General features: G+C 37.2%; 11 protein-coding genes, 1 long non-coding RNA gene and 6 pseudogenes across 19 annotated transcripts in view; 11 read left to right on the top strand and 7 right to left on the bottom strand.

Moving 5' to 3' along the window:
* Positions 1–23,943: 23,943 nt before the first annotated feature.
* On the top strand, positions 23,944–26,262 carry LOC148916363 (uncharacterized; annotated as a pseudogene).
* Positions 26,263–34,599: 8,337 nt separating this feature from the next.
* Positions 34,600–36,234, top strand: LOC148916362 (disease resistance protein RGA2-like). Its single transcript, XM_089054741.1, has one exon. The coding sequence runs from the start codon at positions 34,746–34,748 to the stop codon at positions 36,165–36,167; it is 1,422 nt and encodes a 473-aa protein (XP_088910867.1). The 5' UTR covers positions 34,600–34,745; the 3' UTR covers positions 36,168–36,234.
* A 1,976-nt stretch (positions 36,235–38,210) lies between these two features.
* Positions 38,211–47,441, top strand: LOC148916361 (putative sphingolipid transporter spinster homolog 2). Its single transcript, XM_089054749.1, has 16 exons — positions 38,211–38,369; positions 38,926–39,057; positions 39,740–39,841; positions 40,926–41,030; positions 41,196–41,271; positions 42,077–42,151; positions 42,334–42,436; positions 42,519–42,584; positions 43,520–43,601; positions 44,183–44,280; positions 44,439–44,515; positions 44,669–44,782; positions 46,096–46,215; positions 46,396–46,524; positions 46,658–46,736; positions 47,072–47,441. Exons 1-16 carry the CDS (start codon positions 38,260–38,262, stop codon positions 47,203–47,205), a joined length of 1,602 nt encoding a protein of 533 aa, XP_088910875.1. The 5' UTR covers positions 38,211–38,259; the 3' UTR covers positions 47,206–47,441.
* Positions 47,442–50,244: 2,803 nt separating this feature from the next.
* PPA6 (pyrophosphorylase 6) lies at positions 50,245–56,438 on the bottom strand. Of its 4 annotated transcripts, none has more exons than XR_016127881.1 (8): positions 56,074–56,438; positions 55,400–55,560; positions 54,278–54,378; positions 53,948–54,129; positions 53,414–53,512; positions 52,001–52,269; positions 51,225–51,373; positions 50,245–50,653 (listed from the first exon to the last, which is right to left on the bottom strand). XR_016127881.1 is itself a non-coding variant. In XM_008238854.3 (6 exons), exons 1-6 carry the CDS (start codon positions 56,329–56,331, stop codon positions 50,561–50,563), a joined length of 894 nt encoding a protein of 297 aa, XP_008237076.2. In that variant the 5' UTR covers positions 56,332–56,420; the 3' UTR covers positions 50,245–50,560. The 4 variants fall into 4 exon arrangements, 1 of the variants encoding a protein (XP_008237076.2); XR_016127882.1 differs by having other exon boundaries at positions 51,225–51,290; XR_016127883.1 differs by lacking the exon at positions 51,225–51,373 and having other exon boundaries at positions 56,074–56,410.
* A 10,993-nt stretch (positions 56,439–67,431) lies between these two features.
* Positions 67,432–69,249, top strand: EMB2735 (embryo defective 2735). Its single transcript, XM_008238855.2, is given in 4 exon segments — positions 67,432–67,707; positions 67,956–68,094; positions 68,097–68,114; positions 68,823–69,249. Coding segments are annotated over 4 exon segments (489 nt in total). The 5' UTR covers positions 67,432–67,569; the 3' UTR covers positions 69,017–69,249.
* Positions 69,250–70,521: 1,272 nt separating this feature from the next.
* On the top strand, positions 70,522–80,537 carry LOC103335822 (Ankyrin repeat family protein with DHHC zinc finger domain-containing protein). Of its 2 annotated transcripts, none has more exons than XM_008238857.3 (13): positions 70,522–71,071; positions 71,351–71,491; positions 72,883–72,995; positions 73,481–73,560; positions 74,499–74,662; positions 76,647–76,785; positions 76,884–76,974; positions 77,344–77,401; positions 78,681–78,758; positions 78,891–78,989; positions 79,093–79,171; positions 79,253–79,401; positions 80,143–80,537. In XM_008238857.3, the coding sequence occupies exons 1-13, from the start codon at positions 70,838–70,840 to the stop codon at positions 80,329–80,331; spliced, it is 1,614 nt and encodes a 537-aa protein (XP_008237079.1). In that variant the 5' UTR covers positions 70,522–70,837; the 3' UTR covers positions 80,332–80,537. The 2 variants fall into 2 exon arrangements, with proteins under 2 accessions (XP_008237079.1, XP_008237078.1); XM_008238856.3 differs by having other exon boundaries at positions 76,884–76,983.
* Positions 80,538–81,735: 1,198 nt separating this feature from the next.
* On the bottom strand, positions 81,736–84,444 carry LOC103335847 (uncharacterized; annotated as a pseudogene). Its single transcript, XR_016128147.1, has 2 exons — positions 82,217–84,444; positions 81,736–82,124 (listed from the first exon to the last, which is right to left on the bottom strand). The product of XR_016128147.1 is annotated as an uncharacterized LOC103335847 (transcript).
* A 977-nt stretch (positions 84,445–85,421) lies between these two features.
* On the bottom strand, positions 85,422–86,337 carry LOC148916360 (auxin-induced protein 15A-like; annotated as a pseudogene).
* A 1,726-nt stretch (positions 86,338–88,063) lies between these two features.
* Positions 88,064–88,901, bottom strand: LOC103326890 (uncharacterized). The gene is made up of 3 exons (XR_016128150.1): positions 88,820–88,901; positions 88,467–88,725; positions 88,064–88,296 (listed from the first exon to the last, which is right to left on the bottom strand). It is a non-coding gene; the product is annotated as an uncharacterized LOC103326890 (long non-coding RNA).
* A 5,598-nt stretch (positions 88,902–94,499) lies between these two features.
* On the top strand, positions 94,500–95,241 carry LOC148916359 (auxin-induced protein 15A-like; annotated as a pseudogene).
* Positions 95,242–98,282: 3,041 nt separating this feature from the next.
* LOC148916358 (auxin-induced protein 15A-like) lies at positions 98,283–99,776 on the top strand. The gene is made up of 2 exons (XM_089055190.1): positions 98,283–98,877; positions 99,016–99,776. The coding sequence occupies exon 2, from the start codon at positions 99,029–99,031 to the stop codon at positions 99,299–99,301; it is 273 nt and encodes a 90-aa protein (XP_088911316.1). The 5' UTR covers positions 98,283–98,877; positions 99,016–99,028; the 3' UTR covers positions 99,302–99,776.
* Positions 99,777–100,897: 1,121 nt separating this feature from the next.
* On the bottom strand, positions 100,898–101,948 carry LOC103335825 (auxin-induced protein 15A-like). Its single transcript, XM_008238858.2, has one exon. The coding sequence runs from the start codon at positions 101,625–101,627 to the stop codon at positions 101,328–101,330; it is 300 nt and encodes a 99-aa protein (XP_008237080.2). The 5' UTR covers positions 101,628–101,948; the 3' UTR covers positions 100,898–101,327.
* Positions 101,949–102,519: 571 nt separating this feature from the next.
* LOC148916357 (auxin-induced protein 15A-like) lies at positions 102,520–103,309 on the top strand. Its single transcript, XM_089055185.1, has one exon. The coding sequence runs from the start codon at positions 102,690–102,692 to the stop codon at positions 102,957–102,959; it is 270 nt and encodes an 89-aa protein (XP_088911311.1). The 5' UTR covers positions 102,520–102,689; the 3' UTR covers positions 102,960–103,309.
* Positions 103,310–105,531: 2,222 nt separating this feature from the next.
* On the top strand, positions 105,532–106,215 carry LOC103335826 (auxin-induced protein 15A-like). Its single transcript, XM_016795376.2, has one exon. The coding sequence runs from the start codon at positions 105,569–105,571 to the stop codon at positions 105,839–105,841; it is 273 nt and encodes a 90-aa protein (XP_016650862.2). The 5' UTR covers positions 105,532–105,568; the 3' UTR covers positions 105,842–106,215.
* A 1,211-nt stretch (positions 106,216–107,426) lies between these two features.
* Positions 107,427–108,206, top strand: LOC148916356 (auxin-induced protein 15A-like). Its single transcript, XM_089055191.1, has one exon. The coding sequence runs from the start codon at positions 107,545–107,547 to the stop codon at positions 107,815–107,817; it is 273 nt and encodes a 90-aa protein (XP_088911317.1). The 5' UTR covers positions 107,427–107,544; the 3' UTR covers positions 107,818–108,206.
* Positions 108,207–121,924: 13,718 nt separating this feature from the next.
* On the bottom strand, positions 121,925–123,780 carry LOC103335845 (disease resistance protein RPP2B). The gene is made up of 3 exons (XM_089055184.1): positions 123,639–123,780; positions 122,802–123,516; positions 121,925–122,687 (listed from the first exon to the last, which is right to left on the bottom strand). The coding sequence occupies exons 2-3, from the start codon at positions 122,934–122,936 to the stop codon at positions 122,160–122,162; spliced, it is 663 nt and encodes a 220-aa protein (XP_088911310.1). The 5' UTR covers positions 122,937–123,516; positions 123,639–123,780; the 3' UTR covers positions 121,925–122,159.
* On the bottom strand, positions 123,650–125,422 carry LOC107881486 (disease resistance protein Roq1-like; annotated as a pseudogene). The gene is made up of 2 exons (XR_016128148.1): positions 124,810–125,422; positions 123,650–124,719 (listed from the first exon to the last, which is right to left on the bottom strand). The product of XR_016128148.1 is annotated as a disease resistance protein Roq1-like (transcript).
* Positions 125,423–138,177: 12,755 nt separating this feature from the next.
* Positions 138,178–141,531, top strand: part of LOC148916355 (indole-3-acetic acid-induced protein ARG7 pseudogene) — a 3,755-nt pseudogene continuing 401 nt past the window's right edge. Inside the window, exons 1-2 of the transcript XR_016128149.1 lie at positions 138,178–138,899; positions 139,357–141,531. The exon at positions 139,357–141,531 is cut by the window's right edge and continues 401 nt beyond it. The product of XR_016128149.1 is annotated as an indole-3-acetic acid-induced protein ARG7 pseudogene (transcript). The remainder of the gene's footprint in view (positions 138,900–139,356) is intronic.

The following is a 141,531-nucleotide window of genomic DNA, read 5'->3' as shown; positions in this document are numbered from 1 at the left end:
AAATAGATGTCAGGGTCATTACTTACGACACATGTATGTACAGAGACGACGTTGAAATAAATAAACAACGTTGGTTCCAAATAAATGAGAGCCGTATTACAGAATTTATACGTCATATTTTGAAATATAATCGTTGTGTAATGACTCTGAAACGGCATCATTTCTCATTCCACCGCCGTGTAAAATAATTTTAACGACAGGATCTGAAAATAAACGACGTGGAAAAAATAATGGGGTCATTAATTACGACACATTAATTTATAAAGATGACGTTGTCGTCTATATACAACGTCGTTACCATGAAAAAGACCGCTGTGTTTCATAATTTATACGTCTTCATTAAAAAAATTAACGTCGTCTAATTCATATATCTTAACGTCGACAAATTTACCAATGGACTTCAAATATCGTCGTGAATTCATCATTTTCCACTTCGTTTATGAAAGAACAAGTGACGTGGTAAATTCATGACGACGTCGTCTTTTGTAACGTTCAGGTTAAAGATCTCGTCTTTTAGATGTCGGTATTATGGGATTGGAGTCGTGTTATTTTGAATTACATAGCGGTTCTTTATGCTTGTCCGACGTGTTATCCTGGATAACTGTTTCACAATAGCGTCGTGGTTCTTCATTGTTACGTTGCTTTAAGACGTCGATAAATATATTGCGGTCGTTGAATGCTCCAAAACGTCGTTTTTATTAGAACAGACGTTTGTTTTTCACATTTTTATCAAGACCGTCGTGTTTGTAATCTGGAACCAGTAATTTTTGTACTGATTGTTTTGTGGCCAAAACCTGTATAATGAAAGTGAAGAAATCACATTACAATATATTACAAAATTAATGTCATACACTGCCAATTACATAAAACATCATTCAATCCATATATCTTCACACCCATCTCGAATATTTTGACTCCCTAACTCACCCACAACTTCATCAAATGTGTCAACATTTGGCATCCCTCTAGTAAATGGCTCACACTCAATTCTCACATCACCTAAGACATCATCACCAATAACATCATTATATTCTCTATTAGGCATTGATAACACTACAGACCAACCACGTTGCATCGGGTCGTCAACAAAAAATACTTGTTTGACTTGAGAAGCCAAAACAAATTGGTCATTCATATGTCCAATTTTACTCAAATCTACAAGGGTAAATCCAAGTTCGTCCACTACAAGACCAGAAGTACTATCTATCCAATCACACCGAAAGACTAGGATTGTAAACTTTTGGTAGTCAAGGTCCCAAATTTCTTGAATGACACCATAAAAACCCATATTTGAGAGAATTGGGTTTTTATCCTTGGCACTAGCAACTTGCATAGTATGTGCAAGTAAATAAACTCCACTATTTTGAGTTGTCCGCACATCATCTTGTGCCTTGATGTTGAATTTAATACCTTTAATAAGATAGCTCCTATATAATGGCACTGCCATGTTTGGACTAGTTGCTAGCCATCTTAAATTCTCTGATACGCCATGATTGTCTTCCTCATTAAGTTCACTTTGAACCTGCAAATTAATCATAACTTAATTCAATCTAACATAGAAAGAAGAAAATTAGAAGTCCAATATGTTATTCAATAACATATACCTTGAAGCGTAGCCATTGAATGAAAGTGCTATTGTGCTTATCCTGCAGCGACTTTGTTCTCTTTCTAAATTTTGGATAAGCGGTCTTGATGTGGATCATATGTTGCCTACATGACACAAAAAATTCAAGTATTACGGTCACAAACATATAAGATAAACATAAGAAATAATTTAAAATGGAAACTTAAAGAATAAAACTCATACGTACTCGATATAAGGTAAGACTTCCTCCGCATTCTCTAAGACATATAGATGTGCTTGGTTCAACAGGTCCCGATCAACTACGCTCAATGTGCAACTTGATAATGGCTTTGAAACTTCCATCTTTTGGCTTGAAGGCACTCCAACTGTACTAACATCGATAAATGCTCGGTACAAAACTCTACAGCTTCTTCAGCCATATACCGCTCAGCACTTTCATATATCTTTCAAACGGATACTTCCATCTAAAATATACTTGGCCCACATAGACGAACTTCTCTGACAAGATGTACTACTAGATGAACCATGATATCAAAGAATGAATGGGGAAAGTACTTCTCAAGCAAACACAAAGTAACTACTACATCTTCTTCCAACTTATCTAACTTGGAAACATCAACAGTCTTTGCACATATAGCATTGAAGAAGAAGCACAAACGAGTTATTGCATACCTTGCAGTGCTTCTCCAAAACAGAACGAATTGTCACAGGGAGCAATTGTTGCATTAAGGTATGACAATCATGTGATTTAAGGTCAAGAAGTCTTGAATATTATAAAGATACAAGATTTTTTATATTTGAAGAATAACCTTCAGGGACCTTCATACCATAGAAAGAATTGCAAACCTCTCTCTTCTCTGCTCTTGACAAATTCCAAGGCCCAGGAGGCAAACGAGTACGTCTTTCTCCATTATCGGGTTGCAAATCAGTTTTGACCCCCATGTTTAATAAATCTAATCGAGCAACAATCTCATCTTTATTTTTTCCAGGGATCTCCAGCAATGTATCAATGATACTATCGCAAACATTCTTCTTAATGTGCATAACATCTAGGACATGCCTCACAGGAAGGTATTTCCAATACTCGAGATTAAAGAATATTGATTTCTTCTTTCAACAAACTCTGTCACCATCTTCAACCATATGCAACACTTCTTCTCCGGTTAATGGCTCGGGAGGCGTGCCATATTCAAGTTTCCCATTAAAAGCTGCACGTTGCCTCCTATATGGATGATTGATTGGTAACCATTTTCTATACCCAATGTAACAAATTTTGTGGCCATTTTTCAACCTGTGACTAGGTGTATCATCGCTGCATATTGGACAAGCTTTATATCCTTTAACAACACAACAGATAAGTTTCCATAGGCGGGGAAATCATTAATTGTCCACATTAATGCAGCTCTGAGTGTAAAGTATTCTCCATTATGTGCATCAGACACTCCTCCAATCCCATCCCACAAAGATTTTAAATCATCAATCAAAGGTTTCAAGTAGACGTCTATATCATTTCCGGGCTGTTTATTACCGGAAATCAATAAGGTCAACATCATGAACTTTCGTTTCATGCACAGCCATGGAGGGAGATTATATGTAACTAAGATAACTGGCCAGCAACTATATCTGCTACTTAGAAAACTGTGGGGATTGAATCCATCATATGAAAGAGCCAATCTCAAGTTTATCGGCTCATTGCCAAACTCGTGCCATTTATCATCAAGAAGTTTCCAAGACGGGGAATCCGCCGGATGAGACATCTCCGTCAATTGATTTTCTAGCAGTATGCCAAGTCAATTGATTTTCTAGCAGTATGCCAAGTCAAACTCTTAGCTGTCTCATGTGATCGAAACATCCTTTTAAACCTTGGAATTGGAGGAAAATACCACACCACCTTCGCTGGCACACCCTCTTTCAAGATTGAATCTTTGCCTTCCTTCCACCTTGAGATACCACAAGTAGGACAATTAGTTGAATCCTCATACTCCTTCCTATACAAGATGCAATCATTGGGGCATGCGTGCATTTTCTCATAACTCAGCCCTAATAAACACAAAGTCTTTTTTGCCTCATACATAGAGGCTGGTATTGTATTTCCTTCTGGAAGCAAATCGCCTTGAAGTATCAATAATTTTATAAAACATACATCACTCATCTCATGTTTTGCCTTCAAATTTTACAACTTCACTAATGCCGATAACTTCGTGTACTTTCTACAACCAGGGTACAATGGTTGATCTCCATCCCCAATTATATTGGCAAACTCATAAGGATCAGATCCAAAATCACCAAAATCATTATCATCTATCTTTATTTCTTCGGACACAACTGTACCTACTATGGTCATCATCTTCTTCAACATTTCTACTAGCATTAGTAGTTGCTTCCCAAGGTTCTCCGTGAAATGTCCAATTCTTATAGCTTTGGTCAACTCCATTAAAGTATAAGTGATCCCTTATAATTCCAACCCCAAACAATTTCAAATTAACACATTTAACACATGGACAACGGATATGTGTTGTAGTTAGAAGATTTTCTACAGAAAAGTTCAAAAATGCTTCCACCCCTAACTCATATGCCTTCGATCTTCTATCCGAGTGCATCCATGACTTATCCATCTCCGACACTATACCCTATTATATATAATAAAGTGAAAAGACAAGCAATGACCATCACTATAGCAGATTATATAAAGTTCTAATAACAAGTAATATACAACACAGACGACGATTTTTAAACAAAATCAGACGTATTTGACATATATAGACGACGGATTTTCAACAAACGTTGTTTAATTTTAACCACGACGGTAGTTAAAGAACACCGTCGTGTATAAGTAATACAAACGACGGTGTATGAAAACGGTCGTTGTATGCCTAAAAACGCGTCGATATCCCAGTTTATTTTCAAGATCCCAAAACCCTATTAAGAATACAACATATACACGAAACCAAGTATGAAACCAACATATACATGAAACCAAGCATGAAACCAACATATACTAAGCATGAAAACAATAAATCCATTTCCAATTCAACATAACAGAGAGTGATTAAAAGATCCGACAAAATTAAATCCATTTCCTATTCAACATAACAGAGAGTGATCAAGAAAACATTAAACAGAAAATCCATGAACCCATACCTCCAACAACAGTATTAACAGATCGCAAAACATATATCTAAAACCCTTTAACAAAACAACGTAATATCATTCAATGAATTTACAAGGGGAAGAGAGGGTTTGTACTTACAGGTTGGCAGAGCTCACAGATTATGGCCTACTTGGATTCAACAGAGCCTGGAGAGCCCAACTTTGAATTAGAGATGAAGTGAGAGAGCGAAATGTTATGTTGCGCGAAATCTGAAAATTTTAGGGTTCAGGGTTAGAAGTATAAAACTAAGAGCCAAATATGAAAATTTTGGGTCCCGTGAATATTTTTAGAAAGCGCGCTCTTTAAAACATCGACCGAAAAAACAACCGTCGTTAAAAGTTCACATTAAACATGACGCTTATTACATTAAAGACGTCGTGGTAAAACTATGTACGACGCAAAATCAAACAGAAGTCGTCAAAACTATGAAAAACCATGGCGAAAGTTCTACCAAAACCGACGTAAATATAGTATTCCACGACTCAAACACTGAACATAACGCCGTTTATTTTGAAGAAACCACGTCGTCTATTGAACCAATAGGAGTTGACGTTGCATTTTTTGGATATATTTTAAATTTATTTTGAATATTTTGAATTAAAAATAATAAAATATTCTTATATCAACAACAAACCACGTCGGGGTTAATTAATGAACAACGTTGTAAATAATAATAAACGACTCACTTGTAAAAAGGACGTTGTTTAAAAGAGAAACCATGGCGGATGTTTCACCATCCGACGTAAACTCAATATTTCACGACTCAATCACCGTCGTTAAAAAGTAATAATCTAAACCCTAAACTCTAAATTATATAATAAACGACTTACTTGTTCAAAGGACGTCGTTTAAAAGCGAAACCATGACGAAATTTTCACTAAAACAACGTCCCATGGACGTACAAACAGTATATCATGACTTAAACAAAAAAGGTGTTGCCGTGTAATTTAATTACCACGTCATATTTGTCGTCTAAATATGCTTTTAGGTCGGTTTTTGACATAATTATGTCGTTGGAAAGTTATTACACGTCGGTTACGCAATTTGTTTTTTCTTTTAAATTATGAAAACCTCAACAAATTTTCAGGGAAAAAAAGGATGTATATTATAGATAAAATTTGTACATTATATATTATAGACAAAATTTGTACATATAAAAATATCAAGTGTTCCAAAAATCCTCTACTCCATATGAAGGCAAACAAGATCTGCCCATTCATTACGGACTTCATCAATGGCTGCTTGGCAAACTGCAATCCATAAACAATGATTATTAAGCTTTACAAAATAAAAAGAAATTCAGTCACAGACGACGCTATTTTTCATAACCGACGTAGTATATCGATTCAACGACGGTAATTTTAAAGGACCGTCATTGATAATACAAAAAACCACATAAAATGTTTCTGAAAATTTTCTTCTTACCTTCTTCTCAAACTCCAAGGAAGGATCCATGATGATGTCCTTCATGAAGCGCATCACATAATACCCGCATTCGACACTGCTGGGTTGCTTTGGTGTGCCGCAGAGTTTTCCAAATTGGTGCTTTACGGCCTGGTACGCCTATGTGAATTATAAATTTTTAAAGCACTGTTCACGATATTTTGCCCTCCTCATCAACCACACGATTTCCGCAGAGGATCCAGAAAATAGACGGTTTCCCTCTTTGCTCTCACAATCAGCAAGACCCAATGACGGCTGCACAAAATTAACATAAAAAACGACGGTTAATATAAAAAGTCAGCACAAGAAAACAAACGACGGTTATTTATTAAAACCGACGATTATCAGATTTCACACGGACGTAATAACGTAGCAATCGACGTCATTATAAATTTATCACGACGGTAATTAACTACCGACGTGGTTAGTTGTTTCAAATGACTCAATAAATAAAGAACCGACGTGCTTAGATGTTTCAAACGACACAAAATTAGTTAAACAGTTTTATACGCATCATTAGTGAAAATCATACAAACAAAATTCTTTTAAGGAGACTAACCCTGGATTATAAGGCATCATGAAAATCTGTTCACCATCTGTCTTCGAAGCGATGGCTACAATTCGTGATCTGTCAGTTAGTGACCCAGCGTTGGCACTAACTTGAGTAGGGTCGATAAAGCCAACCATGCTGCACATATTTGCTTCTCTCAAATGATCATATAAGCACCTAAATATATAAAACAAAGATATATAAAAAAAGTCAGCACAAAAAACACACGACGGTTATTTATAAACAAACGACATATTATACAATTTCACACGACGAACTGAAATAGAAAAGACGTTATAACTAATTTATCACGACGGTAAAAAGAACGACGTGGTTAGTGGTTTCAAACGACGTAATAAATAAACCACCGACGTCTTATGCTATAATGTTTTTTTTTTTCTCAAACACAAATTTGAGTGTGAATTAAATATTTGATAAGGACAAACCCCAAATATACTGCGACCACAGTAGCCCCAATTTCTTCCATGCCTGTAAACTGTGTAATATCTTCATGCAAGACGAAGGTACTGCAATCTGCACCAAACACCTCCTTCTCAATGTTGAAGGTCATGATCTTCTCCTGAGGCTTTAGTGTCGTTTCCACATAACGACAAAGGGATTGTAAGGAAGATGGCACCTCCACATTTGAATAATCAACTACTTCATTACCCTGTTTAAAGAAATAAAGCAAAATAAAATGACGTGGTAATTCAATAAAAACGACGGTTTAAATAAAACAACGTCGTCTGATAATAATTTAAACGACGGTAATAAAAGACCGTTGTGTTGAATAATTTATTACGTCATAGGAAACAAATTCCAACGTCTAATTTGAAAACAAACGACGGTTTAAAGAAAAATATCGACGTACTGAAATTTGAAAAACAAATAAAAAAGGCAAAGTTATGAGAATATACATCTTCGTCATGCTTTTCTTCATCTTGTTTTTCTTCTTTCTTCTCTTCATCCTTTTTGTCTTCCTTTTTCTCTTCATCTTTTTTTTCTTTTTTTTCTTCTTTCTTCTCTTCATCTTGATTTTCTAAAGCCCCAGATTTCTGTTTTAAGTAATAAAAAAATATATATAAGACAGATTGTACAGAAAGTAAAAAAATTAAATCAAAACATCGTGGTAAGGCATAACATAAGACGGTATGTAAGAATTATGGACGTCTTAAAATTATTAAACGATGGTAAATAATAAACGTCGTGGGATTTGTCTATTACGTCGGTAAAGACTAAAACCGTCGTCTAAAAACCACAAAGTACGATGTCTAATGGCGTGTAAAACAAGTAAACTAAATACGACGTGGTATTGAAATACAAACGACGGTTTATTTATAAAATCCTCGTGGTATGATTTTAAAACGACGATTTTCTTCATAATAACGACGTCTAATAGTTTTTAAAAAAACAGAGAATTCAAAGTTCAAATATGTTACCGCTTTCTTCCTGCATTGTTCCCCATTTTTGGCAGTATCATTCTCTAAATGAAAGGATCTCACATAAGCCCCAGAGTAGCTTGCTTTGTCAGACATTGGATTTTTGGGACTTTGCTCTAGACCTTGGTTTTGACAGGGGCTAGTTTTCGGTTTAAGCATGCTTGGATCAAAATTGGGGATGAGTTGGGAAAGCTGACTCAAGAATGTTCCTCTCAGCCTCTTCCAATTGCTTGGTTCTAGCCTCCATCCTTAAAGTCTCTTCCCTTGATCTAGCTTCCATCTTCTTAGTCTCTTCTTGAAGGACAATTCTTGCACTTTCCTTCAATTGATCGGCAAACTTTACCCTCTGTTGTCTAGGTAAATTGAAGTATTGCCTAGGGGAAATCCCAGCACCTACCCCTCTTACTCTCCCTGGATGCTCGGGACCCAAAGCCAAGGTCAACACATCATTACTGCCAGATACACTAAGACTGCCTTCAGCCACTTGTTTTTGCAATTCATCCTAAAACAAAGACATATAAAAAAGTCAGCACAAGAAAACACACGACGGTTATTTATAAACAAACGACGTATTATATAATTTCACATGACGCAATAACATAGAAATCGACGTTATAATATATTTATAACGACGTTACTTAAATAACGACGTGGTTAGTTGTTTCAAACGACGCAATAAATAAATCACCGACGTCTTATGCTATAATTACAGAAAACATAGCAGTGATTCCAATTCAGACCTTTAACGACGTTTTTTAAAACATTTCGACGTAGTAATATCATTCACACGACGCAAAAATTAACCACCGACGTCTTATGCTATAATTACAGAAAACAGAGTTGTGATTCCAGATTTAGACCTTTCACAACGTTTTTTAAAACATTTCGACGTAGTAATATCATTCACACGACGGAAAAATATAACATAAGACGTAATTAGAATTATACACAGTTTAATAAAAATTTAAAACAGAGTGTGTATGCTTACAATTAATTTTGCTTTCTCTGCCACCTTTGGATCCGAGATGTTACCATGTTTGTCCTGTCTAGCTTTCTTCCGTAAGGTAGATCGATCAATTTCTACCCTAGGCATGGTTTCCTCCAATTGATCCTCCAAACCAGCATATCCTTTTCGAGACAATCGATGATTGTACTCAACTTTCTCCCTAATATGTGAATGTTGAGAATGCACAGACTCAAATTCTTTGGATAACCTTGAAGCTACAAAGGCATCCCATTCTGCTTTCTCTATGAATTTATATATTTCAGGGGGTTGGCTTAATTTCTCCCTCTCCTTGATGTATGGAAGGATATAATGCCTCGTTAGTGTAGACTTGAAATCCTTCCATTTCTTGGCAGCATAAGATAACACCGAGGTCTTGCCCCCTTGACCTACCACAAAAGCCATGTCAACGGCTTCCCAAATCTGCTCCTTTATATCCTTGGGGATTTCAGCCTATTTCTTGTCCACAAGTGGGACTCTGGAGCGTGCCAACACACCAATGTAGGACTGCATCTCAGTATGTGCAGGGCCACATCCTTTCCCCCTTTTATTGTACTCAACAACTGGCTTGATTTTCTGCAATTTTCTCTTCACAACACGAGGCATTGTGCTCATACCTCGACCTGACTTTGAATCCTCAGAAATTGTTGTCGTGCTGGTTGGTTCTGTCTCAGCAGATGAAACAAACTTCATCTTCTTCAAGGGCTTGTCTTGAGGAGTTACCATTCCAAGCTCCTTACCTCCATTTTTTTTGGAGCCAGAGTCCTTACTTTGGTCTTGAGAAACCATGGTTACAGAAAAAACAAACCTGCAAGTGAAAATATTTCAGGAAAACATTAAGAACACAAACTACGGTTATTTATAAAACATGACGTATGATAAGATTTTACATGACGCAATAACATAACATCAGACGTAATAAATGTTTAAAACGAGAGTACTTAAACAACGACGAAACAATATTAAAGAAGACGTAATAAGAACTTATTACGGCGATATTTACACGACGTCGTGATATTTAAATTCACACGACGTGAATATTAATATAACGTCGTGGTATGGACATTTACACGACGTAAATAATAAGATACCGTCGTCTGTATAAGAATCCAAAAACCTTTTCTTTCTCTGTGAATGTTTGATTGCAGGTTTAATTTCTCTGAAACATGGTTTTTGTTTTTCCTAATTTGATAAAATACAAAGAAAAAGAAAGAAAGGTTTGGCATCTTATATAGAGGATGGTATCTTAGTATAACGTCGTGGTATTAACATTCACACGACGTCAATAATAAGATACTGTCGTCTAACTAAGATACCAAACCCTACTTTCTTTGTCTTTGTACTTTATCAAATTAGGAAAAACGAAAACCATGGTTCAGAGAAATCAAACCTGCAATTAAACAAGCAAATAAAAAATCGACCGTCATTTTAAAAACACCTTAGATCAATTTTAAGACGACGCTAAGATGACTGACGAACCGTCATGGTCTACATCTTTAACCACGTAAATAAGAAGCTACCGTCGTCTTATTTAGTTGAAGTAGTTGTGTTCAAAGTTGGAAACTTTCCCTCTTTGTCTGTGTATTTTATCAAACTTGGAAAGAATAAAAATGATTTTGGCCAGAAAAAAGGTAAAAACACTACTACGTTTCACTATTTGCGCGACGAATATAAACTCGTCGCCCAAACCATAATTGCGCGACGAAAATATATATTCGTCGCTCAATGCACTCAAAATTTGCGCCACCAAACTCTTTTGTCGCGCAAAAGTTATATGCGCGACAAACAAATTTTTCGTCGCGCAAACTGAGTTAAAAAGCGGGAAATTTTTTAGCGCGAAACATTTGCGCGACGAGAAATATCGTCGCTGAAGGCAACATTGCGCGATTTAACACAACCTCCGTCGCGCAAATAGGACATACGCTTCGTCGCGAAGAGAACAAGAGATATTTTATTTTTGGCGCCAAAATGACTCGTGGGATTTTTTTTTGCGCGATGTATTTACGCTTCACGCGAAAGTTCAACGCTTATGCGACGAATATCTTCTTTGCGCGACGGAATTTTGTTTTTACGCGACAATGTTGCGACGAAAGTTTGCGCGACGGAGTAGCAGTCAAGAAAAATTAGATGTCGCGTGTGTTTGTGCGACGAAAAATGGGTTTGCGTGATTTAATAATTTGGTTTTTTATGACGGAGTTTGCGCGACGAATAAGTATGTTCGCGCAAAGTCATTCTTCTTCATATTAGAATTGCCATTGCAGAGGCGAATGCAAAACAAAGCATTCGCCTCGCTTCTCTCAACCTCTCGTCACCGGGATTTCAATACATTGATTGGGTAAGTATTTTCGTCATTAGTTTAAAAGTTTTAATTTAAGTTCGTACTAAGGTTTTTTAATTTGTTTTCGTTAGGGATATTTGTAATTAGCGATTGGTGGAGAAACGATTGAGAAGGTATTTTATTTGTTTTATATATGTTTAAAATGTTCTTGTGAAGTTATATTTATATTATGTTGTGCGAACGTAGTACAATCTGTTAGGATGTACGGTTAATTGAAATTAACTTCGTGCTTTTATTTTTATGTTTAGTAACACTTAGTTTCGCTCGAGATTAGTTGGATTTCGTGCATGGATGCGTAATGCATGACTCGCGTCCAATTAATTCTTGAATTGTCCCATTATTTGACAGTTTGGTAATGCATAGTGTTGTCACGCATCTATGGCTACAGATTAGGTTTCGATTGTGGATATTTCGTTGTCATCTCAAGATGCTTCGGGTGGTACATAGGTATTTATACCTATGGCCACCCAAGAATCGTGAGCGAGATGTCGCGTAAATTCATCCACGCCAAATCTAATCTCATGTAGTCGTAGGTTACGTGGCAGGAGTATGCATTCCCGAATGGGATAGGACCCTTACCGGAGGCATAAGGTGACATTATAACTTCGTATGAAGTTGTTGTGATTGTTGTGTTGTGATTCTGGTTTCAGGAATTATGGATGAAGGTGGATACAAACCCTAACAGATGCAGATTTAATACTTGGATGGAATCGAGGATTTTATTGAGTTTGCACGTAGACACAACCCGGTGCAACTAGAATCCGTTGTCCTTGTAGGAGGTGCAACAACACGTTATGGGAGACAATTGAAAATGTTGGATTTCATTTAGTAAGAAATGGAATGATTGAGACATATAGCATTTGGAACCTTCACGGGGAACAATTAGAGCATGCTTCGTCTTCAAATGCCACAAGAGTGGACAATGTTCAACCTATTGTGGATGCTAATGATGAAGTCATGGATATTATACAGGATGTTTTTCCATTTGCATCGACCAACATGAATCAAGAAGAGCAAGATGATGTGCCTACACCAATAGACAGTGCGGAGTTTGAACAATATGAGAAATTGTTAAAAAATGCCAACCAAGAGTTATACCCGGGGTGCGAGAGCTTTTCCGTTCTCACGGCCATTGTGGAGCTAATGCACGGAAAAATCAAGTATCGTATGTCGAACCTGTGTTTCGATTACTTTTTGAGGTTTTCAAGAGAATGCTTCCGACGGACAATTGTTTGCCGAAAGACCATAAACAGGCGCAGAAGGTGTTGAATGGTCTTGGATTGGTTATGAAAAAATCCATGCTTGCAAAAACAATTGCATGTTATTCTACAAAGAGCATGAATCGTTGGATACATGTCCTATATGCAATGAGTCGAGGTTCAAGATGACATCTCAGAATAGGACGACTAAGATCCCACAAAAAGTCATGCGTTATTTGCCCCTGAAACCTAGGTTGCAGCGATTGTATATGTCGACGATACCGCCACGTATATGAGATGGCATCAGAAAACGGGTAGACGATGATGTGATGCGCATCCTCGCAGATGGGGAGGCATGGAAAGAGTTCGATCGAATGTTCCTGAGTTTGCCGCCGATCCTCAAATGTTAGATTGGGACTTGCCATCACGGATTCAATCCGTATGGGTTCTAAACCAACACCACAACACTTGGCCGATTTTCGATTCCCATATAATTTGCCGCCTTGGAAATGCTTGAAAAAAGAATACATGATGATGACTGTTTTGATAATCGAGGATCCCGGAGGTCAATCGATGTTTACTTAAGGTCACACTTGCCGTTGATGAGCTAAAGGATTTGTGGACAAACGGTGTTCGCACGCATTTATAAAGCAATCGAAGATGTCACTTTTGCGGGCAGCAGCTATGTGGATCAGAATGATTTCAGATATGCAATGGTTTCGGTGGAGCACAAAAGGTTATATGGCATGTCTCGTATGCAAGGAAGATGTAACTCGTTGGTATGCTGGAAAAGTTTGTTACCTTGGTCATCGGAGATGTTGCTGGGACCATGAGGAGGGAAAAGATAAAGAGTCTCGACGGAACACCGAGCACGCTTTAGACTCCAGAATGGTCCGTGATGAGATATTGACCAAACCAACCGTTGATTTTGCTCTTCGAAAACAATAGTCGTGATCGCAACTCGCTACACATATGAACTGACGACAAACCTATGTTTTTGAGCTCCCATATTGGTCGAAACTAAAATTGAGGCACAATCTAGATGTGATGCATGTTGAGAAAAATGTATTCGACACATTGGTGGGCAAACGATTCTAGATATCGAGGAAGACAAAGGACACGATCAAAGCTCGCCTTTGATTTGGAAAGAATGGGCATACAAGGGGTTTATGGATGAATAGGACAATGATAAAGTTAGAAGGGATCTTGCATTTTTTCTATGAAACCGAATGACAAGAAAGAGTTTCTAAAGTTTGTATCACGTCGGAAAGTTTCGATGGGTATGCTTTAATATCGCACGCCGCCAGTGAATGTTGACGGGGTAAATTTATGGACTTAAAAAGCCATGACTGCCATGTGTTTATGCAACGCTTACTTACTCGCTGGTATTCGACACCTATTGCCGGAAGATGTAGTGAAGCCAATCATTTTGTTGTCCAGATTTTTTTCCCAACCGACGGCGTAAAACTTTGCGAAAAACGGACATGTTTCAGTTGCGCCATGACATTGTCCAAGTCCTATGTAAGTTTGAGATGATATTTCCTCTTCTTCACAAGTATGATGCACGTGATGGTTCACTTGCCAGTAAGAGGCATTACTTGCTGGTCCTCGTCAACTATCGCGGATGTATCCAATAGAAAGGTATATAATCCTTATCATTTGTGTATGCATCATTATCACATGCTTGCTAATTTCAATCATATCGTTTTATTTTGGCAGGCTTCTCGGAGAGCTGAAAAAGTACGTACTTAACAAGTATGGCCCAAGGATCAATCGGAGAGGCTTGGGTTCAATATGAGTCACTTACTTTTGAATGAATATTTAAGATGTGAGACGTTTTCAATCGCCTCACGCAATCATGATGGAGGTATGAGAAATGAAAACTTCTTTGCTTTTGCCTAAAGCGCACGACCTCTTCGGAGATCCCGGACGCGAGAGTCGCTTTAGAAATGACATGGAGGTAGCGCATTGGTCTTCTGATCTGAACAATTGTGATGAGATCATGGGATACTTATATGAGCATGAAGAGATGATGAATGAGAACATCCATCACATTTGTTGCCTGTAAACACCGTGAATTGTTTCACAATGGTTTTTGACTTCTGTAAGTTATCGTTGTTTGTTATTTGAGAAATATAAATTTTTTAATAAATTTTGTTTCGACTAACATATGAATGGTTTTGTATAATATTAGGTGAATAAGTTGAAATCATCGAATTTCCCAACTTACAAGTGATGAGTTATATAACTTACGCTTGGTCTGGCCCGATCGCGCTACGAATTGTTCTCTAGTTGTAATGTCAACTGTACAAATTTTGGCCAAGCACTAGATGACAAGTTGTGTACGCGAAACAGCGGGTGTCCATGTCCTGTGGAGGCAAAGTACGGACATTGATTTCTATGGCAAACTCACAACCTGCGTGGCAATTGCTTTACAAAGATCGATACTAAGTGATCATGTTTATGTCGATGGTTTGACACCAACCCAAATAGGCGGGAAGTGTTAAAATCGATCATGGCTTACTATCCGTGAACATGAAATAACTTGGTATGATGACGCCTTTATATTTTGGCAAACATGGCAACACAAATTGTGTATCTAGATGACCCTAAAGCGGAAGTGTTGAACGTTGTTCAAAAGATGGATCGTGAACGGTAGTATGCTATACTAGAACTAGACCTAATCGACAACAACGCCAACAATGTAGCGACCAACGCTTAGAATCTTCAATGGAAAATGATGCGGAAACACTTCGAGATACTAATGTTATACAAGAGCCATTTCAAATACAAGGAGTTCTTCAATCGAAATATATCGATTCACTAATTACAATTGACTCGTGATCTTCGCGATATGATGTTGCAGTAAATGGCCCACAAGTACATTTGATGAGTAGTTATAGAGGAGGCGAGGAGGAGGAGGAGGAGGAAGAGGATTGGGAGACCGAAAGTGATGATAGCAACGATAACGAAAGTTATTATAGTTCAGATGATGAATGATTAATTTTTATTGTAATTTTATTATGTTAGTGGACATATTTTGTGTAATGCAAATGTTTTTGAATGTTTTTCACTTCCTTCAGTTCAGGTTAGTAAAAAATTTTGAATGTTTTTCTTCCTTCTCATCCACACGTGTACTTCCCTCTCTGATGAATATTTCTTCTATTATTTTCATCATGCTTGCATCCTCGCTTATCAATATTTCATCACAAAGCTATGTTTGCATATAAATATTTTATTATATTGATTGTCTCATATTTTTATTGTTTGCATACAATATTTTATTATATAATTTTGCCCTTAAACCCATTAATTTATTATTTAGGTACTGTTTCTTTACCCATAATTCATTATGTGGATACTTTTTTCATATAATATTCTCAATTTGATTACATCCTATGTATTGGGCTAGGAGAATTGTGGGAATATAGACTCTTGTAATCTGACCATACTTCAGTTGGAAGTTAGAATTGGATAAATAAAAATATGTTACTCATCTATGTGATTAGATTTGATAAATAAAAATTAAAAAGGTGCATTGGATGCATTTTACTAATAAGCTATTATGAAAATATACACAATTAATAAGGATTTGTATCCAATTTTTTTTTTTCCTAATTTTTTGTTCCATGTATGCCGACTAGTTCATTCAACATAAAAGATAAATGCTATTCGTAAAATTTAAAACATTAAAAATAAGTATTTAAAAGTCTATAAAACTATATGACAAAAGTATATGAAAGTTTGTCACTTAACTTTATCAAGTATATTAAAGTCATTAAGAATTTGTCAACTCTAGGAAAGTCACTCACTTAAAAAAAGTCTTTGAAAGTTAGAATTGATACACCCCTCTTACTTTCATACAAGTAATTATATGTAATGATGAATACTTCAGATTAATAATATGTGGTTTTGCGCGACGAAGACATAATGGTCGCGCGAATTTTGCGCGACGGATAATGTACGTCACAAGATACTCTACCATTTGCGCGACAAATAATATCGTCACAAGAAGTATCTTTCGCTACTACTGATTTAAAAAAGACCTGGTCGCTATAAAACATATACATATATATATTTGAATTATACACACGTGATATAGTTGAAATTGCCGATCAAGTAGTTCACTGTATTCACATAGGTTAAACATAGCTTTAAAAAATCATCAAAATCGAGTCAAAATAACCAAGTAAATCATGATTTTCGCTTATAACCGCACAAACGCTTTGTCCCTTACTTGAGCTCAATGTTTTTTTCTCATTTTGACGATAAGATCTCGAAGTATAAACAAACATATTTGACGGCTAGATTACTGAAACTAGTTTCCTAGAATGCGTATTCCATAAAAAGACAATATTCATAAAAACAATAATTTCTTTATACATTCCTTCACTCTAATATAAGATTATGTGATGTCTTCTACTGTCAAATATCTGAAATTGAAGATCGAATTACATCTCTCGTATTCATAGGGTCAAGAACCGCAGCTGTAAAAAAATTTCAAGATCGGAGCTAAAATCACCGTTGAATCGGGACAATTTGTTTACAACCGTCAAACGTTTTGTCCCGCATTCAATCTCTGAATGTTCATTCATTATGATTTTTGACGTATACGATCTTGAACTATGAAAAAAGAAGATTGTCGGTTTGGATCATTGAAACTAGTTCAGGAGTTCGGGTTTAGGGCTTAGGGTACAGTGTTTTAGGGTTTAGGGTTATGGCTTTGGCGCGCGAACCGATACTTACGACTGTCACAAGAAACCTTATGCGCACAAAACGTAATCAATACGCCGCAAGAAAATCACAACACAAATTTCCCTCCCTCTCCGCCTCCAAAGACTTAGTGAAATTTTTTTATCGCCGCAGCCGCGACTGATTTAATACACTTCCGTCGCGCATCTATTGCATTGATTTTTCCCTCGCAAAATCAAATCCCAAAATTTTGGGCGGTCAAATTAAGTATGCGACGGCGTAGCCGCTTTTTCCGTCGCGCAAAGTATCTCTGTTCATGCTTAGTTTAAAATCATTGTTTTAGTCGCGCAAAGGTCCAATTTTTATAATATTACGACTTACATGTTTATTTTTTTCGCCGCAAAGGTTATTTATCGAAGTTTGCGCTGACGAAATTCATTGTTCGTCGCACAAAGTCTAATAAGTTTTCTTGGAAAATCGATCTTTCCTTCTTCCCAAATTCAAACCTAACCCTAAACCTCCCAAATCTCTCCGCGACCTCTCACCCCTAATCCGCCCCAAATCAGATCCTGCCCACGCCACCGCCGATCCTGTGAGCCCGCCGCAGTCCATCCCGCCGTGAATTGCTCTTGCTTAGCCCGAATCTCACGCCAAAAGTCTTCTCTCCTCCGCACCAATCCGGCAATTGAGGTATGCTTTTGGGCTATTTTTCATGTCTAGCTGATGGTTGTGTAGGATTTGATTGATTGTGCATAGGGTAGTCAATTTGAAACCCTAGGTTTCGCCGGTGCTTTGAAATTCCCGCCACTTCGTCTCACCGCTTTTCGTAGGTCCGAGAACAAAAGTGGCTCCAATTGATGTTTTAAACCTAGGGTAGAACCTTGCCTTAATTTGTAGGATCCGATCGTTATCTCTAGGCACACCAACGCCCAAGTGTGCGCGTGTGGGGCACTCTGTGGCATAGGCATTTTGTCCCAAAGGCACAAACATTTTCGCTGTCACGAGCGCCGTAGGTGTGCTGGATTGAATTTGGTTATCGCTTGAGTCCCGAACTATTTCTAACCTATTGTGCGATTTTAGGGTTTGATATGTTCTGACCGTTGATCGAGAATAACTCACGTGATGTGGTACCATGTATTTATAGGATCGAATCGACGGATTGTGGATCGGAGTCCCATATCAAATCGCAAACCCTAGGTCAAACATGATTTTAATTAGTTAGTTCAATTTTTTACGACATTGTATGTGCTACATCGATTAATGAATTGTGCGATGTCGACTTGATTAGACGTCGAGGCGGTGACGGCTACACCTGCCCTGGAGGTCTGGCCAACCAGACGCGCCGCCACCCTCCAAGATCGATGGAGCACGCACCACGCGCTAGCTGGTCTCCTGGGGGATCCCAAGCGGCTGCATCATCATCTTCGGTAGCCTCTAGCGCTAGGCGGCGGACATCGATAATGCCCGCTACCACCACCGACACCACATCCATCGATCAGATCGGTGCCTCTTACGGGCACTACTGCAATACCCTTCCCCTTTCATTTTTTGTTTAACATTTTTTTAATTGGGAATTTGATGGTTCAATTTGATTGTATATGTAATAATATTGTCCTATCCCTTTGCAGCCAAGAGGAACACCCGAGGGCCGTGTGGCAGCTGAAGACGGCGAAGGTCACCCGGTGACCAATGACAAGATCGGATATGACGAGCACCATCGGGCTGCGCACCGACGGCGACCTGATAGCTCCTTGGCCCATTTACATTGGCCACGTTTGTCGGACCCATTGCCCGATGCAATGGAAGTCTTGGAAGGTCATACCTGATTTAGATCAAGATGCAAGTTCGCGCCGTTGTCGGTATTTTTCCTATCTTTTAATTATTTTTCTTTCAAACTTTATATATTTCTATTACTTAATGTATGTAATCAATTTATTGCGCATTTAACTACGACTTAGAGGACCTCAACGAGGAGACTTTAGGCGACGCTCAATGACTCTTCCTGAAAGGTACATATGGAAGAGCGATTGCACCACCATTTCCAGCGCTTGATGATCGGAAGTCGCCAGGAGGGCTGTCGGCAAGGAGCTTGAGGGCGGGAGGATAGTTGGCGTGGCTCTGCCATTTTCAGCGCCATTATGTGGTATTTTTTAATAATATTTGTTTAATGTTTATTTTATTTTTTATATCTCTATTATTATTTAATTTATTTATAGTTCAATTCTTACGCTTATTTTTTGTATAAATATAATAAAGCCTAATAATATATAATAGAAGAAGACTTTTCTTCACCATTCCGGCTCCAGGCCCTTCTCATATAGGATGGATGCACTGCGTCGGGTAAGAATAATATAATTTATATTTAATTTTTAATACATTATTATTAATTTCTTTGTTCATACTAATATTTTTCTTCTCTTGTTCAATTATAAATGTAAATTCCTGAGATCGACGCCTGGTGACGCTTATGTTCGACTGGGAATGAGTTGGCTTAGTCCTTCATGTAAGTATTATGTATTTTTAATTTTATGTTACACTTTCAATTTATATGCATTTTTGAATTTATATTTTATGTAATGTTAAATGTGACGATGATGGTGGAGAGGAGCCGCTGGTTCTTCAAGAGTCCGCCCCAACTTCCTCCCGAGACTCGATCGAACTGGATCCTCCGCATGATGCGGATTTCAGATTTTGACGCAGACGTTGGATCGGATTTCGGAGGAGGCCGAACGACAGGATGGGGAATGCCCGACGTAGGGAACCCGACCGCGTCATCGCCGCAGTAAACAACAGGATGCTTTGACATCGCGTTGCCGAGCCGAGGGTCGGGTCGTGATTCCGCAGCCGCCGCGGGTCCGGATTCCAATCCCAATTTTGCGCGCCGACCGGAGCCCGCCCAGCCCATCCTCAAGACACCACGGCCTCGCAGACACCCATACCTCCGAGCCGCCACCCGAGCCGCATGTATGTATGACCAATTAGATTTCGGAACATTATTTGATTAGTTTTTTATTTTTATAATTATTTTTACAATTTGTATACATTTATTTTATTTTATATAATAGATGTTTTCTTTACGATTAATTTTTTTTATAGTAATTTCATTTTAATTAAAAAACAAAATTTATTTTTTTACAAAATTAAAAATCAAATAATAATAAATTTTTTTTAATAATATATATTGCTTTTGCGCGACGAAACATAAATCGCGCAAAACATTTAAATATATCTTAATCTTGCGCGACGTAATTTCGCTGGCGCGAAGATGTGTATGCGCGATTTAATAAGATGTCGCCGCCAAGGTTCATAGATCAGCGCGACGGACAATTCCACTACGTTAGTTTTTTTTTGCGACACGTTTCTCCGCAAATATTTATGCGACGGACAATGAGGTCGTCCCGAAATGTTTTTTGAAACGAAGATGTTATACGTAGCGCAAACTGCGCGACGAATGACATTTGTTCGTCGCGCAAATGCTTTCTTCACGACCTTTGCGTGACGGATTGAGCGCGACGAATATTCTGTCGCGCATAATGATGTGCGACTAAAGCGGCGCTGCATTTAAAACACTTTCGTCGCGCAAAGACTAAAATGTAGTAGTGAAAGATTTTCAAAACAAAAATCGTATGAGCATGCAAAACAACAACAAAAATAGTGAGAAATGAAAGCTTACCTTTTACGTGCAATGAAAGCTTTCTCTCGGAGTTTGGTGTTTCAAGAAAAAGACGAAAAGCCTCGAGATTGAAATTTTTCTCGTTTGGAAACAGCAGTATGTGTGTCAGTAGATAAAAGTTGTATATATATACAAACCATTTCATAATAATAAGATGACGGTTTACATAGAACGACGACGTATAAATAAATAAACTACGACGATAATTTAAACTTAGGATGTGGTAAATAAATACGACAGTAGTGTTGTAGGTACCATCGTAGTAAACTCCTAAATAAAAGTCGATAAATCAATGTCTCGCGTCATGATAGAAGTATTTAACACAACGTGTTTTTGTAATTTACTGACTTTGATTTTTATAATATATGTCGTTTTTTTGTAATATACCGATGTGGAATTTATAAATAAACGGTGGTTTGTGTGTAAGGACCGCCTTGGGTTTTAAAAATTTATTGTATAAATTTGTCGCTTTCTTTCAGTTTCAGTTTTCATTTAGGTTTCCAAGTTCTTCCTCTCTCACAGACACTCTCTTTCACATCTCAAAGACAATAATTTGGATGTCTTTCTCAAAGAGAAATGGAGCTTACCCTCCAACAAATCTATGTCCACAAGAGGAAGCTTGTCAAGCCTGATAGAAGACTTAGTGCTTCTGAATACTCCTTGCTTTCCATCAAAAGAGATGCAAGCCTGGCCTCCACTCGCTGTCGAAGGAAAGTTCGCTTCGTAAACCTAAAGATGATGTGCTCTCCGCCGGTTTTTTGGCTAAGAAGATCCGCGATTTGTGCTAGCATGTTCCTTTATCCGTAGAGCTTCTGAAGAAGAAGATGAGTTTTCAAGAATGCGATAAAGAATAGAAATGGCTTCATATGGCCTCTAAAGCCTGAGCAATCAAATCAGATGGCTTCAATGCTATCAATGCTTTGAACTATCCAAGTCCTTAAAGAGAACGGTTAAAGAAATTGAAACAACGACGTTTTCTCGCTCTATCGCCGCTTTTTTAAAAACCAGACGCAATATTTTTCGCGACGTGATCGCGTTTTAAAACGCTTGTATAATATAACCGACGTGGATTTTTTTTTATAATTATAAATAGAATTTTTTTTCCCTTGTTCTTTCAGTTTATTTTTCAAAAACAGTGCCTTATAAATAGAGTTTTTTTTCCCGAGGAAATTAATGTTCTAGAATTTGTAAAGTTTCTTTTTTGGGTGACTGATTTAAATCAAATACGAATATAAAAACAACGATCGCTTTTTTGTTATACCGTCGTCTTTTTTTAAACCAAGACGACGCAATATTTTTTTCGCGACGTGGATTCGTTTTTAAAACGTCTTTATGTAATATAACCGACGTGGATTTTATTTTTATAATTATAAATAGAATTTTTTTTCCCTTGTTCTTTCAGTTTATTTTTCAAAAACAATGCGTTATAAATAGAGTTTTTTTTCCCGAGGAAATTAATGTTCTAGAATTTGTAAAGTTTCTTTTTGGGTGACTGATTTAAATCAAATACGAATATAAAAACAACGACCGTTTTTTGTTATACCGTCGTCTTTTTTTGTCGTCTTAAATAATACTAAGACGACGTAATGTATTTGTTCCCCAACGTGGATTATTTTTGTTAAACGTCGTTAGGTGTAATATAACCGACGTGGATTTGGTTTTTAATTATAAATAGTTTTGTTTCACGTGTTCTTTCAGCTTTTAGTATTCGAATAGGTTTCAACTTCTTCTTGCCCTCTTTGTCTCACCTCATCTTTTAGGAGGCAATTTTTTGAATGTTGATGTGTGTGTATGTTTGTGTATCTGATTCACAAACATACACACATCACCAATTTTCAAAAAATTGTCTCTCTGATTGCAAATCTATGGCTGCCGTCGTGAAGTTTTAGGAGGCAATTGTTTGGATGTTGATGTGTGTGTGCGTTTGTGTACACATCATCAACTTCCAAAAAATTGTCTCCGATTGCAAATCTAAGGTCATGTCATTGCCAATTTGTATACTTGGATGTTAATGTGTATGTGCGCTATGTATCTCAAAGACACAAATATACATACATCATTAACCTCTAAAATATTGTCTTTCCGTAAGATTATGATGAGGAATGAGTTCCATCTTGTAAGATTTCCTAACCCTTGTGATCTCGTAAAAATCTGATTATGTCAATTTCTATAAACGGCCGTGGTTATTTCAATTTTGTCATTAGTAGATCTACCGATGAGGGATAACAAAATCCAAGAAATAAATTGTTAAAAAAATTTATTCAGACGACGGTTTAAATATAATCTATGACGATAAAGTGAATAAATACGACGCAATTGTATAATACGCATTAAATGAAAACCCCAACGTGGTGAGATTTAAAGATATCGCCGAGAAATACGAGAAAGACGTCGCTATATTTATCTTTGCCGAGTTGTACATTAATTTAATGGTGTATTTTGTATTTTACCGCGGATTTATTTGTAATTATACGGCGCTTTTATACTAAAAACTTGATCGTGTTAATTTTGGGCTAAAAAAACGGGCGCTTTTTTTTGAAATCGTCGTCTTTACTTTCTACATCGGTCGGTTCATAACTTCCGCCATTATTTGTTGGCTATGATTTTATTACTTGGAAATCCTATTTCAATAAGACGTCGGTTTTTTAATTAGGTACGTCGTGTTTTAGGAACAGCCATTTGAATCTCCATTTTTTAGTTGTCTAAGGTGTTATTACACGGCGGTTTTATAAAACCGTCGTCTTTTAAAAAATAACGACGGTTTTCACTTAGACCGTCGTTTTTTTCTGGTCGTCTTTGTCACTTTTTGTAGTAGTGATCAATTGGTAATCAGAGCCTTCCCTTAATTTCGTTTGCGTTTGCTCTCTACCATGGCACCCCAAACCATGGCCAGCCTTGCAGAACAATTTCATGCGTTCCAAGACAAAGTTTCTAACCATATCGCTGGCATGGACACCCAACTCTCCAAACTCAGCGTTGACTTCAAGGACGAGTTGGTCTAGGCTCACACACATCCCGCTGACCTCAAGGACGAGTTGGTACAGGCTCACACACATCATGCGCAGACGGACCTTGCCATCACCAAACTCCAAGACTCCGTTCAGTTGCTTATCAATCACTTTCGGCCTGGATATGCTGAACCTTCTACCTTTGCGGTGCTCTCTAGTTCATCTACACCAACACCAAAAAGTGGCCTTTTGTCCAATCCACCGGTGGATCACAAACTCAAACCCGTGCCATATGGCATGTCGCATGGCTCAACGAGGCTCTCGTTTGATGCGCCCAAGACTCAATTGGAGCCCCTTTTTCTCCGGTCTCGCCACCGCCCCATTATACCCAACACACAACGGGCCTCCCGTGACTACTCAGGCTCATACCCTGCCACCCGTTCCACATGATCACGCCACTCATCGCCATTTTGACGACGATGTCATCCGCCATATCAAGCCTATCGCTCCTACTTTTGATGGTCGTGAGGATCCTATGATGTTTCTTGATTGGGTTCAAGCCATGGAAGATTACTTCACCTGGTACAACTTGACGGATGCTCATAAACTTCGCATTGGTAAGATGACGTTACAGGGAGCCATTAGACAATATTAGAATTCCATGGAACAACAACTATACCAATTTGGACAGCCACCTGTGACTCTCTGGGACGAGATGAAATTAAAGCTTCACGAACAATATCTTCCCACCTTTTATCGCCATCAATTGTATGACCAATTATGGACCCTTTCACAAGGCAGTTTGACCGTTACTGAATTTCACGCTCGTTTTGTCGAACACAAGATACATGCAGGGATTCATGAAGAACCTGACATCACTATGTCTCGCTTTATCCATGGTCTTCGTGATGATATCAAACGTGAAGTCCGGCGTTTCCGTCTACATACTTTGGAAGATGCATATTGCCACGCATTGGAAGCTGAAACTTTTTTGCGTCCATAACATAGATATACAGGGCATCTTGGGCACTCTTCCACTCCTACTCCAAACCGTAGTACTCCTAGCTCTAAATATGGCGTTTCCGGCCTACCTGCTCCTACGATACCCGCAACAGAAAAAGGACCAATCCCATCCACGGCTGTTCACATCGAATGCTATCGTTGCCATGCTAAGGGCCACATCCCCTCTCATTGTCCCCACAGAACTTTAACCATTGGCTCCCTCAATGAGGACTCTTGTGTGGACGAATATGTGGAGCCCCTTGAACCTGTTTATGATCCAGAACTTGATAATTGTTATGAGGAGGAGGCGTTTCACCAACTGAGTGTTATGCGTTGTATTTATTCAGCACCTACATCTCCACCTCCTAATTCATGGAAGCGCACAATTATCTTTCAAACCTATGTCCCTTACGGTACCAATAGATGCCAACTAGTTATTGCTGGGGGAAGTACGTTGAATGTTATCTCTAAAACTGATGTCAATCGCCTTCAACTTCAGGCCGAGCCACACCCCCATCCTTTTCATGTTGGCTGGGTAGATAAAACCAGTTACCTGCTACCGAAAGTTGCCTTGTTCCTCTTCAATTGGGTACTTGTCACGAGCAACTTTATTGTGATATCCTACCCATGAGTGTCGCCACATGTGCTACTAGGCCGGCCTTGGCTTTATGACCGCCGTGTGAAAAGTTGCGGTAGAGAGAACACCTATACTTTACAACATGAAGGAAAGAACATAACGCTAAAGCCTTCCAATCCGGCCATCAAACCAACTAAGGATGTTCAACCAACACTGTCACCTAAAGAGAAGGCTTCTGAGCATCGATTGAGTATTTTATCACCTGTAGACTTTGCTCATGAACTGTAAGACACTGGCGTGGTCTTTGCTTTCTTGCTTAAACCGGCATCTGACTGCACCCCCACTCCACTTGCTGAACCCATACAACAACTCCTCACTGAATTCTCTGATGTCATACCTGATGACTTACCAGATGACCTACCTCCAGCAAGAGAGATTCAGCATGCCATTGACCTTGTTCCTGGTTCGCAAATTCCTAATCTTCCCCATTATAGTATGAATCCACCTGAACGAGCGGAATTGAATCGACAAATTCAGGGGTTGTTGGCTAAGGGCTTTATTCGTCATAGTTTAAGTCCTTGTGCTGTTCCAGTTCTCCTTACCCCCCAAAAAAGATGGCTCCTAGCGAATGTGTGTGGATAGTCGCGTCGTAAATAAAATTACAGTTATGTAACGTTTCTCCATACCGCAACTTGAGGATATGTTGGAAGATTTGGCTGGTTCCCAATGGCTTTCTAAGATAGATCTTCGCAGTGGCTACCATCAGATCCACATTCGGGAAGGAGACAAGTGGAAAACTGCGTTTAAAACCCCTGGTGACTTATATGAGTGGCTTGTTATGTCCTTTGGCATGTCCAATGCACCTAGCACGTTCATGAGGGTGATGAGTCATGTGTTACGACCTTATATTGGTAAATTTCTAGTAGTTTATTTTGATGACATACTTATATACAGCCGCTCTCAAGAGGAACATCTCCAACATCTTAGGATGATATTCCTTACTTTACGAAAGGAAAAATTGTATGCCAACTTAAAAAAATGTTCGTTTCTTCAATTGCAAGTTTTATTCTCGGGGTTCAATATTTCTGCGGCTGGGGTTAGCATAGATCCTGCCAAGGTGGAGGCTATTATTGGTTGGCCAACACCCATGACTTTGACAGAGGCACGCAGTTTTCATGGTCTCGCCTCTCTTTATCGACGATTTATTCCAGGGTTCAGTACTATTATGGCACCAATAACTGATTGTATGAAACAAGGTGCTTTTCTTTGGACCCCTGCGGCTGCCAAGGCCTTTACAGTTTTGAAGCAGAAGATGACTCAAGCGCCTGTTCTTCGACATCCTGATTTGACTAAATTCTTTGAAGTCGCATGTGACGCTTCCGGAGTTGGGATTGGTGGTGTGCTTAGTCAAGAAGGACATCCCGTAGCATACTTTAGTGAGAAACTTAATGAAGCAAATCAGCGTTATTCCACTTATGATATGGAGTTTTATGCTATGGTACAAGCACTTCAGTATTGACAATATTACCTATTGCCGAACGAATTTGTGTTGTATTCAGATCATTAAGCTTTGAAATATTTGCACTCTCAACGCACCATTAGCAGTTGACATGTTAAGTGGTCCGAATATCTTCAGATCTTTACATTTGTTTTACAACACCGTCCAGGCATTGACAATAAGGCAGCCGATGCCCTCAGTCGCGTGGCTACTATTTTGCACACAATGACAGTTCAGGTAACCGGGTTTGATCGTATTAAGACTGAGTATTCGTCTTGTCCAAATTTTGGGATTATTTTTCATGAAGTTTTCAATGGTAACCGTGAATATGTGGACTTTATTAGAAGGGATGGGTTCTTATTTCGAGGAACACAATTATGTATTCCCCGTACATCTCTCTATGAATTCCTTGTTTGGGAACTACATGATGGCGGCCTCGCAGGACATTTTGGCAAAGACAAGACTATTGCCTTGGTGGAAGATCGTTTCTATTGGCCGTCGTTAAAACGTGATGTTGCTCATCTCATTTCCCAATGTCGACATGCCAGCTAGCTAAAGCTCGCAAACGTAACACAGGTTTATATACCCTTCTGCCGATACCTCATGCCCCATGGAAGGATCTTAGTATGGATTTCGTGCTTGCCTTACCTAAAACTAGTCGCGGCTATGACTCTATCTTTGTCGTAGTTGATCGTTTTTCTGCCTTGTGCTAAAAATACTGATGTTTCTTATGTGGCCAAGTTATTCTTTAAGGAAGTAGTCTGTTTGCATGGCCTCCCCATCTCTATTGTTTCTGATCGCGATGTCAAATTTGTTGGTTATTTTTGGAAGACTTTATGGAAGCTCTTCGGTACTACTTTGAAGTTTCTTACGCTTCCATCCCAAAGTATGGTCAAACTGAGGTGGTTAATCGCAGTCTTGGTGATTTACCCGCTTTTTAGTTGGGGATAAACCCGTAATTGGGATCTCTTGTTGCCTGTGGCTGAGTTTGCTTATAATAACTCGCTTAATCGGCATATCTGTAAGAGTCCTTTGAGGTTCTTCATGGGTTTTCCCATCACCGTTGATTTAGCTCTTCCGCGCTACCACACATCGATTCTCTACGTCATTTCTGAACATATTGGGCAACGCATGATGATGTCCATAGGCAGATATCCATGCACACCGACACTTATGAACTGGCAGCCAATGTTCATCGTCACAACGGGAGTTCAGGAAGGGGATTTTGTTATGGTGCGTATTTGTCCTGAGCATTTTCCTAAGCAATCTTTTAAGAAGCTTCATGCTCGTTCGATGGGTCCTTATTCTATCATTAGGAAGCTTGGGTCCAACACTTACTTCATTGAGTTGCCTGCATATATGCATATAAGTCCCATTTTCAATGTTTCTAATTTAACTCCTTATCGGGGAACCTTTTCTCCACCTATTTCTATGGATGCTGCTAGGGTTCCGCTCCTCATATGGTGCCGTATTCCGCTACTAGTTCTACCATTACAGATCAGATTGAGCACGCCTCTTGATCATGAAGTTGTGGCCTCGTCTTTCGGAGGTTCTACCCGCTATCTGGTTCGTTCGCTGGGTTGGAATACTGCTGCCACTGAGGATGCTAAAAAGGCCCTAGGCTCAAAGCCTACAGAGGGGGGGTGAAGTAGGCTATATGGTAATAACCTATCTTTTTAAATTTTAAGCCCAACTAAGAATTAATAGCGGAAACATAAACACATGCACAACCATGGTGTTTAATTACTTAACATATGCAGTGAGTAAACTAATCTGATCGCATGAAACGATTGATACAGATGACACCACGTATTAATACAAACTGAAACCCTTGTGATTTTGGATCAATACAGTGCAACGCTATATTGATCCACGTTAGTGTACTGATGTCAATGAAAACAAGAATATAAACATACACAAAGATTTGTTAATCCAGAAACCCAACAAGGGGAAAATCTGGGGGACCAAGCCAGTAAGAGAATCCACTATCAAAGAGAAGTACAAGATACAAAGGGAGTTGTGCTCCATCTACACTCTGTAGGCAGCAAACTATCTAACCTTCTAGCAAAGCACAATATTAGCTCATCTACACACAATAGGCAGCTAACTATCTAACTCTTCCAGAAAAACACAATCTTTACTTCTCAGCAGCAAGTTCTCTTCCAGTCTTTGCATGAGCATTCAGCTCCAATTGCAACAGACAAATCTTCATGGTTTGCAACAACACGAAGCTCCAAGTTGCAGAAAGTATAATAATATGAAATGAGTTGTGGTTTCAGATTTTCATCTTTCTTAATCACAAAGAATGATTAAGCTAGACAAATGAAACCAAGTGTTGTGATGATTAAACTAGAAGTAATGAACTTGAAGCATATAGTTTAACTCAACATGACAACAATGAAACAAAAGACTCAGCCGAAATCAATGTGAATATACTTGGAGGAATTTTATGTGTATGCAATCATACTCATACTCTGTAATTAACAATGGCTGAAACAATAAAATAGTTTTTGAATGCTCAAGAGCAGATATAAAACAATTTCAGAAACTAGAACCGAGTCTGCATCTAAGATGCAGATTTTCTGTTTTTACATGACTAGCATGAATGGTTCTTCAAAGAACTGATAAAAATGAAGCAAGTTCAAATGAACTTCTCAACCTCTTCCTTAGGTCTAGCTTAGTATATATAGAGACTTTGATTCGAATGAAAAGGAGATTGTTGAGGCCCAAATAAGTCCACGGTTGGGCCCAAATAAGTTTTTGGCCCAATACAATACTGTATTAAGAAAAGTCACATATCGGAGTACACGAAGGCTCGTCATATACAAGTCATAGTCAACGTGCCATGCTAAATAAGTAATTTGTCATGCCAAGGGCTGAAATAATATTATAAAATACAAGCCCATGCTAAACTAAGCACCGTGTCCCTCTTCAAGGACGATAAAATTGAAGCGCGCCAAGTGACATGCCACGCCAAGTAAGGAATTATTATTCCGCACCCAACCACGCTACAAGCCTAAGTGGGCCCAAGCCACTCAAATGCCCAGGGCTTGCTTGAGTGGGTTGTGGTATGGATGGTAATAAATTGTCATGAGGCCTATTGATGGACCAAGAAGTAGAGGTTCCGGGTTACTTGGGAGCCTCGGAACCCAAGCCCATTTCTTAGGCCCAAACATATGGCTGAGCACAAAAAGGGAAAAATAGTCCAACCAAAAGCCCAGTCAAAATGGCCCACTAAAACTAACCCAAATAGCCCAATATTTGATAGGGGTGGCCCATTTGTTTAAGGGGCTGATTTCCTATCCTAGAAAATAGAGGTACCAAACAACTAAAAAACCCCATCTATTGGCTGAAGGATAAAGCCATAAAGAAACCATGGAAGATCACGTTGGTTGATGAGAAGGAAGAAACAAGTTTCAAAGCAAAAGAAACATGCAAGGACCCAAGGGAATATTAGCATGTAAGCTGTCAGGAAAAGAAGCACCCTTCAGACCAAGCATGTGCATCTGTTAATGGAGTCCCCCACTGTGCAGCTGCGGGAAAGGAGAGCCTTGAGCTCCCAAAACCCCTGATTTTGTGCAAAGGAACAGAGAAGATTTCACCAAAAAAGGATGATTGAAGGGATGAAGGGAGAAAGGAAGGGAAAGACTTGACAAAATGGGAAGGAAACCATTAGGGTTTCTTGGAAAATGTCAGCTTTCAGCGGCTATAAATTGGGGCCTCTTCTACCCAACAAAAATCATCCACAATTAGAGAGCAAGCTTCCTCTCATACTTGCAAAAACCAGCAATTTTGCACTGCTCATCGTCCTTCATTTTCTTCTTCTGACAAGCTGCCAGAAGAACATAGTTCTTCCATTTTCTCTTCCTAGCCACATATGCTTGAAAACCTCTTCTTCCTCACCTTAAACACTCCCATTTCTCCCTAGGAAGCCATATTTCCTTTTTGGTGCTCAACTCATGCTAATTTTGCTCCCATGCCACAAGCCCCTCATGCCAAGCTCAAAATTTTATCTGTAAGCATGCAAAAATTACCTGTAAGTTTCCATTGTTTTGGCTAGTGAAGGTAACCAAAATACTTCCTAAGGCTCAGCTGCCCTTTCGAAGTATTTTTGGGCTTAATTTTCAACTCAGACACTGTGGATATTTTCTTCAGTTTTTCTACTGCCCACTTATTTGTAGTCGCTGCAAGAAAATGCCCTCAGAGATATTTTGAACAAAGGGAATCATTCACCCAACCACATATAATATAAAGAATGTTGTTTGGTGGCTAAAATATCTTGAAGGGCAAGACTGCAGCAAATCCGTTCCTATGAAGTGATACTGGAAAACCAATATGAATGAACAACCTATTTGTTGTCCAATAAGGAGCAACACACATAAAGCTAAGCATGGTCTGTCCAAGTAGTAGAAAATAATAAAGTATATGCAATCTGCATATACAGTCATGAAGAAGATAACATGCTATTGGAAATAGCCGTGCCATGAGCTGCAACTATTGAAAAGAGAGAACCCATGCTTTGTCAGAACACATGTGCAAGAGTGGAGAAAAGATGGCATGTGCACAAAAGAGAAAATAAATACTCCCTTTGAGAAAACTAGTTTCAAGAAAGAACATATTATATAATAATATGTTGTTTTCAAGAATCGTAAAAGAGAGAATAGAAGGAGTCGGTTGAAGCATGAAGCATTGACTCCACAAGCAATAAAAGAAGTAGCCCATGTGCAAGATAATATAAAGACTTCTTTTGGAAAAACTAGTTTCAAGAAAGAAAGAATATATTATAATAATATGTTGTGGTCACATAATCATGGGGTAACTTCATCCAAGACTCTTGCTTTTGAAAACAAGTTTCAAGAAGTTAATTGACACCAGAAGCAATTTTAAGAAGTCTTCATCGAATGAAATCAAGAGCTGAAGATATTTTAATAAAATATTAATTGATACAGCTCAAAGTGGATTGAAACAAAATGTGTAGGATTGATACAGAATATAGTAGAACACGTTTTTTAAAGGTTGTATCAATCCCCCTATATCAATTCATGTGTATGAATGCAAAGTAAAATATGGATTAAAACAAACTAGGAAGGATTGATACATAATAAAACAGAAAACGATTTTAAGGCTTGTATCAATCCTGTGTATTAACCCATGTGAATGTATGCAATGAATTTAAGTTTGGATTGCAAAGATGACACTTTTCAATCTAGCATGTGTGCATTCAAACATACCTAAACCAATACATATACCTCAGCAAAATACATTGGTTTTGTCATAAGAGAAGAGCCAAAATATAATCCTTACAGAGGATACTTGGATTACCGAAGCTGAATTTCCCCAGTTGGATCCCACTCTTTTGCACAGTTATCAGGATGCTCTTCATGATCTTGATTTGGCTGCGTCCCGTCCTCCCATCATCCATACTTACAAACGTCGTCATCATCCTTAGTCTTGGTTTACTCGCCGGTGTCTAGTTCTTTTTCGGTGGGGGAGAATGATGCAGAATGCATATTATTAGTTTTCCTTATTCTACTTGGATTAGTTTTCCTATTATTAGTTCTCCTAACTCTTAAAGGTTCCTTCTTGGTAAAGGATTTCATATTAGCTAATTTGCTTTCCTATTTCTTAAAGATTCCTTCTTGTTAAAGGATCTCTTATTAGTTAATTTGCTTTCCTATTTCTTAAAGTTTACTTTTCCTTTTCCTAGGCTAAAAAGGGTTTTGTCTCTATAAATAGAGCTGTTTGTAATCTTTTAAGTCATACTTGATTAATGATAAATTTCCTTACTTTAAACTCTCTTATTCCTTCCCTTTCCCTTCATCTCTTCAATCTCTAATTCTTCTCTTCGATCCCTTATTTCTTCCTTGCTCTATTGCTCCAGTGTTTACTCTAAACCTACGGGCTATTTACTCTAAACCCACGGGTTGTTCTACATCAGTTCTTACTCTGTTTAACACTTAATTTTCTGTCTACTCACACTTTTATTATTTTGCGCCCCCTCCCCTAGACAGTACATGAGTATTGGACAACCACTTAAGGGCCTCCCACCATCTACTACTTTTCCTTCTTCTATCTCATGTAGGTGTTTACTCTGTTGTAAATAATTTTCTGGTTATAAACTTAATTGAAATATTTATGCTCTGATATAGTCCTGAATCCCTATAAGGCTTGAAGCCAACTGAATTAACTGTTTTGTGTGTGAACTTAACTTGTGCATGCTGAACGTTTGGGGAATTTTAATTTGTGACTCTGTTTATAGGTGAAAATTTGTTGGTTTGAGCCTTTTCAGCGGAGACTCTACCGGTTTTCCGGTAGCAGTCAAACCCTAAAGAAATTCTTGGGTTAATGGTAAGAGGGGTATTTTGGACATTTGTGCTCGACACCTGCTAGGTTTTGGACACGAGTAGGATTCGACATGGCTTCCAAAGTGGAATTTGGGTCGGGTCCTATCACAGTCCCTAAGCATAGTCCACACCGAGACAGATTCATGGGATGATTTTGTCGCCATGGGCAGTCCTGGGGTGGTGCAAGTGGTGCCACCGCACAAAGCCCCTGATATTTAAGGGCCCCAAAAAAAAATCTTTATATTATATATATTAATATTATAGAAATGGTATATATAATTTAGCGTGCTGCATATTATCACAAAAGTGTGTGTGGCGGAGCTAGCTTTGTAGTGCATATATGTTCATAAAAGGGCCCGTGTTCGACTCTCATTGAAGTCATTCTATAAAAATAAAAAAACAAAACGCTTGTAAATAAGGACGCACCACTCATTTGGATATAAAAATACTAGAAAATCAAATTCTCACCCACTTGGATAGTAAGGTTTGTTTTTGTCATTACATGTTTATTGATGATGACTTTTAGTTATAAATATTTGTGTATTAGATTATGTGAGAGACGGCCTGATTGTTGTTCCCCGTTTTGAACATTGTTTGTGTAACAAAGATAAGGCATTGGATTTGAATTTCAAGGAAGGGAACAAAGATGTTCCCACTTTTCTGAGGCTGCTTATTCCATTGGGTCAAGTAACAATCCGGAGCCCTTAGATTGCAATCGTCACCATGCTTTGCTTGCCCAGTTGGCCTGCCTCAGCCTCTTTCAGGTAATTCGTCGAACACCTTGCTCTCATCGTTAAGATCAAGTGCTATCAATGTTTTTATCTACTGAAAAGCTAGTGGAATTGTAAATGTAACAGTATTTCTAAATTTTCAGTTAATAAAAATGTCCAGAATTTTTTTTTTTGGCCGAATATGATACTTCATTAACGGAAACAAAACAAAGTATAGGGAAAAAAGTCCCAACCAGAATTTTTTTTTTTTTTTTTTTTGGGGTATATGAAGACATGTTTGGTATTCAACTTGAATCCAACTTTTTAAACTCAAAAACAGAATTTGAATCCAAAACAAAAAAAATATGTTTGGTAGTCCTATTTTAAAAAAATCAAACTCAAGAACAACTAAAAGAGGGGCCAGGTTAATAATAATTTTCTCATAGATCCCGACTCATCATAGATCCTGACTCATCAACCAAAATGAACTTATCCTCTTGTTCAGTTCCATTCCATTTCCATCTCTAACCAAACTGAACCAGACATTCTAATCTGAGCCTTGTTTTGGTTAAACTGGTTTGTTGGTGCTAGATATGGATGCAGTTGTAGGCATAATTTTGTCCCCAGCTTTGCAATTTCTCTTTGACAGATTGGCAACTCCAGTCCTACAAGGGCTTGCTGATAGGTTGGGTTTCAATTACAACATATTCCAGAGCCTACAGCATGCCTTGGTGCAGGCTCAAGCTACTCTTGCAGATGCAGAAGTGCAACAATTCACCAACAAAACTGTCAAGCTTTGGTTATCAGACCTCAAGAATGCAGTTTGTGACGCTGAGGATCTTCTTGACGTCGTTACTGCTAAACAAACCTGCATGATTGATGAAGACTTTGGTGAGCAGACATTAGACAGCTATGCAGTTCTTACTGACAAAGTCAGAAAGATACTCAAGAAGTTAGAAATGATTGTGGGTGAGGGATCTTCTAAGTTGAAAATTAGAGATACCCAGCCAATATCAGATCAACGATCAGATCAAAGGGAGACGAGCTCTTTCATCGACTCAAGGATTCATGGACGAGAGGATGACAAAGAGAAGTTAGTCAAGCTATTACTGTCTTCTCAAACTAATTACAAGGAGGGTTATTCATATGCGACATGCGTTCCAATCATCGGCATCGGAGGAATTGGTAAGACCACTCTTGCTCAAATGTCATATAATGATGAGAGAGTTATTCAACACTTCGATGTTAGGATGTGGATTTTTGTCTCTTCTAATTTCAATATCAAAAAGATCATGAAGACAATTATTTCATCCTTAACAAGTGGTAAATGCAAGTTGTCGGAGATTGAACTACTTCAGTCTCAGATTTCGCAATTGCTGCAGAAGAAAAGATATTTGATTGTGTTATATGATGTTTGGACGGAAGACCAGGATGATTGGGACAAACTTAAACCTTTGTTTAGAGGGGGTGTTGATGGATGCAAAATCATTGTCACTACCCGCAGTAAAAAGGTTCCATATATGATGGACTTCCCAAATTCCTCAATTTGTTTGAACGGTCTGACAGATGATGATTGCTGGGAATTGTTCAAGCAACGGGCCTTTGCACGAGGAGAAGAAGAAAAGCATCCAAACCTTTCGCTGATTGGAAAACAGATTGTCAGAAAATGTGGTGGTGTGCCATTAGCAGCAAAAAGTTTGGGAAGTTCAATGCGCTTGAAAAGAGATGAAAAGCAGTGGTTTTCTATGCGAGATTGCGAACTTTGGAAATTAGATGAAAACCAACATAAAGTTTTGCCTGCCCTCATGTTGAGTTATCATCATCTGCCATCACATCTTAGAGAATGCTTTGCATTCTACTCAATATTTCCAAAAGATTATGAATTCAAGAAGCAGAAGTTAATTCATCTGTGGATGGCATCAGGCTTACTTCTGCAAGATGGAAGCAGGCGACTAGAAGACATTGGTGATGAATACTTCGGCGTGATCATGAAACTGTTTAACGTGCCCTTATGAAATGCAAATTATCATTCAACATATCGAAATTAACTACAAAGTTCAACTCAACTATTCAAAATCACATCAATATGAAATTCCAAAGAAGATTAGGAAAAATTAGGAGAGGTATGTTAACTTAGGGTTAAACATAAATATTATAATTATATATATATGTATTTATTTAAATATAAACATATATATTTTAGGATCGGGTTTGGGGATGGGGACACCAATACCATCCCCTCCCCATACCCGTCGGAGATTTTTCAAGTTTGGGGATCTCTATACCTGATACCTATTTGGCTCCAAAATCTTCCGCTCATTAAGGGCAAGGACCCGGCTTTTCATTTTTTTTCTTTAATTTTTCCAAAAAATATATATTTTTAATGATTTGACGAATTATTGAATGACATGTTGTTGATTTAGACAGTAAGGGGAATTGGCAATAAAATTTAGTTCAAGTCTTTTATTTTCTAAAAAAAAAAGATTAAGGAGTAAATTAATAATTAGGTACAAATTCAGTGGACATTTCGGCAGTTTACCCTAAATTTTTATTAGCAAAATAACGACTCCACTAAACTCATATATTAGAGTCATGTATACTAGATTGCGATTTTGATTGATTGATTTCTTTATTGACAGATAATGAGACAGACCAACTTTAGTTTCAAGTTTGTTCTCTTTTTTTTTTTTTTCCATCTAATCATGGAGAGACATGATAGTTTGTATGAGAGAAAATGTTGAGATGGAAGAGCTTTCCTTTTGGCTAAGAAGCGAAAAGAAGTTTTTTTTTTCTTGGGTGAGTTTAGAAAGGAAAAGAATTGAAGCGTATCTCATACTCACTAATTTTTAGTTAAAATGTAACTAAAAAAAACTAGAAAGCTAACTCTAATTTCAACTTCAATCATACTCTCTGATTTAGGAAGTTATAAATATTTTAATTCAATTTTGAATAAAATGAAAGCAGCGAGATAACAACAAATAATAGTAAGCATTAAATAAATAATGAAGATAATATTAAAATAAAACAACATTAAATTATAGGGAGCCACTAAGAGGTAGATAGAGAATATGGTTAAAGTTGTATTTTTTAAATTTCTTCTTAAATTTTGTAAACACAGTGATTTAGGAAGTTCATTGTAAATACAGCGAGAAAATAATTAGGCAAGAAAGAAGAAGAATACATCACATTTAAAGTGGAGAGATATACCGATATTCAATAACTTTTTTGGGGATTGGTGGAGGGAGGGAAGAGATGAGACAGAATAAGAATTGAAGCACAACTTTTTATAATTGTAAGTTTCAAGGTATGTTAATTTCTTTATAATAAAAAATGTCAAATGGCATTTTAAATATGTAGAAAAAGTAGTTGAGACACACTTCAACTGAAATGTTAAAATCCATTTATTTTGTTTTTTCATAAAAATACATAAAAATAATTTAATGTATTTGTTTTTTGGTTGGAAAAATTTGATTTTAATGTTGGTATTTGACATCCTGCATAGACCGATAAATTTAACAGTTTCCAAATTAATTTTTTTATTGTAAAGTTCGATTTAATCTGAACCGAAAATTTTGGTTAAAGGATCGGGTGGAATTGGAATATCTCGAAGTCTAAAACTGATAAAAACCCGTACCAACTTATTTCTAAAATTAATTAATTAATTATTTATTTAACAGTGCGTCAACATATTAATAGCTGGATAAAGAGGTAATTGTAACTAAAAGAGAATCTTAAACCGCATCGTTCCAAACCACATAGCACACCTTTTTTTTTGTATTCTTCTAAACATTTTGGCAACATGATAATTGGTACCATGATCTTTGAAACTATGATGAATCCTTCTCAAACTCAAACTCCAAAAGTGAAAAAGGATGGTGGAAAGCAAATTTCTTGTTTCTCTTTACATAAAAGTGAGAGGCTGATGGCAACAAAGGAAGCCTCCAAACTTTATTAGCAGTGTTAGGAGGAAGAGGTCAAGAACACACTTGCCCTCAACCACCATTCAAAACCCAACTCGGAAATATCAATATTTTACATTACTTTTTCACCAAAAGATATTTTCACTGAAGTAATTGTGTTATATTATATTTACCATTACTTCTTCTAATGGCTCAAAAAGTAGCAAAGACTTCTGAAGAAGGTAAGCCTTCGGCAGAGCCAGCCATGGTCATTGCTTCAACCGCAGCTCCGGCTCCTTCGTGGTTCACGCCCAAGAGGTACTTTTTTATTTGTTCCAGTTTGTTTTTGGGTTCTTGGGTCTGCTTGGTTGCTGAGAAAATATGGGAAATTAAGATAAAGTTTGACTATTGTTTTTTGTTTTTGGTTGGTTTTGTTACTTGGGTCTGGAAAAGGAACGAGAATTCGTATACGACTAGGGTGTTGTAGAAATAATTTGCTGGCTTAGTTGGGCTCAGAAATTTTGGTTTTAGACTTTGATTTCTTAGTTTTTCTCTCTACTTTCTGCGCAACCGAACGGGAAATTGGGTTTTTTTTTTGTTTTCCTTTATGGGCACTATTGTTTGATTGGTGGGTTGTATGGAAGAAAAGGGAAAAGAGTGAAAACTGTTTGGATGCTAAATTAGCAAACTGTTTTGAACATGAAAGGGGGTGGTGAGAATCATGTAAAGGAATATAATTATAATCCAGTTCATTGAACTGGGGTTGAGTCAAGTATCATTTGAAGGTATGCAAGACCAGTGAACCACTTTAGAGCCATTAGTATCTTGGTTTTTGTTTCGGTGTGTAATAAATGTTCTTATGCTGTGATTGCAGGTTACTTGCTATCTTTTGCGTGATTAACTTGTTAAATTATGTGGACCGAGGAGCAATAGCAAGCAATGGTGTCAATGGGAGCCTCGGAACTTGTACAGAAAGTGGCGTATGCACATCCGGTACCGGGATACAGTAAGAATTATTTGGAGGTTTCCTTGATTCTCTTGATTTTCGAATTGGATTTTCTTCATGCATTGTTTGATTCCATTTACTTGAATGTGCTGAGTTGTCATGTTGTCTAATGTTGTAGGTGCTATGGTATAGAAATGTTATTGAGGTTTTGAAAAGAAACAAATGTTGTCTCCATGTGGTTATGTTGTTATTGATATAGAGGTTTTATCTATTTCTAAGAGCTCCTTAGTTGAGAAGTTGCTTAAAATTTTCTCTGATTAATGTACTTACTATGGTGTGTGAAGAATATCCACCAACTGAGGCGGTGTTAAGGCTTTGAGGTCGAGGCAGTTGCATGTCAGTTGCCCGTGTTTTATCCATTTTAAACAAATTTCTGTTCTGTTTATTACATGATGCTTGGAACATGTAGAATTTGAGATGGCTAAATTCCTTTAATCTTTGGCTTAAACATCTCACCATTTCTTTGGGCATAATATTTTACATGGATATACATTTGAAGATTTGTACAACCTTTTATTGTGCTTTTAGACTCCATGCCTTTGGTTTTTTTCTTTTAAGCTTCTGCTGGGACTTCATGCCTATAATAATTGTATTTCTTTTCCCTCTTTTCTAATAAATGTTTTACTTGCCATATAATTAATCCTGGACAGCATTTATATCCTTAATTTCCTTTCGTATGCAGGGGGGATTTTAACTTGAGCAACTTTGAAGATGGAGTTCTCTCATCAGCTTTTATGGTTGGACTTCTTTTGGCTTCTCCTATATTTGCATCATTAGCAAAGAGGTAACAATCACCTATTATCGCATTAGGCTACCATGGAATAGCATTTTTTAGCCAGGTGCATAACTTTAAAGCTGAGATTTCAATACATTTGAACAGAATCATTTTTTTTTTTTTTTTTGGTGATTAGTAGTATATATTTACCAAAAAAGTATGTATAGATTTTTTTCTTTTCTGGCTAAGTGACTAAGGGGCACAACCAATGTACAAAAGATATAATAAAATGCCAGAGTGTATTAGTGAAGATAAAATCTACAGGAAGATAAGAAATAGGAATCCTTCCTACTCCACTCAAATAAAGCCGATAATAATTTATAGAATCCTTAGATAAGATCTTGTTTTCACTGAACCTGGGTGTTAGGTTGGATTCTGATCTTGGTCCATTAATTAGGTGCATTATTATGAATGTACTTAGGTACAAATTCTTTGTATATTAATATTTTGTAGGTACATTTGGAATATTAATGTACATACACATATTCCAAATAATGTATCGAATCAAAGGATCACAACAAAAATTCAATATAACAATCAGGCTTAATGAATTATATTTTTTTATCCAAGGATGAATATCTATTTACCCCAATATTTTTTCCTGGAGCTCCATAACAATGTCTTCAAAGTTGGGCACTTCCTCGCTAATAGAGACACAGTGCAGCTAGGTGTATGGACAAGAGAATGCGATACATATTAGAATATTAACTCAAATTTGATAAATAAGATTTTGTATCTCTAGAATAAAATTGGTGAAAGATTAATACTGAATACAGTTGAATTTGAAGTTAATGCAAGTGCAGATAAAATGCCGAATACCAATGGTTCCTTGATGATCATGAACGTGCAAGAAATTATTTGCAGAGTTATTTTTGGAAGAATTTTACAGGGAACTTTGGTTGTAGAGAAATGTTAAAGTTTCTCTAAGGTGATTACTAGAGAACCTTGATAGAAATATTGCAAATATCCCTAGTGCTATAACCTTAACTATTGCTACTAAATTGTTTTAACCCTTCGATGTGAGCTAAGGTGACTACTGCTTGTTTTAAGCCTTTTTCTCTGCGATTTCTCATCTATCTATTAAACTTTGCAGTGTAAGTCCGTTTAGGCTCATTGGAGTTGGATTATCAGTTTGGACCTTTGCTACAGTTGGTTGTGGTTTTTCATTCAACTTCTGGTCCATTACTCTCTGCCGCATGTAAGTAATTTAATCCTTCTTGTTTTATTGCTATATCTGTACCCCCTGGCACAATTTCTTTCTCTTTCTTTGATATTACATTTTTTAGTAATTCAGTAACGTGGGCTACTGTTTGATCAAGTTGGTTTGTTTTGCTTGTTTTAATGCCTTTTCTGTTGTCTACAGGTTAGTTGGTGTTGGTGAGGCTTCATTTATTAGTCTTGCAGCTCCATTCATTGATGATAATGCCCCAGCTCCTCAGGTATGATTTCTTTTGTTTCATAGTATACCTAACATTTTGAATTTGTTTGATTTGAGATTAATATTATATTATTTAGTTTCATTATATCCATTCTATGGTTTTGGTAAGTCTTGCTTTGGCATGTGTTTGCGTTGCCACAGAGAATATATGGTTTACTCAGCCCCCTTCTATTGAGGGATCCCTCAAATAAAATTATTTGAGGGACACCCTTTAGGGTACCCTACGAATTTGTTTCCTACAATCCAAACCATCTATTTTTTAAGTCTACATTCATAGATCATCCTTGCAAAAAATTAGACAAATCGGAAACCGTTTCAACATCCAATTGTATCCTACAAAATCAATGAACTCGGTGCTTCAAGAAAGTACTAAAATTTCAATTACACAATTGAGTGGTCAAACGATGTCGGATTCAAGTGATTTTGTATAGAGATGATCTTTGAATGATTATCTAAAACATAGATGGTTTGGATTAGTGAAATACAATGCGGAGTGGGCCCTACAAAGGGGTCCCTCAAATAAGCTAATTTGAGGGATCCCTCAATGGAAGCTCTCTGATGGTTTACTATCAGAAGTATATTAGAGTTGCGGTGCCATCTTGGCCTCATTTGGTAGGAGTTTAGGCTTTTTCTAAACTGTCACTAGCTTTTGGATATGTTCTCAGTAGTATGTTTTCTTTACTCAACCCCACCAAATATTCTTCCTGAACTTGTATCCACCTCATTGCTTTTTTTTTTCTTTGTTAATTTTATCTATTATTTTTAGATCTGCTGTCAACGGACTTATGCCCTGTCTTTTATCTCAGAAAACTGCGTGGCTTGCTATATTCTATATGTGCATACCAAGTGGATATGCACTTGGCTATGTTTATGGTGGGTTGGTAAGTTATACTTATTTGCTACATGGGTCAGTTTTATTTGGAAAATACGGTCTCTTGGTCAACATATAATTGCTAGACAATAGAAATCTACATAAAAAGTGCATATTTACTTTTGGTTTGGTGTTCCTCACTTGGTCCCATGTTGATAAGTTTATGATTATCTCTCATTTTTTAATACATAGGTTGGAAGTCATTCCAATTGGCGTTATGCTTTTTGGGGGGAGGCAATCCTGATGCTTCCATTTGCTATTCTAGGATTTGTTATGAAGCCTTTGCAGCTGAAAGGTGTACTTTTGGTCTTTTATGCATTGATTCATTTTCGTTCAGCAAGTTTTGACGATCATTACTAAGTGATTTCTGAATTCAGGTTTTTTTCATCCTGAATCAACAAAAGCACTAACAGCAGTGGAGACGGCCGTCTCAGAAGTTCAAGGTGCTGATACATATGATATTGAGTAAAGCTGTATCTGTAGATAGTAGGCCTTTTTTAAGTCTCTAACTAGCTGCACAATAGATTTAGTTAAGTTGGAACATCTCCAATTAGCTCTGTCGATATGAAGCATTCATCTATGAGTAACTTTGCTATTTTACTGTCATTTTATAGTGCCCAACTGTATTTTGTAGGAGTTTTATTAATTTTGCATGAGGCATTTTCCCAAATTATACTTTTGGGGTAAAAGCTAATTGAGTTCACATAAAAATTTGTATTAGGATAGGTCTGTCTAATAAACTTTCATGACAATTTGGTTACATTGGAAAGCTGCAATTAATGAGGTCCTGTGTTGTTTTGTTTATGCCTTACCTTAAGAGTACAATTGTTTCTCTGCTTTAACTGGGTTTGTGCTTTCCTTGGTGTGGCCATCTTGTCCACTCCCTATTTAATTTTATTGTTTTCAGGATGTAAATTTGTTTCTTTTCTTTTTTTATTTAAAAAAGAGGGAAACTTTCATGCAAAATCTCTAAATGCCTATCCTGTAAGAAGATTGCTTCGCAATTAAGTTTCCTGGTAGCAGCTTGAAGTTCATGATGCTGACCAAACTCTGACCATCATGATATGGATTACAAAGGAATTATTACTATTGGTCAAGTTAGTGGATATGCTCTTAGGCATATAACATAATACAAGCATGAACTCATATGCTGGAAAATATGTGTTTTAAAAGTTCAATTATGTGAATTATCACCTTTTCCCTAGTCTTTGTCCCCCTTTTGTGACCGGTAACCTGTGATAATATTTGATGTCACTCTTTTTCCTTTATCAGGATAGAGAAAATTTCCTTTCTGTTCTTAATATTTGTCTTGATAGTTATTTTTCCCATTGACATTGCTAATTATCTTTTTTTTTTTTTTAATTTTAACTCTGCATAGGTTCAGATAATTTGAATGGTAAAGATGGTTCCTTTTCCAGTAAGGAAGGTCTCAGAAATTCTACCATACAGAAATCTTCTGAGTGAGTCACTCATCCATAAGCTCATATATATGTATATATTTTTTAGATTTGGGCTTGTATATACTGCCACTGGACCTCGTAGGGACCTTTGATTCATTTCTCTGGATTCAATGCAATAATTATTGTGGATTAAATTATCTTTGACTAGTACCAATTTGATTGATGGGAGAGAGAGATATGTGGATTAGTACAATTATTTTTAGCATCATATATGTTTAGGTGTTTGTTTTGTTAGCAGAAACTATATGGAGCTTATCAATAAACAGTTTTTAGATTTGATTACCTTAATTGTCATCACAAAGCATTCACTTGAATATTAACCAAATGTAAATTTTTAGATGCATGTGTTTTCAACTGTAAGGGGTTGCATTAGACATTGTAAGGATAACTGAACAGACTATTGGTTTTCTGTGATGAAGTTTGTGTGGGTTCCACTTGTATGACAGTGTTACATTTGACCGGCCAACTATTGGTTCTTTTAACTTCCCATGTTGTTGTCACATGCTCTTATGCTCATAAGTTATAGCAGTTATCATAAACATAATTGTGTATCTGATACCTAAGGTCTTATTTTATGGCAGGCTAAAAGTTGGGACAAAAATAATGAATCAAATTTCAAGGTTTATGAAAGATATGAAGGTGCTTTTGGTTGACAAGGTTTATGTTGTTAATGTTCTAGGTACTTATCTTTCTTTTTCTCCACCTTGCTTTACCTACCATATTTTGTATGTGAATTTCTTTGGGTCATGGTTGTTGATAAAATAAAATAAAGACTGAATTTCTTTGGTTTATGATCTATGTGCTAATTCTCTGAAACTGTGAAATTTTCATTCTTAGGTTATATAGCATACAACTTTGTCATAGGTGCATACTCGTATTGGGGGCCTAAGGCTGGTTATAATATATATCATATGGTAAGCATTTAACTTGACTTTATAGATTTGTATCATTCAATATAAGGTTTTCCTTTCTTTTTTATTCTTTCAATGATCATGTTTGATAGTGGTTTGGGTATAGGACCTAGATAAACTTGGTAACCCTGCTTTAAATTCATGGTATTTTGGCAGAATGATGCAGATTTGATATTTGGAGGTATTACAATTGTGTGCGGAATATTGGGCACACTAGCAGGAGGTTTTGTTCTGGATTATATCAATAGCACTATCTCTAATGCTTTCAAGGTAGGTGTTCTGTGTTTATTGGGATCTAGAATATCTTTCTTGATACTGTTGCTTAACATTTACCGAATGCATTATTTTCTTTCTCTTGGCCTTTGTGCATGAAAAACTGAGCTAGTCCATTGCCTTTTCAAACTGACACTTGGTCTTTGGCTTTTGTTTGTTCTTTTAGTAGATCTTTTTCATTATGGCATTTGGTATTTTGTTTTTCTTATAGTAAATGTTCACATCCTGACTGCTTTAGTTTTTTAGAGTAGTGGTAAACCAGCAAAAAGTTATCAACTAATCGAAGTAGGAGACCCTGATTCCAACCTAAAAGTAGGAGATCCTGAGATCAGATCCTTATAAGTCCAACTTCTTAATTTAAGTTGAATTCCACACGTTAGGCCCACATGTGAGGGTGCATGTGAGTATCTTAATTGTTGATCCACATTCTACTGGCTTAATTTCTGAGAATTGTGGTAAATCAACAAAGTTTATAAGTTTTTAAATGTCAAATCATGCATGCATATACACACGGAGGATCAAATTCCACCAAAAGATAAAGAGATTCATATTGAGTAGAAGGCAAACTAGAGGAATAGACACCTGAGGTAGTTCTGAGGAAAGAGGGATGAAAAAGATCTCCATAGAAACAGTGTAGTGGCATAGTCCTCCAAAATTTAATGTCTCCTGGGTATCCAGCCTCGGTGGTATTCCTTAATATTGCACAGAAACAAAGAGATGTATGAAATGCTCTGACCCATTTGCGGGATTAAAAACTTTGGCGATTGGGAAAGATAATCCCAGTTGCTTTGAAATGCAACATCCCATGTTTTAACCATCAGAAAAAATAACCCTTCTGTGATTTTGTTTTTATGAGACATCAGAAGGTTATAGATATGGTTACTTCTTCTAATAAAAATGAAGAGTAGTATATGGATATGGAATATGAATAACATTGCAAAGCAATAAGATACTTCACCAATATACAAGCTAACGTAGTATACACAAAAATGACCTCATCCTAAAGTATTTTTATGGCGTATATTGACTGCTGATGCCTTTCTTCATATACTTCTATGAGGAATAGAAGATGAAAATGGAGTTGCACTGCAAGCTTTCCCCAGGGATTTTGGGGTTTGTCCTTAAAATTAGTCAAAGAACTAAAGGTTTTTCTCTGATACAAATTTGAGAAAACTTTGTAAAGGTTTCTTGCAGTCTTATTGTTATTGCTTGTGTATGAACTTATGTATTCATTATCCCAGTCATTTTTTTTCCTTTTTGTTTCTTTTCCTCATTGCATGTTTAAATACTGTACTTGGACTTTGTTGCAGCTTCTTTCAGCAGTAACGTTACTTGGAGGAGTATGTTGCTTCGGTGCCTTTTGCTTCAAGAACATGTATGCTTTCCTAGCTCTTTTTGCAGTTGGGGAACTACTTGTCTTTGCAACTCAGGTACATTCCTATTGTAAGAAATTTTTTCCTATTATTTGGCTTAAGAACTAGATGGTTACCGTATTAAACTGTTAGCGCGGAAGACATCTATTGCTATAACCAGAATGTTCACTGTACAAAGACATTTATTGCCAGAACTGGAATATTCACTGAACTGGAATATTCAATTTACCTATGCAGGGCCCTGTAAATTACATCTGTCTCCATTGTGTTAAACCTAGTATGAGGCCACTATCTATGGCTATTTCTACTGTTTCAATTCACCTTTTTGGGGATGTACCTTCCGCACCTCTTGTTGGAGTTCTCCAGGTTTGCCTTCCTATATAGCATGGACCGATCTGTTTCCTTTCATCTGTACTATGAACCTATTAATCATGAGTTGCACATTCTAATTAAGTACGTTCTTTTTCCTTTTGGCTTTGGTCTGGTTTTGACTGCGCAGGATTCCATTAACAACTGGAGGGTGACTGCTCTTATTTTAACATCTATTTTCATTCCAGCAGCAGGAATATGGTTTATAGGTAAGTTGCAGTTAGTGATTCCGTTACTTTATTATGGAACCATTCCAACTGATGATTTGTGAGACAATAGAATTTTATTAAGGGCAAGGATGTTCGACGAATTCCCAATAACTAAGTCAACATTTTCGGGTTTCTGGAAAACAGCTATAGTTAATTTTGTGCTTTCTTTCTTTCCTTTCCCAAGACGGTTCTTTGCATACATTACTATGATCAACTTATCTGAAATTTAATCGAGTTCATAATTACGGGCTCTTCAATAATTGGCACAATAGAGAGGGACCAAAACTGATATCAGTCCTAGAGTTTTTGTAATCGTTGTTTGTATACCCCTACAGGAATCTTTCTGCACAGCGTGGATAGATTTAACGAAGAAAGTGAGAATCAGATCACGACAACTGAAAAGTCAAACACAACACCATTGCTTAAAGGGAAGAAGACAGAAACAACTGAATCTGCCTCTGAACCCTAAGACTTGGCCTTTTTCTCTTAGCTTTGATTGCAACCTGTCACATATTCAGGTCTTGTCTAGTAGCCTGGTAGGTTCTGTTAATTCCTGTAAATATGGTCTAGAGTGCAACCTTTTAAAAATTATTTGTTTACATTTTTATTTTCCAATGGAAGTGTTTATATTTGTTTTCCTCTTTGAACTTTTGTTCAAGGGTTGTACAAAATGCAAATTAATAATTTGAGCATTTTCTCGTGCAACGACATGTATTTTACGAAGTATTTATACCATTTTGTGCTTTACCTAAATATAGCAAAACGTAGTGAAAGTAAAATTCATTCTTCATATATGAGTCTCTCACGCATGAAGATATATCCCTAGCTTTAAGTGTCTTGATTTATGTTGTGAAAAAAACAGATATATAGAAGAAAAGGAGAAAATGAAGGTAGGTGTGAATGATTTTTCATTCCGGGGATTAGAAATTATTTTTCATCTATTTCATTGATTAGCTTTCACGGGTTAGTGGTATTATTGTGTTGACCGATGCAGATTGTTTGCAATCACAAGTTCACAACAAATAAAGATTTTATTTGTCAACCTGAGCCACCCATAGCGTGCACAGCAGAATTGTTTGCCGCATTAAAAGAAAATTCCTTATTTCTTTATCAACAATACCAAACTGGATTTTTATTGTTTCTAAATATAGCATAAAAAGCTGTTAAGGTAGTTCATTCTTCTTTACTTATATTGTGAGTTGGTATTAAAGAGACTTAGTACAGCATAATATATATATATCAATGGCAAAGCCTATCAAGACTGCCTCCTAAATCTCTTATGCGATTCACTCAATAATAAACTATCCATCGTTGGTAGTACCTCCGGCACTTGACAACCTATCCTCCACCTCCACATGTCCTTTTCAAGCTCTATGCCTCCATAGGTTGGTCGCCGGACATCAACATCTACAAGGACAAAATAGTACTTTCACTACTTAATCTTCCAAATGGTGACTTGTTGAATGATAACCTAGCTGGTTGTGTTGTTGAGGATCTTCATTTTCTGCCTTTTATGGGTCTATACAATAGAGGCCAACGCCAAATCATTGAGGTTGAGCAATATAGCCGTGTAGGAATTGTAGGTCGTCGTGACGGCATCTTTCTTCTATTTCTGAAGACACCCACTTTTTCTACAACCCACCAATAAAAGAATTTGAAATTCTTTCTGAAGACAGGATTTGGCTATGATCCCAAAACTATGTCCTAGTCCTACAAAGTTGTTCACATTCTATACAGTGGTGAAGAACAATATGGCGAGCGTATGGTTATTAATCCTGCCAATGTCGATCGGCATGTACACATTGAACAGTAACGGTTCTTCGAGAATGACTCTTTGGAAATGGAAACTACTAGATTTTGGCCTGAACATATCCAAACATGCTTCAAATGAATTTTTTACTGGAACGGAGTTGAGCAACGCAAGGAATAATTCGCAGACGAGCGACATAGATGCGCGGGCGAATTGCTTAGGTATATGGTTATATGGTTTGATTCGGGGTGATAAGGTCTTTCATTGTGTGAAGCCTCCGGATGGTTACAACATGATCCCCTTTCAGCGCAAACAGCTTGCAGTGTGGAATGAAGAATCCATCGCACTCTTCAAGGTTTGTGGTGCCATTTTTGAAATATGGTTGATGGATGACTTGTTGCTTGACGCTCAAGCATCCTCTTGGACAAAATGCTTCACCTCTAATGAGCTCCCACCGGACATCTATCCAAATGTAATGTTGTTTTGGAATAGCCACGAGGTTCTTATGATTGCCACAGATGGACGTATTGTCTCCTACAATTCCGGGACGGGATATGTTAAGTATCTTCCCCTCAAGACCACTGCTAGCCACTACAGTGGAAGCAATGTGGTGCAAGCCGTTGATTGTGTGAATAGTATAGTTTCAGTCAAAAGAGGCAACAAGCTTGAGTTGGGAGCAAACATAGGTCTACGTCTACCAATATAGTTTTGTTTGTTGATTGTTTGTACTATATATATTCAGGTTGTGTTCACTGTTCTTATGCGCAGAACGTAGAGAGCTTTTCGAGTTTAGTTCCCATACCAGAAGTACATTATTAGGCTCGTTTGAAGCACTCATACCATTTTGGCTATTTGATTCTCTCACTAGTGATGTAAACCTATCTATCAGACTTTACGATGTGTGTGAACAAGGGAAATAAACTTGGGACTTGGACAAAAATCAGAAATTGTAAATCGACATACACCAATTCCTGTGTCTGGATAACAAAATCAAGACATTTGAAAACTCCCTGTGGGAAAAAATATGAAATTTGGAGGTTATAAATTCCAAGTTTAAATTCTATATAATAAAAGTCTATTCCGTTTGACAAAAAAAAAAGTAACAAAAAATCACTTTAAAGTATTTTAGACAAAAAGGAAAAACCAAGAAAAAGGATTTTAGTAAGAAAAATAAGCAAAAGAGTGCAATGTGGGTAGCTTTGGTAACCATCGTTAGCTGAAATTTTACTCTTTTTAAGGCCACTCATGCGCATCCCAGACTGTTCTATTTGCTGGTATTAGTAATTTCTCACTTAATCGATGTCTTATTGTTTATTATATACACGAGGACTTTATGTCAATTTCAAAGGCACACCGACCTACCCTTCTGTTAATTTCTAGTTTCTTCATCCATGGCACCACCTACAACAAACTATTTTTGGTGTCTAAGTCTTACCACTCAAAACGATACGGGTTTCAAATAAGAACAATTGTCCGCAACAGCTAGAGCAGATCATGACCATCATGGCCAGGAAATGTGCATGGATGAAGCTTCTTTGGCATTGGAAAAGAGGTTTCAAGCTTAGCCCTTAACATTTCCTTGGCATTTGACTTACAGATAGAATAGACACACACTTGTTCAAAGCTTTCGATTACAATCTATCAAAGAGGGGGGCGAAAAAGAATTACGGGGGAACACAAGAATCATGACAAAAGTCAAAGGCGAAAATTCCAGCAGTTCGGCATTCGCCAAGCGTCGCAACAGTAACAGAAAAGGAATACTTCCAAATTCAAAGCCAAATTTACTTTACTACCTGATTTGAAATGTACTTTTGGTGAAATCACACCCCATACATACAGCAGAAGCGTAGTTACCGGCTAATGAAATATATTCAACTGTCCAGTAAGGAGACCAAGTAACATGCTACAAAATACTACAGAAGACTTGGGGGTTATTCCAGCTGGATGGCGAAAAAAAGGGTATTCATGTAACATTCATTAAATAACACGACTGGTTCGTCAAACGGAAAAATCTCTAATGAATCGCCAAAAGTACAAAATAATAAATGCCTGGAGTTCCACTTCTAGCAACCATCTATACGAGTGACAGATCTCCAGCAGGAATTGATCTCTTGACAAGCTTAGCCCATGATTCATTGGTTTCGGTTATGACCTTAAGCGCAAAATCCTGTTCATGACAAGAAATGTTTCTAAAATTAGATATAAGGAACACTAATCACACACACACAGAGATCATAATCTAATGTTTGGCATTATATTTATTTTATGCTTATTAAAGAAAAGTAAATAAAGAAGGTAAAAAGCCATATGCTACTGCCTAGTTGCTGCAACAGTACCAAACCACACTATGAAAGAATTCCAGCAATAAGTGATAACAAGCAATAGAACAGAGTTGGAACATCGATAATTGAGTTATAGGGAAAAATGACCCGACAAAGAACTCCATAGCCTAAAATTTCTGAAAATGCTGCATCAAACTAAAAGCCTCTTAAAAGAATAACTATATATACTAGGATTAGCAGCCCTCACATCCTAGCCCTTGATTACTTACATAACTACATAATCCTAACCCTCCAAAATACTCACATGGCCGTCAAATGACTACTTATAAAAGTGTAGGAGCATAACTATCATTTTCGAAACTAAATTAAAATAAAATTCAAACAAAACAAATAAAAGACAAGGAAACAACTAAAACCATAAACTAAATAGATCACAAGCCAAGTTAGCTAGCTGACCCACTTAGTCTTGGAAAGCCTTATATATGCTCCCGCATCAAATCCACCAGGTTGGGAAAAACTCGACTGCCATGAGAAAGCTGCCAGAACTTCAGTAAGGATCACGTATGTTGGCTTGCCTTCCAATCCAAATTATCTCCAGCTTGCAACTTACCATCGAAGATAGCAAACTTCAATTTTAATTGTTTTGGTAAAGGTTGTCCAAGTATTATCTCTAATGTCATTGACTAAACTCATCTGGACTTTTGGGCTCGAATGAATACTTCCCATCCAAACAAAGAGATACTTGGAATATCGGCTCATTTTAAACCATTACATTCATTCTCAATTATCAATCTTGAAACCCGTTATTTCTTGACATCAATTTTCTACTGAGTTAGATGATCACCCAAACTCTTGACAATCACAAACTAAAAATTCAACCCCAATAAAATCAACACATTCAGAAGTATTATTATCTAAAAAATTCATCTGGTCCTGGGAATTTAGGGTTATGAGCTTATCTTCAATGATGTCTTCAAGAATTTCTTGCACCATCTTCCTCCAAAAGTTTTTCAACACCAACTTCTTTTTCACTCATCAAAATATTTTGTCAAAAGTTCTAACCCCAAATAAACTTTGCAATCATCTTATGAACAACAATTAAATACTGGCAAGGATATCTAGAATAATAAGAAAACCCATCATATTCCAAGTCATCAAAAATTTCATCAACGAAACATTCGACTTATACTTAACTGGTTGCCAAACTCATTCAACGATATCATAAACCATACCTGAATAATCAAAACTAACTGTCTGCTATGATCCCGATATTCTTGGTTTCTAGCATCATGAAAGGGGTTTTCTTCATATTCTTCACAACCTTCATCCTTAAAACCACTTCTGATATGTCCAAGGAGTTGCAATTGCCTTCTGGAATCTATGCACAGGCTTCCACAGGTACCTGTCATTGAAGAGCTTGTATCACTCTTCCCAAATCTTCAATCATATGCCACAGCTCAGCCATCTCTGTTGTTGGGCTTGGTTTCCTCATCAACAACTTCTACCATGTCCAACCAAAGTGTAGACCTAGGTTACAAATCCTCTTGAAAGAATATTTAAACTAGGGTTACAGCAGCCCTAGCATCCTACCCCTTGCATACTAATAACTACTTAATCATGCCCCTCCAAAATACTTACACTCACACGACGATCAGATGAGTGCTTGGAAGGACTAGGAGTATAACTATCATTTGTCAAACTAAATAAAACATAAAACTCAAAAAAGACAAATAAAAGACAAGGAAACAACTAAAACCCTAAACTAAGTATAACCCAAGCCAAGTTGGCCACATAGTCTTGGAAAGCCCTGTAGATTCTCCTGCATCAGAAGGTCAAACCCAAAGGACTGAGACAGATCGTGTAGAACTACAGCATTCACAACCTATTTAAAATGCCAGGTATATTGTCCTACCTGTCATGACTACTACACTAATTCCACATTGATGTATGAGTTGACACCTGAAATAACCGTCCAGCAAAGGCTGTTGGATTTACAATCATGTTTCGAATGCCTTCATGTTGTGGGACATCATGTGGAATTCTGTTTGAAGCATGCCCTATTGCTCAATATCGACTCCAGCAAACAAGTCAAACCAAATAAAAAACAAATAAATACACTGCATCGGAAACGAGTACCTCTGCCACCCCCAGTCCTACTGCCTGGTTTTGAAGTCAACTCTTGATACAGTCAAAATTTGACATGAATTATGCTTTTACATATGCAATTATTGAAGACTTTACAATCCAAAATTAGATTGTACTTGGGCAATGCATTTTCTAAGCCCATCACTATATATATTGGAACAAAGAAACGGACTTTAAAACAGGAGTAGTCCTTCAATTACCTTAACCCTTTCCCCTTAACTAGTTTTGAACTCAAATCTTGTCATGACTCCTTGCAACACTTGCATTTGGCAAGGAGGACTGTGCTACTAGGTCATAAGGTCATTGGTAACTAGTGACTGAATCATTAAAGGAACCAACCATGCAAAATAAAAAGAAGCAAAAATAATATAAAGAAAGACTCTTGATAATAGCAACTTGGCAACCTAGATACAATTAGAAAATAGAAAGGAAAAAAACAACCAATAGTATTATTCAAAATAAATTCAAGGATAGCAATTGAAAGATAACTGTAAAATTACCTTGTTTGCCGCCTTGTTGCCAAGACCAAACTTGTTAGCAGGCTTTCCATCAGGGATCTTGTAGTCTCTAAACCAGTCCCTTATTGCAGTGAGAGTCCCCTGAAGTAAACCATAGCATTAAGCCCCACAGGTTTTGGCACTTTTTACCGTAATTATTCTTTTTCGAGCAATTTATTAATGTCCAAGTACAAATGTTAATGTGGCTAACGGATTCATTCTGCATAAAGTAAGATCTGATAGGGGTAAACGTGATCTTATGCACAACAAAAAGCGTTTGTCTTCTACAAGAATATTTATCCTCTTTTTTTGTAAAGAACATGTATCACCATTTTCATTTTAGCGTAAGCGCCCGCCATAGTTACCCACTCTGCTCAAAAGAGAGGGTAGACTAATATCCATTTCTCATATAGTAATCATAAGAATTTAAAAATTCAAAACAACTAAAACAATAAATACCCATTAATCAAGGTTTCTATGTTTGGTGAGTGTGTAATTGGGAAATCTGTTAGTGCTTGGTTAACAAGCAGTACATACCGGAAAATGCTTCTCAACATCATCAATGTCATTGACAAGAGAAGCTTTGGGATCATCCAATGAAATTGCAACAATTTTCCAGTCAAGTTCCCCTTCATCAATCATAGCTAATGCAGCCAAGGGCTTTACTTTGAGAACCTCACCAATCTTTCTCCGACTTTCGCCTATCTCAACAACATCAACTACAATTTGTAGCAAAAATAAAGGTTTTAAATTAGGGTTTAGATGACACACCAAAACAAAAAACAAAAAAACAAAGGTTTTAAATTTCCTTCTTTAGGTAACACTCAGCTAGGACAGAAATTGGCAAAAAAGGATAAGTAGTCATACCTGGATCATTATCCCCAAATGCTCCTTCAACTTCACTATTAGCAAGGGATGGGTCTTCCCATGTTTGTGGAAGCAATCCATAATTCCAATTTATATTGTAGCTGAGAAGGATTATAAAGTTACTAACAAAAGATAACTTCAGGGAATTTAATTATATGTTAAAAACTAGATCGTGCACACGCTATCTGTGCAATGTGATGGTGGTTGCAGTAAAAAAAGAGAAAGTATGCTTTACACCAACATATATGTATGTATGCTCTCAAAGTGAGAAGAGTAATTGATCAAATCCATGGCCATTAGATATGTAAGATGAAAGGAGTAAGTTGGATGAAGGGTAATGTGTAATTATTACAATAACCTTAGTTTTAAATCATATTATTGAAATTGTTTAACGGAAGTGGGGGATAGTCAACATTTCACATATGCGATTCCCAGCAGGGTTTGCGTGTGTAATGTGATGGGGTTACAGCATGAAGAAAGAAAGATTTGTTGAATGAGGGTGGATTGGTTGGAACTTGGAAGTGGGCTAATGGGTAACTACTAGAGTATGTGAGTAATGTGATGATGTTTCAATAGGAAGAAATAAAGTAAGATTAGTGGGATGAGACTCACTACTATAGGAAGAAAGTTTAAGCTTGATATATATTGTTGGCCATTTCCTAAATTCTTAAACTTTTGAAAGAGGTCCTGGATTCAGTCCCCATTCCCCATTCCCCATTTTTTTTCTTGGTTTGCAGGTTGCAGGATGGGGATACACTAATATGTTTCAAGAGCTCCTTGCACTTGTATGCCTCTCCACATGCAAAATGGGGCTGCATCTACACGCTTGATATAGATTATTGTCCCTTACCTTAAAAAATAAACGATGGAGCACCAAAAACAACTAAACTTACATATCAACCTGTTTCTGTGTGCATCTATCAGGGCAAATAAACAAATAAAATCTGTGCATCTATGAAATTGAAAAACAAAAGATTATCTGCACCAACAATGACTTATCTTCTAATTCATGATGCTGCCTTAGCTAAAAATTAAACTTGATACAACAGTAACATATTCAAGCACCAAGAGAAGGACAAACATTATAATATAACCTTAGGAAAAGTAAAAACTAAATCTTACGGATAGTAACGAAGTTTTCCTTTCTTTGTATCCTGCTTTATCGGAGTGTGTGGCTCATCAGTAGCAACCTCCATCTTTGCACTCGATTCTTTGGGTATTTCAACCACACAGTTGAATACACCATTACCCACTTGCAAAGGTATATCATGCCAAGGTGAAACCTATATTATATAAACCAACACGTTGTTTTAGCAGACTGAGAGAAAAGTCAACTTATAAGCGTGTAGAAACCCAACCATGTGTCTGGACACTGGGAATTTTAAATTCCTTTTACAATTGCATACACATATTCACTCTTTTAAATACAAGTTCGAACAAAGAATCACTCAGAGACAGTCAGAACTTAATCTCAAAATAAGAAAACACAAAACCATATTTCTACAATTACAAACAGGTGCATTATATCAGTCTGGAAACCTGAAAATTGAAAATAAAATTCAAATTTGAAAGAGAGAGACCTCAAAGAAGCAAATGATCTATGCCGTCTAAAATCAAAATCAATTCAAATATCTCATTTGAATATATAAAAATCCAAATGCCGTAATGCATAAAAATGGTATTAACCCCATTTATGAGGAGCTTCCACATTTTTCATTTCCTCTATTTTCTCGGAATCCAAACAAACAACAGAACAGAAGGATTCAACCGAAAAATGGGAAAAAAACCAAATTAACCTTTTGACCAACACGGTCGAGGAAGAAGACTCGGTAGTCTAGGGTTTCGGGCTGCCCTTCCTCCTTGATCTGAACCTCGGGGTTGTAGATAGCTGTGCAAGCGAAGGACCTCCGGCACGACGAAGACAACGACGACGGTGCTCTTCTTCTGGTAAAGCAGAGGCTGGTGCTGTACGGCCCCTGTTTGGCAAGGAACGACGTCGTCTTGGAGAGCAAGCAGGAACCATTGGCGACGGTTAGCACTCTCGCGGTGGCCATGGCTTTTGATGCGAGAGAGAGAGAGAGTGATAGCTGATGACTGAAAGGAGTGTCAAAGCGATAGTGTGCTTTATTCTTTATTTTTTTATTAATTTTTGTTTTGTTTTTTGTGCTTGGGCTTTTTCAAACCACGGAACAAGTGGTAAGCTTGGATTGGCTGGTCTTTTGTATGTGTGTGTCAGTGAGTGACAGGGTGGAATGCGGACATGTTTGTGAAAACGTTGGACGACGATTATAGGAGAATAACCGGGATCCGATCCGATACAACTCCGTTTTAGGAGGCCTTTGAAAACCCAAAACAAAAAAAACAAAAACAAACAACAAGAGGAAAGAAAGAAAGAAAGGGAGGCCCAAAATAGTATTTGATTCCAACTTGAGATTTCTAATAATAAAGTGAAGGAATTACTCGGCCAATAACTAACTTGTATATTTTTTGAGAAAATGGCGATAGAATTTTATTGATAAGAGAAGAACCAAATATAAAAATTGGGCTATGTCCTAAGGGAAGTTTTTCTATACATAAGAGTTCGGTCAGCGGATTAATTGAGTAGCCTACCCTCTCAACCCAAGGCGGAAGAAAGAACCTTGCCCTTAAAAGAGTATCCCCCGTCCCCTTAAAGATCATACCCGAAACTATTTGTTACAATCCTTAAAAAGTACATTTGAAATAAAGTAAGGAGGTTCCTCAAACCAATACACAAGAGCACCAATATGGAAAGCGAAGCGTGCAAGACAATGGGCCACACCATTGGCAATACAACGAATATGGGTAAAATCATCCTTAGTGACCTGTGATAGCAAGCTCTTAGCATCCTCCACAAGCTCTTAGCATCCTCCACCATTGGACCAATGACTCACATAACTAACTCGCATATAATTTATCATATTTTATGTGAATCCCTGACATCGATTTCTCCTTAGCAATTATTTTCATTAGTTTCTTCTATCGTTTTGCACCTTTTTTTTTTTTCTTCAACTTGATTCGTTAAGATACAAGTAAGCACTTTGGTTTGGTTTGTAAAAGCTCAAAACCGCATATCTCACATTTATACCTATAGCCCAAGCATCAAACCTATCATGCAGTGGTTGGTCCTAGCTCTATAACTCAACTCAAACCTATCATACAGAAGGTTGTTAGTTCAACTCAAGCTAATTTCATACCAGGGAAGCAGATTGTTGACAACAGTATTGTCGAGTTGAACAAGAGGTTTTGCACAAGAATTTATTACTTGGAAAATTGACCTCTTCAAAGCCTATAATGATTGCATTCGGATTTCATTAATGATGTTACTTGTTCTCATCATGTTTTTAGGTACCAAGTCATTCTCAACGGTGAGCTAATTGAAAGGTTCTCTCCTAGTGGTAGGGTTTGGGGAAGTTTCAATTCAACAGTGAGCCAATTGAAATATGACCTTTTATCCCCTTATATCTTTGTGTTATCCACGAAGAAATTATCTCATATTGTCAACAATAATGTATCCTCTGAAACTTGGAAGTCTTTGAAGGTTGTTAGTTATGGAATTTCTATATATCCCACTTTTTCTTTGCTAATCAAGCATTGATTTTGGGTTTACTTGGGTAACCACTTGTTCCTCTGTTATTCTAATACATATTATGCAATCTGTTGAACTTCCCATGTATACTTGTAATCAATTGGTTAAGCCTAACAGGGACCTTTTGTGGGTTTACAATGGTGATAACTTATAAGGCCATCTCCAACTCATGAGGCCAAACCCAAAAAATCCCAAATTATTGCCCAAAATCTCTCACAACCGAAGAAAATGAATGCGCTAAAATTTGGGGAAACCCAAATTTGGACCCAAATAGGAGTCCAAGTATTGCCTGGACCTAAAAATTAGTGGAGCCGACCTGCTATATCAGCAGCCCATGTGCAAGCTTTCCTTCACTGGGGCCCGCCGATAGCCCATGTGGAAGATGCTGCCTTTGGCTTGTAGTGATGTTATTTGTTTATTTTTTTTATTTTTTTATATTCTAATATTAACTTAAATCAACGATATATATTAAATCTATGCTATTTTAACGGTAAAAAAAAAGATTTGACAGTTGAAATTTAAATCCAAATATCAAAATAATATTTTAACTTAATCTAAATTCGATCCAACATCAGAACTCACCCCAAACTCTATAAATACCCACTCAATTCTCAAATAATCTACCAAAAACATTATATTTGTAGAATTTCAATTTTTTAAGGTCAAATTGTTCAAAAAATTAAATTATGAAGTTATTTAAAAAGATTACCATAAAATATAAAATAATAATAATAATAAGACTTAAACCATTCTTAAACAATTTAATAAAGTTGCGTACTTCAAATTTGAGTCCGGATTGTTGGGAGAAAAAACTATTTGAGTCCGGGCAAAATCCAAATAGTTAATTTTTGGAGGGGGAAAATTTGGGTTTAGCCTCAAATGGGTTGGAGAAAGCCTAAGGCTATAAGATTGACCTTGTTAATTGAGAGAAAGTTTGTAAGGGCAAAGAGCCTTGGAGGTTTAGGCATCTAAAAGACTCATTGTATGAATTAGGCTTTACTTCCTAACACTAGATGTAAACTTGTTCAAAATGAGCAAGGTCTTTGATCTCAAGTTTTTAATGGTAAGTATCTAAAATGACCTCGACCCAAAAAATTAAAAAATATCTAAAATGACAAAGTTCGCTTGTGGCTCCAAATATCAAACTTAAAATTTCTCTAGTACTTGGAAAGGTGCCCTATCTTGTGAAAGGAAATACACACAAAAGATAGAAAGGCTGCTGTCAAACTTACACATCCATCACAACCTTATTCCATGTATATAATTACAAGGGACAATGAAGTAATGAATATACAATCAATCACAAAATATGTGTAACCCCTATATAAATGTACATCAATTACAATCAATGACATAATTAAGCTTCATAAACCAATTGGCGATGGAGAAAGTAGCCTAACTTATAAGCCTTTGCTAGGTTTCTCAACTTTCAAATGTGGGACATTTTCACCTTCACATTCTCACACCCCCGCACGTTAGTGAATTTTTAAGCGTAACACGTGGATAATACATATTGGGTGACGTGGAACACGTGTGATCGTTGGGCTTTCACACGTGGGCTAAATCGCTATGATACCATGAAGAATTGATAACCTTTTGGAATTTTTGGAAGAGGGGCGGTACAATACAAATAGGAGACATCCAAATATCGAAGTGAACAAGTTCTAAAGGACAAGAAGATTTTGAAAGAGACAATTCAAATGACAATTTATGACCATTTCCTAAAGGACACGAATGACACAAGGAAGCACTAACTTTGCTAGTGAGTGTTAATTTATTTTAGGACACTAAATGCTGAAAAATAAAAGACGACAAATGACCAAGCCGGGAGTGCCAAAGAGCACCAAAAACAGATAAAGCAGCTAAACTATAAGACAGGTAAGCCTCTCCAGACCATACAAGTGCACGGCGAGCCCATGCAAAAGGTTTGGTTAAGATATGCTAGATTCCACCAAGTATACAAATGGAACCTAACCATACATGCCCTCCAATTATATCTTCCAAATCGTCCACACTAACGATCCACCCCTCTCCGCCAAAGGGGGATTTTAGTAAATAACCAAATACAATACTTGGGCTAAGTTGGTAATTTTTCTTACATCTCCCCCGCCCGGAGCCCAGGTATCATATACACCCCCAAAATAAAGAGCCTTGAACACTAGAAGAAAAGACTACTAGAACACCATGTTTGTGTTTAGATGACCAATCGGGTAGAGACCGTAGAGACAATTCTTACTCGATCCCTAGAAAAGGATCGTCCCAGTGTCCAAATTCTACACACAAAAACATATGGGGTAAAGATTACCAATTATGATCAACACAAAATAGATTAATATACAAAATATTAAAAGAAGCATGAGAATAAAATAGAGTGTTAGGTAATGCATAGGTAGAAGTAGGGGTACAAACCAAAGAAGTCCCCACTTTGGCTATTTCCAAATATGTCCTCCAAGAACGCCGTTAACATGATCTCCTCCATGATAATCACGAGGATTGGTAAGTTGCCCCAAATCATGGGCAACATGGGCATTGGCACCCGAATCCACGAGCCAAGGATGCATGGTAGATGAGTGTGGTAGGCAGACAGTTGGGCTGGATGCCCACGATTGTTAAAAGAGGGAATAGGAACCCAAGTGAGGTAGTCAGCGGCGTTATGCCCAAACCCACAATATTGAAAACACTGCAATTTCATACGCACATCATAGCAAGAAAAACTCCAAAAACACCGACTCCACCAAATTAAGACGAAGAAAAGTCTCCGTGAGATGACCCACCACCACTATCGGTACAGTTGAAACCACCACTTCCACCACGGGTAAACCCACCAAATGCACCTACCTAGTATAGTAATTATCGCCACCACCTGAAGAAACCCTAAAAAAATTGCGGCTACAACTGCCGTTCTTTGAACTATGGCTGCCATGAGAGATGGTCAAGATAGTAGCACCTGTATTAGTAGGAAGTTGCGACGCCTTGTCGTTCAGCACACAAGAGTAGTGCCACAAGACTAACATAATCAATTGGCCATTCACGAGAAAGCGCCCCATGTAACTGTGTTCTTATACATAAGACCCACTGTGGCAAGAATGTGATTAATCAAGTCCTTATCCGATCACTTGCAAGTGCAAGATTCTGAGCAATGGAGTTCAATCGATCCAACTAATCAGTGATGGAAAAATCACTGCTCACCGTCTTTATCAACTCTTGGCACAACTCAGACTCAATGGGGGAGGTGAAATGACACTCAAGCTTGACCTATGTCTGACTAGCCGAGGTGTTGAGCGCAACAAGAGAAAGAGCATTAGGGAGAGAGAGCCATGGATCTAGGAGAGAACCTGTTGGTCTTGCTGAAGCCAGACCTCATATGCTAGGTTAGGAATCTGGGCTAGGTTGGGAATAGAGGAATGATATGCGCCAACCACACAATGGATAATTTTTGCGTTCAAATTTGATAGAAAAGACGGAAGGAAGGTTCGGGGCAGGGAGAGAATTGGAGAAAGAATAAGAAGAGGCCATATGATTAAGAATAGGTCGTTAATTTAGACAACAAAAGGCTATGTATACCATGAAAGGAAATACACAGAGAGAATAGAAAGGATGTTGTCAAACTTACACAGCCATCACAACTTTATTCCATATATATAATTGCAAGGGACAATGGAGTAACCCCTATAATGAATATACAAACAATGGTGTGACCTTATAATGAATATAAAATCAATCACAAAATATGGTGTAACCTCTATATAAATGTACATCAATTACAATCAATTACATAATCTAGGCCCAATAATGGGAAGTTTCTTACTTTAGCTTATCATCTTGTTCGGGTCTCATTTTCTTTCTAAAGGATTAAAGTGGAGAGTTGGCAATGGTTATCAGTTATAACATATTGTTTTTGAAAGATAATTTGTTGGGTTATGTGGATCGTGAGAATTTTGTCACTATTTCTCTGTCTAAAGATATGCTCGAGCGGTATGTTAGTAAACTTTCTGCTTGAGTAGTTATGCATACATCCGAGATCCCGTATTCAAATTCCTCACCTCTCAATATTGCTCGCGTAAAAAATGAAAAACAAAAACAAAAACAACAAGCATAAACATGTCAAATTGGGTCATATTGATACAAGCAATTCGATACTTTGATCCCAAATATTTTCTCGACGTTTTGTATTATTAAATTACAAATCTAAAATACCTTTATAAATATTTGCATTGAAATGGTATTTATCCGTTGGGAGAAATAGGGCCTTCAATTTTGTTCACTTGGAAGTGCAGTTGATTCATCACACTTCCAATAACAATAAGGCAAGTAGACACCATCGGTTTTCTTAAAGATGCAAGAATCAAGTGCTCCCCAACGAATTATGCAACCTCGATTGCAGGCTTCTTCGCTTGGTTTACCAGGATTGCATTTTCTAATAAAATGTGCACCACAACATCCTTGAGCAGCAACACCTTGGAAACCTGGAAAACATGAATTCAATACTTTTAATTTATATGCTCATTTTTACCTATACTAGATTAATTAGAGCATCTGCAATGGTTAGGATCAATGCAATTTTATTGCATGAAATTGAACTAAAACAATAAAATCTCACATGCAATTGTGTGATTTAGTTCATTGCAATAAATGCATTTGCAATAGAGGGTGCTATGTGACCCTCTATTGAATTGCAATAGGCTAACAATAGCACCCACATGCCAATAAAAAAAATACAAAAAATACATCAACTAATGCATTATGCCATTAAGAGCATCCGCAATGGTTGTTCAATAGTTCAATGTAATAAAAAAAAAGATTTTCTATTTAAACCCCGTACTTCTCTTTGTTCACCCGAATACTTAAATCATTAAGCTGTAAGTTTTATTATTGTGTAAAAAGACAAAAAGGGTCATCCAACTTAATACTTAACCCTAGTACATAGACACACACCCCCACACACCCCACCACTCTTATATTAAGTTTTAGAAAATATAAACTCCTCTACATCGTATTGCCAGATTACTGTTCTCCCTGAGATCAACACGATTTCCTCCTTCCACATGGGCAGCTCCTCTACCTCCCAACTTCATACTTGTTGCCACCACTCGATACCACATTTTTGAATTGTCCAAAATTACTGATACAGTGCCTGATATGAGGTCTATATCATACAAAGAGTCAATGGAACAGAAGTTTGCTGTCCACCTAACAAACGGAAGGAAGTCCATTCTGATTGTATACCATGCACATTCTGATCAACAAAAATGTATATACAAATAGGATATAAAGTAGGGAAGTTGGCATAGTTTCTAACACGTAGCACTATCCCACACAAAAAGCGTCTCTTGAAACCCAATTAATAAGTACAAACTTACCTTTCTTCTGAAATTGCATTATGTGAGTGATGAAGGATCTCTTTATTATTGTGTATTGGGTTAATACACTTTCTTGAAGGCATTACAAAAGTTCTCATGCGCAGAACGTAATTCCTCTCTCTAACGGTAGTTTGTGGGGTTTAAATAAAAAATTTCTTTTATTTCTTATTTTTTCAGTTTGGGGTGTATTTAAGGGTAGTTTGGGAAGATAGTGGGGTTTTCTTAGAAATTGTGAAAATTTAAATTAAAAGTTGGAGTGAACTTAGAACATAGGGTGAATTAAGAGAAGTGTGGGGTTTAAATAGAAAATCTCTAAAAAAATACATCATTTAATTTTTTTTTTTCTTCAAATATATTCCAAATTGGTCTCTTTTTAAAGATCTCTTCGAGACTATTTCAATTGTACAATTTTTAGTGTACATCTTTGCCTTGGTAAGTCATGTGTACTTCATGTGGGACCCAAGACTTGGATGAGTAAACCTTGATATATGCATTTGATTTATGATGTAATTTAATTTAGCTCATAATTAAGTCAAAATCCTTAATTTAAGAAAATTAACTGGTAATTTAGGAAAACAACTAATGAAGGATAATTTATTTACAAATTTATAAATAAACCCAATTCTAGACATGTATTTATAAAAAAAACTCAAGCACTATTTAAATATAGAAACACACCCAAAATCAACATCAAAGTCAACTTTTTGAGTGTGTTTATAAATGGGTTTTAAGTGTGTGTAATGATGAGTTTTGGGTGTGTTTATAAATGGGTTTTAAGTGTGTGTAATGATGAGTTTTGGGTGTGTTTATAAAGTGTTTTGGGTATTGGGTTTTTTTATAATTTCAACCTCCATTTTGGGTGTTTTAGTGAAACTCCCTAATTTATTCCTGTTTGGGCACATAATTTGATTTGTTTAATGTGCAGACATGTGTCCACCTTTTTCTCAATGAATCATGTGCCACATGTACTTTATGTGGGACCCAAGACTTGGACGAGTAAGCCTTTATTATAGGATTGATTTATGATTTAATTTAATTTAGCTTGTAATTAAGGTAAAATCCTTAATTTAAAGATGATAATTTAGGAAAATGGCCAATTTGATTTGCTTGATGAAGCAAAGTTTTTATTTTAGCATAAACACTGTACCATAAAATGAAAACAAAGTTTTTATTTTAGCTCTAAATTTTACAGAAGGGAAAATGAACAAGTGAGAAAAATGATGTTTTTAACCAAGCTAAAAGATAAATAAAAACATAAACAGAAAAAAATGGATAAAAAATAGAAATAGAGGCTAAAATTGCTTCCCCGACAGCCCAATAGATGGGAGAGTGTTGCCTTGCTAAGCTTGTATGTATTAAACAGACCTGTGCATAAGACGAAGGTGACAATAAAGAAAAGCATTTTCCCAACTCTCTTGCTATCCTTTCTCTTTTTAAATAATTTTTAAATAATTTTATTTTTTTTTCTCTTTCCTATTTTATCTTATTTTCTAATTTTTACTTGGCATTTTTTAAATTCTTTTTCTTTGGACTTAATTTTTATTACACTATTTGCACTTTTTCAGCCCATATTATATATATATGTGTATATATATATATATATATTAGAAAACCTATTATGCTTTATAAAATTAATCAAATGTTGAATTAAACATTAGAAAAAAGAAAAGAAGGCATAGGCGGGGAGGGGAGGAGCTGCACAACAATTATAGAATTGGGAACAACCCAACAACCTTCTCAATCTCTATCCTCATCCACTTTCCCCACCAACACCCAAAGGCCCCAACTCTCTAATCCACACTTACCTCCCGAACTCCAATCCACCCACCTCTAATATATATAATAAAAGCCCCTACAACCTTACCACTCCGCAATGGTCCTTCCCACTTTCTCCACCTGATGAGCAGCTCCTCCCCTTCTCGACTAGACTACGCCCTTCTTTTCTTTTTCTTTTTTCTAATGATATATATTAGTTTAATTAAATTTTTAATGTATTTTTACATTAATTCAACTTTTTATTAACTTCAAAAAGCTTTATAGGATTTCAAAATAAAATGAAAAAAGATTATCATGTTCATTTAGCGGCAATTTTCACGAAACATACTAAATTGACTAACGGTCTTAAACACATGGATCAAATTGGTCAAATTAAAAACACATGAACTAAACTGATCAACATTATAAAACACAGGGACCATTTTGACATTTGAGCCAAAGAAATAATATAAAATTAAAGTAAAAAGAAATTAATGTAGAATAGGAAAGAAAAAGAACAAAAAAGAAAAAGATTGATTAAAAAATATTAAAAAGCAAAAGGGAGTGTAAGTGAAGAAAGGGGGAGTGGGAAAATCAGCTCCTTGAATTTATCAAAGGGTAAAATATTTTACAAGGTTAACTTAAAGATTTTTGCTTGGCAAAAAAAAAAAACACTTATAGATTTTTACCGTGCATGTGAGATTTACATGCACTTTTAGATGGGATTTGGATGACGATGAGTTGTTACTTGGATCGTGCCAGACCTTTGGTGTGCTCCCAAGCAGTGCTGGACCCCCATAGTAGTGTCTAGTGTGTGAATTTTCCCCCACCTCTTCCAACTTTTGCCAAAAAAAAAAAAAAAGAGATAGTCTTGGATGAAAATTTTAATTTTGATTTGACTGAAATTAGTAGCTGGCTCTACCACAACTGGAGGATTGATATTTATTTCATAAAGGCCAACTTAGAACAGCCCTGTGGCCAAAGGTTTGACCACTACAATTTGACCTAAAATATTTCACTACTATTTTATTACCATAATACCCCAAATTATAACTTAATTCAAAATTTCTATTTTTAAAATTATAATTTTTATTAATCTAGGAATGAACCTAAGATTTTAAAATGAGGTAGACTAGATTATGTTTTGTGAGATTTTGGGCTAGGCTAATCCTTAAAACCTATATACTAACTATAAGAAAGAAAAAAAAGGAAAGAAAAAAACTCAGCATGGTGATAGAGTATCTTCAGGAGAGTCTCTAAATTTTAGCCAAATTTTAGCTAAAATGGTTAAAAAGCTATTATAGTAAACTACTTAAAAAATATATTTCATCAAGCAATGTTCTCTATTTTGGCTAATCTCTAATATTTTATTATTTCAAAAAATTTAAATATTTGAGTAATAAAAATTAAAAGTTCATTAAAAAATAAAAATAAAAATTTATAAATAAACCCAATCCTAGACATGTATTTATAAAAAAACCCAAACACTATTTAAACATAGAAACACACCCAAAATCAACCCCAAAATCAACAATTGTATATTTTTTGGGTGTGTTTATAAGAGTGTGTGTAATGATGAGTTTTGGATGTGTTTATAAAGTGTTTTGGGTATTATGGTTTTTTATAATTTCAACCCCCATTTTAGGTGTTTTAGTGAAGACGTGAGAGAGGGTTGTGGGCCTAGGGAGAGAGAATATGAAGAAATGGAGAACTATCAATTTTCTCTTCTCCTCACTGTGTAGAGAGCCACCAAACTCAAATAGGAAGTTCTTCACTGGCGGACCCAAAATTTTTTTAGCGGAGATGCAATATTGACTAAGTATGAAAATGGTTTTTCGGAATAATCATTTTCTCAAGATAATTTTTGGCGGCTTTTATTCCTTATACATCAAATAAGAAAACTTGATTTTATGGGATTTTAGTATGAAGTATATATTGACTTAATGAGCCATCATTTTTAGCCTAAATCGTATTTTGCACTAAAACCGAATTTTCATATTTTTATTTGGTGGGAATTTGATTTTCTAGTATTTTTATTTGAATCCAAATTGGGGTACTTCCTTATTTACATTGTAAACTTAAGTAAATGAAGTAATATAAAAATAAATAAAGTAAAAGACAAAAACATTTACTTAAATGTTGAAATGAAAATTATTTTTATATTTACTTAGTTTTCTTAAGACAATGTATAATAGATCCGCCCAATGGTGCAGAGTAATAAAACCTCCAAAAAAACCCACCCCCCAAAATGTAGCCAGTGTTAAAAAAACGAAGAAAAATTTATCACGTTGTGCTTTTGCGTATTGGTTTTGAGAAATGCTTTGTTTGAGGCTTTTACTATCTTTTTTTTTCTGTTACGTTTGGGTTGGGCTAGTTCAGCCCACCTACCCATGAACCCATGGACCTATGGATACCTCTTCATCTTCACCCAATTCGCAGCCGCTTCACTCCATCAGCTCTCTGACCTCTTTCTTCTTCTTCGAAATTCTTCTTTAAGCCTCTCTCTATATGGAAGTCACTGGAAGGCTAGAAGATTGGGTACAAAGTGAGAATTTGGCGGCGTCATAGAAATGAAGGTGAGGGTGGTGTGTAGGAAGCTGTACGATTACGTTCGCTATGATCTGAAAGAGATTGCATTTCCATCTTCGCTGCCAGACCCTCCTCATATCAAGAAGCGCCGCAAGCTCACATGGAATGAGTGGTTCTTGGTACGCCTTTCTTTGGTTCTCATTACACAAGTTGTGGGCTTTGCAGTTGATCAAATTCATACCCAATTGATTTATTTATCTAATTCATGATTATTTTGAAGTAATAATAAGTAAAGCTTGATTTGATTCCCCGCGTACTCTGGATTTCTTGGCAAAAGCAGTACTGATAAATAGTGCTATTTGAGCAAGATAGAGTTTCATTTTAAAAATGTGGGTTGTGTGTGACAATTTCTTGTATTGGCTGTCAGGTGTTGAAGGAGGCTTCTAGGCTGTATGCTGCCAGCTGGGTTCGGGAAATTGGTCCTGAACTGCGACCTAATGATTTTAAGGATGAAGAGGGTGAAGATAAACCTGGTAGACCACAGGGCCCGGCTAAAGAGAAAGAACCTCAACATTAGAGGATCTTGGTAGTAATGTCAACATTATGCTACCATATCAATCAATGTCATAATTATAACTTAATCAAAAGCGTAGTTGTTTTACATGGTGTATGCATACATATGACTATGAAGATGACTGTAGATGCGTAAGAGATCTTTGCTTTTGGTTTGCTGATTTGAGTCACATTTAGTGTCATGTTATATTTATACGCAAACTGGCATAAACAATAATAATTAAATCCATTCAAATATTTTATATGCACCAAATCTGCTGTAAGTACTTGAACTCAGTAGGTTAGAAAGTTACTTTTAAAGTGGTTTGTAAATCCAAACAACTTCGAAACATTATACTTGCTTCATCATGATTGAAAGTGGTTAATCTTTTTGAGATAACGCAAGGATGATGAAGTAAACCAGTTTGAGCAACAAATATTGTAAGGATGGAAGATATAAAGCAAATACTTGTGTTATAAGGCAGTTCTTTCTGGCTGGTTTTGTATCTGGATTTACTGTATACTGTCTATTGCCTGTGTCTCTAAACTTCCGTTTTAAAATTCGGGTTATGATGGTGCAAACAAATCCATTGTGATAAAAACAACTTTTTTATTTTTTATTTTTGGGTTGTTTTCGCAAATAGGGTTTTCTCACTGTATTTGAAATCTTTGAGTTTTACAGTTCAATGGGTTTGAAATCTGATTCTGTTTAATGTTTTTGTCTGGAAATAAAAACTGATAGCTGTGGCTGCTAGAGGAGGAATGGAGACATTAAAGCCAGCTCTACAGCGTGTCTACATGACAAGAGCTTCTGCATATAAAGATGCTCTTCAAAGTTTTATACATGGGTACCAAGAAGGAATCCAGCAGGTTATGGAGAAAAAGGAAGATTCTAAATCTGAACAGGAAAGTGATAAGCCTGATAAATCTACTTAACATCTTCTGTAAGAGGCAGCATACTTAGGTTTCCTCCTGCACAGCTACTGAGGCAAGTTATTGCTGCACCTATAGACACAAGTTGTCGAGCTTTAGTTTTAGCTCAGTTTTAAGAACATCTGCCGTGATAATTCATTTGAGTGTTCAAGAAATGTGAATATAATGGAAATTTGTAGTATATTTCTCTTTTGGACACACCAAACATTATCTAGTTTTTCAGAGTTTTGTACTTACATGTTCCATTTCTCTTAACATGTGATAGAAGCCATGTTGACATGCCTCTAGCTGTAGAAAATCCTGATTGTTGGCAGAAGTATCCCACAGAGCTCGCTGATGGAGAAATTCTTGAGTGCGGTTGCCGCATTGGCCATCCCTACACAAGATGCTCTCCGCCTGTTTGGTACTGCCAGTTTCAGTTTCTGTAGCAAGTAGTATGTTAAAGAACACAAACAACAGCCCTTGATTCATTTTCCTCTTCATATTTCTTATTGTTGGTCTTTTGGTGTTTTGCTGGCTTTCGTCCTGGGAGTACCACACAGCAGAGCAAGCTTTATTGTATGCAACTTACGTTTACCTTGGTGCAGAATGCACAAAATATAGAAGTGGTGGGCATGAAAACGGATGAACTGAAATGAGAGGGTGGGCATAAAAACAGATGAACTGTCAACACCAACTGAATCGGACTGAACCGGCCGGCTTGGTTTGGTTTTTAATGAAAACTTTTTTCTAATGAAAATATAACTTCCCAATATTAATTAAAACAACTTTTATAGCCACCACCACTTGGGTTAGGGAATTTTGGATTCAAGAGAGAAGAGTAAGAATTTTGGGCGAGGAGGGAGACATTTGTTACAAATTATCGTAACATCTGTAAAAAAAAAAAATGTTATGAACAAAATTCAAAAGAAATACCACAAGCACATGGCTATTAGAATTTAGAACTATTCTACAAAAGTTATATATTACCTTTTCCTTTAAAAAAAAAAATCAGCTTAACAAGATTGTTTTTTTACCTTTTTTTTTTCTTTATATTTATGGAACTCTAGTTATGTTCATGCACACGTGTTAAATATTGAGAAAGATGATAATGGTACAGCTTGGATTAAAAGTGATAAACAAAAATACTCTAATTTTTGTATTTTATATTTTTATTTTTAGAATTAAGAAAAGATAACATGGGTAGTTATGTTCCATAAAAATAGGACATATTATCTAATTTTGTTTTTAATTTTAATTTTTTAATATAAAAAATATGAAGTTACCATATTATCCTCATTTAATTAATAATTTTAATTCTTAATGTTTGAATTAAGCAAGAGCATTTTTTGGTATTTTGAATGTTTCACTCTACCTTTTGCTTTATTATATATATATATATATATATGTATTTGTAAGTGATTGTCTAAATTACTCCCTATTAATCTAATTTACCTATAGCAGAATTCGAACTTTGGTAAAAAATGCGGGCTTATTGGCCTGGCGAACTGGCCTAACCTAACCCACGTCTACTACTACGTTCCAATATTGGTAAAGTAATAAAACCCTAAAACCTTCAATTATCTTTAATATATTCGCCACGATTCATGCTGATGCATGATGCAACGAAACCATCACCATCAATTTCACCATTTCCAAATACACACGTAACATCAAAATACACAGTTAATTTTTTAACACCATTTCTAGAGAGGCAGAGAAAGCTCAATTCGCAAACACCAAATTAAGCAATAAACCGTGCCCAATTCACTTGGAAACTGTGTAATCTCAAATTCTCGATCCCCCATACAGATTACTCTCCCTTATGCGGTTAGCTCTCAAGAAATGGCTTCTTCAGAGATAGAGGTGGTGTCATCGGACTCCAAAACCCAGAAAAACCCTACCGAGGTGCCGGTGGTCGACGTCTTCTCCGCTTCTGCTTATGGCGATTTTCAGAAACTGAGAAAGTTTGTCGAACAAGACGGTGCCTCTCTCTCCAACCCTGACGTCCATGGCTACTACGCCCTCCATTGGGCTGCTCTTAATAACTTCCCCGATATAGCTCAGTACATAATTGAGGTATTTATGCGTTTCTATTTCTGTGAATTTGCTTGTTTTTCTGTTTTGGTTTTGTAAAAGAAGTTGAATTCTGTGGTGGGTTTGTTAGGAAAGATTGAGTTATGCAGTGGGTTTGTGTGAAAATGTTGAATTTTTGTTGTTTTGGGGTAAATTCTGGGATTATGTTTGGTATAAGAGCTGGCTGAGCTTGTTTGTTGTACGTTTGGTATGGGATTGCTGCATTGTGTAGCGCTGTCGGTTTGACTTGGATGAACATATTTTTTATTGATGTTGTCAAAGCATGGTGGCGATGTCAATGCGACTGAGAATATACAACAGACAGCGTTGCACTGGGCAGCTGTGCAGGGTGCAATTGCGGCGGCGGATGTGCTCTTGCAGAATGGAGCTAGGGTTGAGGCTGCTGATGTAAATGGATACCGGGTAATTTTCTCGTTTACTTTCTCTTTTCAAATGCCCTTTTGGTTGAGTATTGGCCATTTCGAATAAGATAAACCTGGTATTTGATTATGCAAGGATAATGAATTTTTGTTGTTGTTGTAAAAATAATGAGAGAGACCCACATTCCGTGGATATAAACCTGCTTCTTCCTCACTTCTCAACACTACACCACCTCTCCAATCTCAGTTCTTACTTCTTGACTTCCGCCCAAATAAACTGGGACTACCCAACAATTATTTGCACCAAATCCTCCACAACCATATCTTCTGTTCATCTGAAATGATACATCTCTCTCTACCTCAGAAGAATCTCCAAATTATGGTCCTCTGTGACTTCTTGGAGTTCTAAATGGTCATATCACCAGCCACTGCCTTTGATTTTTGCAAAAGAAATTAAAGAAGCTTGATGTTGAAGAGCAGAGGAGAGAATTTAGGATGAGGCTGAAAAGGAAATTCCCTGAACGATGCTCATCCTGTGATATCTATTTTGGTTCCCTATGTCCTGCGCTTTACTCTTCTGACTTAAAGTAGTTCCCAATAGTTTGTCCTACTCTTCTACACGTGTTTGTGGGAAATGCATGTCTTATTAATTTTTTAATTTATTCAGTTCAGGTTTATGTTTATTGATGCTATTTTCTTTTAGAGGACTTTTAACTTTCAGTTGATTGAGATTGAGATCATTTTGTAAGCACTAAACAATATGAACCTTTAGAACTTTGATTCCACCATTGTATTTGGACGGAGATGAAGAATTGAGAGTGGAGAGGTTGGATGGTTTACGTAGGCGACGAAGGAAGCAGGCTATTCATTGGTCATAAGTCTTTGTCATTAGTTTCGGTTAAATTAAGTATTGGCCATTAATGAGATCAAACGACTGAAAATGAAGTCCAGTCTTCAACACAAGTTGCTATGAAGTATATACATATCTAAGAAATTTCTTGTTAACAGCATTGTGGATAACCAGGCCTTTGCACTGCAGGTTGACTGGCACTGTGTTGCCAGACATCCTAGAAATGTTTACTTGCTAGACAATGTGGAAAAGAAAAAAGAAGTTTATGTTACCGATGAATCTGGACCAAACAGTCAGGCTAGAACGAAGATGATCAATGGTCCAGATTCACAGTTCGGCAACAATAAGCATCTTATGTTGTCAGAATGCCTAGCAAGAACATTTTCCGTTATATGCATACACAGACATACACATTCATGGCTATGTTAGTAACAAAAAATGTAGGAACTTATTTTTGCCTTATCGATGATTACTATATTTAGTATGATTTCTTTTATAAAGCCACTATTATGTTATCATGCATGCAATGGATATGTATTGTGCTGATAGTTCTCTTTTTTCATAACTTGTTTGAATTACTGCAGGCAGCTCACGTTGCTGCTCAATATGGGCAAACATCTTTCTTGAATCACATTGTTGCAAAGTATCATGCTGATTTTGATGCACCTGATAATGAGGGGAGGAGTCCTCTTCATTGGTATGCTAAAAGGCTATTAACTGTGGCATATTGACATGGTTTTTGTGTACATAGAAATTCTGTGACATTGAAACCATGCTTTTAATCATTCAATTGCTCCAGTATCAACCTGCAGTCTCATGAATTAAATTTGTTCATTCTCAAGTAGTTTTCTGCATATGTGGTAAGGAGTGTATAAATGATTGACCTAGTTCTTTATTGTTTATACTGAAAAGGGGAATAGCTAATTTTTCTGTACCTTTTTGTATGTACACTGTGATAGACACTAGTGGGGCTTTGGTCTGTATTATCTTTTCCAATTATGTTGATTGGTCTATTTTGATCATCGGCTGAGAGTGACAAAATTTTCACATATGATTAGCAAAATTGAAGTCATTGATCAAATTATGATGTTCTTTGCAATAATCTTACATATCTGGAAACATGAAATTTTTTGCTGTGAGATTCTCTACAGGAAAATTAATCATTATGATACTTTCAACCAGGGCTGCATATAAGGGATTTGCAGATACAGTTAGGTTACTTCTGTTTAGAGATGCAAGCCAAGGGAGACAAGATAAAGAAGGTATACTAAATGTGCATATTCATTGTGTGCTTGTTAGTTTAATAGTACAATTAAATTTCTACCGTAGCTGTTTATGTAATGTGTCAAACTGCCTATGTAAAAGAGAGTGGTTATGCATGTTTAGTGGCGGGTACCAAAAAATGCTATGTTACCTGTCAATAGTATTTTATCAACTTGACCCAACTCATATGGTTTTGGTTGGATTGGAATTTGGATGGTTCCTAATTGCCATAATTTGTACTTTTCTTTTTGAAGTCTGAGCCAAATTACATTTATTATTTTAAATGTTGGCCTGATATGCAATGGTTAAGAATTCTGAGCCCAATTTATAGTTTTATAACCCTTTAAAGAAGATTCTAAGGTCAATTGGCCAATTTAACACATGAAAACAAGATCAGCACAGGTAAATAATTATTATTCAATCCAAAGCCCTAATAAGTTAAAGAACGGACAAAAATAATAAAACCAGAAACATAAAAGGGGTAGCACCATCACTGCAATTTTCGAAGATAATATCTTATACAATCCAAAGCCTTAGAAAATTGTCGTACAATAAAATGCCAGCAAAAAATTAACAGGAAGAAAAAACGCTGTATGCCTGCATGCACTCGCTAGTGACACTTGCTCACATCATTCCTTCACTTTGTGGTTTTTTCTTTTTTAATTGAAAAAAGTTTCAGCCCATGTTTCTATACTCCTTATACTGAATTCTTTTTCAATGGTTAATAAATCTGTCTGCCAATCCTCAAGAGAACCATCAATTCCAATCATGCTTTATGTTAAAAATGAAATTGCAACTTCTCAATGACTCTTTGTAACTAGTTGTTTGCTTATTTAGTCTTTTGTTTGATATTTTTCTTTTAATTGTGCTTTTGTTTTCGGGGTTATTTTGGTGGTCTTTTTTGTGGTCTGATGACTTGAGGATCCTATGCTATTAGGTTGTACCCCTTTGCACTGGGCTGCTTTAAGAGGAAATGTAGAGGCTTGCACTGTTCTTGTTTATGCCGGTACTAAGCAGGAATTAACGGTGAAAGACAATGCTGGTTTTACTCCTGTTCAGATTGCATCTGATAAAGGTCATCAGCGTGTCGCTCTTTTCCTTGTACGTAACTTTATATATCTAGCACTCCTGGTAGATTTCTCACAACCAAATCTAAACAGGACTTGAAAATTAGATATGTGAATATAAGGTTCTGCTAGTATGGGGTTGTGTTGTGGGTTCTCATTGACTTTTCCATTGTTGTCATGCACATTTTCTTTTCTTTGTTCGGATTTTTCAGTATAATGTATGGTACATACACAAGGTAAACAAATAGGTTAGTGGTTCTCATGGTCTTTCCATAACATACGCACATGCCTCCCCAAAGGTTGAATTTCCATTCATATTATAGGCTTGTTTCTGGAACAATTGCAGAGAGTCATATGTACTTATATATAAATTCTAGTGATGTGTAGGTTTCTCCTGTGCAATAGAAGTGCAAAACATTATTTCAATTGAGTTTAACATTTTATCTTTGAATGGGAAAATTGTATTTTAATTTTTAAAGAGTTGATAACTTAATTTAATAGGAATGATTACAAAGTACTTTATAATTATCATCGGTCATGTATGGTGCCTAGGATTGGATAGGATTGGATAACTCACTAGATTCAAGGTATGTTGAACCTTGAATTTTGTGAGTTATCCACTTCAATCCAATCCTAGGCACCAAACGTGGCCATAAGGGTTTCAGGTGAAGTAGGCTAATTTAAATATAGCTTGGCAACCCCCTTCCAGTGGATTCATTAAAATCAATACTGATTTCTGTAGGAAGGGATCTCAATGAAGCATTGCAGCAGGGGGTATAGTGAGTGGGTTGCTGGGTTTGTAGCACATATGGGGAATGGTCAAGTCTTGGATGCTGAGCTATGGGGTATATATTGTGGTCTAAGACTCTAAAGTTGGCCTAGGATGTGGGGTTTAAGCAAAGTAATTTTGGAGGCTGATTCTGTTGTGGCTGTTCATCTCATCTGTCATGATGTGAATAACCTTCAGCCTCTTGGCTCAATTATTTTGGGTTGCCAAGAGATAATGAATGAAGTTTGGGACTGCAAAATAATCACACTTATCGGGAAAGGAATGTGGTGGTTGACTGGATGGCTGACTTGGGCTCTAAGGCTGAGTTGGGTCTAAGTCTTTTCCAAGCGCCTACTCCTAGTGTTAGGTCTTTCCTTTTTGAGGATATGATTGGTGTTTGTAGGCCTCAGGCACTAGTTAGTTTAGTTTTCAGAATTTTTGAACTCCTCTTTACAGACCTTCGTTGCACCTCTCACACAAAAAAAAAAAAAAAAAAAAACCTTGCAATTTAGTAGAACTGGAGATAAGGGTAGAGGGATAGTTGGTAATATACGGTAATGGTGATACTTTCAGGATTTTCAGTTTAGTCCATAAAAACTGAAAACTCAAGAACATTTTTTTCCTATAAAAATTAGAGCAAGGTAGATGGAGTGGAGAAGTGCATCTAGGGTGTTCTGTTGATATGTACATTCAATCTTGCACAATTATGTGGCCACTTGGTGCTGAAGATAGTAGGCTTGTAATGTAAAGAAAGACTTCATTTCTGATTTAAATTAGAGAAAAAAAAAAACATTCTTTACATGGTCACAAATATTGCAGAAGAACAAAAGAACATTTGAGGATGTGATAAGGCAAGAGATTGACCATTTGTGGAAAGGGTTCGATTCTGGGCTTTAGTTTTCTTGGATTTAGGGACAAGACCTTTTTGCAATTTATTTTATTTTATTTATTTCAGATTGGAATGCAGTTCGTTTTCCTTTATAGTTTACAGTATTGGGTATTGCCAGTTCTGTTGATATTTTTGGTTCAAGTAGAGGGCCTATTCCGTTTTAGCTAGTTGGGTTTCTTGTTCAAAGCTCTATACACTTTCTATTTTTCCAATGAAAGTTTGTCCCCTATAATAATTATAAAAAAAAGTGGCTCCATGATTTCTGCTTTTTCTGTACTTCGGTAATGCTCATGGCTATTTCTCCTGTGGCCATTGTTACTGAATTTCTTATAAAAAGAATTATTTTTGTATTTTGTGCAGGCTAACCAGCAGCGGGCTCACAGTAACCGTTGGAGAGACAAACTTTGCAGTGGGAAGATGGCAGATATTGGTTTCGCTCCTATCTTGTTGTGTACAATAATCTTTCAAACAATTCTCTTTATGAACTCGGTCCTCGCAGGTAGTTAAGCTATGATGTTCCAGTTTTCCTTTAGATTGCAGATAGATTTGTGTCCCTCACCAATCATTCATTACTGACTTCATACTTACTCATGTTAGCTCCTAATCTGACAAAGGTTACTGCTGCTGTTGGCCTTTGGGGATGGGCTGCTATTTCGTTAGCTGTGGGTTCACTAATTATGTTCTACAGGTGCAGTAGGTAATCCTTTTTCTAGAAGCCATAATTAAATGCCAATTGAAATTTTGTTTTTATCTTTTCCGAAATAGTTATTTTGTCATTGAGCCAGTAAGAAAATTTGAGCTCACATTGATACTTGAACATATGGTTTGGAGAATTTGGTAGTCATTTAGCACTTAGGGTTGTTCTTTCCCAACCACCAGATAACCCCCTAATCCTATTTTGGAGGAACCTAATATCTTTAATACATTTCCAAGTGAGATTACCAGCCTGGCAAAGTTATGCTTTAATGATACATGTCCTTATATGTCTACCGCGGTTCTTCCATTCTATCTTTTATTCTGATATCATTAAACAATAATCTACCACAATTGGTTGCAGTAAAGATCCAGGTTACATAAAAAGAGCAGGGGAATTCAGCGGTCATACAGACACAGAGGTATGCAATGTTTCTGTTTAGTCTATTACCATTTCTACTGTCAAATAGGAAAGAAAGTTCATTATAAGTAGTTCTCAATGAAAGAACTTCCCGAAGTAGGGTTATGTAGCAGAATTCAACAAGGAAAAAGGTTGTGTAGCAGAAAAACCATAATATCTTTTTTATTGAAGCCATCGATGTCCATAAAACAAAAGGTGGTAGGTATGAAACTTTTTGGAACTTAGATTAGGTTGATAGTTTGAATATGATCTGATGACAACATTATTTTACTCTATGCTTGGTTCACTTTCAACCAGAGAAAATCAAGGAGAGAGAAAAAAACATAATTTTTTAAGAACAATAGAAAGGTAAAGTATCCAGAAGAAAATAAAATGTTGGTAGCTTTTGTTAGTACGGTCAACCTTTTCTTCAAATTTCTCATATTTTGTAGAGAACCTTTTCTTCAAATTTCCCTCCCCTATCTTTCTCATCTTCATTACTAACCAAAAGGTGGAAATCAAGGGAATTTACTTATATTATGTTCTTTCCTTCTTTTCCATTGCTAAACCAAATGTGGGGTTAGGTCTCATTTGAGTAACAAACATAATTAACCCAACGAATTTGATAAAGCTTTGCTGATTGAGGAACAATGCTTCTATTGAATTGTAAAAATACAAACAATTTGAATATGCAAAATTTTTAAATATTACTGTCAACTGGAAAAGAGACCATCAAATTATAGTTATCGTACCTAAGCAAAAGAGCATCTATAGTGACAGCAGCCCACCAATCTGCATAAATATAGAAATGTCTATAATAACACTGGGAAGAAACGAAACCAATAGAGGTCCTATGTAGCCAGAGCGAATGCGCCACCGCGCTTAAATCGAACTCATAAAACTCCACATCCTTCCCATGAAAATTTCAAAGATCCTTCTATTTCTTTCCTACCACACAGCCATCATTCTGCAATTACATAAGACTTTCATCTTCTTCCCCAAACTCGAAGCTCGATTCTTATTTATTAAGAACAAAAGGATGTGTTATTTTGGAATTAAGACAGACAAGTCAATCGCCATTATATAGTTCAGGCATAACTTTAATGCAATAGGGCATTGAAGGAACCATATAATGCAATTAAAAATAGCGGAGACACTACATGCACGAAATTTTGAAACCTGCATATTCAATATGATAAAGAGATTGTTCTCTGTAGTGTTTCGGACACAGCTTCAGATGGGGTTTTGTTGATTCTTGCTAGTGTAACTCCACTTTCTAATAGCGTACTGACATTTTTCAGGATCATTTGTTGAATATTGATTTGAACAACAACTCTGTATGGATGGGAAATTGGTCTCAACTTTGTCCCACTTGCAAGGTTAACTTTAATGTCCTAATTGTTTTCAAAGATGATACTAAACATAATAATATTTTTGGATACTTCTTTCTGGTACATATAATTATTGCATGTTTGATTAATATCATATTTTCTCACATTCTTTTGCTTCAGATAATTAGGCCTGTTCGCTCTAAACACTGCCCCACATGTAACCGATGTGTAGAACAGTTTGACCATCATTGTCCATGGATATCTAATTGTGTTGGCAAGGTAAGTAGTGCTAACTTCTTATCTTAGTTCAAGTCAATGTAACTTTGTTATGGATTCTTGAGGTCCCATTAGCTTCACTACCTCGCCATTATGCTTCTTGCAGAGAAACAAGCGAGATTTTTTTATTTTTATCTGCATGGGAACTTTGACGTCGATCATTTCTGCTGCTGTTACAGTTCAAAGTATGTGGGTAGCAGACATTATAAGCTTTGCGATGCTTATTTTATTTGTGACGAGATGACAGCTGTCTTTTCATGATGCAGGGATTTGGAGTTCAATGCCAGCATGGAGAACAGAAGAAACATGGATTCATCATGTGGTAGTTCAACATCCTAGTGTTGTTGCTTTTCTGTTTTTAGATGTTATTATTTTGGTTGCTGCTACAACTCTGACGGTGGCACAGGCAACTCAGGTAATTGATGGAATCCTCACTACCTATATATTAACTTAATATAGCGAAGACAATATGTGGTCCTTGGAAAAAAATTGAACGTTGCATCTTCTGATATGGGAAGTATACACTTATTTTCCAATTACATCTTCTTGGATGGGAAACATACACTCCTTTTCCTCTCTAAATGGATTAACTAGTATGCTGTTGCAGTCAAGGATCTGATTCAGTTCGTATGGTCTATAATTTGGAAGAATATATATATTTACCTCTTTTTCCGTCTTTATTGGGTATTTTTTTGTTTGTTTATTGGCGGGAAAAAGTAGCCATTAAAGAACCTGTCTAAATAATGGGAAAAGAATGTGGGAGCGGATACCAACGGACAAGTAAGTTTAGAGGAGCAGAATTGGACTGCCTTAATTACAAGCTTACGTATTAAGTAATTTGTAGGAAAGTGAAGGTACCATACATGTTCTTGAGTTGTGTCCCTTTTAGCATCATGTAAGTGAATGCTAACTAGAGAAATGAAAATGGCTGACATGGATTAATGAATCAATTGGATGATGCAAAATATGGCTCCACATCTCTTTTAGGTTCAAAGTTAATTTTCCTTGCTTTCTTGTTCCTCGACTTTGGTATGTTTTGATTTTTGATCCCTTCCTAAGTCGTGAATTTATACAAGTATTTACAATTATCATCTTTTAAACTCCTTCGAAGTAGTAAGTATATATAGATAACGTAGTTTACATATCTGTGAATCAGATAGCTCGAAATATCACCACCAATGAATTGGCGAATGCTATTCGTTATGGGTATCTTCGTGGTCCAGATGGGCGGTTCCGGAACCCATATAACCATGGGTGCAGGAAGAATTGTGCTGATTTTCTCATTCAGGGCCACACAGATGATGATGAAATTGCTTGGCCTCCATTGCAGCAGGTTACCAGTTAGCATTATGTGCTCTCCAGTGTCTTCGGCCATGGATGATGCTGGAAATTCCATCTGTACCTGCTTGTACTTTTTCCCACCATTTGTTACCCAATTTTTATACATAAATCCCTGGTCATTTTACTGGTACATGCTCCATTTTCAGTTAGCCATATGTACAATTGAAAAAAAATGAAATGGAAGAGAAATGAAATCTTTTTATTCTGTAATTGTGTTCCTTTTCATAATTCAAGAAGCAGCCTCTCTGTACGTTTCTGTTACGTTCAACAAAAAAAGAAAAAAGGTAATGCGGTTTTTGGATACACATCTATATGGTGATCCTAGTGTCGTACCAGGTCCTGTCTGGACTAGCCCTCCCCCAGCTTTGGTCAAGCTCAATTGTGATGGTGCATGGGTGGCTCAAACAGGCTGTGGGGGTGTTGGTTACGGGATGGCATAGGTTGTTTCATTAGGGCGGGAGGCACTAGGGATATGCGTTGTGTTTCTGCGTTGGTGGAGGCAGAGGCAGTACAGGAAGCATTGACTCGATGCTTGGAGTGTGGGTATGATAAGGTGGCGGTGGAATCAGATTCACTTAGTTTGATTAACATGCTAAACCATGAGGTCGCCATGGACTTTGAGATTGAAGGGATTTTATTCGATATCCAGTGTTTGACTCAACATTATCACAAGGTGGAGTTTATGCATGCTCCGAGAAAATGTAACCAAGCTGCTCATTTGGTGGCAGCCCATGTTTCTAGAATTGGTGGTAGGCACAGCTGGGAACTTGTTTGTCCTGAATGCTGTTTAATTTCCTAGCCCAAGATGTAAATTGTTCTGTTCGCATTTAATAAATTTTCCTCTCTTTGACCAAAAAAAAAAAAAAAAAAAAAAAAAAAAAAAGAGATGTCAAATACCAAACATCAAATCTAAATATTAATATAAAAAAACATCAAATACCAAACGTCGACGGATAAATTGGAGAAAAAAATTAGTTCGAGTCCTTAATTTTCTTAAAAAAAAAAAAAGGTAAGGGGTAAAGCAAAACTTATGTACAAATTCAATGAGCAAATCACCAGTTAAGGCTATATTTTATTTATGTATGTGAGTTTATGGTCTCTTTTGAGATACTATTGTCTTAATAACATTGCGGATTGGCTATTGCTAAGTCGTAAAGAGGTGTTTGTACTGAAAAACATAAAGATTCACATTACGAATCAGTACACGTTAAGGTTCGCGTTTGTACTGGGAAGAAAGTGGAAGAACCACTAACGATGTTTGAAATCTGAGCAGCATCAATAATCTTCACATTGAACTCTTGAATCAGATACACAATCAAATTTGAGAGCTACCCTCCAGTTGCAAGTGTCAAGCCTGCCAAAGCCCTATATCATTTTCAGCCCCAATCTCAAATATAAGACACTCCTCTCCAGAACATCAATGAATTGCCAAAGTGATAGCTAGGAATACAAAGTTTATCATAGATAAAGGGAAAAATTCAAATCTAAAATATAGGCCGAGCAATGCATACATATCTGAATAAGAATTTAAAGCCATCAACTATATATTCTTACAATCCCAGCAAGATGAAAAAAGGAAAGGATTTGGGATCAATTAATGTCTCAATTAGAATTGACACGAATTCAGACCCGAACCTTCATACTAGAAACCTTCAATGTGTTATAACCAAAATGATACAATATAACCCTTAATAAATGCAATGTAATGCACAGCTGCATTGGGTTGACCTTCAATTGCGCCTTTGCATCAGTGAACAGAGGTTTGCATGGGATCTTTTTGTTGAAACAGAGGTTCTCCTATTGTCCCATACAAATACAACAGAAATCAAATTAAACAGAATTAATGCCAGAAATTAAGGATTCAAGTGAGAAGCATTTTCACCTCCTACCATATGCACAAACCACTGAAATGCCTTCATGGTCGTCAAAGGTGCAGCAGTTTCAAATTTCATTGTCCGCAGACGCATATTAATTTCACAGTGATCCTTTTATCAACAGCAACAAAGCAGGATCCACTTCATCTTTTGACAGTAAATTAACTATCAACTCTGTTGTTGATGCATCTGCAGAAAAACCCTTCTCTACCATTGTTTGAATAAGTACCATCGCCCTTGATGTCTGTTTATTATGGATGAACCCTCGGACAATTGTGTTATAGGTGCAATCAACAGGAGAACAACCTTTCTCTTCCATTTGGATAAGAACCTTTTCTGCTTCACTTGTAAGGCCTGTGATACAGAGTCCATTAATCATTATAGTGTATGTCCTCACATCAGGTCGAAGTCCTTTTGATGATAAACCACAAAAGAGATCCTTTGCAGATTCAATTTTTCCAGTTATGCACAAACCTTCAATAAGAATACTGTAAATCACAACCTCAATATCCAACTTCTTCACTTCCATCTCTCCAAACAATTGCATTGCCCTAGAAAGTTGTCGGTTTTTACACAGGCCATCCAGTAAAATGGAATAAGTTTGAACATTTGGAAGCTGGACACAAGCTTGCGTCTCGGAGAACAACTTTTGTGCATCATCTATTCTACCCACTTTGCAAAAAACCGTCTGCAAGAGTGTTATAAGTAATGGTATTTGCAACCAGTCCCTTATGAGACATATCTAGAAAAAGCATCATGGCCTCATCTATATTTTTAAGCTTACAATGTCCATTTATCAATGTGTTATAACAAACAACATTAACCATCTAGCCCTTGCTAAGCATTAGTTCAAAAATATTTTGTGCCTTGCCTATTTCTCCTCACAAACAGTAACCATCCATGAGTGAAGTGTATGTAACTGTATTAGGATCAATATCTCTTTGAATTATCATCTCAACCACACCTTCTGCTTCCACGACCATTCCCTCCTTACAAAGTGTGTCTACCAAGACGCTGAACGTGAACACATCTGGAAAGATATTTTTACTCACCATTTCATTCAACAACCTTGTAGCTTCTTTCCACTTGCCTAATTTGCAAACTCCATGAATCAAGGATGTATAGGTAATGACATTTGGCGCAATACCCTAGCACATCATTTCTGAGAAGAGGTTTAATGCATCATCAACTAGTGTATCCTTACAAAGACTATCGATGATTGTGTTATAGACAACTAGGTTAGGCTTGCAAGGCCCTTCCTCCATCTTCCCAAGCAATTGAATAGCTGCACTGTTGTTACCTTTCACGCAAAAGCCCCTTATTATTGTGCCATAAGTAACCACATTAGGCTGACAATTACCTCCCGCAATCATTTTGTTGAAAATTCCTGCCGCCTCCGCCACTCTATTCTCAAGAAGAAAGCCGTTGATCAGAGAGTTGAAGGTAAAGAAAAGATATCTGGTTCAAGACCAAGTTTGAAGAAATTTCCCAATACAGATAAACTAAACCCCATTTGGTTTAGATGACAATAACAATTTATGAGAATGTTTAGAGTACAAACATCAGGTCCAATTCCCGACACATCCATTTGGTTATACAATGAAATTACGGCCGAATAATGTTTCAATTTCGCAACTTGACCCAATATTTGAGTGAAACGAACAACTGAAGGCGGAGGTCGCATTTGAAGCATTCTATCAAACACATTGAAAGCATCCTGAACAGTTGTGATTTTGGGTGAGCTTCTCACTGGCTGCTCTAGTTGGGTTCTTGTAGATTTGATTTGTTTAGAAGGTTGAGAGTGAAGGAAAGCAAAGTAATCGTTGGCGAAAACAACAACAGTGCAGTTAGAGTGAGGACAAGGCATACCTCTCCATTTCCTGCTGGTGCAATAAGAAGAAGAAGCAGCTATATTCCGCATCATCATCTTCAGCATCCCAGTGAGTCAGTGAGTCTCAGCCAACCTTCAACATTTGGGAAGCGAGACCAAATCTCGAAAGGGAGCGGCGGAGCTCTCAAGTGCGTGGATGATGATCCAGTCGACAAAAACTTTGTTTCGATGAGTTTCGGATTAGATTTCCTTTCTAATTGCATTTAGGCAACAACGAGAACAATGCTATGTCAGGAAAGGGCTGGGCTTTTCCTTTTTTCGTCATTTTTACAAAAAAATTATTTCAGTGGGTTAATTGTTACCAATGAATTAAATAGAGAGGGTTTCGGAATTATCTCGAGTCCTCATCAATATTTTTAATTTGGGTATACTGGTGATTTTACTCTCTGAAATTGTACTTAACTTTTGATTTGTCCATATTTTTTTTGTATAAAAAATTAAGGATATGAAGTCTTTTATTTCTTCTCCAATTTTCCCATACCGTCTAAATTCTCAACATTTTATCCAATTTCTTTGTTAAATTATTTTAAAAAAATATTTTTTTTGAAAAAAATTAAAGAAAAAGAGTAAACCTAGAGCCAAAAACCCCTTACCCAACCTAAAGAACCTAGTCCTCCTTCCCCTTTCATCTCCCCCACCCTCCCCCTTTGATCTATCTCCTCCTTCCCCTTCTGTCTCCTCCCTCCCCTCCCCTTCCCCTCCTTCCCCTTCCATTTCCACCATCCTCAGATCTCTCTCTCTCTCTCTCTCTCTCTCTCTCCCCAACTGAGACCCACACCCCAGCCCCATACCCACGATCAACTTCACAAAATCAACTTAGTTCATTGTAAGGCAGCGATAAAACTCTAAGCTTAGTGAGCTTTCCAACCCAAGGTGAAAGCTTTCCAACCCAAGGTGAAAGCTTTCCAGCTAAATTTCCACTACTACATGAACTAGTCCTCCAAACCCCAAACCCATTAAATAGAAATTGAAGTTTCAAAGTCTTAGAGCAAGAAAACTTGAGAGAGAGAGAGAGAGAGGAGTATTATTTCAATTTTCATTAATTTAATTTAATTTTTAATTTTTAATTATTTTTAACGTACAAAATGACCATTTTGCCCTCATATTTAATAGCAAATTGGATGAAATGTTGCAGATTTAGACGGCAGGGGGAAATTGGAAAAAAAAAGGTTCATAACCTTAATTTTCTACAAAAAAAGGATAGGAGGTAAATCAAAAGTTAGGTATAAGTTCCGGAGATAAATCACTAGTATACCCGTATTAAATATCGGTACTACATAAGACTTCAACAAATTAACAGCAAAAAATTAAGTATCAAGAAATTAAGTATATACTTGAGAGTAAGATGGCTGGCTGGTCACACTATGATTCACTAATTAAAAAGGTTCTACATTCTTCATTTACATAAGGGGACAAAATTTCTCCCTCCTTGAACAAAAAAATTGTCCAAATTGTAGAAATTGTCCGCTTTACAAAATTGTATTTATCACATTGTTCATGCAATTGCTCTCCTCCATCACCCCTCACAATGAATTCAAGTGAGAAATGAGATAAAGGAAGGCATCTTATCTGCAGGGAATTGTTAGACCATCCATTGGATGGTCGAATCCGAATTCTTCTTCAGCCTCGCTTAGCAACTCTTGAAATGCAGGCTGGTTGGAATGACGAATCGCTGCTTTTCACTCTCCCCAACATAAACTGCAAAATACCCTTTTGAGACATCCGCAAGATTAGTTGAAGCTCCTCTGTTTGTATGCCGAATGAGCTTCTTCGCAGGAATTACAGCGGGCAGACGGTAACCCATTGTTGAGAATCCGGAGCAGAAAGACTAGAAAATTAATCAAGTTTGTAAGTTCTTCTAGATCTTAAAGAAGATGCAAAACAAGGAAAGCTATGTATTTGATAATTTGTAGTAGACTTAATCTGGTGGTCATAAACCCAGCCATGTGGTATATATAGTTGAAAGGTCATGAACTTCGCCTTTGTGGAAGGAAACATATGGTGAAGACAAATACACCCTGGATGGGGTATAGAAGGGAACAAAGGTTTATGAGGGATCACATGGCTTTGTCTTCCAAATATCATCAAGCATTTAGGCAAACTAGGTGGAGCAAATAAACTGTTTCTCTTTCCATCATCCCTTTTCATTTTAAGCGGTGAGCAACTGTTAAGCAAGATATGATTCAACAGATATGAAGTTCCAAAAGGATTTAATTATTTTAGTCCATGTGATTTTCCATGAGCTATTGGGTCCAAAAGAAACTAGTACAATAGAAAGGAGATAGCTTTATATAGCTCTCCCTGTGCTAACAGTTCTTAACAGATTTTGTAACTAAACTAAGTGGCTCATAGCTCGCAACCTAATCTATAATTTATAGTCTTCTGCTTATCTTGTATTTGTATTGTATCTGACCGCAAAGCACTATCTACCTTGATCAAGGGCACGTACATGGCTTCAACAGAAGAAGCACGTATAAGTTCAACAGGCGAGAAGAATAATATTGAGATAGCTCTGACTCAACTCAAGTTCAGATACTAGAGTCCCACATGGAAAAAAAGTTGAAAGATATAAATCCTTATAACTACTTAGTCCAAGCATTGTAATTGTCGAGCCTTGTAGCGTGGACTTGTAACTAAGCAGGGCATTAAAGTCATTGGGTATGATGGAGTCCAAGCCGGGTGGACGAGGGTGGTCTTCATCTTGTCACCACCTATGTGGGTGGTGAAGTCCACAACATTAAGCATGCCCTAAGCCCCGAGGATACAAGGGTACCTCACCCTCAAGGGGTGGGTGGCAATATCAAAATTGGGAATTAAAATGATGTGACCTGGGGAGTGAAGGGAAAAACAGTTTCTAATTGGCCTGACCCCGAAGATGTAGATACCTCGCCCTAGCGTGCTCTTGGCTTGACCCCTCATCCCACAATCACTTTTTAAACCATCACGAAACCACACTACTCAAAATCCAAAAAAGGAATTGTTTTATTTTGTTTTTTTTTTCTTTCTGTAAAATCCAGTCTGATCAAGAGATGAGTCTCTGAGGTCTAATAGAATCACAGAAACCAAATTGATTCTTGATTATTATTCACTGAATGATTACGATAGATACAGTACTGGAGGTCCACTGGAATCACAAAAAAAATCATAACTCCCTTAATGTGTCCCAAATGTTGTCTTGGATATGTCATCCGGATGCCTTATGTTGAAGCGATTGGATGTATGGACTGTACGAGTTCAAATAAGGTTATGATTTTTCTTCAGATTTTAGTTAAAAAAATATTGGCTGTGCCATGTTATCATAGCATATTAGCATTAAATATCGGGTACTGCATAAGACTTCAAAAAAGCAAAAAAATTCTTACGTTTACTTTCTTTTGTATCAAGAAATTGAGTATATACTTGAGAGAAGGACGGCTGGTTGGTGATGTTCAAAAAAAAGAAGAAGAAAAAAGATGGCTGGTTGGTCACAAGAGCATCATGCTGTTAAGAATCTATGAGTCTAATTAAAAGTAGCTACATTCTTCATTTACATAAGGGGACAATATTTCTCCCTCCCCGAGCCCAAAAAGAATGTACAAAATGTAGAAATTGTCCCCCTTACAAAATTGTAACAATCACATTGTTCATGTAATTGCACTCCGTCACCCCTCACAATGAATCACTACTACAAAAATTGAAATAGACGACGGGAAAACACCGTCGTCTTTTTCTTTTCAAACCGTTGAATGTCAAACTACGATAGTAAATAACCGTTGTATTTACATTAATAGACGACGGTTATTTTAGAAAAACTGTCGTCTATTACATGTAATAGACAACGGTTTCTTGAAAAACCGTCGTCTATTAACTCTAAGATGACAGTTATTAACTATAAAACTGACATAATTTTACATTTTAGTTTTTTTTTCTTGTTTCGTATGGTATCAGAAATATATACTCAAATATGTTATTACCCACGGAATACATATATATACTAAAAAATTGTTTCTTTCATAAATAGAATATCAAGAGTACAATAGAACAAAATAAAATCTAAAAAATGAAAGTACTCTAGTCTAGAGCCGCTAGCTGCAAGCTGCAAGCCTAATTACAATAATACACCAAAATCCCTATACCTAATACAATAACCAAGGTCAGCACGCTTCAAGATTATATTCACAATATGGTCGGTGACATTTTTCAGAGTCTGCTTCTTCACAGCAACCTGTAGGAAAATATTACTTAGATATATACAGCAAATGGTATTTCAAAACATTCCTCTTCTTTGGATATTTGCATTATGTGGTTCTTTTATATAACTTTAACGATTGAGGATGATCAGCAATAATACAACATGTACAAAGAATAATTGAAGTGGCTCTTTGAAAGCAATACCTCTTCTCCAATAATTGTAATGTTTGGTTGGGTTTGCAGAGCACACTCCAATGTAATGTGTGAGGCTGGACGCCCCATAAGCCGTACAACTGCAGACATACCCACTCAGTTAAATATTTATACTGAATACATGAACTTGAAAATATCTAAGCCACAGAGAGAGGAGAGGAAATGTTGCCCCATAAGCCGTACAACTGCAGACGCAATCTGTAGAACCGGCTTCTCTGGAATTTTAACTTGTGGAATGAGTGGTGGAGACCTACATATAACAAGTGGCGCTAAGTGAACCATTCCAAACAGATAAAACTGAGACTATCACAAAGAAATAAATAAAAATTCAAAGGCATGCTTACTTGTTAATGAAGGTTGAAGCGTTGGACCATAAGAACAACATAGCAAGGCCAAGAATCAAGCAGTGGGAGAGCAGAGTCAGCAGGTGGTATCCAAGCAATTCAAAGAAAACCCATATGATCGTTAATGCAACAAGAACACTTGCCGATCCCTTCTTGTCCCTCCACAGGAAAACATCAGCCGCTGTGACATTTATAATAAAGATTCAATTTTTATCAATTGCATGCTTGAAGTTCTTCTCATTTATAATAAAGAATTGTCTGCTTGAAGTTCTTCTCTTTTAGGAACTGCAGTTTAGTGAACAGAGGATTATGATTGGTATTAGAGAAAAAGTAAGATAATTCATGATGATGATTATAGAACAAACTTATGAGTGCAAAAAACAAGAAAAGGAATTCAAAAGTTGACATGTTCAAAGCTAACTATTTGTCTAGTTGTATTTGTCTTTATTTTTTTATTTCTTTATAAGCCAGCTAGCTAGCTTATATGTGTGTGTGTGTGTGTGTGGTTAATAATACACAGAGAGAGAGAGAGAGAGAGAGAGAGAGAGAGAGAGAGAGAGAGAACCTGCAAGTGCAGTTTGCAAAGAAGATTCTACAGAATTTGCAAATGAAACCTCACCTTGCAAGTAAAAAAGGCATAGAAGGGCAGACCTCAACCAATAGCCAAACAACAAACATCTCTTGAAGGGATTAACATAAATGTTCAAGCCCAAACACAAACACAAAGAAATTAGAAGACCAAAATTCATGAAACCTAAACAACTGCTTGTTGGAATATTGATTTAAACTAAGCACTCAAATGAACAAGCACAAAATAAATATTGAAGGGAAACTGAGAAACAAAAAACAGAGGAGGGAGAGGTAGTTCTCGGCTACTCATCCTCCTCAAATCTCTCTTATATTCTATTCTCCTGTTTCCTCCTCTCTCTTATATTACATTTTTAGGAGGCAGCTCGCGAGTTAACATGAACATGCTTCCAAATTTGAGTAAATTCACAATATAATAGCCAAATCAAACAAAAACACTACAGCCACAGTCAGATTCAGTGAAAATAATAATAATAAAGCTCAAGCCAACAAAACACGAAGATGTACATTGAAATCCACACCTGCAAAACAAAAAAAAACAAAAATCCACATAATAATCGAACATAACCCTAGAAACAGTAAAGGGCTGAGAAAGCTAAATCAGTAAAACATAACCCTAGAAACAGATTCTTGCCCAAATAAACCCTAGAAAAGAGGTCATATTGATAATACAGTGAAACATGAATGAGCAAGTAAATAATAAATTCTTAAATCTATTTATAGTAGGAAATCAGGAATTAAAGTAAATCAATTACAATTATAATAGGAATTCTTGGTGTGTAAGGAAAGTAAATCAATATCCATAAGTCATGCCAACACTCCTCCTCATATTGGTGCATAGATGTTGCCAATGCCCAACTGATCGAATGAATTGTGGAATGCTTTACTGAAAATTGCCTCTGTCAAAATATATGCCAATTGATCCTCGGATTTCACAAAAGGAAACTGAAACATTTTAGCCTCAAGCTTCTGTTTGATGAAGTGTCGATCCACCTCAACATGTTTAGCACGATCATGCTGAACCGGATTCTGTGCAATGGCTATAGTAGCCTTGTTGTCACAAAAGAGATTTATTGTGGATGTAAGTTTATACCCAAGTTCAGTAAGCAACTTTCTTAACCAAAGAAGTCCACAAATCCCTTTAGTCATGCCTATGAACTCGGCTTCTGCACTGGATAAAGCTACTACATTATGTTTCTTGCTCCTCCATGTCACTAAATTACCTCCCATGAATGTGAAGTAACTCGATGTGGATTTTCTATTTGTTACATTACCTGCCCAATCTGCATCTGAATAACCATCAATATTTAGATGATCATGCTTTAAGAACATAAGTCATTTTCCAAGTGCAAACTTCAAATATCTAAGTATCCGAAGAACAGAATTCATGTGGTCTTCACTTGGAGAGTGCATAAATTGACTGACAACACTTACCGCATAAGCAATGTCTGGTCGATTATGTGACAAATAGATCAATCTTCCCACTAACATTTGGTATCTTTCTTTGTTAGTTGGAACTTGATCTGGATATTCTCCAAGATGATGATTCTGAACAATAGGAGTGTCCGCAGGTTTGCAATCTAGCATTCCTGTGTTTGTCAACAAGTCGAAGACATATTTCATTTGAAAGAGAAATATGTCTTGCTGCGATCGAGCCACCTCAATTCCTAAGAAATACTTGAGTCTACCTAGATCTTTCATCTCAAACTCAGTAGCCAAATAGTCTTGTAGTTGTGATATTTCATGTTTATCATTCCCAGTAATAATCATATCATCAACATAGATTATTAATGCTGTTACCCTCCCTTTCTGATGTTTCAAGAACAGAGTATGATTTGAGTTGCACTATTAGAAACCAATGTTCTTCATTGCCATGGTGAACCATCCAAACTATGCACGTGATGACCGTTTCAATCCATACAATTCTTTTCGTAACCTGTAAACTGTTCCAGTCTGAGTAGTATTATATCCAGGAGGAATGTCCATGCACACCTCCTCCGTGAGTTCGCCATGTAGAAAAGCATTCTTTACATCAAACTGGTGTAGTGGCCAATCCAAATTAGCTGCAAGGGACAATAAGATTCACGGTGTTTAACTTTGCAACTGGAGCAGAGGTTTCTTCATAATCTACACCATAGGACTGTGTGTACCCTTTTGCCACATTTCTTTCCTTGTATCGCTCGATAGATCCATTTGCATTTTGTTTTATAGTAAACACCCATCTACATCCGATAGTCTTTTTTTCTTGTGGTATAGTCTTCAATGTCCAAGTCTGATTTTTCTCAAGAGCTTTCATCTCCTATTTTATAGCTTGGACCCACTTAAGATCTTTCAATGCTTCAGAGACCTTAGTTGGAATATGTATAGCAGACAATTGATGCACAAAAGCCTTGAGTGATTCAGACAACTTCTCAGTGGATACATGATTTGCAATTAGATACTTGGATGTCTTGCCAATATCAGGTGAATAACGGTTTGGTGGCTTCCCATGATTTTGCCTAAAAGGTAATTGATATCCAATAGTTTTATCATCTAAATCAAGTCTAGTAGGAGTAGTTACCTCAAGGATATTCTCAGGAAATTAGTCTGTTGGTATTGTTGAGTTAGAAGGGGGGTCTTCATCTTGTTGTTTTGTATTGTTTGTAGGTGTGAGACTCGGAACAGAAATATCTTCGCATGGATCAGGTGGGTCAGACAATTGATTGCTATGAATGGGCAATTGATCGCTTTTAGGTAGAGAGTAATCTCGTGCTCCAGACTTGGGACGATCTATCATTTCTGCAGAGGAGAATTTCTTCGTTTTCAAGTTGCTCTGCTCTTCACTTCATAGCTCCCCAAGCGTAGAATTGGATGATGGGTCATGGAAGAACAGCTCAGATTCCAGAAAGGTCACATTCAAAGTGACATAGGTACTTCGGGTAAGAGGGTGATAACATCGGTAGCCTTTCTGATGAGTGGCATAACCCACAAAAACACAACGAAGTGCATAGAGGTCAAGTTTGCTACGTTGATTTTTGTGGAGATGAACGAAAGCCACACATCCAAAGATTTGGGGTGTGAGTACCAAAACAAAAAGTAGAGGTCTGTGTTGCGCAAGCACCTGTAAGAGAGTTTTAAATGTCAATACACCAGAAGGCATGCGGCTGATCAGGTGAACTGTGGTGACAATAGCATCATCCTAGTGATGGCGAGGAACATGACGCCAATCAGAAGTGCTAAGGCAGTTTCAAGAAGATGAATTCTTTTGTTCAGCAACACCATTTTGTTCCGGTGTTTAAGGACAAGTCGTCTCATGGATAATTCCATGTTGTTGGAAGTAAGTCTGAAAGTCGTGATTGACAAATTCTTCACCATTGTCTGAGCGAAGAATCTGGATTTGAGCATTAAACTGAGTTTTCATTTGTTTGTGAAAGGACTGAAAACGGGAAAACATTTTATTTTTATTCTTCAGCAAATAAAGCCATGTCATCCGTGTATAATCATATGCGAATGTGACAAACCATCGAACACCAGAACGAGCAGTGATAGGTAAAGGTCCCTAAACATCAGAGTGAATTAACGTAAATGGAGTAGTACACTTGTTTGTACTCAACAGGTAGGGCACACGATGACTCTTGGCCAAAATATAAGTATCACATGTGAAGTCAGAGTCCTTGAAACTTGAGAATAAATATGGTATAAGATGCTTCATATAACTAAAAGACGGATGTCCCAATCGACAATGCCATAACCAGATTTGCTGTTGTTTGCTATCAAAGGGATGCGTCACATTGTTAGCCACGCCGGGACTGAAGTCATCTATATAATATAGCCCCCCTTTCTTAGTACCACGACCAAGAATCTCCTTAGTGTGAATATCCTGAAGCAAACAAAAACTCGGGTAAATGAGTGCACAACAATTCAATTGTTCAGTAAGCTAACTAACTGACAACAATTTATTGGATGAAGATGGAACAAGTAAAGTATTAGACAGTGATAGAGAGAACGAGAGTTCAACAGTGCTAGCCCCTGTCACATGATAAGTAACTCTATTGACATTTGCAATACAAGTTCGTCGAGGTTGTGTAGTATTCAGAAAATCATCAGGATCAAACGTCATATGATTAGTTCCACCGGAATCAATTATCCAGCCCCTGGAATCAATCTTAGCGGAATTATGGACTACATAACCAGTACCATTACTGGTCGTATTGCGTTGTCCTCGATCTTTAAGAGTAGCCTACCAATCGGGATAACCATGCAATTTAAAACAAGTCTCACGAGTGTGTCTCGGATCACCACAATATGAGCAATCTGGTCCATGTGTTGGGGTTGTTAGTCGAGAAGTCATAATCTGTGCAGCAGAAGATGCATAGGATACATGTTAGTAGGAATTCAGATCGAGATCCTGAGCCTGATTCGAGGCCGGAGTCGGAGTCGAGGTCGGGATCGAGTCTGAATCGAGACAAATTCGTGGTCGAGGTCGGGTCATCATCGGAGTGGGGTCGGGGTCGTCGTCGGAGTCGGAGTTGGGGTCGTCGTTGTCATAGTCGGGGTCGGGGTTGTCAAAATAGGATCTTGATTCAAGATCATATTCAGGGCCAAAGTTTGCATCTGTAGGAGCTGAGCCATCTGGGCACTCAACTCAGCTATGGTTGGTTGAGAAGGAGTTAGTGGTGCTACCTCTATGAGGGATGAAAAAATCATTAGCCCCCATAGTAGCGGCGGGGGTTTAAAACTTGAGTTAGCAATTCCAAGATCGCCGCTCTGATACCATGCTAAAATATAAAAACTATGAGAGAATATTTGTTTGTAGGAATTTTCTGTGTATTCTTCTCCTTGTAGGAGGTCATATTTATAATACAATGAAATATGAATGGGAAAGTAAATAATAAATTCCTAAATCTATTTATAGTAGAAAATCATGAATTAAAGTAAATCAATTACAATTATAATAGGAATTCTTGGTGTGTAAGGAAAGTAAGTCAATATCCACAAGTCACGCCAATAGTAAAATCTTGAAGAAGATCACAAGAAGATGGAAAACAAGGAAAACTATATAGTACTTAATAATTTGTAGTAGATGTAATTTGGTGGCCACAAACCCAGTCATATGGTTTATGTAGTGGAAAGGTCATGGAGGATAGCCTCTGGATGGGGTATAGAAGGGAACAAGGGTTTATGAAGGATCACATGGTTCTGTCTGCCAAATATCATCAAGCATTTAGGCAAACTATGTAGAGCAAATTAGGCAAGATGTGAGTCAACAAATAGGAAGTCTCAATCAATGCCAAGGTCTTGGTTATGAAATGGATGACAGAGCCATGTGAACTTTACAATGCTAGTGTCTCTTGCCAAGACCCACTCAATTGGCCTAAAGACCATTCATTCAGTGCAAATTGCCTCATCACCAATCATTTTAGATAACAGATGGTTTTCAGCATACACCTTTATCTATATATGTATTTAGGAGTAAATCAACACGAGTTTACTAGTTCCTAGCTCTCCAGAAAAGCTTTCTCTGTTTCACAATTCGACTGAAATCTTCACAACGTTTTCTTGTTAAGAAATTTTAAACCATGGGTTTTAGTTGCCTGGTATTGTACATTTTAAGAAAAATCAAGCACCTTTAAAGGCTTTGGACGTTCCTAAAGGCTATTTTGCAGTGTATGTTGGGGACAGCCAGAATAAGCGATTTGTGAAGCTGTTATCATACTTGAACCAACCTTTGTTCCAAGATTTGTTAAGTCGAGCTGAAGAGGAATTTGGATATGATCATCCAATGGTGCTATGCTATCACAATTCCATGCAGCAAAGATTCCTTCCTTGATCTCATTTCTCGTTTTGGTACATGAACAGAGGCTAACATTCCCATGTCTATAAACACAATTTTGACACCAAGTGAATTGTTGCATCAGTACCAGAGTCTAAGGGAGACGCAGGGTGTGCCAGAATTTCCCAAAGGAGGTCTCCATGCTTTTGAGAGGGTATCAGGTTCCTATCCATTTCCTAAGGGAAGCAGGATAATCATGCTGATTGCCCATAAGGAGCGTCCTAAGGAAGACGCATGGAGAAGCCTCTTATGGGATATGCAGAACATGCCCGGAGTCTCTCAAGGGGGACCCTGACACTTGTCAACTTCCTAAGGGAAAAACATCCTACGGGATATGTAGAGCACGCCCTGAGTCCCTCAAGGGGGACCCTAGTACACATGAATCTCCAAAGGGAGATGTGCAATCAAAATACAGGCATGTTACTCAAGCAATTCACAAGTCAATATGCAAGTTACAATTAAGAAAAAGATAACTGAAATTTCCATTGCAAGCTGACCAACCGGCCAAGTTCAACAAAAGGAAGATGGTCGAAAAAAACCAATTATTCTAAATAAGAAAGCAAACTACAAAATCTGAAAAGAAATAAAGAAGTCTGCATCTACTCCGAGATGCCGGCAAGAGGCCCTTGATTTGTAGCCTCTTCGACATCCACTGATCACCATGCCTTCAGCTCCATATGCCTGCTTCCCGACATCTGCCATCATCTCATCTACCGCGTCCTCCCTGCTCCATCCTCTCCACCGCTTACTCTTGGTTCCTCCTTGCATAGGGAATAAGTTGGGGCAGAGCATCTCGATGTCTACATCGACAATTGCATAAAAGGGAGTAGTCCTATCTGCATAGTGCAGGTAGCCTAGCTTGTATGCATCCATGGTAGCTTCGAACTTGGATTCCTCAACAGACTTTCGATAAGTGCAAAATCTAGTCAGGAGCTTGTCATAGCTAAGAGAGATGTCAGCATTCTTGCGCTTAAGACGAAAGTATGCATATTTTCTACTAACCAAGTCAGCAAAGAAGGGGCAACATGACGAATTTGGATAGTTTCAATAGCAAAAGCTACTCCTTTTTGAAGTGGATGAAATGTTGCTTCCCTTTGTTTTTCCAAAGAAAGACTAGAGAAAGTACACAGATCGCCAACCTGACGGATTTGATCAACCAGCTCAACACAAGTGGATTGGCTTGATAGAAAGTTTGTCTTGAGTAGATCAGACACGCCCACATCTCCGACAGGATTGAACTTGTCCACCTTAGGGTTAGCCGTTAGCAGATGACTCTCTTGTCTTCTTAGCCTCTCCAACCTCACCTCCAAATGAGTCAATAACGCTGAATCAACTCCATGCTTGATTGCCCCTGATTTAGCAGCTAGATCGTGAGTAGACCTCCCGATTCGATCTCCATCCTTCGACTGATGTAGGTGACCTGAACTTCGAAGAGGAACATCTGCACCTCTTTCCCTCTCAATAAGTGAACTAGACCGTGCATGGACTATTTCATAGAGCAGATCATGGTCTTCAAGTTTGTCAGCAGGAGACTTGAGTAGAACATCTCGAGCACTGCGCATACCACCAACCTTCCTGCTATATGTACTAGCGAGATGCTTAAGCCCTAGCAGATGAAGGAGCAGCTCCTACTTATGTCTTCTTAGCAGAAGAGAGCCTTGGTTTCTTCCTCAACGGAGATACATTCTTCACTAGCGAATCCGCAGCTCCATTTCTTGAAGACTTAACATCAACCTTCCTTTTCGATGAGGGGTTCGGTAGAACACTCAAGCTCTCGCAAGCGGATCATCAAGTCTAGAACGCGTTCGCTTCCATCTCTCAACACCTTGGGCGGGGCAGACCATCAACCTCCCCGTGGCTCGCAATGCATGAGGCCCTAGCATGTTCCAGCCCAAATCTACGATGGATAGACAACAATGTCCACTTGTGCGCACTTGCTCCATCACACTGCCCACTAGCAACTGTCACGACAACAACTAGCCGGGCTTCCCCCACAACCCACAAAAAAGAAGAAAAAGAAATATGGGTGCTCGACTTACGTTGGAATGCACGACGACTCATCTCTTTGACAAGCAGTACAAATTCTCCAATTTCTCTCTCAAGCTAGAAAGTAGAGAATTTAAGTTTGTGATGTGAAGAAGAGTGAAGAGAATTTACACAGGTTGGGCATCCTAGGTCAAGAAGGAATCGCAAGCCCATTCCTACTAGGAACCCAACTCCAAGAACAGTTCAAAAGCCCACTCCAATTGGGAACCCAATATGCAAAAGGAGTCCAACTCCACTGAAAGAAGCCTAGTTACAGCTGGACAACCTAACAGTTAATTCACACCTCCTCCATGCCACCACGTGCCATGCAGAAGCTGGGGGGCACTTGTGGGAACCAAATTAAATCAAAACCCTAGGTCAAATATTTCCTTCCATTTGGGGATTATTTGACCTAATTGGGAGTTACTTAATTTAATCGGGGGTTACTCAATTTAATTGGGAGTTACCTGATTTAATTGGGATTGATTTGATTCCTACCATAATTAGGGATTTGATTTAATCAAATCCCTAATTAATCAAATCTCGCCAAATCGAGGAGGAATAATTCATTTCCATCTATGGAATTATTCCTCTGAAACCCTAGCCTCCTAGGCCCTTATAAATAGATGGCTATGCACAAAGGTTGATGTACATCTGAATTCTTATTGAAACTATGCAGAAATCTTCCCTTCACAAACCCTAGCCGCCTCCTATCTCTCTCTCTCTCTCTCTCTCTTTTACATAAGGCTCTAGCTACCCGGTTTACACCATAAACATATCTTCGTACCCTATTAGCTATTGTTTTCTTTACGAATCAATTGAACTAACTTAGGCATCGGAGGGTCTTTGGCCAACACACCCTGGGTGTGGTCCTCTTATTGAATTTATTTTGCAAGGAGAAGGAGACGACGAAGAGGAAGACGTCTTAGAGAATATTCCCGTGGGATGAGAAAGCGCTCCCACATATATGATGAAGACAATTTTAATAATGATGGGGGGTTATAAAAGGGACACTGACTCATGAGAGATCACAAGGTGCTTTCTTCCACTTGAACAACCAGATTTGAGGTGAAATATTATTGGGCATTCACTGACAAAATACTTTGAGGTATTTACACCAAAGAATTGATATATCTGTCGACACATACAGTTGCACAGATCTATAGTCTCAATCACTACCAAGGTCAACTAGATGTGAGTTGGAAGACATAACCATGTGAACTTTCGAACGCTTGTACTCTATTCCCAAGCCCCACTCAAATACCACTCATCAAAATTCTATAGATTTTGTTGAAAACCCTTTTACAATTTTGTTTACCTGTATTCTACCCTAGGAAACAAGTCATCGCGTTCTCTACTAGCAAATCTGTTGAAATTTCAACATCATGACAAATTTGTAGGCCTAGCTCTTAAATAAATAGGTTTATTGTTTTAGTTTTGATAACGTCTGCTGGTCTGGCCAGTCAATCAAGAAATGTAGGACATTGTTTCTTGATTTTGGTAAGTGCCTCGTGAAGTTTTCTTGATGAATTGGAGACATGAGCATGTGAAGTTTTCTTGATGACTTTAGGACAAGTCCATGTGAAGTTTTCTCTCAGTTACTTCCACCAGTGCTTCATCACCAATCATTTAGGTAACTGGCTTACATCACTTTTTCTCTATATATATACTTGATCATATTCAGGAGCAAACCACCAAGTCTTTTAATTCTAAATTCCCAAAGCAAGCTTAATTTCTCTCTTCCTCGTTGTTAATTTGCATTCTTTTTTAGAAGTTTTAAAACCATGGGTTTCCGGTTGCCTGGTATTGTACACGCTAAGAAAAATCAAGTACTTTCAAAGGGCTTGGATGTTCCTAAAGGCTACTTTGCAGTGTATGTTGGGGAGAGCCAGAAGAAGCGGTTTGTGATTTCGGTTTCATTCTTGAACCAACCTTCATTCCAAAATTTGTTAAGTCATGCTGAAGATGAATTTGGGTATGATCATCCAATGGGTGGTATCACAATCCCCTGCAGTGAAGACACCTTCCTTCATCTCATCTCGCGCTTTGGTGTATGAGCACAACATGCTTCATACATGCACAATTTTGACACCAGTGTCTACAAAGACAAATTTTTGGATCTGAATTTGCAGCCAAGACATCCTTGATGAGGAGATGCTAACTGCGGATGAATTGAAGACAACTTCGATAATTCACAGTTTATAACTTCAAACCGCTTGTGAGAGCTGAGGAGAAAATGGCCACCTAGCAGATAAAATTAACCGACACCCTTGCTCAAGACTGTTATTGCTTTGCTTGGAATTTGAAAGCTGGCAAGATCAGTTATTCAACCCCATGTACTTAGTTGTCCTACAAGAAAAATTGAGATTAGCTATTTTCCTTTTGATTGAACAATTTACAGTTCTGTACGTGATGATCATTTTTCATTTAATTGATATCTACTGGCTACCATGTAATGTTTAATTAATCTGCATAGGGAGCAGATTTACACAAAATTACTAATGGAATATTTGACAGAAGTTGTTTCTAGCAGCAACGAGCTTTGAATTCGCCATGAATAGCTCTCTAATCCATGCTTAATTTCCAATGAACATACTATTGTTGTTCCACTCTCATAAAAGTCAAACCATAAGTTGAACTATCCACCTTGTAATCATTTGTCTTTGAACCTAAGATCTAGGAAGCACTTGGCCAACCTATCCCATTGCCACTTGAGCTAGAGCTAATGGGCAAGGTCAAAGAAAAGTATGGAAAGGCAATAAAATTCTCCCTGTAACAAAAAAGAAAGAAAGGCTATATGTTTGGTAATTCGGTAAAACAGGCCAGGCCTGATGTGAAGAGACTGATCAGGTCTATGAAACTGCCATTGATGTGTACTTTTCCTATCCACAACTAGGCACATTCTGATTGCTAGAGTGGTTCAACTGTAGTAAAATTAGTTTTTGCTTTCAGCAAAGACAGAACCATCTGATCTTCAAATGCTTATGTCTCCCAAACCTGTGATTATGATTCAAACCAGCTGCTGATAGCTGGAGACCACAAATTCATGCATGGAAAGGCAGAGGTCACATCACTATCTAGCTACAATGTTCAAGAGATACAAAGAAGCCTTAGGAGAACATGCACATACAGCACAGCATCCTCTTCACAAGTGATTGTCTAGAAGGTTGATGTACTATGCATATGCAATGACCTTTGGAACGTTAGGTAATACCAGCTAATGCAGGTTTTTTTGGTTGAGAATACCTTATATATGCAACTGTTCATATCCTTTTTTTTTACCTGCCGATCTTCAAAACTTGCTTAGACATGTAATGTAATCTACTTTTAACTCCAAAGAGGTTTTCTTTTCAATTGGTTAAGATGAAACATCTATTCAGACGGAATCTTTGTAATTAAAGACATGCATAAAACTTGATAACTACGCAAAATTTTGCAGATTAACAAAATTATAATTATTGAATAGTTCAAATTAGAAAGTATCAAGCAAGTCATCCACTGCAAGAGGTCAACCAACTTATTAAGAAGAAAGATGCATGCTCTAATTGATGTTACGGCAAAGCATGGATTAGTATTATATGTGGAGAATTCAGTACTCACGTATGTTTAACTCTGATACCTATAGTGATTGCTTGCATCACTTTGATACCATAAGATAAAAATGAAATTAATTATGAATCAGAATGGTAAATATCATCTTCTAACGTGTTTGAGTTTTTGTAGAACAACTAAGTACATGGTTTGACACTAAACAATATTGCTATTTATCAATCTCTATTCAAAGCAACATTGTACTTGGCCAGCGGTTCGCAAGTTTATATCCGCAGGGCTGGCCATTTTCTCCTCAGCACACAAGCGATTTGGAAGTTCTAGCCATCAATTAGCCAAGGAGTCTTCAATCAAGGGATGTGAGATGCCATTAGTAATGCATGATAAACCCAAGCCCTTTCTTCATCCAGAGATAACGATCTCTTCAATCCTCATTCTCCTGCTTCTACATGCAATCCAAAAATTGCTCCTTAAGTAGCTCAAGTACATATGCAGCCAATGGTGTCAAAATTGTGTTTATATGTCAGCCTCAACTCATAGACCAAACTGAGAGGTGAGATCAAGAAAGGTGCCTTCGTTGCAGGGGATCGTGATACCACCCATTGGATGATCATATCCAAATTCTTCTTCAGCTTGACTTAACAAATCTTGGAAAGAATGGTGGTTCAAGTACGACACTGGAATGACAAACCTCTTCTTTTGGCTCTCCCCAACATAGACTGCAAAATAGCCTTTAGGGACATCTAAGGCCTTTGAATGTACTTGGTTTGAAGTTGGTAAAGACTGAAGAAGATTTTTCTTAACATGTAGAATACCAGGCAACCGGAAACCCATGGTTTTGAAATTTCTCAATGACAAGAGAACGAAAATGAAGATTTCAAATAAATTGCAAAACAGAGAAATCTTTGAATATGTGTGATCAATGAAAGACTCGCTTTGCTTTGTTCCTCAATCTGATCATATGTGTATATATAGGTAGTATAGGTAGTATACTGAAAACAATCTGTTACCTAAAATGATTGGTGATGAGACACCAGGATGGACCCAATTAGTGAGAGACATTAGCTCATGGAGTATCGCATGGACATGTCTTCTAATAAATCAAGAAAAACTCACAAGCCAATGCCCAAAATGAAGAAACATCATGTCCTACCTCTTTTAATAGCTGCAAAGACCAACCGAAGTAATTAAAAGACTATTAAGTGTAAGCCATTAGCAGATCAAAGACATGCTTGAGACCAAGTAGACCCAGTACTAACTTGTGGATCAACTCTCTCATAGCAATTAATTTTCCTAACCACAGGCTACTTTGCAACACACGCCATACGTAAAGTGATGCGAGAGATAGAGCCAATTTCTGAATTGACTGAAGAAAATGGTACATACCTACTTTATAAACTAGGGATTGCTTACCGCAATTTGATCTTTCTTAGAACAAAACCACATGGTGGCTGTTTATCTGCTCTGAATTCAGCTATCATAACCTTTTAAGTTCATGTCTCCAAATCACTGCAGGAATGGATTTTGACTATCACATAAGCTGGCAGCTTGCATTTTGTGATTTTTGCACCTGGTACATACCCCAGTATTTCAGATTTTAATTAGGCGGGACATGATGTTCCTCCGTTATAGAAATTAACTCATGAGTATCTCTTGATTAGTTGGAAGACACATCCATGTGATACTCCATGAGCTATGTCTCTCACTTGGGGTCCATCTTCATCACTAATCATTTTATGTAACAGCTGGTCTTCACCATACCACTTCATCTATATATACACATATATAATCAGCTTCATAGCACAGCAACACCAGCCATCTCATTACCAAGCATATCAAAGCTTTCTCTGTTTGAAACCTTCCTTGTTGGTATTTATATCAAGAAATTTCAAAACCATGGGTTTCCGGTGGCCTAGTATTGTACATGCTAAGAAAAATCAAACACCTTCAAAGTCCTTAGATGTCCCTAAAGGCTATTTTGCGGTCTATGTTGGGGAGAGCAAGAAGCGGTTTGTGATCCCAGTATCATACTTGAACCAGTCTTCTTTTCAAGATTTGTTAAGTCTAGCAGAAGAAGAATTTGGGTATGATCATCCAATGGGAATTATTACAATCCCATGCAGTGAAGATGCCTTCCTTGATCTCACCTCCGGCTTCAGTGTATGAGCAGAAGCAAGCCTCCATATATATACACAATTTTGACACCGGAGGTTGCAGGTGTACAAAGGAGCACTTGTCTACCCAGCTAACTTGAGAGGTCTATCGTCCAGTGACATGATGATATCCTTTGATGGGAGCGGCCTTTAGCAATCACCGATTAGAACTTCAAACCCTTGTGAGCTGAGGAGAAAATTGCCAGCCTAGTGGACATAAATTCCCTGACATTTATTTTTAGAAGAATATAATGACCTATATTACTTTGAATTTGAAAGATGGCAAGACATTTATTTTCAACCCCATGTACTCTGTTGTCCTGCAAGGAAACTTGAGATTATAATATTTTCCTCTTAACAGAATTGCTTACAGTTCTCTCATTCATTATTCTTGATTTTATCATTAGCTTACTAAGTAATCCAAGTATTCCCATAGGCAGCATATTTGCACACAAGTAAATAATGGAATATTTGACAGACCAAGTCTCTAATGGTAGTACTGGAGCAGAATCTCTCTTTTTATTTATCTATTAAAACAATCAAATCCTGAACTTAATGCCATTTCCTGGAGTTTCAGTAAACTAAATTAGGCCAGGCTTCATATGCAGAGACTAATCAGGTCTGCAGAATTTATTTTGATTTGGTCTTGCCAAGATACATACATATATATATATTGGTAACCAACCTCGACCATAGGATCGAGGAAATTTTATTAGAAGAAAGAAAGAAATGGATAAGAGATACATATGGTCACAAACTTCTCTCTGTATTAAGATGTTAGTATGCTAAAGCAGCTTAATAATTGGAGACTTTTCCGTCCACAACTAGGCAAATCCAGAATACCATAGTGGTTCAATTGAAGTAAGCTTGATTTCGTTTTTAGCTACCCACGTCCACGACTGCCAAATTCCTGACAATGATTCGAGCTGCTGATGACCACAGATTCCTGCATGGAGTATTTAATGCAGAACATGCACACACATATCACAGCATCCTCTCTAAATATATGCATCAAACCGTTTAATTATGCTAATGTAATGTATAGGTACACTACCCCAGTCAGAAGGTCTCAAATGTATATATGATTTTAGGAAGTGAACATAGTCTTGTTGAAAGCAAAACCTCTATTGCAAGAGGTGAGCCAACTTAAAAAAAGAATATGCTCTATCTAATGTGTAGAAAACTCTCCAATTATATAGCTTATATATACTTAATATAGACGCTTTTATATACATATACATATATATGAGACGGTAAAGGTGCCTTCGCTGCAGGGGATCGTGATGCCACCATTGGATGATCGTATCCAAATTCTTCTTCAGTTCAACTTAAAAAATCTTGGAATGAAGGGTGGTTCAATTCTGAAATGGGAATCACAAACCCGTTCATTTGGCTCTTGCCAACTTAATTAGACTGCAAAATAGCCTTTCTGGAGGCCTTTTGAAGGTACTTGGTTTGCAGTTGATAGAGTCTGGAAAGAACTATTCTTCACATCTACAATAACACCAGGCAACCAAAACCCACGGTCTTGATATTTCTCAACAAAACCATATGCAAAGCAAAACAAGTCTTCTCATTTCCCAAGCTGATAAAAGCTCTCTGTTTTGCTATTTTATTTTTAAATTCTTCTTTGTTTTGTTGAGAAATATCAAAGCAATCCCTGTTTTATATCAATGTGAAAATATATCAAATGAAGTTATGCTGAAAAAAATCAGATCTATGTGTATATATATAGATGAAGAATAGCACAAAATGATTGCTGATGAGAAACAAGGATGGACCCAATTGAGAAACCTTAGATCATGGAACAGCACATAGACCTTTCTTCCGGTTAACCAAGAAAAGCTCATGAGTCATTGTCTATGTCAATGAGAAAACATCATGTCCTACCTCTCTTTTAAAAGCAAGAGAGACCAACAGGAAAAAAAAAATCCTGCTTAGAAGATAAGTCTCTATTAGATCACGGACATGGTTGAGACCACGTGGACCCCAATACTAATTTGCAGATCAACTATCTCATATAGCAATAATTATCAGTACTATTTATAGATTGATTGAAGAAAATGGTACGTAATCTGTAACCAAGGATTGCTCGTCACAATTTGATCTTTCATAGAACAACATCACATGGAGGGTGGTTACTTGCTCCCAGTTTAGCTATCATATGACCTTTAAATTCATGGCTCCAAATCCCAACAGATATAGATTGTGAAGCATCAACAATTATCACACAAGCTGACAGCTTCTATGTGGTTGTGATATTTTCCAGTGTCATCCGTAAAACTTAAGAACTGGTCTATTCAAGTGAGGCGGGGCATGATGTTTGTTGAGTATTGCCACATGATTTTTCCTTCATGAGTTGGAACACAAGTCCATGTGATATTCCATGAGCTAATGTCTCTCACCGGGGTCCATTGTGGTGATTCTTCACCAATCATTTAACGTAAAAGATGGTCTTCCCCACACCATTTCATCTATAAAAACACACACATGCTCAGATTCAAGAGCGAAGCAACACAAGTGTTTCTATTCCTAAGAATATCTTATCATTGGGGAGCTTTCTCACTCCCTTCATTTAGGAAATCTTCCTTTTTGGTCTTGTTATTGAGAAATTTCAAAACAATGGGCTTCCGGTTGCCTGGCATTGTACATGCTAAGAAAAACAAAGTACCTTCAAAGTCCTTGGATGTTCCTAAAGGCTACTTTGCAGTCTATGTTGGGGAGGGTGAAAAGAAGCGGTTTGTGATTCCAGTATCATACTTGAACCAACCGTCATTTCAAGATTTGTTAACTCGAGCTGAAGATGAATTCGGGTATGATCATCCAATGGGTGCTATCACAATCCCCTGCAGTGAAAACACTTTCCTTGATCTCACCTCTAGCTTTGGTGTATGAGCCCAGGCTCAAATTCTCCATAGACACAATGCTGACTCCTTTGGCTGCAGCTGTACAAGGGCCAATTAATTCTCTCACAGATAAATTTTGGGTCGAAATTCGCTGCCAACGCATCCTTCAGGAGACGCTAAAACTGGCTGAATTCAAGGAAGGTCTTGGATTGAGAATCAACTGAATGATATGATGATATCCTTCAGTAATTCACGGGTTAGAACTTCAAACTGCTTGCGAGCTGAGGAAAAAAAAAAGCCAGCCAGCAGCACTGACTTTCAAGATTCTTTATGTCAACCCCATGTATCTAATTGTCCTGCAAGGAAAATTGAGATCAAAATACTTGACACATTAATATGAAGTGCTTACAGTTCTTTCTTTCATTGATATTTTTCATTTTATTACTTTCTTCTGGCAACCAAGAAATGTAAATAATCACCATAGGCAGCAGATTAAGTCTCCGAGCTTCAAATTCTCAATAAAAAGCACTAATCAATGGTTAGAACATGTTAACGTTCCACTCTCATAAAAGTCAAATATTAAAATTTTGTCATCCACTAAATCAAGTTAATTAGACCAACTATCAATGGGATTAGTCACCTTGTGATCGTTTGTCTTTGGCAAAGTAGTTTGTGAATATCGGTCCCTCTGCCTTACATTATTATGTGTTGGTGAATCGCAGCCTTTTTTTTAATACAAACGATAAAAATTGAACCTACGATATCCAGCTACCAGTTTCCCACCTTATCCCAATGCCACTTAGAGCTAAGGGACAAGTAGCAGAGTTTAGTGAAACAAAATAGAGGAAAAAATAGCAATAAATGTGTGATTCCTCAGTAGCTTTGTTGTCTGAAGTTTGGTAATTGGGTAAATTAGGCAAGGCTTGCTTCTTATCAAAAGACTAATCAGGTATAAAGTTGGATATATGGGCACTAATTTCTCCCTGTATTAAGAGGTGTTAGCATGCTGATGCAGCTGAGTTAAATTAGAGACTTTTCCTATTCACAACTAGGCAAACTTGGATCTGATTTCCAGATTGGTTTATTGAAGTAAATTTAGCTTTTGTTTTTAGCTAAGCAGGTCCATCACTACCAAATTCTACATGATGATTTGGAAGACTAGAAGCAGGTGACCCTTTAAGTGAGTATGTCTCCCAAACCATGATGACGATCCGAGCTACTTATGGATAGAGGCCACAAATGCATGCATGGAAAAGCAGAGGCTAGATCACTGTTTAGATAGCTACCATATTCTGCAGATATCAAAAATGCAGAATGCAAGACATGCGCATCCAGCACAGAATCCTCTGCGTGAGTGTTTGTCTAGCAAGTTAATGTACTTAATTGGATCGAACGTAATCTATATGAGTGTTTAATTTCTCTTGTTGGTCTCATAACCTACTAAGGTGGGATATGGTGTTTGTTTAGAATGGGCATTGACTCGTGAGTTTTTCTTGATTGGTTGGACGACAAGTCCATGTGAAATTCCATGAGCTAATGTCTCTAACATGGGTCCATTCCAGTGATTCTTGACCAATCTTTTTATATAACAGATAGTCTTCACGCTACCACTTCATCTATATATACATATGATCAGATCAGGAACAAAGCACCACAAGTCTTCTATTCCCAAACATATCTTATCAAAGCCTTTTCAGTTTCTCAATTCATTTGAAATCTTCCTTCTTTGTGTTCATATAGAAATCTTGAAATATGGGTTTCCGGTTGCCTGGTACCATACATGCTAAGAAAACCCAAGTACCATCGAAGTCCTTAGATGTCCCTAAAGGCTATTTTGCAGTCTATGTTGGGGAGAGTCAGAAGAAGCGGTTTGTGATTCCACTATCATACTTGAATCAGTCCTCTTTCCAAGATTTATTAAGTCAAGTGGAAGAAGAGTTTGGATACGATCATCCAATGGGTGGTATTACAATCCCCTGCAGTGAAGAAGCCTTCCTTGATCTCACCTCTCGCTTTGGTGTGTGAGCAACATTCTTGACACCAATGGCTGCAGCTGTATTGGTGTTACTTGTCTAGATCGAAAAAACCTTTGGATCCCAGTTTTCAACCAAGGCATCTTCCAGGAATTGCTATTAACTCAGGCTGAACTGAAGAAGGGGCTTGGACTGATCATCCTCTTATTGCATCCAACGATGACAAAGACCTTTCACAATTCGTTGGCTAGAACAACAAACCGCTTGTGAGCTGAGGATCAAAATGGCCAGCCCTAGCTGATAAATCATCACTGGCGTTATTAAATTTGTCCACAATGATAGTGATTTATTTTGAATTTGAAAGATGACATGACTAGCCATTGTCAACCTCATGTACTTGGTTGCTCTGCAAGGCAAATTGAAAGGATTATTTTCGTTTAACTGAAATTCTTACAGTTCTATTGTTCATCTTTCAATTTGTTATGATCTTTCTGCAACCAAGTAATGTAAGTAATCACCAGGGTCAACTGACTTACACACAATTGACTTAGGAGATGAAGTCACTTAGTAATGAAAATTAGTGCCCAATCAAACCAATTTCAGAAAAACATTTTCTATAAGTCACTCTATCCCAATTCAAACCAATCAAAGTACTAAACATTCACCCAAAGAGAAATCAAAATTTCTGATTAAACCCAACATCAAAATTAAGAATTGAAGAAAACCCAGATTTTGAAATTCGAATTCCAAGTTAAGTTTCTAAACTGTAGTACAGATAAATTTTTCCTCTTTTTTTTTTTTTTTGGTCGAAAGATAAATTTCTCTTTTTATGTCAGAAATATCACAAAAGCCAATTACAATGCTCATTGCTCATTGAATTAACGTACAAATCTTGATTAAAAGACGTATAAAACTACGAATAAATATTTTTCTAGTAAGAATGTGGATGGACTATTTATGCATAGGTGTGCAAGATGCAAAAATTTGCTTTCCAAGTAATTGCTGAAGTGATGTTGACTTGGTCCATAACAATGTTGAGACAACCTGGATTCTCAGAGCAATCAAATACTATGGCTTGCTCATTTCCAGAGGTTCCTTGGAAGCCACGGTATGTACATATGACATTTTAAAACAAAATAATAATAATTAGAAATTAAATCAAACTAGCTCTATTTCATCGTGTAAATCTTTGTTAATATTAATTATAAATTGTGAAAATTCACCCATTTTTTACTGTCATGTTTGCCATTACAGTAGTGTTGGTCAATGATAATAGGATTTTTAGCTGCTATCAATTTAATTTGCTCAAATTATATCTTTCTAGTATACCCAAAACCGCCCTGAAAAATACAAAATGAAAGGTAAGTTTTAACAAAAATAAATTATTTGCTTTTAATTTGTATTTATTGAGGTTATAAGCCTTAGATGGCTATTGGAACATATAAATTTTAGACTCAAGATTCATGAGAGGTAACTCTAATTGGGTAAGATAGCAAGTGTCAACATCAATGTTACTATTTCACCAAATAAAATTAAAAGAAAAACGACAACAAAAAGTTTTGACGTATCTAGTCGTTACCTCCTATGTCTAATTCTAGCACCCATTTTTGGTACCATTGGAACTACAATTTCGCACGTATACGTCTTCACCTGTGGCATAAACTCCATTTTCACCTAGGCTCCCCACGCTGTATGCAGAAGTTAGAAATTAACCACACCTCCCATTAGTTTCTTTACCGTAACATAGGGTTAACCTAAGTGGGTAAGGGAGGGTGGAGATCAAGAGAGGAGAGTTCAAGAGTTAGAAAATAGAAAGAAAAAAAAAACAGCTTGATATATTGTACGATACTAGGGTACTGGTATTATATACTAATCATTTAATGTGGTATAATAATGTGGTCTCCCGAACTTTTTTTCTTCCAAAATTCAAACTGCGTACGAACCTAATTCCATGACCTTGCCCGCATGTGATGTTGGTGATGATATTCCGATGAGCTGTATTGATAGCAACACAAACAAATCCCACAAAAGTTAATTATATATCCAAATAATACATATGTATATCAAGGAGTTCACGGTAATAATACTAATTAATTTACAAGTGAAAGAAAATGAAAAAAATATAAGATCCAAATTACTACCTGTTGAAATTATAGAGTCATGGATATTGACATGGCTTGATTCAGAAATGTCAATTCCATCTATGTTAGGGCTATCTTCAGGAGTAGTTATATACAGTGGTGGACTCATAAATTTTCCAAGAAAGAGATATGGATTGATAGATATCTATAGAAAATGTAATTCAAACCGTAAAAAAAAAAAAAAAAAAGGTCCATGCATGGATTATACGATGAAACAAATAGACCATGCCTCTTCTATTGATTCACGAATTCACATTTATGTTTAGTGTTTTTTGATTCATGAATTTTCATAGAATTTGTTTTTCTATTGGAATGTCTCGGAGTTGTAATCTTCCTATTTAGGTTGTCACCGTCTCCGCTAGGTGTTTATGGAATTATTGTCTAGCAGGTTGATCCTAAACCTTTTAACCCTTAAAGATAGTGAGGCTCCCCTTTACAGGAGCCGAACGGTAGAAAGTCTTTGAAAGATAGTGAGGCTCCCCTTTACAGGAGTCGAATGGTAGAAAGTCTTAGTATTCCGGTTAGCCGGAGAAAGAGTAAAACTCTTTCAATAGCTTTAAAGACAGTGAGACTCCCCTACAGAGCCGAACATTCCTTCAAGAATAGATGGGGATTAGTAGAAACTCTAAATCCCCAGCATACGCGTAAAAACATAAATTTATTTATCAGCCATTCCCATTAACTATTTATTTTTCTTTAAGGAATAATTTATTCTGTGTATTATATTGCTAGCCAAGAAAATGTATACGTACTTTAAATTATAGGAGTAATCCGAATTGATTGTCATTTACTTTTACGTGATAAAATTTAAAACATTATTTAAAGGGCATTTCTAATTTTAAAACCCCCGCGCGTGTGTTAAGATTTTAGAGGGACTAACTCTTGACACATCACTAGCAACATCAATATTGTACCCAACTTAACTACATGTTTAGTAGGTGTGAGCGTTTTATACAAAAGGCCTCGATGTTATTAGGAGTGGACTTCATTCATTATATGAGACTTTCTATTTTGTTAAGTTTCCGATGTGGGACTGTGTGTATTCTTCAACAGAATGTACCTCCCCAAGAACAGTGCATTAGGTTTGAAGTGTGCGTATATATGTAAAATAGCCCTTTCTTTTAAAAAGGAAGTTGCCACTTGCAAGTTCGGGATTGTGTTAATGTTATAATTCCAACCTCAAGTAGTTAGGGATTGTGTTAATGTTATAATTTTTAGTGTATTTTCTTGATTTAGTTTATATTATGGTTTACGATAAAAATAAAATAATAAGTGACAACCTACTTTGCACGTGCCAATCGGCCTTTTTTTCGTTGTCAAGACATTTTTGCATAATATATATATATATATAATATTTTTGTATTTTATATTTTTAGTTACTAATATTGTAATAATTGAGATTTCCACTTTTTGTTAGCGAATTCCTGCGGAAGCCCCATAATTTGGATTGCGGCTTGATGGAGGGAAAAATAACGGGCTGGATTAAACGGATATTCGCCCATGCCATCCGTCACTCACAAAATTTGTTTATAGTTCCTGTTGTGACACTCTACACATACACAGAAAGAAGAGAGAAATGTCTCCTTTACCAACTCAGATCTCAAATGACTTTTATCCAGATTAATTTTTCATCACAAGCCATTCAGATACTTATCTGTCCTGTTTTTCAGAAGGGTTTGTTTATTTGTACCTAAGACTCTTTTTTCCATGTTGTCTAAGTATAAAAAAATTTGATAATGGGGGTGGAGTGGGGAATCGCAAAAACATTCCTACGGAAAAAGCAAATCTATGCTTGGAAAGATATACTAGACATAATTACTGAGCATTGATTTCGGCTTGAAATCATGAGTTTGTTGAGGGTAAACAAAAAGTGAATGTCTTTTTCCACATTATTATCGGGCTCCAAGGATGACTTACATGAGACCTAGTAAGCTAACAGCTTTGCATAATTTTTATGAGTTTTCGATTTCCTTCCATCTATATATATGCACACATGCCAGGTTCCAAAAACCATGCTTGCAAGTTTAATCCTATGTATTAATAAAATACTATGTAATTTTATTTGGCAACCTTTCGGGTCAACCGCCCAATTTCAGGAGTAACTCATTACATTTTAAGTTGGATATCAAAATTTGAATCCCAGAACTGAATTTGTTCCTTTAAAAGTTCTAGTTTATTTCCGTAGATTTTGATCAAACATATAAAAAAAGTCAGCAAACATTAAAAAAGAAATCAATTCTTTCCTTCTCCTTGTTAACTGGTTAAATGCTCTCTTCTCTACACATGTTCTACATTGGACTGGGGAGTTATTGAAAGTAAAGAAAAGACGAAAGCTTGTAGTCAATTTTAAATGCACTTTTGGAACGTATTATGTGACCCAATCAGAGCTCGAACGCCAAACTGTAAATTCAACGTCCTTTTTCCCTTCTTCAGATCTTCTTCAATCCATACATTTGTTTCAAGTCCCCCTCCATCCGAAGACTCGACCCCAAGTTTATCAGGATAAAAGGTTTCATCTCACGAAACTTACAAATCAACCATTAAAAAGTATTGGAAATCCCATGAATCTAGAAATTCAATTGAATTGTCATTGATTCTTTTCAACAATAAGGACCATTTTCACTTCATCATGTACCAACAGGGAACAGCATTACAGAACCACTTTCAGATACTTATCATTAGCTTGTTCAAGTTTTTGCTTCACTTCATCATGAACAGCCACCACTTCTTCAGCCAATTTTCCCTCTGCAATATGGTTTTCTGGCCTTTAGGAAGCTTCACCAAATCTACAACATGATTAGGCACATCGGTATGAACAATGGAAAACGGTGACTTTCCTGTTGCATTATGAACTACACTGTTATATGCAAACTCCACCTGTGGCAGTGCATAATCCCATTGCTTCGGCTTCTCTCAACAAATGCTTCGCACCATATTTCCCAATGTTTGATTGGTAACCTTAGTCTGGCCGTCGGTTTGAGGATGGGCAGTGCTACTAAGGTTCAAAGCAGTTCCAAACATTCTCCACAAAGTGATCCAAAAATGGCTCAAAATTTTTATGTCATGGTTAGAAGTTGTAGATGTAGGTACTCCATGCAAGTGAACAACCTCCCTAAAAAACAGCTTGGCTATACTAGATGCATCAGCAGTCTTCTTGCAGGCGATGAAATGCGCCATTTTTGAGAATCAATCAACCACCACAAAAACTGAATCCACACCACTCTGAGTTCGAGGCAAACCAAGGACAAAATTCATAGCAAGATCCTGCCACATATCATTAGGAATTGGTAAATGCATGTATAATCCAGTGTTTTGTACCTGTCCCTTTGAAACCTGACAAATATAACATTTGACCACAATTGTTCCAACATCACACTTCAACTATGGCCAATAAAATCTTTTTTCTAATCCTGCTATTGTTTTATAGCGGCCTAAGTGGCCACTCAACCCTCCTTTGTGCAAATCCCGAATGAGCTTCTCCCTTAAGGAGGAAACAAGAATGCATAACTGGTTGCCCTTGAACAAATACTCTTCATTAAGAAAGAAATCTGCCATTGGCTCATGATTAGCACATTTAGCTCATATTTCCTTGAAATCATCATCATCTTCATATAAATCTCTTCAAACACTCGAACCCCACAATTTCTTGAGTAAGAGTAACTAACAAAGAAGCTCTTCTACTCAACGTGTCAGCCACACGATTTGAGGTGCCAGAAGTGTGCTTGATAACGAATGAAAATTTCTGCAAAAAAGTTACCCATCTGGCATGCATTTTATCAATATGTTTCTGGCTGTTAATATACTTCAAGGCTTGATGATCTGTAAACAAAACAAATTCCTTTTGAATAAGATAGTGCTCCCATTGTTTCAAAGCCCGAACAACAGCATAAAATTCTTAGTCATAAGTACTCCACTTTTGACGAGTGTCACTCAACTTTTCAGAAAAGAAAGCAATTGGTCTCTTGCCTTGAGAAAGCACAGTTCCCACTCTCATGCCACTGGCATCACATTCAACTTCGAACACCTTTTCAAAATTTGGAAGAGTTAGAACTAGAGCGGTACAAAGTTTTTCTTTCATAAGAGCAAAAAAAAATTTCTTGCTCTTCTCCCTAATTGAACCTGCCCTTCTTCAAACAATCAGTAATAGGTGTGACAATGGAACTGAAATGCCTCACAACCCTCCTGTAAAAAGTGGCCAAACCATTGAAGCTTCAAACTTCAGAGACTGTTTTGGAGTTGGCCAATCAAGAATTGCTTTGATCTTCTCATCATCCACCTGGATACCATTCTCACAAACCACAATACCCAAAAACAGTAGCTTATTTGTGCAAAAAGTACATTTTTTCAAATTCACATATAGCTTATTTTCTTTCAAAACTCCTAAGACTTGTCTCAAATGAACGAGATGCTCTTCTTTTGAGGTGCTGTAAATTAAAATATCATCAAAATAAACCACGACAAAAGAGCCTATAAATGGTCGAAGAACCTGATTCATAAGTCTCATGAAGGTGCTAGGTGCATTTGACAATCCGAACAACATCACTAGCCATTCGTATAACCCTTCCTTGCTCTTAAATGTTATTTTCCACTCGTCACCTGGCCTGATGCGAATTTGGTGGTATCCGTTGCGCAAATCTATTTTGGAAAACACCCTAGAGCCTTCGAGCACATCCAACATGTCTTCCAATCGCGGAATGAGAAATCTGTATTTTATTGTAATCTTGTTGATTGCTCGACTATCAACACACATACGCCATGACTGATCTTTCTTTGGAACAAGAAGGACTGGAACCGCACAAGGGCTCAAGCTCTCCATGATAAAACCCTTCTGTAACAACTCTTCAATATGCTCTCTTAGGATGTCGTTCTCCTTAGGGCTCATGCTATAATGTGGCAAATTTGGTAGACTAGCCCCAGGTACCAAATCAATGTGGTGTTGTATATCTCTGTCTTCTCTTCTATTGTTGCCACCAATAGCTTGTAACAACAACTCACGCATCTCCCCAAGTTAATTGGCTAAATTTTCGATTTGCACGTTTTGAGCGTCCAAATCCGCTCGAGTAATTGGGACAGCAGTTTCACGATCACCCATGATAAGCCAATACCGAGACAGGAGAGACCCACTCTGATACCACTTGACGCAACACAAGAAAATAGATTTTCAAGCGAAAATCCTAAAGACAATAATTTGGAATCCACCAGGAAATTAGAGAGAAAATTCTCTTTGAATTATTTGATAAAAGTTGAGATGATCTCAACCAAGCATGACAACTAATTAAATACAACGTGCTCACCCATTGGGCTGCCTAGGGAGTTATTGAAAACGTAACAGAAAAGAAACGAAAAGCATGTAAATTGAATACAACTTTTAAATGCACTTTTGGAATGTATTATGCAACCCAATCAGAGCTCGGACGCCAAATCTATAAATTCATGCTACGTCCTTTTTCCCTTCTTTGCTCCAGTTCTTCTTCAATCCATTCAGCCATTTGTTCTACATCAGTCAAGCAAATAGATTTTCAAGCGATTCGATTGTGTGGGAGGAGGATTCCTCAAATTTATTTTGATTTCATGGGCCTCCAATTTTCCTTGCAAATCTTTTAGGGAAAGAGCAGAAATGTCATTTGACTCTTCAATGGCAGCCACAACATAATCAAATTTCGATGGTAAATTATGAAGGAGTTTTTCAACAATTCTTGCATCTTCCAAAATCTCTCCATTTGACGACATTAGGTTAACAATTGTTGTAACCTTTGTGAAATACTTTTCAATGCTTTCACTTTCTGGCATCTCCAACTTCTCAAATTCTCTCCTCAAATTTTGGAGTCGAACCTTCTTCACACTTTGTTTGCCTTGATAGGTCGTCTGAATTTTTTCCCATGCTTCCTTTGCATTTCCGTCTTTGGAAATTCTCTCATACACTCACATCTCAATTGTTTGATATATGTGGAAAAGGGCCTTACTATCATTCTTTCGATTTTCCTTCAATGCATTTCCTTGTGCTTGACTGAGTGCAAATTCATTTTCAGATTCCTCATAGCCATCTTCAACCATATTCCACAACTCCATGGATTTTAACAACACCTTCACATTGTTGCTCCAATAATCATAGTTGTCACCGTTGAATCGAGGAATAAGTGAAGCCAAATTGTGCCCGTTGCTTGAATTTGTATTTGCCATATTGAAAGTGTTTCAACTAGGCTCTGATGCCAATTTGAAGGAGGAAGAGAAATAAAATAAATGGACACTAGTATCTTAGAAGAATAGGCTCTTTCATTATAATTCAGCACTATCACACAAATAACAATGATAAAGGACCTATTTAAAGACTTCTCTTATCATAACTGATTAACCCACTCTTATATCTAAGACTCTTCATCAACCAACTAACTCATAAAACTGACAATTTATTCAATTCATTAATACATGAACTTATTAAATCATAGAATAAGAACAGGCTCAACATATTGAAACTTCTTGAATGCAATAATGATGCATATTTGGTTTAATTCTCCAACACACATGACTATGTGTATTCATGGACTAATGTGCTAGCTCTCCTATTTTTCCTGCCACTTGATTCACCTAATATTTTGTGACTTTATTTAATTTCTTTTGTTTTTATTCTTATTTTAGATATTTTATTTAAATATTTTTAATTAACTTAAATTGTAAGGAGAACGCAAGCATAGGTCACAAGAAAACCTAGGCTCTTATACCATGTTAAACAATCTAGGCCAAATTGTTAGCGAGATCCTAACTTAATTAGGATATTTATTTCCTAGTTTATTAGGATTATATTTCTTTCCTTTTGTACAGATATTGTTTAATTAGGATTTTATCTTGTTTCCTAGTTTGACCATATTACGGTTACATCCTTGTACTGTAAATACTTTCTTTTGGAGAATGAAATACAACTTGAAAAATATTCTACCCATATTGTTTGACTTGGTATCAGAGCCAACTTTTCTGGTGACCTGTGTGTTGTGCCTACCCATGTTCTATCCCCATTTTTTTTTTCTCTACCTGTGCCGTGTGTGCCCTCCTGGGTTTGTGTGTTGTGTTGTAATGTTCGTGCCTCTACTGTGTTTGTGTCATTCCTGTCTTCGTGCATCTGCTGTATTTGTGTCTTTGCTGTGTTTCGCTATGTACTCTGTTGTCTTCGTGCATCTGCCGTATTTGTGTCTCTGCTGTGTTCCGTTGTATACTCTGCCGTGATCTATTGAGTTTTTGCTGCAATCATGGGTGATAACTCCATTATTGGTGCTGCCCTGTAAATTTGTGTGTTTCTGATTCTATTCAAGGTACTGGCTCCAATACTTGGATAATTGACATTGGTGCTTCTGATCATATGACTTATGATACTAAATTTTTTGATGAGTTGTCTAATAACACATGTGACCCATACATAACTAGTGCTAATGGCTTGCCCTCTCCAATTACTGGTGAGGGCACAATCTCTCTCACTCTTACTCTGTCCTTGTCTCGTGCATTACTAGTTCCCAATATCCATTATAACTTGGTATCTGTTGGTTGATTACTTGAGACACTCAATGTTTCTGCTACTTTCTATCCTATGCATTACTCTTTTCAGAATCTCAAGACTCACGAGACGATTGGGCATGGTAAACGGATAGGGGGGGTTATATTATTTGACATTGCCTTCTACACCAATTCGTGATCGTGTCGTTAATACTATTCAAAGTTGCAATGTCAAAGACAAACAACAAATTTGGTTGTGGCATCGTCGTCATTTGGCTACCTTAAGCATCTATTTCCATATTTATTCCGCTCTTGTGATGAGTCCAGTTTTAAGTGTGAGACATGTATTTTGGCTAAGAGTCATCGCACTGTGTTTCCTTTGAGTGACAGTAAAGCTTCCAAGCCTTTTGATTTAGTGCATTCTGATGTGTGGGGTCTAGCTCGCGTTACTTTGAACGAATTTCTTTGGTTCGTTACATTTATTGATGATTGTACCCGACTCACTTGGGTTTTCTAGCTGAAAAATAAACTGATGTTGCTTCCATCCTTCTAGAGTTCTGTACTATGGTATTTACTCAGTTTCATGCTCGGGTCAAAGTATTCCGGACTGATAACGGAGGCGAATATGTGAATAACACTTTGGCATCTTTCTTCTATGCTCAAGGTATTATTCACTAAACGACAACCCCATTTACTCCTTAGCAGAATGGTGTGTCTGAACGCAAGAATCGTCAGTTACTTGAAGTTGCTCGCTCCCTTATGTTGGATATGTCTGTTCCCTATCATCTTTGGGGGCATGTTGTTTTATCTGCTGCCTATTTGATTAATCATACTCTTAGCCAGGTTCTTGATTTCAAGACTGCACATGATGTGTTTGGTGACCATGTCTTCCCTGTCTCAGTCTCCAAGTTGCCCTTAAAGTTTTTGGGTGTGTTGCCTATGTTCATGTCTACTCTCATCAACAGAGTAAACTTAATATTTATGTTATGCGATGTATTTTTATTGGTTATTCTTCTACTCAGAAGGGTTATAAGTGCTATCATCCACCTACCCAGAAGGTGCATGTTACTTTGGACGTGACTTTCCATGAAGAAGTGCCTTATTATGTCTCTCCCTTCCTCACCAATTTAGGGGGAGAAGAGGAGTGAATTGGAGAGTTTTGGATTGGAGAATGATGTGTTTAAAGATACTACTCTCGGGAAGGAAACGATCTGTCGCACTGAAGCAAGTGACCGGCCACCCATATCCAAGATGAAACTTGTGGTCTCTGTGAAGAAACGACTGATCGCCCTTTGGAACTCGACCGATCGCCCATATCTGGAGATGAAGCAGGTGCTCTCAGTGTCAAAATGACCAGTCACACTGAAGCAAGTGACCGATCGCTGTATCTGAAAATAATGACAGTGATTCTTGTACGGAGGAGTTCGATGCAATACCCCCCTCGCCAGTGCCCCAATCTACTCGTGATAGTGAATCAAGTGAGGTAATTTCTAATGATCTATTTGTGTCAATTTATCAGTTACCCCCACAAACCACTCGTGGAAAACCTAAAGTACAATATTCTCCTGATATACATGCAAAGTCTAAATATCCCATTAGCCATTATGTGTCAACTCATCATTTGTCTAAGTCATGTGCATCATATTTGTGTCAATTATCTAATGTATGTGTGCCAACTAAGCTGCAGGATGCTTTATCTAACCCAAAATGGATGGATGCCATGAATGTTGAAATGGATGCATTGAATAAGAATAAAACATGGGATTTAGTTCATTTGCCACGAGGGAAGAAAGTTGTTGGATGCAGATGGGTGTTTACTTTGAAGCATAAAGCTGATGGTTCCATTGACCGGTACAAGGCTAGATTGGTAGCAAAGGGTTATACTCAGACCTATGGAGTGGATTATTTGGAGACCTTTGCTCTAGTGGCAAAGCTCAATATTGTACGTGTACTATTGTCCCTGGCTGCTAACCGCGACTGGCCCTTATTACAATTCGATATCAAAAATGCGTTTCTACATGGTGACCTCAAAGAGAAGATTTACATGGATCTCCCTCCTGGTATTCCTGTAACCTCTAAGGAGGATGTTGTGTGTAAACTGCGGAAGTCTTTATATGGATTGAAGCAGTCTCTAAGAGCGTGGTTTGGGAGATTTGCAGCATCTATGAAAAAATTTGGGGATGTGTAAAGTAACTCAGACCATACTTTATTTCTAAAGAGTCATAAAGGTAAATTGATAGCTTTAATTATTTATGTTGATGATATGATTATGACTGGAGATGATCAAGCAGAAATGCAAAATCTTCAGAAGTATCCGGCTTCCGAGTTTGAGATGAAGTCATTAGGTGATTTGAAGTACTTTCTTGGGATTGAAGTTGCCAGATCTAAACATGGTATCTTTCTGTCTCAAAGAAAGTATATTTTGGATTTACTTGCAGAGACTGGAATGTTGGATTGTAAACCAATTGATACCCTTAGTGAACAGAATCATAAGTTGGGGTTGTATCCTGATCAAGTCCCTACAGATAAAAAGTGTTATCAACGACTTGTGGGGAAATTGATTTATTTATCTCATACACATCCTGATATTGCATATACAATGAGTGTAGTGAGTCAGTTTATGCATTCTCCTAGTGAGCATCATATGGGTGTTGTGATGCGTCTTTTGAGGTATCTGAAAGTAACTCCTGGAAAAGGAGTTAATATTTTGCAAGTATGGTTATACATATGTGGAAGGGTATAGGGATGCTGATTGGGCTGGTTCAGTCACTGATAAACATTCTACGTCTGAGTATTTCACATTTGTTGGTGGTAATCTTGTTACTTGGAGGAGTAAAAAGCAAAAAGTGGTGTCTAGGTCTAGTGCCGAGGCCGGATACCGTGGGATGGCTCAAGGTGTGTGCAAGTTACTATGGTTGAGAAGATTGTCGAGAGATCTTGGGTTTGGACCTCAGAAACCCATAGATTTGTATTGTGATAATAAAGCTGCAATTGCAATTGCGCATAACCCTGTGCAACATGATCGTACAAAGCACGTTGAGGTTGATCGACATTTTGTTAAAGAGAAGTTGGATGCTGAAATTATTTCTTTTCCATTTATATAATCCGAATATCAAATGGCAGATGTTCTTACGAAAGCTATGTCTACTACGGTCTTTCTCAACTCGCTTGACAAGTTGGGCATGCATGACATCTTTGCTCCAACTTGAGGGGGAGTGTTAGCGAGATCCTAGCTTAATTAGGATATTTATTTCCTAGTTTATTAGGATTATATTTCTTTCCTTTTGTACAGATATTGTGTAATTAGGATTTTATCTTGTTTCCTAGTTTGACCCTATTAGGGTTACATCCTTGTACTATAAATACTTTTGTTTGGAGAATGAAATACAACCTAAAAAATATTCTACCCATATTGTTTGACTCAGATATGCTCATATTTTTATTCATCAGCGGCGTATATATATATATATATATATATATATATATATCACAGATCATTCGCATGGTGCCGCACTTTAGCTCGAGACCATTTCCTTCCTTCTTCTTCTTCAACTTCCATCTTCTCATTTATTCTTTTCTTTCTTATTCTCAAAATTGAATAGAAGCCATTTTTGATTTGCGTGTGCAGAGGGGTCGAACTTGGATGAAACGGCTACGATAGTTAATTTAGAGTGTTGATTTCCCCACTCCAATTAATGGAGGTCCAACCCAATACAAGATGTTGATTTGTGTAGAATTTATTTTCCATTATGATTTTGTTGCAGCAATGCCGCTGATAACTTTGCAAGTGAAGTATATTAGATATTATTAATTTCATTTCTGCACTTTTTTTCCTTTCTATCTAATGGATAAGCTTTCTAGTTTATCTTAATTGAATCGATTCTATGATCTGTGATGAATTTATAGGAGAATTTAATTTTAATTATTAGGCTTTTGGCTTTTGGCTGCTGATGTGAAAACACACATTCGAATCGGTACTTTTGGCTTTTGGTCTAATTGTGGATTGTTGATAGGACTTTGAAACTTTTCAATTCCATGAGGGATAAGATTGGCTTGTAATCATGCTTTTTGCTGCTGATTCAGCGTCTGATGCTTCCTTTCCTGATTCTGTTACAGATAACTGACGCTGTTGTTGCAGCTTATTATATCTTGAATGCTACTCTTGTTGTTCCCAAGCTGGACCAGAAATCGTTTTAGAAGGATTCCTGGTCAGTTTCAGCATATCACGGTTATATAACTGCTGTCAAGGTTAATGTATGTAAGCATAATAGTCAGCGTATTTTTATCACGTTATTTCGTGCATTACAACGTCTTCAGGCTTTACTTTCTCTTTCGTTTTCTCCAATTTCTCCCGACTCTTCTTTTGTAACTTTTATATTTTATTTTTAAATCTTGTTCAGTACGTGTTCTAGGCATGGAATCCAACGACTGCCCTGCTTTCTTCATCTCCAGTTTTCTCTACCTCCAAAATTTCAATATTTTGTAATTGGTTTATGGTGTTGTTGATACAAAAACGTAATTCATTTAAGAAATGCAAACAGCGCCCAATTTCCCGTCTATGATTAAGAATGAAGAAAATTACATGGCTTACATTGGGCGTGACAAACTGAACAGCATACTCAGCCAAGCCACAATGCTTATCTTGCACCAAAAAGCAACATTGGTGATGGAGAGGCCGTCCCTAAGCCTAACAAACTCAAAAGTATCTTCAGCAACAGCTCAAAGAAAAAGAAAATTTGAATTTAGGGATGAACGTTGATAACCGCTTGATCTACAAAGCCCTCTGCTTTATGATCTCAGCATCTTTGGCATACAACAAACAGATCCCACACTGTTCCACCTCCAGCTCCTCCTCCTCCTCCTCCTCCAGAAGGGATTCGTAGGAAAATTGCAGTACTTTAAAGTCAACAGAGACCTCAGTAATAAGTTCGTAAAACGCAGTGGGGCTCCGAGCTTCCTCTACAACTTCTTCAAAGACATTATTATTATACCACACAAACACCTGATGGGAATCTTGGAAATGGCTTCCATACATAAACGGATTATACAAAGGATGGTTGATTTCATGGCTTTCACCATTACTAGCTTTGAAGTTGTATTTGCACTCAATCTTCATTTGATTTTCTGCATCACAGTTTTCCAATGCAAGAGAGAGGGCGAAACCCAAGAAATCTGTGCTAAACCAATCAGGAGAAAGCTGCATATTTATTGAAGATCCCTCACTTTGATGGCTGAACCAATTTGGAATTTCATTCCCGGAACATTTAATGGCAACGAAAGATCTCCTCCCAAAATTTTCCTGTACCATGATAGTTTATTAAACTCGTGAAAAGAAAAGCAGCGCAGAAGTGAGTGTGACAGACAGTGTGTGCTTGAGGTAGAGAGAGAGAGAGAGAGAGAGAGAGAGAGAGACCTTATCTAATTCATCTATATAGTCATTGGAATAATCTGAATCATCCGAATGATATGATGCTTGTTCAATTTTTTCGCCTTTAAAATTTGACGACGCAGTTGCCATTCGCATAATTCTGAGCTGTGCATCAGCCATTATGTATCTTCGTGCATTCTGATCCAAATTTGGGCAACTGGAAAATATATGTTTCTCATGAAGCCCTAGAGAGAATATATATTCATCCCAACATTGTGTGAGTAGAGTGCTTGAACTCGACACTGTCTTCAGTGACGTGCAGCCATGTGCTTGAAGACATTGCAGCAATGGGGGAAGCTCTGGTAAAGATTTAAGCTTCTTGCAACCAATCAGGCTCAGGCGAGACAGCTGAGGAGCTTGTTCAATGCTTGCAGGTATGCTCTTAATTAAGGTCCTGCTTAGATTTCTTGTATACCTGGTCTTTATTCCAAAGTTGTGCCCCAGTAACTTGGCATAAGGGCATATGAAGCTCTACAAGATTTTGAGCAGAAAAGTTTGATGGCAAAGATTTCATAGGATATTTCTGCCAGTAAAGATAACTAAGAGAATTGGGAAGATCAAGAGAATCCATTAATGTGCACCTTTCCCACCAAGGATAACGGACATGTAGCCATCTCAATTGATCCATCTTTTGGAAGTTTGCATGTCTCAAGTGTAGCTCAGACCAGTCAATGGATATGGCTTGAACAGTTGCAGCTCTCTGACAATCAAGTGCAAAGTATAAAAGGTCAATTAATATACCAAAAGTTTAATCAAAATTACATTTGTAGGAATCTAACTTGTTTATTGTAAATGTGAATATAACATAATTAAAATACCTACCTGGTTATTTGTCAATACTTTATGGACATCCTCTGCAATGAACAACCTACTGCTCTCTTCAACACATTGTTTGTGAGCAATTGCCCTACCCATTTCTTGCAACAAATCATGCATCTCTATCCAGTTGCTTTCTTCATAAATTGATATCATAGACCTATCAATGAGAACTTTGATCCCGAATTCCCCACAGAAACCACGACTATCTAAGAACTCTTTTACATACTCCCTTCCATAGTTATTATGAAAACATACTATATCAAGAAATATCTCCTTCTCATTTTCTTCTAATCCATTGTAACTTACTCTCAACACTTTCCAGATTTCTTCGCTTGGAAATCATTTCAACTTGTTCAGTTGATCTTGCCAATCTTGTTTGCTCTTGCAACCAAGGAATAAGGGAGCTAATGGAATGGCGTTAACATAATCTACGACCTTTCTTGACAACTCAGCATGCTCTATTGTTGGAGACTTATTTCTGAAAGCCTGCGAGTGAAAGAGCTGAAGAGCTTCATCTGAACTTAATCCCTCAACATTGTATATCTTATCATGGTCAACTTTGTGCTCAAGTAGGCCTTTATCTCTAGCAGTTATAATGATTCGACTTCCTTGGCAAAACCGATCATGACAACCAACAAGAACTTCTAGTTGTTCTGGAGCATTCACATCATCAAGAACAATGAGCACCTTGGTACGCGTGAGCCTATTTCGAGTAGTAGGTGCTATAGACAGAGTGTCGATATTCAGATCTTTGTCCCTTAATATCTCACGAAGAAGTTTATTACGCAATTTATATATTCCATCTCTTTCTTCTGAGTTCTCCCTCACATTTTTAAGAAAACAAGAAGCTTCAAATTTAGAAGAGAGTCGCTGAAATACAGCATCAGCAAGGGTGGTCTTGCCAATACCACCCATGCCCCAAATACCTACACAGCAAACACCTCGTGAATCCAAGCATAATAACGACTCAATTTTCTCAATTTTCTTTTCAATTCCAACTAGACCCCTTAAATCACTTGATGATTCACGATTCAATTTGGTCAAAATATCTTGAACAACTTCCTCAACAAAATCAGCCTCTGTCCTGGAAAATATCATTATGAAAGACAAACAATAGTAAGTATGAATCAAATGATAACAAGTAGAAATTGATACAATTTAGAGAGTTGGCTACCCTATTTTGCTTGAATCATGAAACCCACACATATTGGCTGCTTCCTCTAAAGCAGCCCTCCAGTTTTTCACCTCATCTGTATTCCCTTAAAACGTTTCTTAAGTTGACGACCTTCAAGTGCATAAGTTCCCTGTTGTTTTCGTACATGTGATGGATCTATGCCATAAAAAATGGGTATAACAATCTGTCCATGTCGCTCCCTGCATCCCAGTATATGCACAAGTTCTTTTAAACACCATGAGGAAGAAGCATAGTCTTTTGAGAAAATGACAACTGCAATTTTCGATTTCTCGATTGCTTCCAGAAGGGCAGGTTCAATGTCGTCTCCTTTCTCCAGTTCGTAATCCATGTAGGTCTCAATTTTCTTCCGCAGTAAAGCAGCGTGAAGAAAGCTGGTAAAATTATCGCGCGTGTCCTCACCTCTGAAATTAAGAAACACGTCATATTTTTCTTGGAGGGGGGCAGCAAAAGGAGGAGAAGAAGAAGACGCCATATCGCTATCCAAAACCTGCAAACTTACAAGTCAATCATGCATACACGGGCCTGAGGGCTATATGTAATCATAAAAATATGCAAATAACGAGAAATGAGAGACCAGAAAGTCTCCACAAAATTCTAGGAAGTTAAACTTAAAGCCTAAAACTGGATGAGAAATGTCGGCTATGAGTAGCAAAATATCTTAGATACTAAGTCGGTGGAACACTATTGTAGGTGCCTATAAATAGGCATGTAGTTGTTCCAATTAAGCGTAGAGTAGCCAAAGAGCTATACATTTCGACCACAAAAAAAAGCCAGAGAGCTACCCAACCCGAGCAAGAAGCTTAAAGTCAAGAGATCTCTATAAGGCTATGCCTATTCTTCTCAAATCTAAAAATACTTTGTTTCTATTGTTATCTTATTTTCCTATCCTTCTATACACTTACAACAAACTGTTAAGAGTGTTTGTCCCACACTGAAAAGTTATGGAACTTAGCCTGGATTTATAAGGAACTTAACCTATACAATTTTTTTCCTCCCAAAAGCCCGTATATATGTTCTTCAACTACTATGAAAAAACCCAAATTTGAAATATGTTGCCATATAAAATATATGATGAGTGCTAGTATTATAAGTTATTTGGAATCTATTGTCATCCACCTTCATATTTGCTAACACTAACGTGTTTCTGTCATTTCTAATATGGGCACTTGATGATTTCTAGCTTTTATATTTAACTCCTAACATTTGACAGCTTTTTTTTTTTTTTTTTTTTGACATTTCCTATTAAAAGGGGTGATAATATATTAAACTTACACACACTACACTGATGCTAGGACTCAAACCTAAGGCCCAGTTTGGGATTGCTGTCACTTTTTAAAAAGTTGCTTCTCACTGTGCTTTGAAAATAATTAGCTGTAAAGTAAAGCAGCTCCATGTTTGATAAATAATATTTTTAAAGTGCTGTTAGTACAAAAAGCATAGTAAAAACCGTTTGGTAAATTTTTATATAAAATTATTGTAATTGTGAATAATGACTAAAATATACATGATGTTAAAAGTGTTATGTACTAATCGTGTGGTGGTAATGGTAGTGATAGAGTGGAGGTAGTGGTGGTGATGAAGATGGAGTTGGTGGTTGTGGTAGTGGTGGTGGTGGGGATGGCGATTGTGGAGGTGGTGGTGGTGGTGGTGGTAGCGGTAGCATGGTGGTGGTTGTGGAGGTTTTGGAGGAGGAGGAGGTGGTTGTGGTGGTGGTGGTGGTGGTGGTGGAGGTGGAGGTGGAGGTGGACATGGTAGAGGAGGTGGTGGTTGTGATGGTATTGGCAGAGGATGAGGAGGAGAAGGATGTGGTGGTGGTGGTGGTGGTGAATGTGGTGGTGCAAGTGGTGGAGTTGGATGTGGAAGTGGAGGTGGTGTCATTTTTTAAAATGAATGATGGTATTTTGGGAATTATAAAAATTCTAAAAGTTCATCTCTGCTTCTTTTGAAAGCACTTTAAAAGCAACCTAGAGCACGCTTTTAAAAGGTCAAAAGGCCACGCTTTTAAAATAATTTGAATATTTTATTTACAAATTTATAAATAAACCCAATTCTAGACATGTATTTATAAAAAAACCCAAGCACTATTTAAACATAGAAACACACCCAAAATCAACTCCAAAGTCAACTTTTTGGGTGTGTTTATAAATGGGTTTTGAGTGTGTGTAATGATGGGTTTTGGGTGTGTTTATATGTTTAAATAGTGCTTGGGTTTTTTTATAATTTCAACTCCCATTTTGGGTGTTTTAGTGAAACTCCCTATTTTATTTTTATCAAACACCTTAAACTGCTTAACTTTAAAGTAAAGTAGTTTTTTGGCGAAAAAAAGTAATCCCAAACGGGGCCTAATAAGACCTATCGTGGGGGGAGCATTTACTCCAAACCACTACACTAATGGGTCCTTTGCTCTTGGACACCTATTTAATATGATAAAAGGGTTCGACAAAACAATATATATTAAGAAACACACCAAATATGCATTGACGCAGCACAAGCAAATAAGGTTTCAAACGAAAACCTTGAGTAACAAGGAAACTGGAATCCACCAGAAATTAAGAGAAACTCTCTTTGATTAATTTGATTAAAATCTGAACTGCCAAAACGTTAGACGAACCCGTCTAAATACACAACTCTCAACCCTTGTAACTGCTAGGGGAGTTATTACAAATAAAACTGAACAACATAATTAATTCGGAGACTTAACTACGTAACTCGAAACTGAAAAAATAGAATTTATTTTGGGAATTAACTATGTAACTCCGAAACGGAAAAACAGAATTTATTTGGAATTAACTTCGAACTTCGAATGCAGTTTTGAAAGGCCAAACGACTCACCACGTCCCTTTTCTTGCTCAACCGCGATTAAATCTCTATTTGTTCTACATCAGTCCTTCCACCTCCAAGAACTCGACCCCGAGTTATGATCTGGATAAAGAACCTCATCTTCACGGAACTCATATAAATCTGCAACATTAAAAATATTGGAAATTCCCATGGAATCCGGTAACTCAATAACATAGGCATTATCATTGATCCGTTTGAGCACTTTGTAAGGACCATATTTCTTCGGTTTAAGCTTGCTGTAAGTGCCAACTGGAAACCTCTCCTTCCTCGAAATATCATGACAGAATCGCCTTCTTGAAACACTTTAACACGTCGATGCCTATCCGCAGCAGCCTTTGTACTTAGCATTTGTTTGCTCAAGTTTCGCTTGACCTCATCTCGAACGGCTACCACTTCCTCACAAATTTTTTGCCATACTGGTTTGTCTGGCCTCTAGGCAGTTTCACCAAATCTACAACATGGTTAGGTATAGCAGATAAACAATGGAAAATGGAGACTTCCCAGTAGCGCTATGGACTGCACTGTTGTATGCAAACTCCACCTGCGGTAATGCATAATCCCATTGTTTCGGCTTCTCTCCACAGACGCTTCGCACTATATTGCCCAATGTCCGGTTTGTAACCTCAGTCGCCATCAGTTTGGGGATGGGCAAGTGCTGCTACGATTCAAAGTAGTCCCAAACAGTCTCCACAAAGTGACCCAAAAATGACTCAAGAACTTGGTGTCACGATTAGATGTAATGGATGTAGGAACCCCATGCAAGCGAACAACCTCCCTGAAAAATAGTTTGGCTATATTTGATGCATCAGCAGTCTTTTTGCAGGCTATGAAATGCGCCATTTTTGAGAACCGATCGACCACCACAAATACAGAGTCCACTCCCCTTTGTGTTCGGGGCAATCCGAGGACAAAATCCATAGCAAGATCCTGCCAAATATCGTTAGGAACTGGTAATGGCATATATAATCCAGTGTTTTGTACCTGCCCTTCAAGTTTGACAAATGTAGCACTTGCGCACAATAGTTCCAACATCACGTTTGAGCTGTGGCCAGTAAAATCTCTCCTCCAACAATGCAATTGTTTTGTCACGGCCTAGGTGGCCACTCAACCCTCCACCATGCAAGTCCCGAATGAGCTTCTCCCTCAAAGAAGAAACTGGAATACACACTGGTTGCCTTTGAACAAATAACCTTCATTGAGAAAGTAATCTGCCATTGGCTCTTGATTAGTGCACTTACTCCAAATTTCCCGGAAATCATCGTCACCTGCATATAATTCCTTCGGACATTCAAACCCCACAACTTCTTGAGTCAGCGTGACTAATAATGAAGCTCTCCTACTAAATAGTATCGCCACACGATTGGTTTTGCCGGAAGTATGCTTGATAACGAACGAAAATTTCTGCAAAAAGTCATCCATCTAGCATGCATTTTATCAATATTTTTCTGGCTGTTAATATACTTCAACGCTTGATGATCTGTAAACAAAACAAATTCCTTCTGGATAAGATAGTGCTCCCATTGCTTCAAAGCTCGAACAACCGCATAGAACTCTTGGTCATAAGTACTCCACTTTTGACGTGCATCGCTCAACTTTTCGAAAAGAACGCAATTGGCCGCTTGTCTTGTGAGAGCACTGCTCCGACTCCCACAGCATCACATTCAACTTCGAAAACTTTCTCAAAGTTTGGAAGAGCTAGAACGGTGCGGTGCAAAGCTTTTCTTTTATTTCTGCAAAGCTTTTCTCTTGCTCCTCTCCCCAGCTGAACCGGCCCTTCTTCAAACATTCTGTGATAGATGCGACAGCGGTGCTAAAATGCTTCACAAATCTTCTATAAAGGTGGCCAAGCCATGGAAGCTTGAACTTGACTGTCTTTGGAGTCAAGGATTGCCTTGATCTTCGTCATCTACCTGATTCATGAGCCGCATGAAAGTGCTAGGTGCATTTGACAATCCGAATGGCATCACCAACCATTCAAATAATCCGTCCTTGCTCTTGAACGCTGTTTTCCATTCGTCTCCAGTGTCGTATGCGAATCTGGTGGTATCCGCTCCGCAAATTTATCTTAGAAAACACCCTTGAGCCGCTAAGAACATCCAGCATATCTTCTAACCGTGGAATGGGAAACCTGTACTTGATTATCTTGTTGATTGCCCGGCTATCAACACACATTCGCCAAGTTTTGTCTTTCTTTGGAACCAAGCAAACAGGAATGTGCGCAGGACTCAAACTCTCCCGGATAAATCCTTTCCGCAGTAATTCTTCAATCTGTTCTCTCAGGATGTCATTCTCCTTGGGGCTCATCCGATAATGGGGCAGATTCGGAAGGCTAGCTCCGGGCACCAAGTCAATTCGGTCTTGTATGTCCCGCATAGGAGGCAGCTGCGTTTGGCAGATTTTCAGAAAGTAGTTCCTGAAATTGATTCAAAATCTGCTGCACATCTTGTGGAATGTCACCTTCTCCTCCGCCAATTTTCAACAACCCCTTCAACACCAAGGGACAAAACACTCCGCTTCTTTGACATGACCTCGTTCAACTCCCTCGCTGTGAATTAGGGTTAGAAAACTAGAACTCCTCGTCTTGGGCTCAACAGATTGCTTTGCGGGCTGTGTGGTTGCCATTGCAATTTTCCGGTTGTTCCAAGAGAACAGAATTACATTATCTCGTCCCTTGAAAGTTGCATCCACATCAAATTGCCAAGGTCGCCCTAACAAAATATGGCATGCATCCATGTCAATAACATCACATAATATTTCATCTCTGTAATGCTTACCAATTGACAGTGGCACTCGGCAAGTCTCAGCTACACGAACCGAAGGGCCTTTTTAACCCAACCTAGTGAGTAAGGGCTGACATGAGGCTCCGTAGATAACTGCAAATACTCCACCAATTTCTTTGACACGAAATTCTCGCAACTTCCATTGTCGACGATTACATCACATACCTTGTTTTTGATTGAGCAGAGGGAACGAAAAATACTATGACGCTGCCCTTCCTCCTTTGGTGCCAAAAGAACTCTCTGCAAAACCAAGGTAATCTTCTCCATTCCTTCCTCAACTGCAAATTCAGCCCCTACATAATCATCTTTTCCGACTTCATCGTTTCCTCATCTTCATCGGCTTCTTCGATAAAGTTGGCCTGCTTCGCTTCTGGACAAACATTAGAACGATGCCACAGTTTTTAGCAACGGTAACATATGTCCGTCATGGGCTTAGCATACGGATTCTGGGACTGGTTTCGGGGCTGCCCTCTGTTGTAATTCCGCTACCTTTAGAAATTTTTGTTTTGGCCAATTATTCTGGTTTTGTCGATCCTCCAAGATTCTGCTTTGTGCTTTCCCTTATCTCCTGAGCCACTAGAAGCACCAGCAGTATATTCAGAGGCTTCGTCGTGTTCTCGCGGAAGTTGGGTTGGCGTTCTCCTTCTCCAACAATTCAGCCTTCAATGCCATGTTAATCGCCTCCTGCAAAGTCCATATATTCTGCATACCAATTTTTTCCTGGATGGAAATCTTCAGCCCATTGTTGTACCTCGCGACCTTTTGGTTGTCGGTCTCGGTCAAATGGTTTCGCCTCTCAGCCAAACGCATGAATTCTTCCAGTATATTCGTAGAAATCTGAACGGGTGCCTTGCGCACTGACCTAGGTACATACGGTAGAGAATCTGCTCATAATCTGTGGGCAAGAATCGTTCCATCATAAGCGACTTCATCTTCCGCCATGTTCGAACCCGTTGCTTTCCTTGCCTCTGCCTGTAAATTTTGCAATTGATCCCACCAAACAGCCGCGTTTGTAGCTTTAAGACGGAAAGCTACCATGTTCACCATCTTATGCTCAGGAACCTCCATAATATCGAAAAACCTCTCCACTTCTACAAGCCAATCCAAGAAGTCTTCAATCTTCAGATTTCCCCAAAAGTTAGGAATTTCTGCTTTAATCCGATAGTCGCCAAAATTCTCGTAATTACGATTACGATTACGAGGATTATTAGCCGGTGGTGGTGGTTCTTCAAGTTCTTCTTCTGACTCTGACTCACTATCCGGAATAAGTTGCCTCCTATTATCTCTTCTCTCGCCATCTCTACCTTCTCTTCGATTATCATCCCTGCCTTCTCTTCTTTCGTCATCCCTGCCTCCTCGCCTATGGTTGCCACCAAGAGCTTGCAACAACAATTCTCGCATCTCCCAAATTGGGTGGTTAGGTTGTCGATCCGTTGGTTTTGAGCGCCCAGATCCTGCTCGAGTAATTGGGGTTGGGACATCGACTTCACGATCACCCATAATAAGACAAGAATACCAAGACGGGAGAGACCCGCTCGATACCACTTGACGCGGCACAAGCAAATAAGGTTTCAAACGAAACCTTGAGTAACAAGGAAACTGGAATCCACCGAAATTAAGAGAAACTCTTTGATTAATTTGATTAAAATCTGAACTAAAAACGTTAGACGAACCCGTCTAAATACACAACTCTCAACCCTTGTAACTGCTAGGAGTTATTACAAATAAAATGAATAACTAATTAATTCGGAGACTTAACTACGTAACTCAAATCTGAAAAAATAGAATTTATTTTGGGAATTAACTATGTAACTCCGAAACGGAAAAACAGAATTTATTTTGGGAATTAACTATGTAACTCCGAAACGGAAAAACAGAATTTATTTGGAATTAACTTCGAACTTCGAATGCAGTTTTGAAAGGCCAAACGACTCACCACGTCCCTTTTCTTGCTCAACCGCGATTAAATCTGCCATCTGTTCTACATCATGCATAAATTCTATTTTAATACGGCTAATATACCTGTACAATAATATGCTATAATAATAATAATAATAATAATAATAATGTTACAGCTGAGTACTAATAATATACCAAACATAAAGATTGGCATGCCATAGCCACTACAAAAAAAATTCATAAATATATACATATATACCTAATACAAATTAGTCTAATAATAACGACTAGGAAATATGTGCAAAAGACAACTAGGTAATTCATAAGTTTTATTCATTATTAAATATTAGAAAATTAGGTAATTTATGTTTATTCTCTGTAAACAATTTATATGCACTTAACTCAAACAATAAAGTAAGAGACAGTGCCGCGGTGATCTTTTGATAGAGAGAATTGATTCTTCAAGTGTTGTAACTTATAAGTCAGATTATAGTTTATAGTCAAGTGTTGTGCTACAATAATTTCACAGATAAAAAGTTGGATAGTTTATAGTCAAATTTTATATGTGAACCCCTAGTTATTTATTTCGTGTATTATTCACGTGCTGACGTATTTTTAAAATTATTTCCGTCTACACTTCTCAAAGATACGGAAAATTATGTGTTTTTGTTTATAATGCAAACATATTATTCATGTATTTTATGCGTATGAACATATTTTTCATCAATAATATAAAGTTTTTAATACTTTGCAATAATACATATATTTTCACGTATTATTAAAAAAGGACTGCAAATAAAAGAAATTAAATTTGTATATAATAGCCGGATTTTTCACCGTATTTTTTAAAGAGCTTTGTCAAACAATACATTTACGTATTTTACACGTACTATATTCGTTCCAGGATGAAAGTTGTATGATACAAGTTTCTTATGCTCCTTGTTCAGAATTGACAATTCTTTGTTGGCTATGATTTTCAATTTTACAAATTTATAAATAAACCCAATCCTAGACATGTATTTATAAAAAAACCCAAGCACTATTTAAACATAGAAACACACCCAAAATCAACCCCAAAGTCAACTTTTTGGGTGTGTTTATAAATGGGTTTTGAGTGTGTGTAATGATGGGTTTTGGGTGTGTTTATAAAGTGTTTTGGGTGTTGGGTTTTTTTATAATTTCAACATCTATTTTGGGTGTTTTAGTGAAACTCCCTTTAAATTTCCAGGCTTCCAAATAAGTTGGATTCAGATTTACAAAAAGCTGAGATGCAGAGCCAATTTTCAGGCCTTGAAGATGAAAACAAACATTTCATTGCCCTATACATTTGAGGTAATAAATTGCAATTTGTTTTTGACTGTTTGACTTTTTTTTTTTCCCTACTAAACATTCTAGGTTTTTCCCTCCATAAACATATGTTTCTGTGAGAACACTACAACAAATATTTGAGCAAACACTTAAGCAAATATTAAGAGAATATAATTGATGTGTTTATAGTGTAAGAGAGGTAATGAGTTAAAGACAATACCGCTATGAGTCAGTTGGATTAACTCCAGATCAAGAAAGAAGTTGCAGAGAGATTAAATGGCTGATCTGCAAATATTAAGAGACTTCGAAAGAAGTTGCAGAGGTTATAGTATCATGTTTTAGCAGTTGCGGGTTATAGCGGAAAACAACAGGACATTTTGAAAAAAAAAAAACTTCTAAATTTGAAATAAAACAAAAGCATAAGGGAAACTTCCAAGCATTAAGCCACCCAACTCTGACTATCTAACCTTCTGAACAAATAAAAATTAAAAAAATCTCGGATCTAGCAGCTGGCATATTACATCATTTCACTTATTATTATATTTTTGTTGAGAGTTTTACTAGAAAAAACTTCATTTGACTTTGCAAAGATCATAATGGTATTTCACACATTACTCAAATTAAAAAGTAGAACAGCTGTCCTTTTTTAGGGTTTTTTCTTCAATTATATATATATATATATATATTGTTGTTTAGAAAAAGAGAGTATTTATTGATGAAACAGGACAAGTGCAAAGCCACAAAAGTACCGAAATGGGCACAACATCTCTAGTGACTAAATACAACATGTTGATTTGATCTAGAGAGAATTACGCATAAACCAACAAATACTCAAACCTCTGATTCAGTAGCTTGAAGCACTTGTACTTAGATTAATAATATAGATCTATCGCACAACAGTAGAAACAGCAGATTCGTATCGCAACTGAAAACTAAAATATAAAACACAGCAAATTCCTAAAGAGTTCCTCATAATTAAAATAAAGACCAAAACAAATAAAGAAACATGATCACCGCTCCACATCATCTCTGACAACCAAAGAGACCCATGACAGATCTGCCCCGAATTTCTTGAAACCCGGGACGATTCCTGTGGAATTTTTGACATCACACTAAAGACAGTACAAAATACCGTCATCGTGTTTAGAAAGACGACGCTAATAGAAAACCGTCATGAATAAGTAGCATAAACAACTAAAAAATAGAGAAATCGCAACGGGATGCGCCTTTGTAGCTTCAAGGTTATCCCCTGAATTTGAGGCTATGCATTCTGAGCAGTCACAGAGAAGGAAACCCATGCTTTGGTTTTTTGAATGGTCTGCCTTGGGGTTTTCCTTTCAACACGTGCTAGAGCCTCCCAGCAGTCTGCAATTGTGAGTAACCCTTGGTTTTTGTAGTGGTTTTATCGCCAGCTAAGTGTTGTAGACTTTCAAATATTTTTCTTGGTCATTTGGGCCTTCCTAGGCTGATGGGTTAGTCTACTAAGGGAATGGTTCAACTTCCTAAAGTGATCGGCTATTTTAATTAAGGTGATGGGCCAATTTTCTAAGGTAATGGGTTACCTCTTTTTCTCTCTTTCATGCTTACCCATATATTTGGGCTCAAGAAACGGGCTCGAGTTTTGGGGCTCCCAAGCAACAAACACTTCCACTTCTTGGCTCATCAATGGGCCTCGTGAATGCTCATAACTATTCATACCACAACCCACTCAACAAGCCCCAAACACTTGCGTGGCTTGGGCCCACTTAAGCTTATAGCGTGGCTAGGTATAACGCTTGGCATGGCATGTCGATTGGCATGCTCGTGCTCGAATTTCATCTTATTGTAAAGGGCTATGGTCGAGTCAAAACGGCGCTCGGCGGGATAATTAGCATGAGTTCATAGAGCCGGTGCATTTTATAGGCTTGCTACAACTCTTATCATGACAGGTTACATATTTGCTTAGCATGGCACGTGGATCATGACTCGTGCGCGCGTGTATAACGAACTTTCGTGTATCCAAATCGGGTTTTTTTCTCAATAAGGTATCACATTGGGCCAGGAATATATTTGGGTTTAGTCTTGAATTTTTGGGGCCTCAACAAATTCCAAGTAAAGTTTCCACACTGTAGTACTGATAAATTTCTCTTCTTCTGTTTTTTTTTTTTTTGGGTTGAAAGATAGATTTCTCTTTTTATATCAGAAATATCACAAAAGCCAATTACAATGCTCATTGCTCATTGAATTAACGTGAAAAGCTCGATTAAAAGACGTATAAAACTGCGAATAAATACTTTTCTAGTAAGAATGTGGATGGACTATTTATGCATAGATGTGTTGTTTTGTAGACAAGGGACGCTAGGAATGGTTGCAAGATGCAAAAATTTGCTTGCCAATAATTGCTGAAGTGATGTTGACTTGGTCCATAACAATGTTGAGGCAACTTGGATTCTCAGAGCAATCAAATACAAGGGCTTGCTCATTTCCAGAAGTTCCTTGGAAGCCACGGTATGTCACATATGACATTTTAAAACAAAATACAAATAATTAGAAATTAAATCAAACTAGCTCTATTTCATTGTGTAAATCTTTGTTAGTATTAATTATAAATTGTGAAAATTCATCCATTTTTTATAGTCATGTTTGCCACTACAGTAATGTTGGTCGATGATAATAGGATTTTTAGCTGCTATCAATTTAGTTTGCTCAAATGATATCTTTCTAGCATACCCAGAAGAGCCCTGAAAAATACAAAATGAGAGGTAATTTTAACAAAAATGAATTATTTAAATGCTTTTAATTTTTATTTATTGAGGTCATAAGCCTTAGATTTTGGACTCAAGATTTATGAGAGGTAACTCTATTTGGTAAAGATAGCTAGTGTCAACGTCAATGTTACTATTTCACCAAATAAAATTAAAAGAAAAACAACAACAAAAAGTTTTAACGTATCTAGTCGTTACTTCCTATGTCTTAATTCTAGCACCCATTTTTGGCACCATTGAAACTACAATTTCACACATGTACGTCTTCAACTGTGGCATAAACTCCCTTTTCACTCCTAGGCTCCCCATGCTGTATATGCAGAAGTTAGAAATTAACCACACATCCCATTAGTTTCTTTACCGTAACACAGGGTTAAGTGGGTAAGGGAGGGTGGAGATCAAGAGTTCGAAAATAGAAAGAAAAAAAACAGCTTGATATATTATACAATATACTAGGGTACTGGTATTATAATAATCATTTAACGTGGTATAATAATGTGGTCTCCCGAACTTTTTTTCTTCAGAGAATTCAAACTGCGTACGAACCTAATTCCATGACCTTGCCCACATGCGATGTTGCTGATATTAATTAATATCAGATGAGCCAGTATTGATATCAATAAAACAGGGAATACTTATAATTGAATAATGTTGTTTGGCCATATCCAATACTTAAATTTGATGAAGCTATGCAAAATACCAAAAAAATTACAAGTTGCTCATTGTAGCAATAAGCATCTATAAAAAAATTATAATATTGCAATGGCAGTAGTAGTTATTTACAATGGCGGATCCAGGAAATTTTGAGGGAATAGATTATGGATTGATAGATATCTAATAGAAAATGTAATTCAAAACCGGAAAAAAAAAGGTCCATGCATGGATTATACGATGAAACAAATCGATGGTTGCAGATAGCAGATCAAGTATCTTGACTTGGGAACTACAGATGCTATTTTCTGGTTTTACACATATTTAGTTCAATAGTCATCTTTCACTACATTTTATTGCCCTTTTCGATTGCGTGGATAGGCCATTAAAGATAAGAATACCAAAAATAAGAAAATAAAATTTTAGCATTTGTGAAACAAAGGCAAAAACGTATCATAAAATTGAGCCATCGTTGTAAATAGCTAGTGATGGATTATTATATGCAGCGTTTTTGAAGTGCTGTAAGTAAGATAAAAACAGCGTTTTCTACATGCTGTGTGTGAAGGTAAAAAGTCCCACACTAGAAAGTTCAGAAACCTAGTAAGGGCTTATAAAGAGTTGGGCTACTCTCTTCATTGCCAATTGGTTTTGGGGTGAAACCTCAACTTTTATCATTGTATCAGAGTGGATTAGCCCACGTGTGAAAGCCCAACGGCCACATGTGCTCCACGTTACCCAAAATGTGTTGTCCACGTGTTAGGCTTGAAAACTCGCCACACGCGGCTGTGAGAATGTGAAGGTAAAAAGTCTCACATTGAAAAGTTGATAAACCTAGCGAACATCGATTTGCAACACATAAAACATGTAAAAACAAACTGGTAGTGTTTCTTTATAAAAAAAATTAATGGGGGCTGAGCGGAACCGCCATATGGGCCACAAGTATGTCATTCTGTTTACTAAGAATACACCAAATTGATCAAATAAGATGCTTCTATGGATTTCTAATATATATATTTTAGTTTTGGGGTTTTTATGTATGGCTGGATCAAGTAGATCACTCTGGTCAGTTTAGGTTGGTGAATTGGAGAGTAAACAAAAAGTGCATGTCTATCAAGGAGGTAGGGAATAAATGATTTTTCCACAGGTTGATCATCAATTTCATGTGGAAGAGCTCCAGGGATGACTTACATGAGCTACCTAGTAAGTTCACAGCTTTGGTCATAATTTTTATGAGTTTTCTGCATTTCCTTCCATTTATGTATGCACACATTCTCAGGTTCCAAAAACCATCGCTTGCAAGTTTAATTTCCTATGTAATTTTATTTGGCAACCCTTTTTGGGTCAACCGCCCAAGTAGTTCATGAGTCGAATCGTCCATTTTCTAATTCCTTTTGTGCATTAATTGTCATATTGAAATCTCCAGGTCGGGATTGTTAATGAGTTGGCGAATTAAGGGAACATTTTGATTTGGCTTGTACTGCTTCCATACCAAAAATGCTAGTTCATTAATGGCCAGCATTTCTATTCTAAGGCTGAGTTTCATTGCTGCAACGGTAGTATATGGTCCAAAAGACCTCTTTTTGATAGAGCAAATCCCCTCCATCACTATTAAAACTGAAATCTTACTTGTATTGCAATTCAAGTGATGGAGGGAATTCACGCCACATGAAACAAGGCTTTTTGAAACATATACTACTGTTGTTGGAATGAAACGTGGTCTCAGAATAGAATTTGACCGGCCCTGATGGTGGAACTAGCAATATTTGGAAGAAAGCAGCAATGTAGTGCAAGCGAGCTGTGACTTCTCCAAACCCAGCCCAGCAGCTTATACAAGATAGTGATTAAGGTATGATTGATCATATAATTGAGACTGTTGAATTTCAAATGCCTTTTCCTTACTGCATTTTAAGTTGGATTTCAAAATTTGAATCCCAGAACTGACCAGTAGTTGTTCCTTGTAAAAGTTCTGCAGTTTATTTCACGTAGATTTTGATTCAAACATATAAAAACGAAATCAATTCTTTCCTTCTCCTTAGTTATAACCTTGTTAAATGCTCTCTTCGATAAGAATTTATGCTACAGAGTACACATGACAATGTGTATTCATGGACGAATGTGCTAGCTCTCCTATTTTTCCTGCCACTTGATTCACCTAATATTTTGTGACTTATTTTAATTTCTTATGTTTTTATTATTATTTTAGATATTTTATTTAAATATTTTTAATTAACTTAAAAAGTTACGAATTTTTTTATATATAATATTTTTTATTATAAGTTGTTTGCAATCTATTGATGCTCCAGAAATCATAATTTTCTCCGATAAAAATTGGAAATGGGATAGAAGTTTGGCTAGCGGTAGACATGATGGAGGACTATATATCAAACCCTTGCACCCAAGGTGATCGAACTTTGCTCTGATACCACAGTTGGTTTATGGGAGAACAATGGAGTGATTTTATTTATTCAACAATAGATGAGTACAAGGCTTTATAGAGGACCAGACTTATTGGCCTTTCTAAAATGTTTACTAGGCTTATTGGCCTCCTTCCTATTTTCTGACTTATTGGCCTCTTCTCCCTTACTACTAGTTTACAATATAATAGTATTACTTTATTACAAGATTTTTATTAGGATTTTTCTAGAATGCCTACAACAATTATGCCTTAAAACTTGACTTTGTCAAAGTTGGTGGACATTTCTTGAGGTTTCTACTTTTTCTACGCTTCAACACTAGTGTGCATTAAATTTAACATTTTCACTCATATACACATAAACGCGAAGTGAGATCAAGGAAGGAGTCTGCACTGCAGAGGATAGTGATTCCACCCATGATATCGGAATCACAGATCGCTTCTTCTGGCTTCCCCCAACATACACCACAAAATAGCCTTTTGGGATATCTAAGGTCTTTGAGGCAGGTACGTGGTTTAGACTTCTTTTTGCGTTAACAATTCCTGGCAACCAGAACCCCATGGTGCTAGATTTTTAACCGGAACTAGAACAAGAAAACAAATTCAATGGAGTTGGGAAACAAAGAAGGCTTGGAGGGTTTGAAAGGAGAGACTTGAGTTGATCATGATAATGCTGATCTCTCATGTATATATAGATGAAAGGGTGTGGCGAAATTAAATCATCTGCTACATGAAATGAGTGGGGAAGAGGCACAAGTGAAGGACACTAACTAGGTTGTGAGCAATCAAGAAATCATCGTTATGTAGAAACATAATTCCCTAGAGACAAGAACGGACCACCAGAAGATAAGCATTTTCAATCTGGTAAGTAGTCATCAAAGATTATTATTAGGTAAGAAGCACACTTGAGACATGCACACTTCTCTTTGTGGTCACAACTCGATTGAACAAATTGGAAGACTGATTAATAATTTGTGGATTAGGTAACCAATTCATGGCTTCTTCTTTGTTTTTCAATTCAACCTCAATCAAGAGAAAGACCAGCACTGTACTGCGTCTGTTGTGGTCCCATTCAGAACTAATACAAAAAAGCTTGACCAAATAAACAAAATAAGATAGTTTCTTAGCTGTTGACTATGGAAATAAGGGGTGAAAAACTCCAAAGCCACAAATTCTATGGTTATGCATGGTTCTCTCAAACTATACAGTATCCCTTCGTATCTGGGCCAAATGCAAAAGTTACGTAACACCACCAGTTCTTGTTTGTAATGCAGCATTAATTGAGACACCAACATATGCAGTAGATTTGGTCCAAAACAAATAGTAACCATGAAATTCAAGCATAGCATATCTTCCGAGAAAATACTAAGAAGTCCAATTTGGTAATTTGTGTTAGCTAGTGAGCGCCAAGAGAAGTAAATGTCTCGGGCATGCCCCTACTGGAAAAGAGGTAGGGAATAATGTTTCAACATATGAATACGTTTCGTCATTTGCATGTGCCATGTGATCCCTTGATTTCGCACAAGCCATTGTCCCTCATTGTTGCCCACCTCATGCCTCTGCGCCACTTATTTCATGTAACGGATGAATTTTCTCATCCCATTCATCTATATATACACAAATGATCAAGTTCACAAGCATCAAGTATCTCCGTGCCAAGCATCAAAACTCTCTCTGTTTCCTAACTCCTTTGAATTCTTTTTCTTCTTCCAACTCCAATTTAAAAACAATGGGGTTCCGGTTTCCAGGAATTGTCAATGACAAGAAAAGTCTAAAATATTCAGCTTCTTCAAAGACCTTAGAGATCCCAAAAGGCCATTTTGCAGTGTATGTTGGGAAGAACCAGAAGAAGAGATTTGTAATTCCAGTATCATGAGCCTTTATTCCTGGATTTGCTTAATCAAGCTGAAGAAGAGTTTGGATACAATATCACAATACCCTGCAGTGAAGACAGCTTTGTTCATCTCACTTCCTGCTCAAGTGTATGAGTGAACACTAATGAAGGTAATCTGGGATCCAACTTCATATCAAAAACATCCTCTTTTTGGAATGTCAAGATTATGAC

Source organism: Prunus mume, linkage group LG6 (assembly GCF_029339155.1).
Source record: "Prunus mume cultivar Tortuosa linkage group LG6, ASM2933915v1, whole genome shotgun sequence".
Taxonomy (NCBI): Eukaryota; Viridiplantae; Streptophyta; class Magnoliopsida; order Rosales; family Rosaceae; genus Prunus; species Prunus mume.
Note: the sequence above shows the minus strand (reverse complement) of the source record. Positions and strands in the feature narration are given on the sequence as shown.

What these genes read in the sequence shown, in the direction of transcription:
- LOC148916362 (XM_089054741.1), top strand. Translation starts at nt 34,746, where the DNA reads ATGGATGCAGTTGTAGGCATAATTTTGTCCCCAGCTTTGCAATTTCTC.
- LOC148916361 (XM_089054749.1), top strand. Translation starts at nt 38,260, where the DNA reads ATGGCTCAAAAAGTAGCAAAGACTTCTGAAGAAGGTAAGCCTTCGGCA. An exon ending in GTTATAATATATATCATATG is followed by an intron (nt 44,516 to 44,668) that starts GTAAGCATTTAA and finishes GTATTTTGGCAG; the next exon opens with AATGATGCAGATTTGATATT. An exon ending in CTCTTGTTGGAGTTCTCCAG is followed by an intron (nt 46,525 to 46,657) that starts GTTTGCCTTCCT and finishes TTGACTGCGCAG; the next exon opens with GATTCCATTAACAACTGGAG.
- PPA6 (XM_008238854.3), bottom strand. Translation starts at nt 56,331, where the DNA reads ATGGCCACCGCGAGAGTGCTAACCGTCGCCAATGGTTCCTGCTTGCTC. An exon ending in GGAAAACTTCGTTACTATCC is followed by an intron (nt 54,379 to 55,399) that starts GTAAGATTTAGT and finishes AATCCTTCTCAG; the next exon opens with CTACAATATAAATTGGAATT. An exon ending in ATTTGGGGATAATGATCCAG is followed by an intron (nt 54,130 to 54,277) that starts GTATGACTACTT and finishes TACAAATTGTAG; the next exon opens with TTGATGTTGTTGAGATAGGC.
- LOC103335822 (XM_008238856.3), top strand. Translation starts at nt 70,838, where the DNA reads ATGGCTTCTTCAGAGATAGAGGTGGTGTCATCGGACTCCAAAACCCAG. An exon ending in CTGATGTAAATGGATACCGG is followed by an intron (nt 71,492 to 72,882) that starts GTAATTTTCTCG and finishes GAATTACTGCAG; the next exon opens with GCAGCTCACGTTGCTGCTCA. An exon ending in AGCGTGTCGCTCTTTTCCTT is followed by an intron (nt 74,663 to 76,646) that starts GTACGTAACTTT and finishes TATTTTGTGCAG; the next exon opens with GCTAACCAGCAGCGGGCTCA.
- LOC148916358 (XM_089055190.1), top strand. Translation starts at nt 99,029, where the DNA reads ATGGGTTTCCGGTTGCCTGGTATTGTACACGCTAAGAAAAATCAAGTA.
- LOC103335825 (XM_008238858.2), bottom strand. Translation starts at nt 101,627, where the DNA reads ATGGGTTTCCGGTTGCCTGGTATTCTACATGTTAAGAAAAATCTTCTT.
- LOC148916357 (XM_089055185.1), top strand. Translation starts at nt 102,690, where the DNA reads ATGGGTTTCCGGTGGCCTAGTATTGTACATGCTAAGAAAAATCAAACA.
- LOC103335826 (XM_016795376.2), top strand. Translation starts at nt 105,569, where the DNA reads ATGGGCTTCCGGTTGCCTGGCATTGTACATGCTAAGAAAAACAAAGTA.
- LOC148916356 (XM_089055191.1), top strand. Translation starts at nt 107,545, where the DNA reads ATGGGTTTCCGGTTGCCTGGTACCATACATGCTAAGAAAACCCAAGTA.
- LOC103335845 (XM_089055184.1), bottom strand. Translation starts at nt 122,936, where the DNA reads ATGGCTGATGCACAGCTCAGAATTATGCGAATGGCAACTGCGTCGTCA. An exon ending in ATATAGATGAATTAGATAAG is followed by an intron (nt 122,688 to 122,801) that starts GTCTCTCTCTCT and finishes ATCATGGTACAG; the next exon opens with GAAAATTTTGGGAGGAGATC.